This window comes from Melozone crissalis, unplaced genomic scaffold (genome assembly GCF_028551555.1).
Source record: "Melozone crissalis strain CALT ecotype California unplaced genomic scaffold, PUWL_Pcris_2 ptg000004l_1, whole genome shotgun sequence".
NCBI classification, from domain to species: Eukaryota; Metazoa; Chordata; class Aves; order Passeriformes; family Passerellidae; genus Melozone; species Melozone crissalis.
This window is the reverse complement of record NW_026535782.1, coordinates 39,075,541-39,214,783: the sequence shown is the minus strand read 5'-3', so window position 1 is coordinate 39,214,783 and position 139,243 is coordinate 39,075,541. Positions and strand designations below refer to the sequence as shown.

The window sequence follows — 139,243 nt, the reverse complement described above, 5'->3', positions numbered from 1 at the left end:
GCGCCGCGCGGGGGAGGCGGGGCCGGAGAGGAGACCCCGCCTCTTTCTGCAGTCCTCAACCAGGTCGGCTCCCGCATAATAAAGCGGCGCTGAGAGAGGCGGATAGGGCGCAGTGAGGAGTTGACTGGAGCGTGTGATCATGTCAGGCCGGGGCAAGGGCGGTAAGGGGCTCGGCAAGGGCGGCGCCAAGCGCCACCGCAAGGTGCTGCGCGACAACATCCAGGGCATCACCAAGCCGGCCATCCGCCGCCTGGCTCGGCGCGGCGGCGTCAAGCGCATCTCGGGGCTCATCTACGAGGAGACGCGCGGCGTGCTCAAGGTCTTCCTGGAGAACGTCATCCGCGACGCCGTCACCTACACGGAGCACGCCAAGAGGAAGACGGTCACGGCCATGGACGTAGTCTACGCCCTCAAGCGCCAGGGTCGCACCCTCTATGGCTTCGGTGGTTAAACTTAATTTGGATCTAACTCACACTGTTAAAACACCAAAGGCTCTTTTAAGAGCCACACACGAATTTCACAAATAGAGCTTGTAATTACTTAAACTAGTAATGCAGAGAGTAAGAGTTCTGCAGAATTGTTTAATATTTGTAGCCTATACTGTTTGTTCTTGGGTATCATAGTACATAAGCTACATCGGTATTTGCAATCACAGCTCTTATAATGAATGTGTGGTGGCTCTTAAAAGAGCCGTTTGGTTAATAATTTATATCCTTTTACTTGGAGCTGGTGTACTTGGTGACGGCCTTGGTGCCCTCGGACACGGCGTGCTTGGCCAGCTCGCCGGGCAGCAGCAGGCGCACGGCCGTCTGGATCTCCCGCGAGGTGATGGTGGAGCGCTTGTTGTAGTGCGCCAGGCGCGAGGCCTCGCCCGCGATGCGCTCGAAGATGTCGTTGACGAAAGAGTTCATGATGCTCATGGCCTTGGACGAGATGCCCGTGTCGGGGTGCACCTGCTTCAGCACCTTGTACACGTAGATGGAGTAGCTCTCTTTCCTTGCCCTCTTGCGCTTCTTGTCGCCCTTTTTCTGCGTCTTAGTGACCGCCTTCTTGGAGCCCTTCTTCGGTGCTGGAGCAGATTTCGCCGGTTCAGGCATCCTTTATGTTTTCTGTCAGGATCTCCCCCGTAGCACAACAGCATCGAAAATGGCGCCTACCCCCCTTATTTATAACGGCGTTATGCAAATTAGAGGATCGTAATTGCTCCATTCCTATTGGAGCAGAAAGTACCAACGTAACGCCAGGCACTTCCGTCCTGTAACGGCCCGAGCTCAGGCGCTGCAATTACACAATCCTGCCGCAGTTAGGGTCCGGGGTCTAAAAACAGAAAGCAGCGCGTGATGCAAACTGCACTGGGTGGGCATTCACTAGCGTATTCACCACCAATGACTTTAGCCCCATGAGAACTTCTAAATTCTTACCTTTTACAGGTAAGAACCCTTTTAATAACCTTATTAACACAGATATAAGATCAGTAATCACAAGCTCTTATGGTGAAATTGTGTGTGGCTCTGAAAAGAGCCTTTGGTATTTAAGACACGGTAAGTTAGAACTACGTTTTTTAAGTTTAACCGCCGAAGCCGTAGAGAGTGCGACCCTGGCGCTTGAGGGCGTAGACTACGTCCATGGCCGTGACAGTCTTCCTCTTGGCGTGCTCCGTGTAGGTGACAGCATCGCGGATGACGTTCTCCAGGAAGACCTTGAGCACGCCGCGCGTCTCCTCGTAGATGAGCCCCGAGATGCGCTTGACGCCGCCGCGCCGAGCCAGGCGGCGGATGGCCGGCTTGGTGATGCCCTGGATGTTGTCGCGCAGCACCTTACGGTGGCGCTTGGCGCCGCCCTTGCCGAGCCCCTTGCCACCCTTACCCCGGCCAGACATGGTCACTCAATCAGAAGCACGAAAGCAGTGAACGAAGGCAAACCCCCGCGTGGCCTATATGGGCGGCGGTCCGACCTGTTTGAGGACTGCGCTGGGCCGGGCCGGGGCGGGCTCTCTGTGCGCGCCCCTCCCCCCGCGGGCCGGGCCTTTGCCGCGCTCCCGGCTCGGGCCCGGCCCCGCCCCCGGAGCCCGAACCCGGCGGGGCCCGGAGCGGATCCGGCCGGGCTCTCCCCGTGCGCGCCGCGCTCCGCCCGCCTGCCCGGCCCCGCCCGAGGGCTCTCGGTGCCCGCACGGAGCGGGGCCCCGCCGGCCGCGGGGCTGCGGCACAGCCCGGCCAAGGGCGGCGGAGCCGCGTCCCGCCCGCGCTGCGCCGCCGCCCGCGAGCTGTGCCCGACAAAGGGCCCGGCCCGGCAGGGGACAAAGTGGTCCCGCTTCTGCGGTAAATGAACCCTTTTCTGCCGAGAGCTCAGAAACGGGAGTAATGTGCTACGCATGTGTTTGCTTGTTTTATTCCCTGTCAGGGCAACCCTTTAAATTTCCACCGTGGTGGAATTAATTTTTTGTGTCCCACGTCCTAGACTTAATGATCACATAGCTTTGGTTTTTTTGTGGGTCTGATGTGTTGATGAAGGAGCTGATTTATGCCTCTTGCTGCTATACCTATGAAAAAACCTATACCACACTTCATGTGCTTTTAAAAAGTGGCATGTGGTGGTGATTTTCATGGTCTCACTCTTTACTGAAGCTATTGAACTATTCCTTTCTCTGTTTTTTTTTCTTCATTCAACATTACTTTTTGAACACAAACCAATATTATTTCCTTACTGCAGTCCTACAGCTGCATTCATTTTGATGAGTTCCATCATCTTAGTTATCTTTAGTAGTTTTAAGTGTTCATATATTTGGGTGCTCCTTTTTTTTTTTTTTTGGAAAATGCATAGTTTGCTTCCTTCCCCTCTTTGCTCTTCTGCTTTCTTTTTTTCATCTTGGTCTTTTTTAGTACACTTAAATTTTGCTGTTGAAATGACACATATATTTAACGTTTCTCCAGGGAGTTACAGGGTCTTCAGATGATAACAACACTCAACAATTTACAAAACTAGAATAGAAACCTTGCAGCTACAGGCGACAAAGTATGGAGCAAATCATACAATTATGCCTAAAATTTCAGTCTCAACAACTGAAAGATCTACAATAGCTGCCCACAGCCTTGCAACCCTGCTTCTCAAATGTGATTCTAAGGTTCATCATGCACTTTAAAATTTTCCCAAATAATCCCAACCACAAGACAGATGTGTCTCATCATCAGTAAATTTGCAATTTTCCTTATTGCTATGTGCTGTCTCCTCTTGATGGCCAAGTTGTTCTTTACCTTTTCCTGGGACTTCTTGGTTCCTTTCTCTGTGTTCCCCATAAGAAATTAAACCACATTAAAATAAAGTTATTTTCAGAAATTAATCTAAATCTCCAGCAAAGATCCCTGTTGTGGATGAGAGGCAGCAGGGCTGTGGAGAGAGGGCAGGTATTAAAGCAGAGCAGCGAGATAACCAAGGTAGAATTGAGCTGCTCTTTTCAACACTGCTTTGCCTCCACAGTTTAGGAGATATGAACAGCAGAAGCACTTTCAAGCAAGCCTTTCTCACTGGGAAGGAAAAATATCCCACTCTTTCTTTGTCTGCTTCCCTTCAGACTCCACTACTTTGCAAACAGACCGGAGGTCTTTGTGGATCTGTGCCTCTGCTCAGCACAGTAAAAAGGAAAAGAGAGCAGAAGCAAGACCAGCTTGCTAAGATCTCTTTTTTCCCTTGTCAAGATAGGTGGCATGAGCCTACACAAGAAACCTTTCTCCTCTGATACCAGGTAAGTCCATTCTTTGAACAGTCCTTAAAGTTTCCAAAAGGAAATAAAATCATATTTTCCTCTTGCGCAATGAATTCATATTAACAAGAAAACAGCTTGATTTTCTGGTTTGTGATAATTTCCAACTGCAGAATAAAATCCATATCTAATTTTTAGGGTTATCATGGTTTTGGCTTAAACACATACTTCCAATACTTATTCCATCTGAGAAGAAATCCAATCATTTAATGTTACAAAGTAAATCACAGCTTCCATCTCATTTAAATTCATGAAAAAGAAACCACACTCTATGGGCCAAAAGGATTAGTTCTAAACACGATTGGCATTGCTTGTATTCCAGACTCCATATCTTTCCTGGTCGCATCGTTTTCCCTTTTACATTTATCTCGTGGCTGTTACAAATACAGACTGTTCTATGAAGATATGCTCCTTCTTGTAGAAAAAAAAAAAAAAAAAAAAAAAAAGAAAAAAAGGAAGAAAAAAAAACAGTAGCAGAACCCCTCTCAATTGGTTTGTTTCTGGGTTTGCTTTTTTCTTTCCTCAGAAATGCCCTTAAGGAGGTTTTGCTGCTCCGAACCCGCCGGGTGCTGGGGGGGGACCCCGGCCCGGGGAGAGGCCGCGCCGCAGCGGAGCTTCGGCACCAGGGCTGGGATTGAGACAGGTTATTCTGATTGGCTGATAGTATTCGAATCAGCGACCAATCCTAGCGTGGTCTTTAAAAAGGACCAATAGCAGAGCACCTCGGTCTGCGAATGACGTCTCTACGGCAGTTGTCCAATGGAAGTGCTTCTTTCTGATACCAGCAATTTGCATAAGGGCTCTATAAATACGGCAGTAATCGCATTAACCGGCACTCCGCTGTGACCGCGCAGTCAGGGAGAGCAGCCATGCCCGAGCCGGCCAAGTCCGCCCCCGCGCCCAAGAAGGGCTCCAAGAAGGCGGTGACCAAGACGCAGAAGAAGGGCGACAAGAAGCGCAAGAAGAGCCGCAAGGAGAGCTACTCCATCTACGTGTACAAGGTGCTGAAGCAGGTGCACCCCGACACGGGCATCTCGTCCAAGGCCATGGGCATCATGAACTCCTTCGTCAACGACATCTTCGAGCGCATCGCGGGCGAGGCCTCGCGCCTGGCGCACTACAACAAGCGCTCCACCATCACCTCGCGGGAGATCCAGACGGCCGTGCGCCTGCTGCTGCCCGGCGAGCTGGCCAAGCACGCCGTGTCCGAGGGCACCAAGGCCGTCACCAAGTACACCAGCTCCAAGTAGGGCGTCTCCGATCGTCAATTTTAACCCAAAGGCTCTTTTAAGAGCCACCAATTTTTTCTATAAAAGAGCTGAATCAGTGCTTTTAGTGGGGAGGTATGTAAATAGCTGAACATTTGCACGTTAATTTTTTAGATTACTTTGTGCTCTAGCAAGTTTAAATGTACTTACTAATATTTTCAGAAAGTTTATCTGTTTATGCGCGGTATATCAACTTGCTTACAACCTCTAATCCGGTTGCTTCTCAAAAGGGACTAAAAAGCAGCAACAACTTGTCCAATTCCAAGTCCCGTGGGGAAGGTGAAATTGGTTAAATTTTCTACGGTTAAATGCCTTTTACGCAAAACACGTAGCCCACACTTTAAATGCACTAAAGCAGTAAAATAAAAGGTTTTTTCTGTCTTGGCGGCTTAATTTACAGGCGGTCTGTACACTACTAGGATTAGATTTTTTGAACGGCGGCGTTTCGGGCTTAAAACACCCATGGTCCCAGAGTCACGCAGGAGATAACTGCCGAGAAAAGGGCTCTCAGTGATTTACTGTAGGATTTAAAGGGAGCCGGGGAGAACCGGAGCGTGGGGCGCAGCCCTTCCTGCCCCGCCGCGCCGCTGCGGCACCGGAGCCCCGCTGCAGCTGCCGCCGGACGGGGCCGCGGCACGGCCCGCACGTTCCCGTCCGTGCTGCGTCCCTCTGCCCGCCTCACCCAGCCCCCCCAGCTCGGAGGGAGGGAGGGAGCGAGGGAAAGAAGGAGGGAGGGAGGGAGCGAGGGAAAGAAGGAGGGAGGGCGATGCGTGGCTCCGCGCGTCACCGTCCGGCCGGGCTGGGGCCGCGGGGGGGTCGGGCCCCGGAGGGCGGAGCGGCGGGAAGGCGGCGCGGGCCCAATCGCGGCCCAGGGCGGCACTTTCAAACGGCCCCGGGCACCGGAGCAAAGGGCGCTCGCCGCTCCACCGACACCGCCTCCCTCCGCTCCGGGCGGCGCCGGTCAATGGGCAGGGGCGGGGCGGGCACGGCTGGTATCGCAGCGCTCCCAAACGCACCAAGGGACACGCTGCCTTTTAAAGGGAGCCACAATCTCCCACGCAGGCGCTGCAGAGCGCACTCGTACCCAAAATCTGAACTTTATTAAAGCCCTGTAAACTCCCACCGAAATCTGTGAGTGATTTGGGGCTGATGGTGTAGGACCATAGTGTTTCAGCTCTTTTTGAGAGTAAGTGGGTGGCTCTTAAAAGAGCCTTTGGGTTTATTTAGATGAGTAGACTCAATTTCTCTCAGGCACCTTACTTCTTTTTGGGCGCCGCCTTCTTCGCCTTGGCCGCTTTGGGTTTGGCTGCCTTGGGCTTGGCCGCTTTGGGCTTCACGGCCTTTGCCTTGGCCGGGCTCTTGGCCGCCTTTTTGGGGCGCCCGGCCTTGGCGGCTTTCTTGGGGCTCTTGGCCGCTTTCTTGGCCGCTGCGGCCGCCGGCTTCTTGGCCTTCTTGGGGCTCTTCTTCACCGCCGCCGCTTTCTTGGGCTTCTTGGCGGCACTGGCGGGCTTCTTGGCCGCCGGCTTCTTGGGCTTGGCTGCGGGCTTCTTCTTGGTCGCCTTTTCTTTTGTCTCCCCCGGCTTCTTATTCAGCTTGAAGGAGCCGGAGGCGCCGGTGCCCTTGGTCTGCACCAGGGTGCCCTTGCTGACGAGGCTCTTGAGCCCCAGCTTGATGCGGCTGTTGTTCTTCTCCACATCGTAGCCGCCGGCGGCCAGCGCCTTCTTGAGCGCGGCGAGCGAGAGCCCCTTGCGCTCCTTGGAGGCGGACACGGCCTTGGTGATCAGCTCGGTGACGCTGGGCCCCGCGGGCTTGCGGGCCTTGGAGCCGCTCGCCGCCTTCTTCGGCTTCTTGGCGGCGGCCTTGGCGGCGGGCGCGGAGACGGCGGGAGCGGCGACGGGCGCGGTCTCGGACATGGTGCCGGCCGGGTCCGGAGCCGGGCAGAGCACTGGGCCTGCAGCGAGTCGGCGGCCTGGCTTTTATAGAGCGAGGCGCGCGCTGATTGGTGCGCTGCAGGGCCCGCCCCGGCCGCCGGCTGGAAGGTGCCTTCGCCCCGCTCGGTTTGTGTTTCTTAGGAGCCCAAAAGGGCCCTTTTTAGCGGAAATTCCGCCACCGACCCCCCCACGGTTCGCGGCGGCGTGGAGAAGAAAGACTCTTGCTCCCCTCGGCCGAGTTTCCTTTCGAAGAGGCAACGGGTGAGCTAAAAAAGAGGCGATAAACACCGAGTCCTGGACCTGAACAGACCTCGGGAGACAGAAACTTTTGTTTTTCCTTCTAAATAAAATCCGCGATGTGGGGAACCAGATTTCCAAAGTAATGAATTAATGTTCTTTAAAGGGTCTTCTCTTAATCTGAACTGAAAAGGAGGGATTTAGATCGATATTTTAGTCGCAATTTGATTTCAAAGAGGAGTAAGTAACACAGGCTCATCCTGAGCACTGAATATGGATTAGAAATTAGCTCCTTTGTCCAAAACCATTTACCTCTTTCAAAATAATGAAGAGAAATTAAATTGGTGCGTTCTGCAGCAAGGCAAGGAGCGGGTTAAAGTCCCGTGAAGGGCTTTTTGTCCCACCGAAGGAGGCGACTTTTTACAGCACTGCAGTTTGTGCTGTGTTGCTCAGTGCACACAATGCAGACATGGTTCCCTCGTCCTCTGCCACAGAAATACTCACTTTCTCAATAAATTAGGTGACATAAAAACTTAACACGGCCAATTTTTGTTAATAATAATAACCAGTGGCCTCTCATTTCATAGTATGTCAGTGTTTTTATTTTGATACAGCTGGATTGGCAAAAATCTGAGTCATCATTGTTAAGGAGACACTGCTGCTGCTGATTTTCCCATTACTCGAACAAATTAAAACTTGCTCGAGTGATCAGTCAGGATTCCTCTTTCACAGCAATTTCCTAAATATTCCATTTTCTTACTGTCCAGTGATTGCTCCCTACACTGGAATTGATACTAAAAACGGCGTGTCTTGATGGATCTGCCGCACTGGAACAGCTGGCTGCTAAGCAAGAGGGGGGACACTCTTCAGAAGCTCTTTTCCAAGACCAAGCTTCAATTAAAAATAAATGCACTTTGTTTTTCAGAGTACCAAGCATAAAAAGAAGTATTCTCTGACATGTTTATTACTGCCTATAACCCATTGTTTTGACAAAGGCCTGTAACCTCCTTTCCCTCTCTTGATATTGTAACTGTTGGTGATACTAAAATTCTGGACAATGTTATGCTTAATGTAATTTATGTTTTCAAATGGATAATTATAAAATATGTTTTTTGACCAATAATAGCAGATTTTCTGTTTATATTTCAGCATATTTATGGTTTATAATTAGCACTATGTAGAAGATGGAATCAAAACTGGCAACAGTCCCTTTCACCTCAGATTGCCTGGGTGTTGGGAAGAACAATTATTCTCAAACTCCTTCAGATTTGAGGCAGAAAATGGGCTCAGCAGCTTAGATTTTTAACGAGAAATAAGGATTAGTAACTCAGAATGCCTTTTAATACAAAACAACAACAAAACCAAACCACCAAAAAAAAACCCAAACGAAGACGAGAAACTTCCTATGTTATCTTAAAGTATAAAAGTTGTTCAGAGGGGACAGGGCTGTTTTTAAATACATCAGTGAATTACCCGAACTTCACAGAAGGTCGAGCTGAAAAAGGAGAGGCGTGATGGGGGTGGGGGTTCTTTCCTACAATCTTAGCAAACTTTCATCAGCATGAAGTGATTTATTACTACCCAGTAGATTTTTCAAAGTTTTGATCATAATTTAAGAGCTAAGATGCAAAGTATTTAGAGCAGCTTGGTTTTGGATTTTTTTCCAAGAGCTAAGACTAAAAGGATTTGGGGTGTTTTAGGGGGATTGTTCGTTTCAGTTACATTTTAGGCTTTCTGAGAAAGGGGAGGGGGAAGGGAGGTGTTTAGTTTGTTTTATTGCTAGGATGTACAGCTCCTTTTATGAGGAAGTGGGTGGCTCTGAAAAGAGCCTTTGGGTTACTTTTGAGGTTGGGAGCGCTCCTCGGAATTTTTTCACTTGCTTTTCGCCTTGTGGCTGTCGGTCTTCTTGGGCAGCAGCACGGCCTGGATGTTGGGCAGCACGCCGCCCTGCGCGATCGTCACCTTGCCCAGCAGCTTGTTGAGCTCCTCGTCGTTGCGGATGGCGAGCTGCAGGTGGCGGGGGATGATGCGCGTCTTCTTGTTGTCGCGGGCCGCGTTGCCCGCCAGCTCCAGGATCTCGGCCGTCAGGTACTCCAGCACGGCCGCCAGGTACACCGGCGCGCCCGCGCCCACGCGCTCCGCGTAGTTGCCCTTGCGCAGCAGCCGGTGCACGCGGCCCACGGGGAACTGCAGCCCGGCCCGCGACGAGCGCGACTTGGCCTTGGCTCGCGCCTTGCCGCCCTGCTTCCCGCGACCCGACATGGCTCCCACTCCCGCCGCTCCGACACCGCCGCACGAACCGACTGACGCGGTCACGTGCCTCCGCGCCCCGTGCGCGGCCGCTTTTATAGGTTCTGTGCGCGCCCCGCCGGCTCGCTGATTGGCTGCGGCGCGCTCCGGCTCGTTCCGACCAATGGCGCCGCGGATCCAAATTCGACCAATGGGAGCCGCCGGCGGCCGCACCCGCGGAGCCGCCCCCGCAGCCGGCCCCGGCCCCGCTCCGAGAGCGAGGGCAGCGCCGGGGAAACGGCTCCGCCCGGCCGGCCCGGGAGAGCGCAGGGGCACAGCCCGGCCGGCCCGGGAGAACACGGGACCACAGCCCGGGCGGCCCGGGAGAGCGCAGGGGCACAGCCCGGCCGGCCCGGGAGAACACGGGACCACAGCCCGGCCGGCCCGGGAGAGCGCAGGGGCACAGCCCGGCCGGCTCGGGAGAACACGGGAGCACAGCAGCCTTCTCCGGAACTAGGAAAACCCCGCTCAATGCTATGGCTGTCGGTTCAGAAATAATCCTGTATTTTAAACCTGCAGGGCTACTTTAAAAATGTGTTATTGTTATGATAAAAGAGAAGCTTTACTTTCAGTAGGAGCGTTTACACCCCAGCACTACTGATATGTGTAGTGCTGTATATATAATGTACATGATACATGACGTTTCTCTGATTCTAGAGACAAATTACTTCAGTACTGCTGCAATCACTCACATTGGTGTTTTCAAACTGAATTATCTGACTTCAAGCTGAATTTTCTCAACTTTGGTAAACATAACTGATGTCGTCAGCTAACTTCCACAACAGAAGTTGCTTAATATACAAAGAATTTCGTGTTTCAAGGATTGTGTAGTTATGTCACACAATATGCATTAGGTGGGTGGGCTCATGTAAATTTTTGATTGTGTCCAGAATTTGTGAAATTTGTGAAAACAGATTCAAAGTTTTCAAGTGTAAGTTTGGTTAGCTAATAACTTTGTCTTAAAGCAGATTTAACCTCAAAACACAGTGCATTCAGCTAAGCCTGAAACGTAGAGCCAACTAAACATATTGTCTGAGGTATCTGCTAGTCTGCTATCCTAATATTAGCCACAACTAAAATTATTTCAATCTTTTAACATTAAAATTGTTTACTAATTTTTACTAAGGTAGCCTGTCCATGATGCACCCAGCAGTTATCTGAGGCTTGATATGAAGCAAACCTCCCAATCAGAGTAAATAAAATAAATTGTTTTGTAATTATTAGTAGTATATCAGGATTTAAGTTTTTACTACCTACCAATAAAGATTTTATAAGAGTATCATCTCCATATCCAGGGATATGTGTATTAAAAGGGATGTTTAGGAACATAAGAACATAGCAGAAGCTTAGTGGGAAAAAGTAAGTATGTTATTTATAATGTGATTATTACTTTTCTGAGGTTCTGAATGCCTCTATCATCTTTCAAGGTGAGCTAAGAACCCTCCTCCCTCCCTCTCCACCTGCCTGCTAGTTTCTCACAAATAACAAGGAAAGTGGTATTTTGATACACTGAACATTTATTGTCTTTCACAAGACAAAATGAAGTCTCCCCAGCCAACAAAATCCCATCAAGATGACCATAAAGGGGATAGGATGCAAAACTCCAGTGTACAGTATACGCAACAAATTACCTCCCTGACTACCCTGGAAGAAAGATGATTGATCAACCTCACTGCAACTAAAAACATGATTATAAAATATTTACAGAAAAAAAAAAAAAAAACAACAGTACAGAAAATAAAAACTGGACAACCATTTGTGTATGAAACGCTGCTAACGCTTTTCTGGCTCGTTAAAAACCTGTTCCACTACCCTCACCAGAGCACTCAGGGTGTGTAAGGATTTTGGGGATTTTGGCAGGGAATAGTCACCCCCGTCCCCAGAGCATCCAAAGGAAGGGGGAGGACTTGAGGGGAGCAGCATCGCCTCCTTTACTGCAATCTCCTTTGCCCAGGTGGACGCGGTGGCTCTGAAAGGAGGTGCCCAGGCACACCTCAGCTGCAGCGGTCTCTGCTCACAGCACACTGGCAAGTTAACCTGTGGGTAGGGAACTATTTCCAGTCACGCCCTTTCGTTGCTTGCAGGAGGACTTTCCCTTCTTCTCCCTCCACAGCGTTCAGAGAGGGGCAGGAAAGCTGACCAGGACTACGACAGGTCACAGGAGACCTTCCATTTCTTTCATGAAGGCTTCATACACATCATCCTTTGTCTGTACAGAGATAGGGGCAGACGCGCCAGCCTTAGGGGCAGCTTTGGTTAAGGGCAGGGCAGGCTCATCCTCCTGCTTCCTCTGGGAAGCGGCGGCAGCGCCTTTGTTCTCGCGGCGCACGCGCAGCGCGGTGGGCACGAAGCGCGTGATCTCCGCCTTGGGGTTGGTGATCTGCGGCTTGGCGCTGATGGTGGCCGTGGCCTTCTTCTCGATGGTGGCCGCGCTGGTGTCGTCCGCCTTGGGCCGCTGGATCAGGCTGGGCGGGGCGCTCAGCACCCCAGGGTTCGGAATGGGAGCTGGTGGGAACAGCCCGGGTGGGGCAGGGCCTAAGGGAGGCACCAGGGGCGGCCGTAACATGCCTGGGCGAGGAGGAGGGATACCTGGAAGAAGAAAGCGAGAGCTGTCTCCATATCTGAAAATTTCAAAATATTGGAGGAAAAAAGTGCACAGGCTCAGAATGCCAAGAACAAAAAGCAAAACGAAGCAACCCCCAACAAGATGCAGCAGCACTGGTTTTAAAAAAAAAAAAAAGGTTTTCAAATCTGCACTAAATGCTGGGTTGAAAATGCTTCTCTTCAGGCTCTGAAAGCCACAGGAGCTTTTTATCATTCCCTTTTAAATTTAATTTTTAAATTTAAAAACTGATTTTTTTTAATCACTCCCTTTTAAATTTAAAGTTATAATCTGAGAATAAAATTTCTTGACAATCCATCCAACTGGAATTTCAGAGTCATCAGAAGTGTCTGACCCAGGCACAAAAAATAAATATTCAGATCCCCAAATCATTTAGTGGAGCGCCATTACAGCACCCAGATGCTCTTCAGAAAGAGTCCAGCAGAGTAAAAATCTAAACTCTGAAATTCCCTTTTTTTTTCAGGGCAGATTTTTTGCTACCAAACTATGCACAGCACTTCCTTGTTATTGCACAGAACAATGTAATGGCACAATGCAGCCACAGCCAGGAACAAAGGCAAACTGGCAGCCAATTATGCCTCAGTGGCTGGATCACCACAGCCAAGACCGCGAAAAGAAAGCAAGAAGGGACCTGGCGCTGAGACACACAGAACCCCTTACCTGGGGGGGCAGGAGGGGGCAGACGAGGAGGAGGACCACGTGGAGGAGGACCCGGGGGCAGGCCTGGTGGGGGGCCTGGGGGAGGACCAGGCGGTCGCCCCGGGGGAGGACCAGGTGGCAGCAGCCGAGGCAAAGGCCCACGCAACCCTGGTAACCCCGGAGGCCTCAGGAACGGAGGAGCTCCTGAAAGCGTTCATGTAACAAACAAGAAATTTAATTCACAGTTAGAAACATGTCTCAGCAACTTTCTCATCAGCTAAGGATAAAGGTCTTCGACATACCAATGAAAGCTGTATTACCTAGCTGCCAGATTAAATAGAATTTGTAAAAATCTCAAGCAGAGGCAGCAGTTACACAGTTAAAGCATCTTTATGAAGGTAAAGTGTATAATGGAAAAAGGGTTCCTCCCTATATAATTAAGTTGTAACTGGTAACAGCTTCTGAGCTGAGTTTGTTAGAATTTAAATAGCTATAAACCTTTTTCTATGGCATTTGATTTTTCGACTAGGGAGCTTTTGCTTTTTTACTCCACTTCATACACTGGCTCTGCTGCTGTCTGCCAGTGTTGTCTCTAACAAACACAACCATCAGGAAGGCTACAGCTACAGGAGCCTGATGCCTCAAAAGCAAGGTACAGCAACAATGATGCAGACTGATGACAGCCAGGTCTCACTAAGTGGCTACATATACTCCACCTGCAACCCACTGTGCAGCTTCCGGAGTCCCACACTGACAGCACTGCCTGAGAGCCTGCATCCCTCAGAGCAGGGCAAACCAAGCACTCACCGGGTGGAGGGCCAGGAGGAAGGCCGGTGGGTGGGCCTGGGGGCCTCAGTGGAGGGGCTGGAGGTGGCCCCAGAGGAGGAGGCCCAGGCATGGGAGGTGCCTGTATCTGAGCTGGAGGCACAGCCTGGGCACTCTGCTGCTGCTGCTGCGCCTGGGAAGTCGCAGTGGATGACCCGGTCTCTGCAAGTGCCTCCTCACTGAGCTGTTGCTGCTGCTGTTGCTGTGAAGTCTCTTCAGACTCTGAGTCCTCTTCCTCCTCCTCCTCTTCTTCTGAATATTCTTCCACCTCTCTCCCTTCTTCTGGAATTTCCTGGCCTAGATATGGAGATGATACCCTTATAAAATCTGTCTACGCATAACATCTTTGTGAACATCAGAGAAAACTGAGTACACAGAATTAAATAAAAAGAAACAAGAGAAAGATAAACCTTACTTCAAAGCGAAGAAATCTGACCACTTTTATAGGTAAACATAAAATGAAAACAAATAAAAATAATAACAGAAAAACCATTGCTGTTCTAGAGAGAGCTCTGACAACAAGAGTTGTGTATTCCCCTGGGACCTGAAACTTGTACTACCAGCCCAAAGTTCTGCTACTTAATCTCTGCCTTAAAGGAGTTTGTGGGGAGACGAGTCAACGGGGGGTTGGGGACACAACGCCACAATAAACAAAATCCCCATGTCCAAGAAACTCCTGCACCTTTGAAAGATACTGGAGTTTCTTTTTAAAACAAAGTTTGCTTTATTGGTTAACTTATCTCAACAGAAAGGTATTTTGAGGGAGTACAAATCCTTACAGGTTGAATGCTGAGCACATACACAATGTTACCCTTTCTCTTTCAGAAAGAGATTTGTACTTCATTTGAACAACTGTTTAAAAGCTAATTGAGAAAAGGCTTAGAAGAAAAAAAAAAATAAATTGCTACTCCTCACTTCAACTCTGCTATGCAAAACACACACATTACTTGAAAATAAATTTTAAAAAAACCTACAAAACCAAAAAAACCCAAACAAACAAAAGAAAAAAAGAGCAAAAACCAAACTATAACTCAAATACCTAATGAGAGCTGATACTCTCAGCAGAGGCTACATTATGACAGTAAAATATTTAGTCTATAAAATAAAACTTGTGCAAAGTAAGCTGCCCACAGAAACCTTAGCTGAAAGCCTAAAGGCATCCCACCACATACTACATCCACCTGGCTCACCTGCCATTCGTAACATCATGGCCTGGAGCGGAGTCAGTTCTTTCATGTTCTTTTTCTTCTTTCGTGACTTGCCAGGCATGTCTGCAAACCGGACACTGTGACCTGGGGAAAGCAGGGTAAGGGTGACAGGAAGTGGGGAGAAAACAAGCAAAATCAGATGGCTATGTTGATACCTGGTATGGAAAGCCCATCAGTCTAACATAATGATGCTTCTTAGATTAGAGTTTGCACTGGTGTTTCTGACTGTTTCAAGTTTTGCTAACCAAGTATTCTCTACCAACAGGTCTCCCCCAAGCAAGTGAGCATATTTTATACTGAGGCTTAATTTTGCAATGATTCAGGTGAAAAATGGCTTGCGAGTTATAGGCTAACTCAACTTTTAAGAAAACAGGTTTATCTGAAAGTTGCTTTACTTCCAGATAGCCTCCTTCTGACCCATTTATTATTAAAAATCCTTTAGCTGGAATTTAGGTGAGTCAGAACATTGTTAGTTGACTAAATAAATTGCACACGCACCCTCAGCTCTCTCAATTAGTGTTTTTCTTTAGAAGTAACTCCCTGTCTTTCACTTCCCCTTCATACCTGATTTCTTTTCTTCACCACCTTCCCTCTCTTTGTCATTATCACGATGCAGGAAGTCCTCTCCCTCACTGTCTGCATCTGACCTATCACTGTCACTGTCATCGCTGCTCTCATCGTGCTTGTCTTGATCCATATCCTCAGGGTAACCTTCATCTTCACTGGTGCTGGACATGTCATCATCGTGGCCTCGCTGCCCTGCAGAAAGCAAAGTATTGGGAAATGCATCAACTCCAAATACAAAATATTCCTTCACACCAGTGTATGTTTGCAGTCACAACATTCCCCTTAGCAAAAGCACTGACAAACTGTCATCCCTTTACTTTTTAGCACATATTTTTAAAGGATATTTTGGAAAATCTGTAAGATTTCATATTAACCTGCTAATTCTTCACAGCAGAAAAGTGAAGGCAACTGCTACTGCAACTGATTCATCAACTTCTATTCAGCAATTGCCCAACACTGAAATATTTTGATGTCTTCTGGCATGAAATAAAGCTAATTCATCTAGTCACAAAAATTTCTAAGGATGATACAGCAACTGCATGAAAAATAGGACCTATGTTCTCCTAGCAAACGCACATCCAGAGCTCATTGTGGGTTTTGTTGTAGTTTTGGTTTGGGGGTGTTTATTTGATGGGTTTTTTTTAAATAGATGATTTCTCTGAGAGTAGGTTTTTTAATATGAACAGTGTTCCAGCACTGTTAAGGATTCATCTAAAAAAATCTAATCTGTGAAACCTAACCTAAAAAAAACGTATCTGAGACATGCAATTAAAAGTTTCAACATTTAAAAATACAGCTGGTAGCAAAATTGCAGATATTATGAATCTATCTGAATTACCCTCAGAGAGCAATCACTTAGTAAGAGTCCTTCAAATAGTGCTAACATTCATAATGCCAGAGAACATTTTGTCTGGGGCACACTGCATTCACAGCAGGACCATCCACAGCAGAACAGAGGTCAAGGAAAACTGCAGAGAGGAACAGGGAAGCCCTCACCTGCTTCAGAACTGTAAGAAATCTCCTCCTCTCGCCTTCGAGGTGCCACGTCCAAGTTGAAGCCCACCTTGCGGCCATACATCTGCAGCACCTGAGGAGGGGGCGGCCCTGGGGGAGGGCCTGGGGGCTTCCTGCCCGGAGGTAAACGCGGAACACCGAGCCCCGGGGGAGGGAGCACAGAAATGGAGCGAACCGGTGGGCTGGAAGTATGAAAGGAAATGAGAAATGTAGGAACACAATTACAGCAAGTATGCCTTCAGTAAAATTATTGAGCCTTCTCTCACCACTGCTTATGCAGACTTCTCAAAAAGAAACATGAACATTTAGAAAGTACAGATTTGACACAAGGAGTTTACGACATCATACAAAGACATGACTGAAGAAGATCAGACAAAAGCTGCTCAGAAACCAACTGAAGACAATACTGAAAAAATCAGCTGTTGAATCCTACCACAGAAGAAGAATGAAATAATCACAGAGTTGGTAAAAACAGAAGGCTATTCAGAAAGAAATAGAAAAAAATAGCACTAGAATGAAAAAAAAAAAAAAAACCAAAACAAAACCAAGCAAACTAGGAGTTTATATTAACTATCCATATACACTGAATATGGCAGCAGGACAACAGAACACACATAGGGCAATTTAAGGGGCAATTATGTTCATAACAGTAGGGCTCCAATATGAACTGATACTACTACTACTGATCTACATTCCTGAAATAAAAAAGACAAAAACTAGAAGGAATAATGTATTACTCAAATAAATTTAAACAAAAAGCTCTAATTGTGGGAAAAGATTAAGAAGAGCTCTGGTTAAAAGAAAGAACAATTCACTTGCACAGAATTCCCAATTCCTACAAGTTAATACTTCCTCTACTTCTACCCCTAGCTCCTCCCCCATAATATGAATGCTTCCTTTTTACTTCCCCCATACGTTTATTTTTCCACTAACCCATAGGCTGATGTCTTCTTGAGGATAGAAGGTGGCTGAGCCCCTGGAAGGGGAATGTCCTGTATGAGGATGTTGGAGGGAGCATGAGGCATATCTGGTAAGGGGATACTCTCCACTTCAACATGTTGAGCATTCTGAAAGGGAAGGGGGAAAATAGAAAAAGAGAATAGGTTACTTCCACAGAAGCTACTGCACAATCTCATTACTTTTTAAAGCACAGAACATATGGAACCTGCCACCACTTGTCAAATGTGCCTGTTCTTAGGGTGTGTTATCTTGCAGCAGTCCATGAAAGAAATTTGGGAAAGTGTTAACGGCAAAAGCCTTCAATGCAAACCAAAGAACTTGCAATGCACCCAAGAAAAGCTTTAGTATTTCAGTCAAAACTCAGTCAGGTTTTCACCTTCTTTTAGACCTTCAGTCTACGAAATGAAGAGACTGCAGGAGAGCATGGCTGTGCTTTTGTGTTTTTTAAGTATTCAAGTCACAGACTGCTGCATGTTCTAAAGGAGAGGAAAAAAAAGAAGTCTTACAGAATTTTGCACTTGCAAAACACTATGTTCTCCAGCATGGTAGGGAGGAATATTAGAGGAAGGTTTTTAAAGGAATGCCAAAGAATTCTCATTATTTCCAGCAAGAGATTTAGCAGAAATTCACAGAAATACCAATTGCACACTCACGAGCTCGCTCTCTCTTTAATACAGAAAACAAATGGCTGATATTGTTGATTTGCAATACAAATTTCCCTTTCCTCCTTTCATTTTGAATGAGATCAGCATGTCAGAGACAAACAGTAACCTGACAACCACCACACTGTCCTCACTGAAATGCTCTAATTTGAGGTACCATGCAAATTAATATTTCATATGGGCCACGTGATGCTGAACTCACACAAATCTCCCTTCCTCTGTGACAGTCACACCTAATGAGCAAACAGAATACACTGCCACAGTTACAAGACTGAGATACAGTAAGCGTTACCTTGACAGCATCAAAGTACTGGCTGAGCTGTGCTCTCTTCTGCTCGTACTCCACTTCCAGCTTGCGCAGCTCCTTGTAGATGTCAGGGTTCTCCTTCTCGTAGAGACGCAAGATACGCTCAAAAGTCTCACGGAGCTTTTTGCGTTTGTCCTTCAGCACTTTTTCATTAAGTTGTGGCTGCTGTACCGGGTTAAACTCTGATCCAAGACAGCAAAACAAAACGACAAAAATTTGCAAATCGCTCTACTGCACAACTGTGATGAATGGAACTATTTCAAAGCAAGTTCCAATTCCTGTTTTCAGGAAGTCTGCAGCCTTTTGACAATCCCCTCCTTGAATTCTACATTAGCAGCACGCACACACACTACTTGATTTTCTTATCAATCATCTTCTGGGAAAAATGTCCTCTTTGATGGCACCACAACATCTCAAATCATAATCAATCCCCAGATACACAATCCCCCCTTCTTACAGGAAAGGAAAAAAAAACTACTCTATTTCAGTCTCCCCCATTGGCAATCAAAACTACACTGTGCATCTCCATAAACCATGGCCTAAGTCCAGCACCTGGTACCTCTCACTCACTCACCCATCTCATCCAACTTTTCCATGTCCCGGATAATCTGCTTCGGATCTTTCATCTTCAGCACAGCTGCTCGGACCATCATCCGCTGCTTTTTGTTCTAAGATCAGAGATCAAGCAGACAGAAAAGTTTCACAGTAGAAAGACACAAAACATCTGTTACCCTGTGTCAGTATTTCCACTCTGAAGAAAAAAAAAAATCACACCTCAGAATGCCCTGAAAACATTCACCATGGCACAAATCAGCAGCAAATGTAGTGAAAACTTCTGGTAATTTTAATTCCACTATCTTGGTAATTGCAAATACTACAATCATTCCTTCACTCCAACTAAGTCACGTGCAATCAACACAACCAACTGACAAAATACATTAGACACACTAAGAAATGTGTGACTCTTGGATGCTTAGATTTTTTTATTTGGTTTGTTGCTTGCTTCTTTGCTTTGTCATTTTGGGGCTTTTTAATTTCTAAGTACTTCCAGCAACATTTCAAAAATAAATACAAGTTAAAGAATGTCTGGGGATCTTTACTCCAAACAAGACTTCTATGTTTTTTTGAACTACATGTCTGGATAGTATTCCCAAAGTCAGTGTTAGGATATCAATTAAAATATCCATAGTCTATTCATGGCCCTTTACAATCACACACACAATACACAGTATAGGAAATGCCAACTACATGCTCCCTAATTTCTTTATTTACCTTCTTTAGTTCCCTTTTCCGAGCTTCCTTCCCTACAGGGGAAAAGAAAAAGAAAGTAACAACATGAAAGACAAAATCAAATTAATGAATAACCTTTTCTTCATCAAGACTAGGGCTGTTTCTCAACAGCTCACTCATTTTACAAAGACTTACTGCTTCCCAGTGAAAGAGAAATATAGCATGAAATTGATTTCTATTTCTTGTCTTTTATACAGGAAAAAAAAAGATACTACAGTCTTCATGTCTGCAGAAGCAAGGCTTTTGCCATACAAAAAAGAACAATAGGCAACCAAAGTCATAGTGATAGGTGCAATCATGAAAAGATTGCTGCACAGAAGCTGAAACAGAGTCATCAGACAGCACACTTTAAAAATAAGTAGGCTTTGAGAATGCCTCTGAAATAAAGCATATCCACTGTGGGAGTCCGGATTTTCTTTATTCACTGAGCACTGATAGCACCTGGCATGTTACCAAAAATAGACAAAAAACAGTAAGACAACTCCCCCATCTAACCAGAGCACCTGCAAAACTTGACATGTTCCTCAGATTCCTGCCTGGGACAGATTAACTCTGTCCCAGGAAGCAGCCTGCATTTATCCAGCAGCTAAGTACAAAGGCCTTCCAACACTGATAACCAGTGGAGACCCACGAGGTAAATACTTGAGAGAAGCAGGAGCATGAAAGCAAGCAGCCTTCCCAGACAAAACTTTTCAAATAATAGAGAAATTATTATCTCCTAGAGAAATAGGAGATAATACTTTTCAAATTAGAGAAACTCAGTTCTATCCTGAGGATTCTACTCTCAGAGAAAGCTTTTTACCTGCTCCTCTAGGCACTCCCCATTCCTCCCTGCTCAGCTTTCATGGATACTCACGGGCCTGATCCGTGGGATTCATAAACTTCCCACTCTTGGTGGATGATGTAGATCTCCGCCCCATTTTGATCTTTTTTTCTTCCGCCTCAAAAAATGAAACTTAAAAAGGAGGGAGGGACCTGGAAAAGATGACATGGTATCAGGTCCTACACATTGGTAGTTTGAGGATGCTTGTTTCTCTTTTGTATATCAGCAAGTTACTCCCTCAAAGAGCCCAAACACCTTTAAGGTTTGACTATGAGTTCAGCACCTGTATCAAAACTGCCCTACTCCAACAAAGTACTACTATTTAACTAAGTACATACTTATTGCTACTTTAGTAGCTTATAATTTCAAGCTAATTGATGAGTTTGTTATTATTCACATTACAACTCAAACCAAAAAGCTTTGTGCTTACAGTACTGAGGGCTGCAGGGCAGGGAAAAACACATATTTTATTTTTCCAAGAGCGTATCGGAGTTTATCTTCTCATTCACTCTTGTAAGTGCTCTCCAGTTTTCACCTTCCTCTGTTTCAAATGTTTCCCCATAGACCTCCTCCCTTCCTCAGACTTCTAACTGCCCCTGGTATCTCTCCCCAGCCACTGTATCAGCAAGTGTAGGATCATTCTGCAAAAAATTATGTCCTGTCTTTAGATATCTCTCCAGCTTACAGATGACTACGTAAGTGTCCAAACCACAGCCAGGGATGTTTCTTCTCTCCCTTCCCCTCCAAAACTGCTTCCCTGCCAAAGCACTGGGGTGGGTTTGTTTTTTGCTTTTGCAAGACACTATCGTTTCCTTAGGTGGGAAGCTCACCAAACACAGGTAGAAGTTACATTTACACCTCTTATTTCCCAACTTTCTAATATTTAAAGGCTAAAGAGAAAGAGAACAAACTTCTGAAACCTCGACTTCACATCTTCTAAGGACCCAGACTAAAGAGTTTCAACGCAACAAGTTAACGGCTGAAGATGAAAAAAATAAATATATATAATCAAGCACTAAATTCATTATTCTTTTGGCGACAGAGGAACGGGGCAGAAAGCCCCCCCCCCCCCTCCTACTCCCGCTCGATGGCAGGAGGAAGAAAATGAGGCAGCGCGAATTGCCGCCTCCCCCTCCTCGCCTCTCCTCTCCCCGCAGCCCAGCCCCGCCGCTCTCACCCCTGGGCCGGCCGGGCCCGGCTCCGGCTCCCTCGGGCGGCCGCGGCCTCGCTCAGCCCCGCGCCCGCCGCCGCCCCGGCCCCGCCGCCATCTTGCACCGGCACCGAGTGGCGGCGCGGAGCCGCGCTCCGGAAGCAGCGGCCGCGGCTCGATGGTTCCGCCGCCGCTCGCTCCCCCTCGGAGGCCTCAACTCTATGGTTGGGGCTGGGGAGGGGCGGGAAGGCGGGGCGGGAGCGGGGACTGGCGGAGATAGAGACAGGGACAGGGATAGAGATGGCGATAGAGATAGCGATAGAGATGGCAATAGAGACCAGCACCCAGGCGGCCCAAGCGGGCTCTGGGAGCGGGTGGACACACGCGGTGCCGGAGGGATGCTCCCGTACGGCCTGCGCTGGAAACAGGGCTGCGAGCGCGGCCTCTGCTCCCTCACGCTCTCCAGGAGGATCCCCCAAAGTGCCCCCCGTGCCCTGAAACAAGGCAGAGCCGAGGGACGTGTGGGAAGCCGCTGTCCGTGTGTCCATAGGTGCAGAGCGCTGCGGGGGCACGGACTGCCCACAGCCCCAGGCCCTTCCATGGTTTGTTGCAGGCCCGCAGCGCTGCTCCCCTGCGAGCGGGGCTGGGACCCCTCTGTACGAAATCTGATGAAAATCTGGTGCCGTCGGACACCACAGAAGATACTCTGGTATTTGTCTCTTCCTACAGCCCCCGCTGTGGTGAACTGGTGAGGCTGGAGAACACCTGGTGGGAGCTGTTTTGTGCCATCGTCCGAAGCACAATTTCCAGCAAAAGTCCACAGCGTGTGAAGAACCAGGATGAAGATGCACAAAACATCAATGTGCAAACAATAAAGTATGGCTGCAGGCTTAAAGAACTAGCATGTTGGGGAGGAGATGTAGAAAGGAAATTTTTCTCTGCACAGGTGGCATCTGGGAGCAGAGGTGGTCAGATCCCTGGACAGGATTTCTAGACTCCCTGCTCCTGGTGAGCATAGTGTGCAACAAAATGTTGTTATAATTTTTCAAGTAATGGAGACTCAGTTGACTAATTTGTAAGGATCATTGCAGGATGGGTAAAGGACTATAAGCTATACATCACATTAATGCCAGCATTTACAGTATTTAGTCACAAGCTGCACAAAGTCAAAGTCAAGGAGCATCCTCAGAGCCAAGGCTTCAGGAGCTCTCAGTGCCTACAGAGTGGTCTTGCTAACCACATGCACAGCATGGTCACCCCCACCTTGTGCCTCTTTGGCATGTTCTTTTTGTATTATTGTTGTCACCAGAAAAAAATATTCAGCTGTGCAGATTTTGGTTGCAACCATACTGTTTTTCCACGTAGGTTTGGAAGCAGCTTACACTGGTTTGGGCTGATTTGCAGGGTTTTTTTAGGCTGCTCTTATTCGGAACACATATATCTCAGTTTTAATTCTTAATCGTTTGTCCAGAACAAAAGCTTGAGCAAAGGCAGAACACTCAAGAGGATGTGATGGAAAGCTGTGGCCATACACATCCCTGTCAGGTGCCATGCCACTGTAGAGGGGGATGGCTGAGTCTCTGAAGGTTAGCTGCCCCTCACAAGGCTTGGGGTCTTCTGTCCTGGCACTCCTGGGCTCAGTGGGGACAGTGGAGCTGCCTCAGCCCTGACTGCTTTCTCTCAGCTGTGTCTGCTGATTTGGAGGACAAAAGTCCTCTCACGTTTTTCACTTGGTACTTCTGTGACACTGAGAGGCAGCTTGAAGGAGTCTGGAGGGGAAATATCAACAGACTGGTTATGACATCTTTGGAGCTCCAAACATAAGACTGGCCAGAGCATTAGAGAGAGCAGGAATTAAATCTGTTTTGTGGAAGCCTGCTTTCCTTTAAGTCCACCAGGAACAAGGATATACCTAAAGGCAGTTTTATAGCTCTGTGTTCCTCATTGTGTACCTCACTTCCCCTGACATTGCTTAGCATTTGCATTCAAGAACGTGTGGGCAAATTGCTTGAAAAATACAACAGATTTGTTTTTCTTTGACTCCACTATTCTCATACAGCAGTGATTGGCAATCTCTTAAAGAGCTGTTTTTAATTCCTAGTTTAGAGTGTACATTTGCACATAGGAACAGGAGCCAGGAACTCCTGCCTCTCCAATACACAGATATTGCTGTTCTACTGACTGACAGTCTCTTGCCTCTGCAGAAGTACCTCTAAACTGAGTGCCATCTGTGTCAGGAGACAGGAGATGTTCCATCTTGGAGAAGTGATGCCTCAGGTCACCACGTTATCCACCTCAATACCTCGTGCAGGCAAGGCAGTGCTTTCTGCCGCCGCTGGAGTGCCTTTCCTGACTCACATAGCCCAGTCTGCAGCTGGTCCCAGTTTCTCAGGCCCTGGCTCCCATCTTTGCTCCTGATCCCTGGGCTTTCTCCCTGATGACTTGGCAGAGCTGCTGGGTACCAGCAGTTTCATTGCCATCTAGTGGCTTTTGTGCATAAAACAGGAGTCAGAAAATATTAGAGAGAAGAGAATAAAAACCCAACAAAACAAACAAATAACCCCCCCCCAAACCCCAGAATGGAAGGGTTGTGAATATTACCCATTTCTTTATTTCATAGGCATTCTCTACTTATTAATAAATCAAGATTGCTAATATTGAATATTAGCCAACATGCATGAATTTGGATATGATTTTAGTATGGGGGAAGTGGGTACTAAAAAAAGGAACCTATGCACAACCCTCCTAGATTGGTCTATCATGGATTTAAAAAAATTGCTTGTATAATGAAGCTTTTAATACTTATTTGTTATTTGGTTTAAGATTTGTTTTCAGATTAAAAAAAAAAACAACTCAAACAAAGCAAAGCAAGTACAGAAAAGAGAAGTCTTCCAATACGCATGTACATTTTTATTAATTCTTAAATTACCTTTTTTTCTAAGATCAAGAAAAAACAATTCACAGCAAATCACAGCAAGACACTACAAATAATTTTCTTGCTTCCAGCTTTGGTTTTAAAATCTGAAAAATAAGGACAGTTGGTAGCATATTGTGAAATGCAGAATCTGGGAACATTCTTGGCAGTCTCACATTGGTGGGATCAGGTAAAGCACTTGAAAATAACTTTAGTTTAATAGGGCTGCAATCCTGCATGCACTTGTACATGTGTATTATCCCACTCCAGTCAACAAAAGAGCAACTTTGCACAGAAATTTTTACATATGGGTTGGCAGGAGCAGAGCGTCACAAGCACAAGAGGTTATTCATGGCCAGGTACACCCAGAATGCAGCAGCTGGTTTCTCTCAGTGGTGGAGCAAGGTTGTGTCTGTTTGCATGTAGGCCCAGGCTTCTCTTACCTGCCAATCTACTGGGATTAGAGTTTATTTAAAGAAGATCTCTTGCTGGCTCCTTAGGAGGGCAGAAAATAGCAGTTAAATATGCTTCAGCTAGTTCTTGTGATTGAATTCAGTCTATCAGATTAAGCACTAAACCACAGTAAGGGTTTAGCAACCACAGATGTCTTCATAAAGCCTCCACATGCTTTGCCTTGTTGAAATTGTTTTCTCCCTTTGTGTTGTCATCTTTGATACAGAAACACACCTTCTCACCACTACCAGTCCAGCAGTCTGTATTATTGTCTCCAGCATGAATTCCAGTTCAAGGTTACCTACAGTGCTTCCCAGAAAATAAGCTTAAGGAAAGGTGCAAAGGTGCAATTTGAAACATTGCCCCCCAAATCACCTGTAAACCAGTTCTTTATTAATGTGTTTCAGTGCCAGTTTCCTGAACTGTCTCTTTTCTTGTTCTGCTGCCACAAATAAGAAAATAAAATCCATCAGTAGTTTGTTTGTCATAATGAATCAAAAAGGTTTCTGCAGGCATAAGCTGCTGCAGCTGCTGTGACAGCAGGAGAGAGAACTCCACCTTCATTTACTGAACTTGCTGTCTCACCAAAGAAGTCACCTCATGTATGGCACGCTGGTACTTTTCTGAGGCTGCTTTAAACTCAGCCAGGTGCTTCTCATAGCTCCTCACAGCTGTCAGCAGCTGGCTCCTCTCCACAGCTCCCAGGATGGCATGGAGAATCATCTCCAGGCCCAGCCCAATGATGGTGATGCTAACTCCCCCAAGAACAGAGGCCCCAATCTGCGCGAGGACACCGATGAGCTTGCTCACAGTGAGAGTTAAATGATTGGAGCCAAGAAGTTTGATAGCTACCATTGCAGCTGTTGAAGTTGCTTCTCCAAAAATTATGGAAAAAACTCTCTGGGCTATTGCAATTTTCTCCAGCTCGGGCTCTTTGATATCATATAGCTTCTGGTACAGCACTGGCTCGAGCTTGTCCTTCATGTCGCTGTCAATCTTCTGCACCTGGTGCTGAATCTCACTCATCACTTGAATTATGTTCTCACAGTTTTCCTTGACTGTACTGCTCTCTCTCATCTCAATGGGGGTAATAGTGCAGCCCAGGTGCTCATTCAGCACTCCAACCAGCTCGTTTGTTGCCTGGAAATTTGTGGACATACAGTCAAGCAATTCCTGATGCAGATGGATCAGTTCTTGCTTTCTCTTGGGATTATCTGGGTAAAGGAGGTCACTCAATGCCATTCTTCAGAAAAAGGCTACTTCAAGAGAGAAAAGACATTTCTTACTCTGATTAACACCCATAACCATAGCCCCTAAAGAGCAGTGAATTCTGTTTTGTCTCTGCCCCACTGGTTCTTTTCATACTGAGCAGGTCAAACCCCAAGGCATAGCTTGTAAATTTAGAAATCTTAATCTTGTTCTGGATCTTTGCCAAGTGATTGGAAAAGCACCTTGTAAGACATTAGTTATGCTCAGAGCAACAAAAATAGGTAACAAATATGTAATGAGCAGGTTGGAAAAATAGATGTGAGCCATTGGCAACTGAAGATTGATATTGAAACTGAACCTTGGAAACTGAAGATGGTAGAAGCTGAACTAGTTCACTAGTTCAAAAATGAAACAATCTCATCTAATCAGCAAAATTAAAGATGTGGCTTAAATATTAAAGGGTTGTTCCAGGCACTCTTTTGTATCAGCCTATTACATCCATTTAGTGGCATTCAATTTTTCAGCAACCATGATGATTGGTGGATATGGTTTGTGCCACAATAAAGGTATTTTATGCCAGTATAGCCTTATTCTTCTTACATTCAAGAGAAAATGATACTATATAAGCCTTCTGTGCTTATACTAAGAAGCTTAACCTCTGAATTCATAATGAATAGTAAAATTGTCTATAATAACCCCATCCTAACCTATATCACCTTACATATATCTCTCACTGTATTTCTTTCCCTGATATTTATTTATTCATAAACTGCTTGCCAACACAGAGTCCAAAGAGACTGAGTTAACAGTGATCATAGAGTAATTCCTCATCACTAAGATTCTGTAATCAACACTGTCGCTTCCTTTAACCTTTCACCAGCTGCAAAGTGAAAATGCTTTAACATTATTTCATCTTAAATGCAAACATCTTTGCTACAGGGGAAAACTATGAATGAGTAGGATGACTCATTTCTTTGTTGGTACTTTTCATGGTCTCAGCCCTCTTATTGCAAATCTGGGCCACTTTTGTGCAGTGCTTTGCATTTTTCTAAGATGTTTCTCTTCTTGTTGTTAGTGCCTACATATCACAGTTAGAGCTACAAATAGTTATGTGTAGGGGACTACGCAGATTTTTCATCTTGAAAAGATACCTTTGTGCCATTTTGGTCCTTTGTAGTTCTTGCACTATCTGTTAGCTGCAAATCATCTGACACTGACCCAGCTGTATTTTACTAAACACACCCTCCCCCACAAGGTCACTGTGGAAAACCAGAATGAATTCCACAATCCCCTGCCAACTTTTAATCTCAGTGTTGAAACACAAGCCAGTCTGAGAAGAGGTTTTCTCCCCCAATATTTTGCACAGTACTGTATATTTCTTTCAGCCACTTACCTTGAATCTCTGCCAAGAGAATAAACTGCTTAAAACATCTTCTTATACAAGCTGTAGGGAGCCAAATACATTTACAGTAAAGGTTTGGGATTTTCTGGAAACATAAAGCCGTGATAATGCAGGCTATGATTTCATATCAATCCTGCCTCAGGGATGTTGCTGTCTTGCTTTCTGACTCAATGTGATACTAAAACCTTTCCACTCCAGTGCTGTTTTGTTGTAAGGTCATTTGTTTTCCCTTATTGGTAGAAACTGAGAAGACAAATTGTTTTAGAAGGAATAACACTCAAACAGACATTTTACATACTAGACAGCTGTGGAGAAGACTTTTAGAATCTGTTCATTACATATGATTATTTCAGCTTCTTACAGCTGCTCTAGATTTTCTATCTCCTAATGTTAAAATTACTTCTTACTCTTCACATTAGCACTTTCATTAGCTTTTATATTTTCCTTTTAGAATTAGGCAGGCCACATAAATTTCTATATTTCTATTTCTCCAGTGACTTCTCTGTGGAGATTTACCACAGAAACTTTTCTAATTAAACATTTACACTGCCTACCTGATTTGGTCTGAATGCTCCTGTTGAAATGTGTATGGGAGAGTAACTTCAGCCTCTTTCCCCTCTGCTCGCCTGGTGTTTTCCAGCAGCATGTGATGAGTTAGGGATCCAGAGGCTGGGCTTCAGCTGCATCCTGTGCCTGCCTGTCATTAATTCTATTGTGTGATGTTTACCCAGATTCATCTCATTTTCTTCCTCCTCTGCCCTTCCCTCCAATTTTAAGAGAATTCAGTTTACTTGATGCTAGTTCCCAATCACTACATCCTCCAAAACCTTCTGTTCCTGGAGGGAATGGGTACAGCACAAATCCCTCCTGCTGCCTGCAGAGGTGCCATCACAGGCAGCTACAGCCATGGCTGAAAGGGGATGCTGCTACTTGCTGTCCTCAGAACATAAAAGGTGTAGGACAGCACTTCTAATTCAAATAGATACAAGATTATGTTTTTTGCTGGCTTCTATTGTTTGTATATATAAACATTCATGCTTGCACCTATGCCTTGAAATAAAGAATTTTTGCAATGACTGCTTTTGTACACCTACAAATTACAGAAGAAAAATTGAATGGTCCCACATAAACTGAAAAATAGACACCACAGAGAGTGGAAATAGGCTTTGTCTGTTCCAGTAAGACAAGCTTGTACATATGCCTTCAACCAAGCTAGACATCTTTCATGCTCTTGTCCTTAGAAAGGTGGACCTGCAGCCCACAAGGGTCTCACTAGGAACACTGCTTCCACTCTAGAGGATGGCTGAGTTCTCAGATGAAAACATAAGATGAAGCACAAAATGTGCACTTTGCAATCGCTAACGTGTTTTCATCTGAAAGCTGAGCTGCTGTTTTCAACTCTAATGAACACAGCCAGAGTGCCAAACTCTCTTGTTGTCAGACCTGTGGGCATGAGAACATAAGCTGCAAGAGAACACTAAATGATTTAACTGCTATAGTTCTGGAAATGTCAATTACTTGTGACTGCTGAGTATTTTCCACTGAGGATGCCATGTAGTCCTGAAATACTTCGTGCAGTATTGAAGTGAATTGAATTGATCAGGCTGGCAGCTGCCTGTGGGTCACATTCTGGAAACTGATTTCAGGTCTTCTGTGTTTGCAGAGGATACAAATTCTTTTCTTTTAGAGCCCTCATCGTTTGGAACAAGACAGAAAATAATTTGAGCAATATGAAGACAGTTTTGTTCCTGCTTTACTCTGGATCTTTTGGGAGGATTAATAGCTATTATTGCAGGCCTATTAAGTTGGAGGAAAATACTTGATCTGGGGTGTCAGTCATCCTTTCTTGCTGCAATTTGCCAGGTCTCTGATGCCATGAGAGTAGAAGTGTTGTGGAAGCCCAGACTCAGCTCTGAACAGCAGTGAAGGCTAAAATCAGTTTTGCCATTTCATGCAATTTCAGACCCCTTTTGCCATGGGAAAGAAATAGAGGAAAAGGCAGATGGTTGAACTGAGTTCAGAAACTAAGGTTTTGAAAATATACAGTGGGACAGGAAGTTGCAATTGCTTGAACACTGCTGACTACACATCTAACCGCAGCAATAGCTGATGAAATGTCTGCTGCAACCAGCTCAGCTTGACAGGGCTCTGGCACAAGCAAAGGCAACATCAGGAGCAGTCTCTGAGCTGCACACTATCCCAGGACTGTATCTCTGGTTGGCCTTGGGAGAACTCAGAGGTGCAAGCAGAAGGACATAACTTTCTTAGCAGTCAAAATGGTATCATGATGGGCACCCAAGCAAGGAGAATGTTTTATGCTTCCACCTACCAAGGGATGCTTGCACCATCTAGTCAGTGTATTATCTGACTAATATAAGTCACTTTTAAGGGAACTGTAACATGACAAAACATGGCATTACTCAGTCTTCAATTGCTTTGTCCCTTGAACATAGATGTCATGAGTTTGACTTTGCTGTGTCTATTCCCCCCACCCAAAAATGACTGTTCAGTTCTGTGTAGACCCACCAGTATTTGCAAACTGAAGCATTATAGTTCTGGGGATGATGCAAAGTAGTTATTTTCTAGGACTTGCACAAATTTACCAAAAACCAATTAATTTACAGCACTTCCCTTACTTTGAAGAATGCAGGTCAAAGTCATACTTCCTGCAGCCATCAGGGAAACAATACTTGCTGTTGTTTACACCATATTTTCCTGGCTGCTTGGTAAGGTCCCAGCAAAGGCTGTCAAGAACTTTTTCTATGTTTTCTTCCAACTAATGTCTTGGGGAAGAATGGGTCAGCTGAGCTAGCAGTTTGGAAAATTGATTTCAGAAATGTCACAATCGAGCAAAAAATATATCCACCTTTATTCCTCTCTAATTGCCCTGTAATAACACCTTCTGGATTTCCTCTGTTTGCTTTTGAGAGTCAGACATCATTCCAGAAATGTTTGTTCATCTTTTTTTTAAGAGTGGCAAAGAAAGGCTGTTCAGGGTCTGCCGGAATCGGCACAACTTAATGCACTTCTCTGTCTCTTCAGCCAAACCAATAATCCAACTCCTCAATGCACATCTTGGCACCACCTTTCCCTGCTCCCAAAGGAGATGTGCACAGCTGCCCAGTTATCCACTTAAATTTACTGCCATGGTGCCTTCCACATCCCACAGACTGACTCTTCTCACTAAAAATAAAGCTATTAAGAGATCTGTAAGGAGTCCAAAGTCCCTGTGTGTCTTTCCTGAATGCCTCAGGACAAAGCTGTCTTCAGTGAAGGTTATCCCTGATCTAATCTTCAGAAAGGCCATAGATAACCTTCCTCCTACCTGAATGGTACAGGGAATGTCTGTTTGGATGAACCAGGCTGAATGTTGCAGTCTCAGCTGCAGAGTTGCAGCTGAAAGCAGAGGGAAGATTGAACCTTCTGTAGCAGCAGGAACTCCAGAAGCTTCTTGCCTACTATTCAAGGGCACATATCTGGATGCAGCCAGAGAATCAGAGACTGTGGGCCAAGCACAGGGAAACTCCAAGCACACTTGGGAGAATGGCAGCGGTGAGTGCAGTATAACCACTGTTCTTGCTTCTTGAAGCTGAAAGAAAATAAAGAGAGCAGTCACTCAGACCTCTATTCACTGCCTAAAGCTTTTTGGTTTTGCCAACACAACCTCTGCCCACAAAGACCTTTTTCTCAACTTTATCTATTATTTTGGCTTTGGAGGCACAAACCCTCCTTCCTAAATGATAGTTTTGAGCTCAAAGATCGCATTGACACTCTGCTGAACAAAGAGACAAAAGCAAGAGTCCTGGACTGGTAGTAGACTCACAGAAAGGCAGGGATGTGAAATAGGCCCCATGAGGTATTCCAGCATAGAGCTCTCTCTATAACCAGGAAACTCAGTGTGTTCTTTGTCAAAGGATACGTTTTCTCCCTTCTAGGAGAGAGGTCACTGCTAAAATGACAGTAGCTTTGTTTACACTTCTCTCAGCTTGCCAGAGATAAGTGTGGAAGTGTTAGCTTGCCGCAGTTGTAGTGGACCAAAGCCTAGAATAGTCCTGAAACGTTAAGTGTAGCAGCATTGCAAGACACCAGCATAGATTACTTGGTTCAAGCAAATCTCACCCACTCTTGCAATAACAATGCTGGGGACCCAAAGCCATGAGTCCTACAACATCCTTGAAGTGACACTTGGGATAAATGGGGGCTGCAATGACACTTGGGATAAATGGAGGCTGCAAAGAGCCTTGAGACCTGCTGTTGATTCATCTTTAGTGAGCTGTGGGGCTGTCACAGGTTTCACAGCAAACTGAAACAGGGTAAAATCTGGTTCTTGTGGATCTCATAGGCAAACACCTGTAGCAAGTGAGCTACAGGTTTGGCCTTGAGTGTGGCCCCATGTGGGTGCAGCTGGTGAGGGCTGCCTGGGGCAGTGGAGAGCAGCCTGTCCTGTGCCCCCTTGCATGGGAGCCTGTGTACAATACCTTCCACCAGCTGGCACTGGTACTTGCTGTAGTTCCCTACAGAATGCAGATGCAGTCGGTTACCCTGCTGGGTTTGAAGGAAGCTTTTGACAAGAAATATCTCATAAGGGGGAATGAGGACTTCTTTCTCAGATGTGTGGTAAGAAAAGCCTTGCATAGCTGCTCCCAGGCAAGTGGTCACTGTGAACAAGGTTTCATTCCCAAACTTCTGAGCTTCACTCCTGAGCTGGGAGGTAGAAGTGAAACGGCCAAATCGCACCCTGCTGCCTTCCTTGGCCTCGATATATAAATCCTTTACACCCCTGTGCACCTGGTAGCACTTATGTTTCCCCATGCTGCTCTGCCATTCCTTCAATATCTGGATAGCAGTTGTTAGGTAGAAGTGAAAGTATTTAAAGCTGAAGTTGTGTCTGTAGTGCTCTGGAGAGATTCCTGCTGTGGATGTGGCCCAGTTCAGCTGGGAGTGCAGGGAGGAGTTCATGGAGTAAGCCATGAGGGCTGTGGCATGGCTGTCACGCATTTCCCTCAGCAGACCTACAGGGCTCTTCAGCAAAGCCTCCTGAGCCTTCTTCCAGAGACGCAGGTAGTCCTTGTTAGCAGCTATTTCCTTTTGGAAATAGTCCCCTTGCTCCAGTTCTTCCATCATCTCCTCCCTGCACCCCAGATACTGGTCGTCAAAGGATTGCAGAGCCATATCCATCGGGATGGGGGACACAGCCTGCAACACAAAAGCAAATGAAGATAAGCATCAGAAGTGACAATTTCTTGTTTATCTTTGTGGATGCAAGCCAAGTTTTTCTCTACCCTTTCCTTGCCTCTTTGTCATTATTGGCAGAGCAAGCAAGGCAGGTAACAAATCTTTAGCAAAACCCTCCTGAGCAACCTCAGGTTGTTGTCTATACCCCACCACAGGTCAGGATGACAGAGTTCTTATTTGATATGGATGTGCTACGTTAGAATCTCCCAGGAGCATTGTCAATATAGACAGGCTGGAAAAGGAGAGGAAAGATTCCATGAGATATATTCACAAACGCTCTATGAAATCATCTGGCTGCAAACAAGAGGAAAATTCCAACCAAGTAACTAAAACAACTTAAGACAGGTAAGAAATGGAACAGAGGAACTGAAGGCAGAAAAGTTTGAACCCAAAACTCCTTAAAGAATACATTTCAAATGGAAAAAAAATATTTCTGTGGTATAAGCAATTTCATTATTTCAAATAAAGAGCAATATTTACCTCTTTTACCAATATTTGTGAGACGATCAGCAACAGGAGGCTGCCTAGTGTCACCAGCTTCCCAGAGTCCACCCAAGACACTGTAAAGAACATTATTTTTTAAGGAAAGGTAATTTGCACCTATTTCTTTCTGTTTTTCTTTGAACTGGAAAATTCTGCAGTTTGTAATTTTCACTCAGTTTTTCGTGGCTGTTCTTCAACCAGAGATCATTTGCCAAATTCTCACCGCAATTCAGAAGTCATTAATCAATCCAAGCAGACAGTTTACTGGCAGAAATGTGCCCAAAATCCATAAGGAAGTGTCTGGTTGCACCAACTTCAGCTGGCATGAGTGTCCATCACCTTGACAGTTCTTTTGATTCCAAGGTATTTGGTGTTGTTCTTGCAAAAAGGAAGAAAACCATGGCTCGGAGAAGTCTAAGGCACTCCTCCTGAGGAGTGGTGTGTCAGGGTGACTGCTCCCTGGTTAAGAGTTTAAAAGCCCTTTTAAAGAAGTTGACTCTGATAAAGCCAACACAGAAGTGCAAGGTAGGTTGGGATCCCATCTGGAAGCAGTGATAACCTAACTCTCCTCCTCCTTATCACCCCCTACTTTCTACTCCTGTGCTGCCAATCCTCCTCCTACAGCACTGCAGAGTGGCGCTTTGCTGGACTGTTTGCACGGGCACAGCCAAAATGAGTGTGTAAAAGCAGATCCTGTGCTGAGACAAACCTTTCTCTAGCAGCTTCTTTCTGGACACCCTTCCAAATACTGGCAGTGAGTTATTCACCCACAGAGCCCCATGGCCTCTGATAACTCTTCTGTATGGAAAAAAGGCCAAGAACTGTCAAGGCTTTGGTCCTGACTACAGAAAAGTGAAGCCCATTTTTCATGGCCTGATAATGATAGTTTGGGTGAAGGGGGCACCTCCAGACATAGAGTGATTCCGTGAGATGAGGGAGGTTTGTGAAGCTGCTTGGAGTCAGTGGACAGAGCATCTACAAAATATTGCTGAGATAGGGTGGGGGGCAACATAAAGGTCTCATACTGGGCTCCTTTCAAAGCAGTTGCTGCAGGTGACATGAGATGATGCCATGAAGTGATGGATGCAGACTACCTACTTCTCCATCCTGGAATGTCTCTGTTATCTTGGGCTGTATTTCACAAAGTGGTTGTTTGACTGCTAAAAGTGAGTTCACAGGAGGGCTCACGAATTTTTTCAAAGGCAACTCCACCTCTGTTTGTGTAGAGATAAAACAGAGCTAAACTGGGCCAGGCTCCTTTGGGAGCTTGGCAGTCATGATAAACACCCCCACTAAAATGTCAGTTCAGCTGCATATAATCCACTTGTAAATTATGTCCCTGGTTTTCCCCTCTGACCTGTAAGTGAATGTTCCGTATGAAGGGAATCAGGAGGACAGGAATTTCTATTTCCAAACGCAAGTTATCATTAACGACAACAAATACATAGGCCGAAAGATGGCAGCAGAGGATTTGTGGCGGCGCTTAGCGCTGTATTGACCAAGCGACAATCGAATTCCTCCATTTCAGCAGTAAATTTGTAACGTGATCTGAGTGCTCAGATCCCCAAAGGTCATAATGACTTCAGCCCATGAAGAGATCTGATGACACAGAGCAGATGACATAATGGAGGCCTCCGGGTGTAACTCTTTTTGCCTGAAAAAAATATTTACTGAAAGGGAGAGAAAGAATATAAAACTAACAGAAAGATGCAAATAGAGACAGGAAACTTTTTGTGCTAACAAAAGCATACAACAACCAAAATACCCCTATTCTATTAGTACACTGGATATTAGGATTCCGCTAATCTCTCTGGTATTTTTCCAAGCAAAAATTTCACTATTTTCAATTAAGCATTCTGTTAATTTTTACTAGATGGCATTCAGAGGAGGATTTTACTGTGAGCAGTGAAGCCCCATTAGTTTATGTCAATAGAGGAACCAGTCACAGGTATTGGACCAAGACATGCAGAGAAGACATTTATTGTCTTCTCTTTGGCCAAAATCAGTGTCAGCAGTGCAAGCCACAGCAGCTTGCCAAGCAAGGCTCACACTGGCAGCCTCCTCTGTGGACTTCTCCTGTGTCCTTACTGCAGCACAAGGCTTTTCTGGCCCTCCTCTCCCTCAGTGTCACAGAGTCCTGAACCAATGACCTAAATTTCAGTGTCATCGTTTCTAATTCACTCTGGGGCATGCATGGGAGGGGAGAAGGAAGCCTCATGCTCTGGGTTCCTGCTCCTCAGGCTTCACAAAAGCAGGCCGTGTCTTCCAGGCATCTCTTTTACCTCAGGTAAAGGTTGTACAGAGGAACAGAAAGAAGCAGCAGACCAGCCTGCTTTACATAGCAGTATTTATTGCAGTGAGCAGCTGAGGATGGTTGCACCAGCTCACATGTAACCAGAGATTTGACTCTGCCAGTTTCCTGAGCATCCGCAGTCCCTGTCCTTGGAGGTGTGATCCGCTGTCCACCCCTCAGGGAAGGAAAGCTGACAGAGTAAATAAGGAAGGTTATGCAGAAAGCTGCTAAGGTATAATATTAATGCCAGAGGACAGAATGAAGTAGTGCAGAGGGAAGACAATATGTGGATAAAAACACATGTACTTTTTATATATATATATATATATATATATATAGCCACCAATTGTCTTGAATAAACAAAACACTGCCCCAATTTCAATTCATCCTTGAACAAATTTTCTTTTTTTTAAATTTCGTAATGTTTAGAGCATTCTTTTCTTTTTTTTTCCTTTTCTTTTTTTTTTTTTTTTTTTTTTTTTAGCTGTCTAGGTACTTCAAGCATAAATGCAAAAGCAACAGAGGAGAAGAGGGTTTGTTTGTTGTTTTTTTCTTTTGTTCTGCTGGGTACTTTTAGTTTCACTAGGAGCTGGTTGGGGAAAAAAGAAACAAAATCAAAACCAAAAAACCAGAAAAACCAAGAGAATTCAGTCTTTTTTTATAGTCATGAAAAGCAGTACATAAATGCTGGGATCATCTAAAAGGACTCCTTAAACACACCTTTTGAGATTTATTTATTGTTGCTATACAGCAAATTTTATGACAGAGTAATCAGTTGAGTGTACCAGAAGCTGATTGCTATCTATGCAAGAGTGTTTGCACACTTCTCTCTTTACAAATGATCCTACTGTGATGCATATTTAATGTGATTATACTACACGAAAATACTGAACTTTCCCACTAATTGGAACAGGAGTCAGGTGTTCTTCCTTCTTCACAGCGAGCATCCCAGGATCAGATCCATCACATTTACACACACTGTGACATTCTTCTTCCATAATCCTCCTGTATTTTGCAGAAGAGGATAAGAGATCTAGTGATGATTCTAAGGCATGCAGTGGTTTTCTTGAAATTAATCCCTATTTTCCAAATATTGTGTGCTGGTGATTCAGGTAGAAGGAAATAAGACAGGGTCTTCTGGTGAAGCTCAAAATACGATAAAAGTTGTTTGAAGAGAGACTTTATTGGTGAAAGGAAGAAAGTTAATGGAAGCTCAACAAGTGGGATAATCCCAGCCTTGGCGTTCCAGCTGGTTGGGATACAGCAGAAGAAGATGCCAGTGCAGATGCTTTCCTTCCCTCCTTCCCAAGCACAGCTTCTTTCTCCTGTGGGGTTTGGAGTGTTCCAAGCAAAGGAGCAGAGACCTTCCCACGGTCAGTACCTGCCAAAGAAGCGGTTGTAGGCCAGGGCAAACCCCACTTGGTCAGAGAGATAGTCACAGGGGGGGTAGTTCTCACAGCGCTCGTGCATCTGCTCCATCGGGCTTTTGTAGTACTCCAGGTACCTGCAGGAGACACAGACAGCGCTCTGCAGGTTCAGCCCAGGCACTGGGCGCTGCTCATAGCCCTGACACTGACAGGAAAGAAGTGATCCTCTGGGGCAATGCTCCCTGCAATCCTCCAGGGAGACCCAGCAGAGCACTGGTCATGCTGAGTTAAACATCTGCTTGCACAGGGTTAGGCTGCTTGATCAATGCTGGGAAATATGGGATTGAACCCAAATTAAATCAATTGTTCTTGAGGTTTTATCAGTGAAGGATACCACAGAAGCTGTAAGGATCTGGCTTTTTTTTTTGTCTTCAATTTCATTCCCCAGCTACGCAGGAATTTTTTTCCTTTGTTATTTATTTAATTATATATTTATTTTATTATTTCCTGCTTACCTTTATTTTTACCCACTAGCCATTATTTTCCTTTAGCTTAAACACTTCTCTCTAACAATCCTCACTTCTGTTATAGACAGGAGCATTATCTCCATGTAGTTTTTTTCTTTTCTTTTTTGCCAGGCTAAGAAAGTCCAAATATTTTTACTGTACATCCAAAGTGTACAGTCTCAGCTGTACACTTTGGATGTCATTCTCAATTCCTCTTCTATGTTTGGTTAATCTTTCCTGAAGACTGTATACACCACCACAGAAATCCCACCAGTACCTCATGAATTTTTACTTTATTTCTGTATCGGAAAGAGTAGCTTAACAACCTCTTCCAGGAAACGTATGAAGAACTTCCTTGCATTACCTGAAATTTCTCAAATAGCTGGGATTCTCCAAATCTTTGTGCCTCCTTTTTGGCACAAGTAAATATATGTTCTGCAGCTTCAGAAAGAACAGCCAAGCTGATCGAGCCTTATTCCTGCAACAAAGCTGTTGTGGGAAAAGCTGTTCCTTTGAGGGAAACCAGAGGCAATGACCAAGGCTCTGTGATTCTCATTATCCTAAAAATTGGTTCTGATGACCCTGTAGGTTGGAGCACCTTATAATCTGTATCCTGCTGTCTCCATAGCCACCACAGTAGTGCTGTCTTTCTCCCTGGGAGGAATACTAGAGTCCAGCTATGAGCCTTCAAATGGGTTTTAATGAAAAAAGAACCATTTTTCCATTACTGAATGTCTCCTACAGACTTTCTCCTTCAATACATGAAGGTAATAATATAGATATACAACAAAATAATGCCTTATCATGCCCTATGGCCTTCCCACCCCCTCTTCAGAGCAGGTCCAGAGTCCAGCTCTCAGCCCAGCTCCTGAGCTGTTACCATTCATAAGGACTGGCTCTCTTCTTCCTCTTCACAAAGGCATTGGCAACTTCTTTTTTAATCTTGATGCCTGCCAAGAGAGAGCACAGCAGGTTAGAGATGCAGCACTGAAACACGGACCAGTCTGTGGAACTGATCCTCACTCGGGGTCACCAAAGGTTGAATTCACAGGCAACTCCAGCATGGGAAGAGACAAGAATCTTGACTCCATGTTTCAGAAGGCTGATTTATTATTTTATTATATACATTATGTTAAAAGAAAATTATATAATAAAACTGCACTAAAGAATAGAAGAAAGTATTTAATCAGAAGGCTAGCAAGGAAAAAGAATGGAAAAGAATGACAATAAAATTTTGTGACTGACCAGAGAGTCCAAGACAGCTGGACCATGATTGGCCATTAATTAAAAACAATCACATGAGACCAATCAAAGATGCACCTGTTGCATTCCACAGCAGCAGATAATCATTGTTTACATTTAATTTCTGAGGCCTCTCAGCTTCTCAGGAGAAAAATCCTACTAAAAGGAATTTTCATAAAATATGTCCGTGACATCAGTCCAACCTCTGAAAAGCAGAATCTACTTTCTTCACAAGCAAATGACTGCCACAAACCATCCTAGTGGTCCATTCATCTCTCCCCATCCCACTGTCCACTCAAAGCTCCCTCCTCACTGCAGCCTTCACATCTCCATGAAGCAAGGGCTTTTTCTGTCATAAACTCCACTTCCTTATCACACAGCATAGTCTGAGTCTGCAGAAAATGTGCAGAAAGCATAAAATATGAATAAGAACAAAATTAGGAGAATGGCACCCTCTCTCCCTGGCCTAGTTAATTTTAGAGTCCTGGCTTTCTTTCTGTGTCTGGACTCTGACTGAGAATGATGTGGGATACCAACCAGAAGACCTTAAAGCACCTCCAATGAGTCATGAGCAACAGGCAGCACACAGAAATACCAGTGCTCACATGTACAGAGCTCTGTGAAAGGTGAAGAATATAAAATAGTGACAGTAAACATCACCCAGTGAGAAATTCACCCAAGATGTGCAAAGATTCCAGCATTCAGAACCTGGAGAACATAAGAGATGTTTCAGCCATGAGAGCATTTGCCCCTGCTCTCCACTAACACGTTATGTCTGCAGATTTCTTCTTTGCCGCCTTGATTTGTCATTGTGCCAACACCATGGTGCTGTGAAGGACCCCACAAACACCAGGCACAGCCACTTTCCAGCCCCAGCCAGGGCTCAGCACAGCCCAGGCTCACTCCATGGGATGGCCCCACAACAGCAGAGGTGGGCACAGGTGCTGGCACAAGAGCAACACAGGCAGCAGCACACCAATACACATTTCAGCGTGGAAACTGCCAAATTGTTGCTGTCTCTGGGGGAAAAAAGATTCTCAGATCTCTGCCTGTGGGGAGATGGTGGGGTTTGTCCCTTCCCTCATCATCATGGAGTGTTTGGCTGTGTTTCTCTTTGGAGGTGAGAGGTACCCCATTTCAAGCAAACTGAGCTTTAGTCTGGATCAAAATACTGACTACACAGAAACTGACAGTTAATGAATTGTCAGAAAATATCACCTTTCCCTGAATAGTCTTTACATCTTTTTTTTCTCTTTCCCAATCTGTGTTTGTATTGGCTCACTGGAAAAATACCAGCTTTCATGCTTCTCAGCAGCAATGTTATCCTTTAAAGTGTGAGAAAGGAGAGACATGAGAGAACAAAAAGGATTTTCCATACAGATTTCTGCCAGGATCAGCTTGCTGCAGAAGCTGTAAACAACCCAAGGTGTGCAAATCCCAGCATCCCAGGTGACCTGACAGGAGGGACTCAGGAGCAGCCAAGGAAGCCCCCCTCTTTCAGGGTTTCCTTGTTGCAGGGTTTGGCAGGGATGTCACAACCCATTGATGTGGGCAGCCTCTGCTCTCAGAGCAGCTTGGGGATGAGCAGACACTCTGGGCAGGTCTCTGAGGGCAGGTCAGAGCAGGGAGGCTCTGCCAACTGCCTGCACACGGTGAGCAGTGCTGGCCTTGCTGCTGCAGGGACACTGGCTGCCTCCTGTCACCTGCTCACACGGGAGGGGCTCTGTTTGCTGCACATGCTCCTGCCCCTCAGGGACTGCAGAGCTAGGGAGTGAAAAGGGAAGACTTAGAGAGGGACTCAGCATGGTTCTTGTTCAGCCCTTGAACCTGTCAAAGGGGAGAAAGAAGGCAAGATGCAGGAGAATGAAGCTGAGCATCAGGCAGAATGATATACTTACTGTCAGCACTGAGAGATCCTGAGGGTTCTTTGGGATCTGGAAGACAGACAGACAGACAGACAGACAGACAGAAAGGAGTCTGCTTGTGAGTCCTTCTATGCTTGTGAGTCATCCTCCTCTGTAACTGAATCCCACCACTGACTGATCCTGTTCCCTCCACTTACATAGAAGCTCTGTTTCTCCCAAAATGGTTTTATTAACACCCATCATTTAGAAAGAGACTAAATGATAAACCAGTTGAAATCTTAAACATATTAAAAATGTTCAAATTCCCTGCTGCAATTCAATATGCAGTGGATGTGGGGGTGAGTGGGTGTTGACCAGTGGAAGAAGATGCCCAGCAAAAGATGGGGGTCTCTGTTGCCAAGCCCTCTGTCACCCGTGCCTCTCCAGCAGAGACCTGAGGCTGTGCAATGACTGGTGGTGATCTCCTCCCCCCAGAGCTCTGTGCCTCTCCCTGGCTGGAGGGAGGCTGACAGCAAGCTGCAGGGCTCAGCAGCTCTGAGAGCCTTCCTGGGAAGATGTCCCCTTACCTTCCTCACAACAGCAGAGTGTTGCCAGGGCCAGAGTCAGGATCAGCAGTGCCAGCAGACTCCTCATGTCTTCTTTGGCTGTGCTAGTCTCCCTAACCTCAGAGCTTTCCTGGAGGTTATTGAAGTTCTCCGGGGCTTGCTTTCGGGCAGGAGTTTATATCCTGTGATTTCTTGGAGAGATCAGGGGTCTGGCTTGTGTTCCCGTGTGTGTGCTCCAAAACAAAGCCCGTCCTTTGGGCTGGGAGACACCGGGTCCTGGCAGTCATTTTGGCATCCATCTCATGGCTCGGGGCATTTCCAGAAGATTTTATCTGAGGTTTTGAATGGGGCTGTTGAAGAAAAACAACTGGATTTTAAAAAATCATTTTTCTTACAAACTTGAAAGTCATTCTGTCATGCTGGAAAGCCAGGGGAGAGACCAGCTGACACTGAAGTAGAGCAATTCTTTTCACGTGATGGGGCTCTCTCGTGTGGAGTTTCTCAAATGAGACTGAACACAATGGTGATCTTTTCTTCCACCCTACCTTGACTCATTACCTTGAGGGTAAAGAAACCTGTAAATCCGTTTGCATTGAGTAAACACTGTAGTTTTTCAGACAGTTTCACAATTACACCAAATAACTTTGTAGAAATGAGATTTTTATGCTTTTAGGAACTTCAGAACTTAGTTTGAGGGAAGACCTTTCTATTTTTCTCCTGGAAATCTTCATAATTTAGAAGCCTTATCTTGGCTTCTCTTGGCTAAAAATCAAATAGACATTTAAACTCCAAAGTTGTTTTATTCTTCAGGACCTGATTGCTAAAGTTACTTGGTACAACAAGAGCCTTGCATGGGCTATGTGTCAATAACCCCACACTCCCCAAACTCACCACCAAAGTTACCAAAGCCACATCCCACAAACAGCATGGGAACCACAGAATCACAGAATATGCTGGGTTGGAAGGGACTCACAAGGATCATCAACTCCAGCTCCTGGCCTTACAGGATACCCAAGACTCACACCCTGTGCCTGAGGGCATTGTTCAAACTCTTCTTGAGCTCTGTCAGGCTGGTGATGTGACCACTTCCCTGGAGAGCCTGTTCCACAGCCCAAACACCCTCTGGGTGAAAAACCTTTTCTTGATATCCAAACTAAACCTCCCCTGACACAGTTCCAGCTGTTCCCTTGGGTTCTATCACTGATCACCAGAGAGCGATCAGGGCTCCTTAGGAGGATGTTGAACACTGCAATGAGGTCTCCTCCTGCCTGAACAGATCAGGTGACCAAGTTTGGGTAGTTTTGTGGTTTTTTTTAATCAAGTGTTCTCATTCTTTCTGGTAGCAGAGATATAATCTTCCTCCACTTCATATCTAGTTCTCTTCAGATCCTTGTGCAGGGCTACAGAAGTAAAGTTGAGGAGGCTCCAAGGAAAATCAGAGCCATTAGGGATTTTTCCAATTCTTAGAAACACTGTCTTTTAGCTTAGGGAATTTTCAGGATTAAAATAAACCCTAACTTTTGTCCCTGTTAACTTTTCTACAGTCAGGAAAGCTGAATATATATACTAATGACGTCCAGAAAAAGGTCTTGTATATATATTATTCCAGCAAAAGAGCAACAGTTAAAAAGTAAATAAACATCTAAAAATAATAGGTATTCTAGGAAAGTTATGCTTCCAGATGAATACTTGAAATAATATAAATATATAAATGGACAATTCTAGTAATCCAAACAGCTTTATTTATCCTCCCATCTTTTCCCAAGCTTTCTAACCAGCAGGTAGTCTCTTAAACCTGTTTGGTTGTTGCCTATGCTAATGAAATCCCATAGAAATCTCTAGTGTTATTCATTATTTATACTGGTTAACTGGGGATTGGAATCACTGGATATTTCTGGACACAGACCCAGGCAGCACTAGACCTTGTCCCTTCTGTTGTGGCGGTGTCACTGCAGTGTCAAGTGAAACCCAGACACTGCAGACTTGTTGACTTTAGCATATGTGATTTTGCTCTCATTAGTGATGACAAGATTCACCTACTTGAGCACATAGAGAGCAAGTATGTGTGAATATACCTAATCTGCACAGGTTTGGTTTTTTTCCTTACAATTATTTCTCTCTCACTTTTTCCTCCGGACAAAACTTTAGCAACTGTCAGGGTGGAGTTTCCTATCAGAAGTGTTTTCAATAAATAAATCACATTCAGTTTCAAAGCTGGCAAACCTTGAAGCATATTTTGGAAGGAGATGCATGTTTCTAATGAGCCAGGTAGATTTGGCTCCAGACTTAATTTCACAGATTAGTCAACATTGGGATACTTTATACATCACAGACTTTGCATGCCATGGATCTTTCCAGCTTCTATAATTTGCAGGTGCCTGTGTAAGCCTGGAGATGTGAGTGCTGAAACCATCTGTGTTGAGCTGAGATGGAAGTTATGCCTCCCACACAAATCTCACCAAGGCGTGTCCCAGCTGCTGTGGTTGCTGTCAAGCCCAGAGCAGCACAGAATTCTTGGACATGCCAGCACTGGTGCCTTTTGGCCTGGGGACAGGCCCTGGTGAGCAGAATGCAGCCATACTCACTCCTCAGAGGTGCAGGAGGGCTCAGCAACTTGTGCACAGGGTCGAGCCACATCCTGGTTTCAAACTATTTGTGAACAGTCAAATGAAATGGTTCTATGTGAACAAAGTTGGTTCTGACCCCAAACACTGGATTTTTTTCTTTTTATTTACCACCAGGAGCCCCTCTCCAGCTTTGATTTCTGCAGCTTTCAAGTGCTACCAGAGTAGTTTCAAGTGGAAGGGTTTTGAAAGGGGATTGCAGAAGGAAATACAAGTTAAGTCTGGACAACACACTCCTTTCTGAAGGAGCACCTAATATCAGGACCTGATGGTAGCTGGATAAACAAGAGGCAATTTACAGGCTTTTTCTGTCACCAACTCTCACTCTGACTTCGCTTTAAGATTAAATAGGTGCCCTCTGGATTTTGTTTCCCCAACTGAGGAAAGATTTGATTTTCAAAAAGTGCATTCACATTCTGAACACCCCCCTGTTTTTAGACTAAGACTGGGAGCTGAAACTGTCCAGTGACCTCTGAAAGAAGCTACTTGTAGAACCTGGAACAAGAACATTATAAGGTCTTCCAAAGCCACATGCTTGCCAGGTAATGACATTTTTCCCCATAATCTGCTACAGAATGTATGATACACAAATCCAGTTCCTTCATGGAAAATTGCATACCCCCCTTCCAAAACACTGTGACTCATGAGAAGATAGTATCAAACCAGCAGTTTATTTTGTAGTAAACACCCACATCCTGAACTCTCTGTGATCTCTGCTACATCAGCTCAGCGCTAATTAACACAGTCTTGGAATCCATGGCTACATGAGAGAGAAGCAGCAGGCAGGATAACATACAGGGATACAAGCAACTGAGTATGTTTCAGAGCCATTGCAATTTTGGGGAGGATACCCTGGACTCCAGGCCCCAGGGTGGGGACAGGCCATCCTTTACTTGGTCCTCCTCCTGCCCCCAAAGTAGTGCTTGTAGGCGGCGGGGTAGCCGTGGCGGTAGGCGTACATCTCGCACGGGTAGTAGTCCTCGCAGAGCTCCCTCTGGTGCTCGTAGTGTGCCTTACTGCGCTCCCTCATCCTGGAAAGGCAGGAGAGAAGAGGGGTAAGTGCTGCCATCTTAAATATCTCTCTGCAGCCCTTTCCTGTCCTGAAACTCGCCACCTGGATTAAGGATCTGTCACTGACACATTTTATGAAAAATCCTTTCGTTAGAATCTTTTCTCTTGAGAAGCTGAGAGGCCTCAAAAATGAAATGTAAACAATAATTATCTGCTGCTGTGGAATGCAACAGGTGCATCTTTGATTGGTCTCATGTGGTTGTTTCTAATTAATGGCCAATCACAGTCCAGCTGGCTCGGACTCTCTGGTCATCACAAGATTTTATCATTCCATTTCTTTTCTATTCCTTGCTAGCCTTCTGATTAAATCCTTTCTTTTAGTATAGTTTTAATATAATATATATCACAAAATAATAAATCAGCCTTCTGAAACATGGAGTCAAGATTCTCATCTCTTCCCTCGTCCTGGGACCCCTGTGAACACCACCACAACTGGTGACCCCGAGTGATGAAAAATTCCACAAGGATCCACCATCAGAGTCTGTCATCCAGCTACAGAGCTCTTAGCACACCAGCTTCTGTGTTTACTACACCCAGGGACTATAGCAGGAATGTTTTGCCTCCTCAGGCCACCTTTTATTTAGGGGCTAAGTGAGGTGGTAGGAAGAGGGGAATGGCTCCTGCCTCAAACTGAGGAAGGGTCCTCCCTTTGCAGCCTTCCTCAGCCTGATCTCTTCAGCTCTTCTGCTCTTTTCCAAACATATACATAGAAAAAAGACCTGAAATATTCTGCAAAGGGATCAACTGGTACTGAGGAGAAGGTTTGCCTTATGCCTTGCTAAGAGATTATTTCTGTGCTTCAATCTTTATTTTCACAAGCCTTGAATAAGGCATGAAATTAGTTATGCCTGTATTTTATAAATGAGGCAAGGAGGCCCTCAGATAGCCCTTTGATTTAGAAAAGGTCATGTAAGTTCAGCATGAGAGCTGAGGACTAAAAAAAGATCTCAAACTGAGCTTTCTTTTGGACCATCCCACATTCATTCTCTCTCCTTCTGTTGGTGCTTCCTTCAGAAAAATTAATCATGTGACATGTCTCCAAATCAAAGGACCTGCTCTGTGTTATCTGAATTCTTACTTTTCTTGGGCTTGGGGACTGAAATGGTACCTCACATTAGAAGAGAGACTGAGGCTTCTCACCAGTCATCATGGCTGCCACCCCTGCTAACAGCCTGTCTTGGCTAGGAGGAATGTCTCCCCCCTCCCAAGCTCAGCCTCCTGAGGCCATGACATACCTCTCCTGAGTGATGCCTCTGAGCCTGGTGTCGGACTGTATGAAGTCACTGGCCCTTCTCCTGTTGAGGAAGGGATCTGAAAAAGCAAGGGGTTATTCAGACTGGCACTTTGTCAATGCCAGAGTTCAACAAAAGCTGGCTTCCTCCTTTAGAACAGCTTCCTTGTCTGCCCTCCTGTGTACAGTTAAATCCAGGACTTTTTAATATTCCCTCCTGTCCCCTGGCTGGTTCATGTACAGGCTCTGTCAGTGGGCAGTGCAGCCTGTACAGAAGTACCCATGCTGCTTTTATTCAGACTACCCAGAGGAATGTTACTGTGATTTTGCTGCTACAGCCCCTCTGATTGAGTGGAGTTGGCCCAGAAGAGGTAGGCACCAAGCTACACAGACCACGAGACACCCGAGCACTCTCAGAAGAACCACAAGAACTGTGAAACTGTGCACAGGAGGGGCCTGAGTAAATCTCTCTGCCTCCAAGGTTAGACAGTCATTGAGAAGTTTGTGTGGCAGTTTTGGATTGGGGGGCCTGAAAGTTCCTTCTGACATTTTTGAGAAACATCACAGTCCTGTTGCAGAGTTCAGGAGCCTGTGGATGTCACGTGTCTTTCTGTTGCTAACTGTCTGCTTTGTGAAGTCCTTCTTCCAGATGTCCTAATTTCTTTTTAGTTTTGATTCATCTGTTCTCTAACCTCTCCAGGATATTGCTTGTTCCAAAGTGAGACGCTTCACCCTTTTCATGCTTTTCCTGTGACACTCTCTTTCTCTCTTCCAGCCAAAGGATCCCTTCTATTCACACACCCTGCCTGCTTCCAACGTGCTTAGAGTAAGGCTCTCCTTGTACTTGGGGGAGAATAAATTCTGTATGTGGCTTCTAGAGTGGCTCTTTCCATGCTCATCCCAGAGCTTTTTGAGCAATGCCCTTTTTTAGAGTCAGTTAACCTGGTTTTGGTACATGTAACAGAGACCTGAGCTCTGTTCTTAAATTTTTTTCCAATTCTCGTTATATTCTATGCAAAATAGGAGTATGATCTTGTGCCAAAACATGTGAAGTCTTCTTTGAACTCTCTCCCCTTTCATTCTGAAACTCCATCACTCAGTAAATTCAGTTTCCCTGGGCTCAGTTGTTCTACCTATTTTATCCCTAGTAGGAGTACAAGTAAATTATCTTGGGACATGTCTGTAGCACTCTTCAAATTCAATAAAATAGTAAAGCAGTCTCTTACTGAGATATTCATGGGACTCCATGCTCTCATGGGACTCTGTGGAAAGAAAGAATGAAACGTGTTATGACACTGTATTGATGGGATTCAGTATTTCATACACCACAGGTCAATGGAACACACACAGAAATCAGAGAAGCCAGGCTTTAAGGCACGTGTCTAAAAGGAAGAGAAGGGGATGAGTGGTGTGACCTAGAATTTATATGAAGGATTTAAAGCACTCAGGAGTTTATTACAGAGCTACCTGGTGATTTAGTCAGTGCTTCCAGACTCACACTTGGTCATCCAGCCTGATTGTCCAGCATAGTTCCTCACCTTCTGCTCCTGACACTACAGTGATAGGATACCTATTTGCCTTCAAAGCTTGCATGTGTTCTTAGAGGATGGATTAGCACAGTGAAATGCACTTGATTCTTGCATGAAGCAGCATCTTAACTCCACCAATATGGAACTGTGTGCCTCACCAGGAAAAGGGGATGATATTACCAAAGGAAAAAGGAAAATCTTCCAATTAGCAAGGAATAATTAAGAATTAGCAGTCTTATCATAGTTCAGACAACAAAGGAACAAAAAGAGGAGCAGTCTGTGAGGTGAGCTGGAGCAGAGAGGAAGGGATCAAAGCATCCTGGACTGTGAATTCCAGAGGCTGGAGGTAACAGCTCTGGATCAGAGCTAGGAGGATCTGACACAAGGGCAGGAAGGCAGGCAAGGGATCGAGTTAAGGGCAAAGAAGGCACAAAGTTAAATAACAAACATCTGAACAGACTCATAACTGTCTGCAGGTTGGGAGTTTTCATTCTACCCAGTAATGAAGGTCACCTACCATAGGAAGTGGCAGCCAGCACCAGGACAGCCAGGAGTGCAAGGACGACGAGAGCGCGCATTGTGCCAGGGCAGGGACCAACTTCTCACTCTGTCCTTCTCACTGGGCTCTGCTCTCTCCTCACTGAGGGTAGCTGGAGATCCTGGGCTGACTGCAAAATTAGCAGTGGAATGTTTATTATGAAAACAGAGCTAGGAGGGAGCCTGTGAAAGAGCCTGGGCAAGGTGACAGCTAGCTGGTACACACTCTTCTTGGAACTGCTACAAAACATCCTCTATTACTGGATTAGGTTTTGGGAAGGAAGGAGCATGCCCCCTTCCCCTCATAGCTCAGGGCTGGGGGACATGATCCAGAGGGAAACATGTCACTAGCACTCTACAGTCAGAAAAGCTGGCCTAGGCAAGTGGAAGGAATTTCACAGGCTGCCAGGGCCCCAAAGGCAGAGGTGTGTGTTGATCCCAAATATAAATGTTTGTTTTTCTGGTTTTTCCTCTGATCTGCTCTCTTTGCCCTCACCATATTCTGTCTGGATACAACCAGCCCAAGTCTTCTGTCAGCTTTGCCAATGGAGACATGGAGCGTAAGGTTTCAAACATTCCTGTCCCACTCAGTCCCCCTCTCTCCAGGCACCCTCTGCTGCAATGTCAGCCTGCCAGCTATCACAGGAGGAATACAACCTGCTGCCCCTTTTCATCTCCTACTTTATTGCTTCAGGAGTGACAGAAAGAATCCCTCTGCTGGTGTTATCATGATTTTTGCATTGAGATGACAGCAGCACCCAGAACTCTGTCTTTGAAGGCTCTCACTGTGGGGCTGACCCCAGACTCCTCTTGCAGCCCAAAGGACAACATCTTGGAGGAGTTAGAGGCAAACATTTCCCTCTCTGGTCTAGCACTAGCAGTCCTTGCCTCATGGGCACTGGAGTCACAAGCCAACATAAGGCTTTTCATCTGGGATGAATCTTCAAGGCCAGCAGTCTCAGGGAGAATTACCTTGCCTTTAACACCTAGAAGAGTTTGACTGGATCCGATAACATGGGCAGCAGAGATGGACAAAACATGGGGTGTTCCACTCTCCAGCTCTTGGAACAGCAGAAAGCAGTGAAAGAGAAAAGGAGTTACAGAGATGGCTGGGTGAGAGGGAAGGAATTTGCTGGAGGCAAGGTAGGGAGGGGGGTGGGCACCACTGCCTGCCAGCCCTCCCAGTGGCAGTGATGGGGCTGGGACCCCACACACTGCCTGGGGATGAACCTAAGCCACAGGAACCATTCTTATGTCTCATCCAAGCTGTGACTACTGCCTGTTTTGTCTTTGTGTATATGCAGCTATCATGATTTCTCACTGACAGGATGCAAAGTGAAGGCACTCTGGCTGCAGACCATTTTCCCCAAACCACTGTGCTGTTGTCCCTGCTGTCACCTTCAGAGGCCAATCTGTGAAGCCACACTGAAAGTAACACAGCCAAGAACTACAGGGGCATCTAGCCAGAGCCTAACACTTAATCAGTGAGGAGTGAAATTCATTGGAAAAAGATTCCTCTGGGCTTTGCAATTTACTCTTTCAATGTCAGACTCATGACCCTTACCTGAAGCCTCCTGTCTTAGGAAGAAAAACTGACCAGGGAATTCAACTTCAGCCCAAAGAGAAAGAATTGCTCTTTATCCATGTTATCCCACCCCATGTGGAGAGCGGCTTAGTCCATCAAGGCCACTCCATACACATCCACTTCTTGCCTGTTTAGAGTTTAGCCTGAAATGAAGAGGAAAACTTGGGAAAAAGCCATAATTTTGCTATAGACACAAGGTGAAACACAAACTGAGACTTTGCTGCTGCCACTCTGTGCCCTGCCACTCCAGTCTCTTTAAGGAAATTCTCTGCTCTGGGATCCTTTTCATTTCTTAGAACTTAGAAGCTTTGGACTTATTGTTGAATGTGAATTTTATAGGTTTCCCAAACGTCTTGTACAGTAGCTGCTAATAAAGAAAAACATGAGGGAGAGGCTGGAGGACAGACTCCAGTGGGAAAGCAGTGGGTCACAGAGAGGAAGATGCTGGGTGTACTTTGGAAAGAAAGTGAAGCTGCCCAGTGAGAAATTCCAACACGCTTTCAAGCCAAACCCTCTTTATTTGCCTTCACTCAGGGCAGAGCTTTCTGCTCCCTAGGAGACTCTGCTCCCATTTCAGAGGACTCTGATCCCAGAATGCCTGGAGCATACCCTGCCATCAACCACAGGAAAACAGCCACAAACACCACTTTAACCCCAATGTTTCATTTGCTACCACAGAAGCAATACATTTTTCAAGGGATGAATGAGCATGCCAGCTACACAGCCCTATTCCAATAAATCTCCTTCGGGGAATTCTTCCTCTTGCAAAAATACTTCTTTCTGCTCCCCCTGCACTCCATGCTTTCCCAGCACACATCTCCCCTACTCAGCAGCAGTGGGCTGCCCGGGGGTAACATACCATGCAGCACAGTGAGCCCAATCCCTCTGCTTTCTTTCAGCATCCACTGGTTAGAAATACAGAAAGGAGCTAAGACAAATCTGCACATGCCAGGGAAATCTCTGTAGACTCACAAATAAAGGAGGGCTCAGAAAAGCAGCCCTGATGTGCCTGCTGCTGGAGTGGAAAATCACAACACCACACATGCTGTAGCAATCACTCCTGACACTTTACAGCGGTGAAGCACCAGCCAGGCAATGATAATAAGCAGCTGTCCAGGAAAAGCAAGGCAGTCCCTGAATACTCACTAAGCTGTTGCTTCCCTGCCAGTCTGCAGCTCTCGTCTCAGGAGGCAGCTCTCCTGGCGCCCTGCACCCTGGACCGAAGAAGAGGGACCTTTTATTCATTAGCATCGATCAGTGACTCCTCCCCTCTCCCACGCTTGGTCCACCCCCAGGCTACCATCAGAACCACCTTCTGCCCACAGCCGGGAAGCCAGCAACATCAAAGAGCTGAGCCAGAAGGGACAGAGCCAGAGCACGCACAGCGCCTAGAGGGGACACAGCCACATCCAGGTGGCTTTTCTGTGCCTGGGAGCAGTGAGTGGACAGAGACATGAGAGCAAGCTCCAGTCTCCTTCTTTGGTGCAGGAACCCACCTGCCTTTCACCCCCTCCTTTTCTGGCTGTGCTCTATTTCAAGCTACAGTGCTAGCCAGGGCACCTGTTCTTCAGGGAACAGTAGGCCAGGAGCCTTCTCCCATCTCAGTTCATGCTGCTTTTACAACTGATCCCCCTCTTAATGGCAGGCTAATAGCAGACTGAAACTCACATGGCAAAGGTGTCAGCTCCAAAATCCCCAAAAGTGACAGAGCTACACACAAACCCAACCCACTGAGGCGCACTCTCTGCTCACATGGGGCTCACAGCAGAGCTGGGCAGCCCAGCACCTGTGAGTGCTGGACTGGGCTTTGGGCTTCTGGGCAAAAGGAGAATGATAGCACACCCATGGAGATAAAGAACCACCACTGTTTGGACAGAGAACCGTCAGCAGCTCCTGTCCAAGGGATTTATCTTTAGCTCCTGCAGTGCTCTATGAGTTTGGGGAAGGTTCAGACTTCACAGTGGAAATGAAGTACCATGTTATTTGTGTCCTTGTACAGGCAGCTGTTGGTCCTTAGAGCCTGAGGACAGCAATCTTGAACTGTCCTCAAGGCAAAGGGTGCATGATCAGGAACCACCTTTAAAAAGCAGTGCAAACAGGAGGGCATTTCTTGCCCTTGTCTACCACTCTTCAGGGTCATCTAAGTTTCAACCCTATGACATGCTGAACCCTGAAATAAATCAGGACTCAGAAGATCTGGTCACCCTCATCTGCCTAGATACTGGTAAATCATTGGTCTCAGTGCCATCTGGCAAACTCTTAGTTAAGTGGAAGAAAATGGCCATTAAAATGGCAAGATAGTAGGGAACCAGACAAATGGGGCAAAAACTTAAGCAGTGAAAAGGAGAAATTATGAGAAATTGCCAATTGAATTTCTCTTGGGACTAGATTTACATTACTTCTTTTAATAACGGGCTTTAAAAATGAATGCTTGTTGAGGAATTTTGTCAATAACACAAAGCAAGAGGGAACAGCAGTGAAAAGGAAGTCTGAGAGCTCCTACAGGATGAAAAGGATGACCTTTAAATCTTCATTAACAGGAACAGAATAATTTGCAATAGGGCAAGGGCAAGGTCTGCCATCAGGATTAGCAGCAAGAATCCTGCTGTAAATTAAAAGCTCATAAGCTAGAAATAATTGGGGATCAAAAAGAGGAACTATGAACCAACAATCATAAAGGTAAGGACACAGCATTCTGAGATGTCTACTGAGAATGTGCCAGCAGACATGGGCATCTCTTGGTGCCACTGGATAAGTTACCAAGGAGATCTCAGCAGGATTCCTCTGCATGGCCCAGGTCACCCCCTTCATGGAGTAATTCTGCTGGGAAGCTCTATAGATCAGGACTAAAATGTGATGTGCACTCACACCCAAAATGACAGACCTTTTCACCATAGCCTGTGGGAGTTGCTAAGCCTCTCCATCCCTGCATTGACCTCAAGGCTTTTCCAGCAGGACAATGGAAGAGCAGTCAGGTTTTGTTTCCAGTCCCCCCCAGGGGCTGTGTCACAGTCCACAGCTCTCATCGTTAGGAGAAGTCCCATCATCTCCACCCTTTGTCTTTAGCCATGATCCACATCAATGTCTCCCTCACTGAGTGCCCAGCTGATGCTAGGAAGGCTTCAGCAGAGTTGCTGAGCGCTCCAGTAAGGGAATAAACCCTACCAGCTCTGCAGCTGAGCAAGGTTTCCAAACCAGGTTACCCTGAGTATCCAGTAACTGGACTTACCAATCTGGGCAGTCCTTTCCAAATTTGCTTCTGTGTTTCAGGATGCAAGTTAGTCAGCCACCACATGGTCTATGGCTTACGGAGAGATTTCTCAACCTGATAAACAAGTGCTTCTTAGAACAACTAGTTCTACAGCACATGAGAAAACAAGACTTTATTTTTACTTTTCCATTTAGTCCTAAGTAATACCTAGGAACTGGTCCAAGAAGCAAGAATAATTGAGCCACTAAGTAAGTGTGTTTGACTATCCACAATATAATTAAAGTCAACAACCTCATGGAATAAATCGTGCTGAAAACTAGCATACTGACACTAAGCTTCAGAAAGGGAGATGTTTTTTGAACACAGAAGCTAGTCAAAAGACTATGAAATAAAAATAAACAGAACACATTTCAGATATTTAAAGAACTTGATATACATATCTGAATGTGTGTTAGCTCTGGCAGAAAACTCACTCAGCCACTCAAAATTAAAAACTACTTCAAATGCTAGTTAAACCTGGGGAAAAACAACATTTCAAAACTAGATTTAAAATTTTCTAAAGATTAAAAGAATGGGGGAGCACATACACAGGAAAATCTAGTTTCATATCAATCAAATATTTTTTTTCAAAATAACTGCAATGACTAATTTTCACTTCCATGATGGAATGGGGAAAAAAGAGTAATTTCATAACAAATAAGTGATGGGGGTTTTTTTCCAAAATATTTAAACACATATCTTTGACCTGTCTTGACATTTCCCCTGTGGAAAATTTTGCCCCCAGCATTACAACTTTCTGCAAAAATAAAAGTTTCCAGTGTGAAAATACATATTAGTTCTAACAATGTGGATCTAGTCTTTGGAGTGTTGCAAAAACCACTGTCTGAAACTCACAGACAGTGTCAGTCTTCTGTGGGTGGGAGGGTTCCCACACCATCTTACTGCTCTTTTCTTTCATGCTTCCTCCAACATTTTGGGCAGTTTAGAAGCTTCCCTTTCCATCTTACATAATAACTGCCAGTAACTTTCTCCTGCCCATGGATGTGGAGTACACCTGCAAGTCCAACCTGAAGGATGTCACTCTGGGCTCTGGGACAAATGATTCCTCAGTATCCCAAGGCTGAGGACCAGGACTGAAAATAAACACCATTTAAAGGCCCAGATCCTTCTTCCCTGAACAAATTCAGAGGATGAGAGGATAATTCTTCCACTTGCTCTGACTTAGAGAATTCAGGCTTGTCTCCACATTAATCATGACCATAAGGAGAGGTTTAAAGTTGGTAAGCTGTGGAGGTTGGTTGGTTGGTTGGTTGGTTGGTTTGTTGGTTGGTAAACTGGGGAGGCTTTTAGCACTGCATTATGTTAGTGATGGAAAATTAGTTTGTGGAAAATTAAATTCCATTTACTCTACTGAAATTCAGAGATTAGTGTCCAGACACAACCTCTATGCAGCTGTGATCCTCAAAGTTACTCCCTGTAATCCATCAAGCTTCAAAACAAAGCCCAGTGTCCTAGAAAAATCTCAGTCTGGCTATGAATACAGGAGCATTTGGAGTCAGGAGTACAGCCTAATGGGAGCACACTGCTCTCCAGTTCTGCTTGTTGGAAAACAGTGAGCCTGGCTCAAGCCTTCAAGTCCAAAGCTCTGCACACTCCATGGGACATCACTGAGTTACCTCAAAGACTGACTATCTCTGTTTGTCCAGGACTTGCCAGAACAGCTGTGTTTGGCTGGTAATAGGAAGTTCATGAGCAGAGAAGACTGAAATTTCACAGAAGTCAGACCAAGGTTATTCAGTTCACTGAATAAAGCAACCAAAACATTTCAGGGCTAAGAGCTAACTCTGTTGCTTCCTTTGGCTTCACCCCCACCCACCCACACATGTCCACGTTCACTGATCAGCATATTTCTCCTTCAATCCGGGAAAGGAGGAAGAGACAGGATAATATTAATATTACTTGGATGTTGAAAAAATTGGCAGAGGTTCTTGCACAGAGATTAAATAACTCATATAAGAAAATTGCATTTCTTGTACTTGAAGAATCCTATGAAAAACAGGGCAAGCAAAATGTTCAAGCTTTGTCTATATAAACAAGGCATACTTCTGGGTTGCATTTATGGGAAAAGGGAACAGAAATCTCTCTTCTTTTTCCACACCCATCCCCCTTGCTTCACCACATGAACACAAAAATGTCCTGACCTGCTTAATTCTTTGGGATCAGATGAGATTTAGCCGCCTTATTTCCTGTACAGACATGGGAAGAGATAAGAGCAGCTGTGGTTTCACTCTTCTCATCCATCTGGTAAATAAAAAAAAACCAATAATGCTTCTTCTTTTTTTTAACAACATACTTAGGATAGCATCTTAGATCCCAAATCTGCCAGCCCTTGTGAAGCCAAGATTGGATTGAAACATTTATGTTCTGTCTGTCTTGAATGCAGGAGGCCACTGAAGTATTTACAAGCATCCCTGCAGTATTATATCTGTTTCTTTGTTCTATCTCAGTTCAGTATCTAAAGGATCATAAATGTTGTCTTGAGCAACAACTTGCAAATATGCAAATAACTTTTTCTGTGGCACATCAAGCCCCTGGTCTTGGCCTCTGTTGTTAATATCAGATAGAGTACAAAGGAATGCTAGGGAGTGGAGGGAAATACACAATACACAGCTAGTTGTGAAATGCTGTTTGTGGCAAGAAGAAAGGCATTCTTATTTATTGAAGCATGAAATCTGATTACTCTTATCTTCTTGTGCATAACTACAAATTATATTAACATCACATGGTAGTCAAATCATTTGACTTGATGACCTTCCTTAATATTAATTTCAAACTGTTTATATGCTTTTTGGATACATATTTATTTTATTTGCATTAAACTTGGCACCTGGGTATTTTTATTAAGAAATGTTGTGTTCACATAAAGCAGGAAAGAATTTTAAAAGGAGAAGGAAAGATAAAAGGAATGCAGGAAACATTTGGACAATGTTCTCAGGCTCAGGGTGTGATTCCTGGGGTTTTCTGCTCAGGGCCATGAGCTGGACTCAGTGATCCTGATGGGTTCCTTCTGACTCAGTATATTCAATGATTCTGTGATAAATCAGATCTTTCAGATTAGTTTTTCCTTCTTCCTAAAATGGCACTAGACTCCAAAAACCCACCACTCTGTGAGAGGTGTCTTTGTCATTAGTGGTCCCGATTTTCTTCAAATTATAAACGAAACAATAAAATAATAGAAATGGAGAACAAAGAAGAGGTCTGGGCACAGAAGCATTGGGAAGAAAGGCATAAGAAGGGCTACAAGAGCAGCCCATACTGATGGAAGCTGGATTAGCAGATCAATAAAATCCCAGCATATTGACGCAGATCCTCTGGACATCCAGACAAGGATAAAAATAAATCACAGTTTAAAACCAGGTAAGTCCTAAAACAAGAGGCAAGGCACCTAAGAATAAAAGAAAAAAATTAGATGTCTGGAGATGATGATGCTTGGATGAAGAACAAGATTGAGCTCTAAGATACATGGATGAGGAGACAAAGGAGGATGAGCTCTAGTGATACTCAGAGGTGGGAAAGGATGGAGGCAAAATACAACAGTTACTGCCAACTCCTGCATTGATGGAAAAGATGCATCTAAAATAAACATATGGTGGCCAAACTAAGAGAAACACCAGAGACCTGACAAGAACTCCACAGCCCATGAATTAAACCTTCTATGTGATTGCAAGGAAATGAAATAGTATGAACAAATGCCTTCTGTTGCCTATGAATATGTGGTTATGAGGGTCTTGGTCTGAGTGAGTAAAATCAGAGTGGTTTGAAATAAAATAACCTTTGGTTTCTATAGTGTCTTGCATTGGCCTCTCTGACTTCAATATTGCAACAATAATCACTACAAAATGATAGATCAGAAGGCAGGATAAAGACCTCTTATGATGTCCTTAGTATGGAAAACTCTTTATCCAAACCCATCTCAAGTTGTTCTGCAGCTTTGAAAGTCATTTGCTTGGTAATAAGTTTCTTTCAGAGCTCTTTCCATTTCATCTCATGATCCTTTTAGCCAGGTACTGGGAGAAAAACCAGGATGGGTGTACAAGAAAGAGCAAGACTCCAGTGCTGCAGGCATGAGGTGACAGTTCTGGATTCAGAATTTCCCCTCATTTGCTCAGAAAAAGCTGACCAGGGTCTCTTCTGCTGAAATTGTCTGTCCCTTTTTGTCTACCTACCTGATGAAGGATGTAATTTTAAGATTCGATACAGATGTGAAAAATCACATAAAAACACACATATGACTTACAACATGTATCAGTCATAGAAATTGCATTCTACTATTTTCCACAGCAGAATCTTCCTTTAAAGACTTTAGCCAACAAAGACACTTTTGTCCTTCCTGGTCTTTAACCAATGTTTTCTTCCCCTCTGTTCCAGTAATAGAATCTGCTTACAATACTTCCTGGCATCAACTGGATTGTATTATTTGGGATTTCTTTTCACTGTCTCCCACCTACAGCCACTGGAAAATATTACTGTACATTTATCAGGAAAATACACTTCATGAGTCACATATTGGGTACACAAGCAGTTACAGCCCTGCTGGCTGGCTAAGCCCAAGATTAGTGACAATGTTGTTTGCTACCATACATTTCCATACAGCAGACATTAAATGAGAATCTCTGCTGTGCATATATTATATACCAAACATCTGTACACATCTGTAGAACACACCTCCCCCTGTGTTACTTGGCCAAGCATCTGTCTGTTGCTTCATCTCTCTGAGGCAGGTGATTGTCTTTCTTGATGGTCATTTCACTAGTGAACTGGAGGAGAAACCAACAAACCTACTGGAGGATCCAATAAATAAAATAGCAACACTACACAATAAATAAGACATACCCACTATCTCCTAAACAGACCCTTGTCTATTTTGAGACCTGAAATGAGCAGTAAGGACTGCAGTCATCACAGGTATTTCCTTAGAGATGCCCGGGGATCTCATTATGGTTAAGGTCCTGTTTGTGCCAAGTGCTGCACAAGCTGCAGGAGGGAGAGACCTGTGGCTATGTGCCTGTCCTCATCCCTCCACAGGAGCAGAGCTCTGGCAGGAGCACCTCCCTCAGCCAAGGGCCCTCTTATCACTGCCTGGCCTTCCCAAGCAGGGGGCTTGGTGGTGACAAGTGACACACAGGCATCCCAAGTTCACGCTCTTCTTCAGCCCCTGGAGCTCTTCTGCATTGTCTGATCTCTCTGGGCTCTCTGTGCTATCACTCTGACAATGATCTGTCACTGCCCCAATCCTCTATTGCAGCACTGGATTGCTAAATAGAAATCTCTGTCGTTACCTTATCTGGGAAGATCTTGAGTAAGTAGGAACATAAGAAAATAATTTATCAAACTGAGTTTGCACTTCCTGAAGGGGACACCATCAGTGAAACAGCAGCAGGAGTGCTATGAGGAGCTCTGTACTGCCGCTGAAGAGAGATCTGCAAGGCTGGCATGACAGCTGAGAGCTTGGCTTAGCTCCTTCTCTCCTGCCTGTCAGCAAGCACCTGAAATCTCAGATCAGGTTTCTGCCTCCTCCATGCAGAATTTAGCACTGAGGCACAAGGTTTACCTTAAGCTGCTCTAGAGAAAAAGATTCCTGATGTCTTTCTGCTGAAGCTTTTTCCTGCCTGTCCCTGCCTGCCTGGTGGCTTCATTCTGCCAAATGGTGTGGGCTACCTGAAAAGCTCCTGGGCCCCAGGAACATCCATTTTCCTTGCTCTTAGTGGGAGCTTTTGCTGCTTTTGTCAGTGATCTGGGGAATGGGCTCCCTGGGATTTCTCTAGGTGGGTGGTGGAGCTTGGTGAGAAGCAGAGGAGGATGGTGCTTGTCCAGAAACAGAGTCCTCTCCCACACATGTTGCCCATCTGTGACATCTCTGTCTGTCACAGAGAAATTCACAGACAGATTTAATATAACAAACATAAATAAAGCAGCGCCAAGTCTTTGGCTGATTGTCATGGCCAGAAATAGAAGCCAACTACTTCAGGAACTTTGGGTTTGCATGCTTGATGGATTCCCAGCACAAGGACAGACATTCAGATAAACCCAGCCCAAACTGAAGTAAACAATCCTGCATGAATTTTCAGGAAGGTGGCACTGAAGTGAGTCAGAGAACATCGGTACCATTGAAGGCAATGGGCAAGGAGCAGCTCCCAGGCAGCTCATCCTGGGGGACCTGAGGGTCCCAGCAAGGATGTGAGGGCATGTTATGAGTAAGACTACAGTACCCCGACATGAAAAACCTAATCATGCAGTTCTGGGACTTTCCGCTTCTGCCCAACACATGGTCTCACAAAACCAGTAGCACCATAATACCTTAGGGACCACTGCCCTACTGTCAGGTGTGTCTGATCATTTGAAAGTGGGGACAGGACAACCAGACACACAGATCACCTCATTTCCATAGGAATAGCCAAAGAAAGAATCCCACCCTGTTTGTAAAATGCTGGTAAATCAGTTTCTTGAGTTTGAAATGTTCTGGATGCAGTTATCTTTGTTGTTAGAAGAAGAAGAGTTTTATTGTCCCAAATCACAAAGCCAGACTTGCCAAGAAGGAGTGCACTGAAATACTACTCTCAGAAACCTTTGAACAGGGCCCCAGGCAAAGTGCTAATCCATTTGCTTGTGTTGCTTAAGTCTTTCTTCATCACCACTCTGACAGAGGGTGCCTGGTGGGTTCTCTCTGTTCTCCTTTGGCACAGGATATCTGTTCTTTTTTAAAGGGAGTGCCTGGGGCACAAGCGATAAGGCAGGCACTTTCCCTGGGAGCAGCAGTCTTATGCTTGAGGCAGAGCTGCCTCTAGGGCATGGGTATGCGCAAAAAGAGAAATAAAATCATACCAGGGTCAGAGGAGCTGCCGGCTCACACAGATAAAGGAGCCAGCAGGGAGAAGGAGGGTACAATGAGAGCCAGCCCTGTCCTGGAGACTGAGAGGGAACCTGTGGAGTGCCTTGTACGCTCAAGTCTCCATGCTGCCTGCAGATAGCAAGGCAGAAAGAAGAGAAAGGAGACCCTGGTTTGGGATCCTGAGAATAACCTCACCAGGGTGATTCTCAGGACACCCTGCTTCTGCCTGCTGCTCTGTGGGAGCAGTGCATCTCTCCAGAGTGGTTTGTGTCTCTGTGAGCAACCTGGTCACAGCAGAGACTCCAAAGATGTGCTGTTCCCATCCTAGAGACCTGCAAGATGGAAGCACCTGAACGCCCCATTAAGCATGGCAGTATCCAGATTCCTGGATGGCAGAACAGGTCTGTGAAAAGAAGATTGATGAACACTTAAAGACCGTTGATCATTTGATATAAGCATTACTACCTCAGTTATAGTATGAGAAACTGCCTTTCACTTTATCAATACCTTCCTTTCTGCTGCTGTCTTGACATGACTAAAATGTACCAAGCAAGGGTTCATTCACATTTTCTTCTCACCTGCCACCTGTACTTCTTGATTATGCAAATATGCCTTCTTAATATCTTTGTAATAAAATATTTTAAACACAATAATATTCAAATATTTGCTAATTATACAAAATAACATTAAAACATTGATGACACAAATATATCTTCTTAATATCTGCTTAACATAATATTTTCTCTACTGCTGGTATCTCAACAGAGCAAAAAACTTGAAAACGTTGCTACGAGATTTGGTCTGAAACCCAGGATGCCCAGGGATCCAAGAAGGCATGGCAACTGCTTGGAGAAAGCAATGCAGCCAGGAAGCCCATTCACCATCAGACCCCAAAAGAATAAAGAAGTTCATCCATGAGGAAAGGTCTCACTGGCAGGGAGTGGGGGATGGAGGGAAAACAACAATCCTGATCTGCTTGGCTTCAGCTGTGCCAAACAAGCAACAAAACAAGACAGCCTTCTACTCATGGTGAAATACTGCCATTTCAACTTGAGCAAATAGCCATTGGGAGTCACAGGGAGAGGGAAGGTGAAGGGAAAGTGTGGCCATATGGCTTACATTCAGGAGATCTGCATGCAGAAGATCTGGGCTCTGTCTCCAGCTCTGCCTACAGGCTTCATCAACAGCCTGGGGTAAGTTACTGTCTGTCTTTTCTGTTTCTCAGCCAAAGAACAGAAAAAAGTGGCCAAGGAAAATAAAGTCTTGATTGCAATGGGAAGTCATGATATATCCAGGATCAACACCCACATTGAATTCCAAGATGCCAAAGAATACTCTGAGCACAACAGATTTATGTTGAAAACATCACCTCTGTATTTTAAAATGCAATCTTTCAGGCATACAGCCCTCTCTTCTTCCTCTATCTCCCCCTCCTTTAGTGGAGAAGAAAACAGCTGAACATTTCTTCTTGAGGTGATTATTCTATTCCTTCCAGCAACTAACAGAACAAGAAAACAAGAAAACTGCAAGTTCCCATCCTGCTCTTCTGACAGCTGATTAGAATATTCAAGGACTTGACATTTGTCTGCAGTTGCTCACACAAAAAAAGGAACTAGAATTGGACTGCACCCATGCTATGTCTTCTGGCACCTGTGGAAGTAACGATGTGCTGTACTAAGCTGGACTGAGAAAGCTACAGATTGCAATGCCTCATCTACAAGGTAAAAGGCAAGAAATAATGTTGGTGATGTAGACAGACAGAACACATGGCATGGCTGGCATAGAATTACACTAATCCCTAACAAATGATGAGATGTGGGCTCTTGCCTAGGAAGAGAGGAAGGTGGAAGACACAAAGAATATCTGATACTCATAACACAGGGGTAGGGAGAAACCTGGAGTGCTCATACAGCCCATGTGCTCAGGCTGGAGACTGGATGGGGCTGGCATTTCAGCCTGGATGTGGACACCTTGTGGGGCTCTCCAGTGGCTGTTGTGACCCATGGATATCCAATGAGCCCTGGTGAGCTCAAGGGGAGGAGGACACAGCGCTGTTTGCAGTTGAGGTGCAGAGGGCAGCTCTGCATAGCTGCCATATGTGGAGGCCTGGTGCAGGCAGGGATGCAGCTATCCATGGGCCTTTCCTCTAACCCAGACAAAACTGCTGCTTTACAGATCATGCAGCTAGCCTGCCTGCCTGTATGGATTTGCAGGCACTTCAGCAGAGAAGGGAGAAATTCAAATGAGAGAACAAGTACTCTCTTATTCAATGTGCATCTTGTGGTTTTGCAGGTTTTTCCACTGAAAATATTCCTCTGAAGTTTCCTTAGTGACTAAGCCAAAATGGGTGAAAGAGGTATTTGATTCACAGCCTTAGAAAAAACACTTGTGTGTTCTTTTCTCCACCATTATCAGCTCTCTGTGTTATCCACCCAGCACCTTCCCTCACTGACCCTTACCCATTGCTGGCCACATCACTCCTTGGGCAAGTTCTCTCCTCTCAAAACAGCCTTTTGCTCTTCCTTGCCCTCCTCTTTCATGGTTCTGCAAACCACTGTCTGACCTGCGTCCTTCAGACAATATTTCCTCCTCCTGTGTCAGCTGTCCCCAGGTCTGTGCTGTCCCGTGGGCTGTCACTTGTGGTACTGAGAGGAAGCCATCCTGTGTGGAGGTGACTAAGAGTGACAAGTCCTGTGATCTGTCCACCAGCAAGAGAGAGTTTTTGTCTCTAATATTTCTGCCCAGATGTATTGGTTTAGCCTCCTTTCAGATTAACTCCCCTTGGCCCCTCAGCACAAGAGAGGCATGGAGTTCCTGCAGTGAGTCCAGCAGAGGACAACAAAGAGGTTGAAGGGACTGGAGCATCTCTCTCATGAGGAGAGGCTGAGGGAGCAGGGCCTGCTCAGGCTTGAGAAGAGATGGCTGAAAGAGAGCATCATCAGTGTTTGTAATCAGAAAGGGTTGTGTCAAGAGGATGGATTCAGACTCTTCTCAGTGGTGCCAAGCAACAGGACAAGAGGCAATGGGCAGAAACTCGTGTACAGGAAGTCTTATCTGAATATAGGAAGAACTTCTTTATGGTGTGGGTGGCTGAGCACTGGAGCAGATTGCCCAGAGAGGCTGTGGAGTCTCCCTCACTGGAGATATTCAAGAACCATCTGGACACAATCCTGTGCCATGTGCTCCGGGATGACCCTGCTAGAACAGGGAGCTTGGACCAGATGACCCCACTGTGGTCCCTGCCACCAGACCCATTCTGTGATTCTGTGAACAGAGGTGTCAGACAGCCATGCCCTTCATCTGTTTATGATAAGGAGGATAATTTTTCCTACCATATGTCATTCTAAATCATCACTGTCTCTTCCCTGTCCCAGGAACTCAGGCCCAGCTCAGTGCTGGACTTCTGTGCATGAGATGGAATCTGACTTAGGCGCCATAAATTTCTTTCTGTGATAGCTATTCTGGGAAATAGCTGAGACATTAAAAAAAAAATATTCAAAACTGACAGGATTGCTAGAAGAAAGGAAGAAGTTCAGTCCTGCCTTGCTGTGCTGGTGGTTGACCTCTCTGTGCATAAGGCACCAGGCCTGCCTGGCCTGGGAGATGTTTCTTCCCTTTGTCCTGGCTCTCAGAGGCCTCTCAGCACCTCCCAGGCACTGCCAAGAGCAGGAGCAATGCAGACAAGGCAGACTCACTTACAGTGCCTGCTCCTCTTCTTCAGGGTAGGTGCAAAGGTTGTTCAGTCCTTCTGCAGGCAGATTCTCTGCAGCTCAGCAGTCCCCCACAGCCAGAGCCATAACTCTGAGTGCAGTGGGACTGAAGTGGCAAAGCTGAGGCAGAGATTTTCATATACAAAGTCTTGGTTCAACTTGAAGCAGATGGGAGCTAGTTCATGTCTACGCAACACTTCATTGTTTAATGTCATACACAACAGTTCAGGGAATAAAATAAGAAAATGCTGGTCCCCTTGCTGAACCTCCAGGTCTCTATAACATTCTGCTTCTGGAGATGTTCAAATCCGTTCCCACCAAAGATGGATATGAAATTGCATCTTACACAACACAACCCAATTCCCTGTTCCCTGGGGTGAAGACAGCAGCTCTGACACGCCTCTGCAGCCTCACTTTCCTGTTAGACAAATGGAGCTTTCATCTAAGATATTTTGAATGTCCTTTGAGATCAGATGCTGCTGCAGAGCAGGGGTTCTCATACCACAGTATGTCTGCAGTGCTGAGGGGAAAGGGAACCCCTTCATCCTGCCCTCTGCCAATTTGCATCTAGCACTTCCTCCATTTGCAAACCAAACCAGCCTCCCCAGACAGCTCAAAACATCTGGACCACATCCATCACAAGTTCAGGTCAGAGATCACACAATGGGGCACAAGACCCAAAAATAAAGCAAACAAGAGATTGGCCCATGCACATGATTCTGCCCCTGGTTTCTGCCTCCAAAGCCCTGTTGCAGTGGCTAAGCCCACCAAAGCTGCACTGCAGAAGCCTTTGAGCACAGGGAGTAAGGCAGACCCCCTCATTCCACTGCCACCACATCTGTGCACATCTGTGTGCAGCACCCCAGGGCTGTCTGTGCTGTGTCAGTCCCGAAAAGCACTGCAAAACTGCTGGAGGAGGAGAAGGAGGAGGAGGAGGCTTTTCCTGTGCCTTTCTTGCAGCTCCCAAGTTTGTTGGTTAGATGCAGAGCCCTGGAAGGTGCAGAGGGAATTAAAGTCCCCAGTGTACATAAGCTCCTGAAAAGTTATCCCTATAATTAGCTGTGTACACAGTGAGCCCAGTCACTGGGGACACTGCTTCTACTCTCAGGCTTGTTTGCAGAACCAGAACTTCATTCATGTCCTGTTTTGTTTCCCTGCAGCACTGAGAAAGAGTCACGTCGCTGTGCCCAGTTTCTGCAGCTGGCCAAGACAGACTTCGGGTGCTCGTGCAGCAGCTCAGAGCCCCCACCCTCTGATCTGGGCCACAGACAGATGTGCATGGTGCTGGAAACACCTACAGTGCTAAGACTCCTCCCAGATGTCTCCCCAGAAGACCTTTCCCTCTCTGTCAGACTGCAGATAAAGGAATAAACCCTTCCTAGGGAGGAGCAAGCTGTTGCTGTAAAAAGGAGCACTTTTCCAACTGAGGGAAAGTGAGCAGGCTCCTGGCAGGAGATACAGCCCTGCACATTCTAGGGCTGGCATAGAACCAGGAGTTCAGACCCATCACACGTCACTGCCATGAGGATTCTGGAAGGCAGGTGTGAGTTTGCTCTGCCTGGATTCTGGGCCAGTGGGAGGTGAGCCATGTCTCATCCTCAGAGCTGAAGTGTGACAGGGTCTAGGACAGGACCCCCTGGCTACCCAGTGTTTCAGAGGGGCTGATCCCTGTGCTCACACCTTCACACAGATAACACCAAAGTGCTTCATTCACAGGTCATTCCAGCCCAGTGCTACAACCTCTGCCCATTCCCACAGCAAAAGCAGCAAGGTATTCTGACACCTTAGACCCTTCCCCTCTCTCTGGGGCACAGCCTTCAACTCTTAACATCTATACTGTACTTCTACAGTCTTCTCTCAATGCTTAAAAGCCACAAGGGGATCCAGCAGAATTCAGACATATATTTTTATATTTTATCCCTGTACACACCCTCATTCAAAAGGTCACCTGGTGCAGACAGCTCTCTTCCCTGGCCGTACAGATGGTGAGAGCATGCCTTGCTCTGATCCACAACAGCCTGTCCTGGGTAAGATTACTGACTGCAACATCTTAGGCTCATTCAGTTTTGCTGCACCATCTCAGACCTGCTTACCTAGTGCTGTTCTGGTCCCAAAACTTCAGATATCTCATGTCCTGGTGGAAATATCTATTGACAATGGGTCCATTTCCATAGGGAATGATTCTTAGCAACCAACCTGACTGGGTAGGCATTGCTTTGGTTAAACTCAGAGAAAGGAAGCTTTTTGAGTTTATCCACTCATAAAGAGAGACTTTGTCCTTAAGTGAAAGACGAGGGGAGTGGGAAAAAGCATTTGCATAAAAATTCAGGCCACTCACTTATTGCTTTATTTAGTAAAATAAATGGAAAATTTCATGTGATATCAAGCAACAAACCTCTTTGTAGTATCAGGCAAGGCTGACAGTGGATCCCAGCATGGCACCAAAACCCAAAAGAATGAGGGAAACAGATCCCTGGCAATATTAGCTTTACTTCTGATATTGTCATTTCACTGTGCCACCCTTTGCTTCAACAGTGGCACAGAAAGACATTGTAGGACAATACCAGAGGTCCTGAAGTACTGAAAAAAGAGCTCTGGAGCCAACAAATGAGAAGAGATAAGAGAGAAGAGATTCCTGGAGAGGACAGACAGTGTGTATGTACATGGAATGATGATGGGAATCCATGACTGAGTAGGCTCAGGAATTGCTGAGCTGTAGGGCAGAGTGAACTCCTCATAGACCAGAAACAGACTCTGGCTACAGTCATCCTCTTGGCTGAGAAAGAATCAGAGTTCTTCATTGGGGGGCTTCTCCTCAGATTTGTCTTCTTTCTAAAACACATCAGAGGGATGAAATCAGTTTTGACATTACTTGGTTTCTCAGCATAGGGATAACGAAAACAAAATAACTCAAATGCCTCCCTCTGCTGTCTTTGCCACTGCCCTATGTCATTTCTGTCACACAACACTAAGACTCTGTGCTACAGGAGGATGAATTTTGACAGAGAGAGAACTTATAACACTGCATGAACATGAAGATTTAATTGTGCGTCTCCCAGCAGAGACCACTGGTAGAGTCCCCTAAGGCCCAATCTGTACACTCTGTTCTGTAGTCTTCCTGGTAGATTTAATTGCTATCCATGCCACTGGTCTCTCTGACCTGCACTGATATGCTGCCATCCACCACCTCCCCTCTCAGCATCCAAATGTACCCTTTACTTTGTCTCCCTAACTGTTCCCAAAAGATAGATGCTTCACAGAGACCTTCATACAGCTGCAGAGATCAGTGAATTCTTCTTGCTGGAAGGCAGAGGTCAATAAAGAAAGAGGCTCTGCAAAGACATCCACCTCTGCTCTGCCCTAAATGTAATGTTTCTCTGACATTCAGGTGAAAATGTATATGGAAGAGAAAGTGACAGGGACGGGGAGGAGTTCAAGGAACTGAAGTAATCTTCTCCAAGAGCCTGGTAACCAACAGCATCAGGGCCCTCTTTACCTTTGTCATTCTTTGTAGGAAACGATTACAAAAGTCCTGTACACGCTCAATGGAGATGTCATCCACAGCCACCACTTCATGCTCATCATCTGGGGTGTGGAATATAGCCAGAGCTGGCAACTGGGACTTCTTCAGCTGGAAGTATGACAGTACTCGTTCATTGCTCTGCAAATTGCTGTCCAACAGGATAAAGAGGATCTGTGATGGAAATAGGAAAGAAGACGTGAGAAAAACAGAAGCTGAGATGGAGAACAGATCCGCAAACAGTGATCATAAGAAGATTAACAGTGATATTTTTATAAAGATTTTGAGAAAACCATCCATACTCTGTTAGGACAATGCTTTCCTTGGCCACTATCTAGCACCTCCATGCAGTACAATTGTCTGTATTTTATCAAGTCCAGACTTACACTACCAAACAAAATGTCTTCTTTCACCTTCTTTAAAAATATATCTACAGAATGACAGGAAGGGAGTTTTAACTTCTGTTCTCTTAATAGATAAGGAAACAAAATGTTTTTTATCTTAACGGCAAATGTCAAAGAAGCTGAATCCTTTACTTGCATGTTCTTTGGATAAGATGCTCACATGCTTGCAACAATCAGTGCAAAAAGGGGTTTTGGTGTGGGAAGAATCAAATTCAATTGCAAGAATGTGAGAATGAAGTACAGGGCATCAGGAACCTGCAGGGATAAGAACATGAGAGTCCCAAAACCAAAGGACATGTTGAAGTGAGCAGAAATGAGGATGCAAGGATTTAGGAAACAGAAGGTTTTGGCAAGACACTGATGTCCATGCAGCCCAGCTCAGTGGAGCATTCAGACCTGAGGAGAGAAGCTCAACATGAATAAACCAGAATGACAATGACCTACAGTCATTATTATAAAATTTATTTTAAAAAAATAAATATATCAGTTAAACAATTTAATCAGTGACCTGATTAAATAGAATACCTCAGCACATGAGATCCAAGTCAATGAAAAAAACACTCAGCTAATATGTGTAATTTTATCTTCTTTTTACCCTGTGCAATCTACCAGGCCTAGAATATTCAGTGTACCTATGGACAAGGCTATGGCTTCAGTTACACAAGAAAACAAGAGCTTAAAAAATAATGAAGCAATGTAATGTGAAGATTATGTGCCCAGTTCCCAGGCTGTGACTCATGTTTTTCTTTCTTTTCAATGAAGAACACTCAAGTTAGGTCCAAACTTGTTTTCTTCTCTATAAATAAACTTCATAAATACTAAATTCTTTACTTATTAAATTTTTGTTCTATAAAAAACAAATATATCTGAAAACTTTCCTAGGCAACAGCCTATTGGGAAGGAGGGATATTTAGGCTGCTGTAATATTTAACTTCAGTTTTTTAGTGAAATACAGAAACAGGTACAGCACTTTCACTGGATATGTGATATTCACCATTTGTAATTTTTCTTCCAAAAGTCAACTGTGCCCCAAGAGCAAAAAGCTGGTGAGCAGACAGGTGGTGGGGTACTTCTCCCAGAGCACTTAATTCATCTTTTTGCAGCATAAAACACCAAGCTATAAAAGGGTCACATATTTAAGGTTCACAGGTCTAGGGATATGATCTAAGAGGCTTACAGATGGAACAGCAGTAGGAAATGTTTTAGGGCTCTCTTTTCAACTAGGAAGCTGGAAACAGAGGCCAGTGTTGGAGGGAAGCACTTTCAGAGTGTCAGTACAGTAAATGGTACTGCTTTTCATGGTGCATTCAACAGCTTTTGGGTTTCTCTATCAGAAATTGACTAGACAACAATTTTTTTTTAAATCAAACGTTAAAGAATAAGTAATTAAAATTAAAAAAGTATTGTTGCATCACTTCCTATACAAAATCTCCACCACCTTTAAAACAGTTGAATAGTATTTTAAAATACTATTCAATAACATGAATATTAGTTAGTCAATATTCTTCATTTCATCAAGCTTCCAGACTTTGCTAAAACACCCAAAACTAAAAATATCTACATACTTTATCCATGAATACCAAGAATAGAGTAAGAATAAAAGAGCAAAGAGGTTGAGATTTAGAACTCTGAATGCCTTCTTCCTCACAGGAGCAAACAGAAACACACAATCTGGCCCCTCAGCTAGAGAGGCTGAGATACCATCAAGTCATTCAGAGTTATTGACTTGGATCTCTGTAACAACTCCCATTTGGCTCACAGAGCTATAGTGTGCCAAAGCACAGCAAAGCTTGCTTCTCTGCCTACATTCAAAAAATATGGGAAAGAGAGCAATTGCATCTGGCCACTGTAGCTCAGAAGAAGACCCTTTAATGCCTATGAGAATGGTGCATTCCTGGGAGGTCTGTGACTTGGGATGTGTCCTCCTTCAGGAGAAGGGCCCACCTCTGCTGGTTGTGCTCCAGGAGCCCTGCCAGGACCTGTGTGGTCTCAAGGTCACACCTGTGGGGCAGAAGGGAGGATGTGCTGGCCCAGAGGCCACTGGACTGAAGCCTGATCTCCACAGCAGCTGAAAACCAAGAAAATTTCTCAGTTGTCACATTTCCATGACAAGATGCCATCTTGTGGAACTGGAATTTTCTCATGAGGAATTTATTTTGTTCTGAGATTCCCAATCAGCTGCAATCATAAAAAATGAACACAGTAACCATGGAAAATTACATTGACCATGAGGCAGGATTCACATTGCCTGACCTCTGCCATCCAGATCCTAGTCTTGTCTCAGCCAGTCATCTACATAATTTCTACAATAAACAGTGACAGGCATTTAATTCCACCCATTTTAGAAGGGAAGGAAGCATATGCCCTTGTTTCTCTCTCAGTACTAAAAAGAGCCTAAAACATTTACTCAGATGACCCACCAAAGCCAGAATTCACCAAAACCAAATCCCACTCATAATGGCAACTCTAATGTCACTGCTAGAGATCAGTTAGTTCCATCCCAAACAGAAAGTTCCCTTTCCATTTCATACCAACCTGTACAACAGCTGGTTGGGTGTTTTAAATTCTGAGATTATTTCCATAATTTTTTTCATTTTGTAGCAATCTTCCTGCCTGTGCTCAGAGATCTGCTGCTTCAGGCACTGAAGGATATCCTGCATTAATGAGAAACCCCTTCACACAAAATATCCCCTTCACACATGATATTTTCAGTGCACTGTCACTTGCAATAAACCACCTTTCATAAATTTTCTACACTGGTGCTGTCTTGATGTCTTAACAACTTGATTCCCAGCCCAGTGCTTTTAGAACATCAAGTTGGTGGATATGGAATGATGTTATTGCCCAGGGAATTAAAGATAATTGAAAATAGCACTGCAATGATAGAAACCAATTGGCCATTGTTTAGTTTTTCCTCCAACAAAGACAAACAGAAAGGATGGTCAAGCCTTATATCCAGTGTTTGACTTTGAACTTCAGAGGGCTGAATTTCACTGTTTTGTATAAGCAAAAAGATCAAATTCTGATGTCTGAGTAATTTCTTACATCACGGTGCATCAATGCAAAACAAAAACATCAGTCATGAATTTAAAAAAAAAGACAGCTATAAAACCAACTTTACTGCAGATATCTATTAAGTGAGATAAAAAGTCTGTATTTATAGGCTTCTCTGTTTATGGCTAAAAGAGGCATCTCTAAATATTATCTCTCTCAGTTCTGGATCCATCAGTATCTGACAAGAAGAATAAAAGTTGTACAAATGACCGTCTGCAAGAGAAAGGGCATCATCTTTTCATTTCCATGGAAGAACTCCTGAAGGACAACAGGAGTTTCTTAAACTCCATTTCTAAATGGACCTACATCTAAATTAAAAGGGCGTTTACAAACATCCTTACCCAAACCATTTTGACATTGGAAACCAATTATGTCAGCTGCAAAAAAAGCTGCTTTTGTTATTCCCAAAATCACCTTGTTGATACTTCTGCAAACGCCCATGAGTTATACCAGCTGTAATTACCATGTTATACTCTGACACTGTGGAAAGAAAACTGAATATAAGTATTCTAACTTGGCACAGCAATGCAAACCCTGACATCTCCTTTCCAGTGCATTTCCTTTCCTTGCCTGGACTCTTGGCAGTACTTTCTCAAATAAGCACATATTTGATTGAACATCCAAGAAGGCTGGGGATTTATTCCCACAGCTGCAGTGCTCTGAACTCTGTTAGCTGTTATTCACCCACAATTGTTCCTGAAAAAGTGCTAGAAAACTACCATATTTCTTCTTATTGTGGTCAGCTTCTGCTGGTTTAACGTCATCTATCATTTGCATTTTTGTCTCCAACATTTTAAGGGGCTCAAGTTCCACAATAAAATCTAGAAAATTTAGGCTGCCTCCACTGTTGCTCCAGGTGCAGTTCAAACTGTTTTCAAATACAAGTCCTCACCATCCTGCCTCATGGATCCTCCAGCTGAAAATTTCAGCTGTCCCTCAGGCAGAAGTGAGAATATCGTAAACCAGAGGTGAAAGGACCATAATACAGAAACTGGCAGGTGAATCACTTCCTCATGATCCATTAAAGTTTGGACTCAATCATCTTAGAGATGTTTTCCAACCTCAGTTATTTCACAATTCCATGGTTTTTCTTCACTCTTTGGGGTGAAGAAAAACCAACCAAGTCATTCATCAGCAGCAGCAGCTCCTCTTCATCTCTCTGTCCATGCGACAAGTTTCTCTTTTCCCTCCCCCTGGTGATGGCAATGACAAGGACTGCTCTTCTATCAGCGTGCAGCAGAGATGAGTGACAGGATCAGTTCCCCTTCTCCTGCTTGAGATCCCTTTTGAGGCTCTGTTTGTGTTCTGCTCTGCCTTGTAGAAATGCTGCACACACCAAGTACCCCCAGTCTGTTCTGGCACTCTGCAGTCACTGTAGAGCAGTGCTGGATGCAGTGGAACATGCTCACAGGAGCCTGAACATCACTGCACAGCAATGATTCCTCGCTCAAACCACTGGTAGCACTGACCCCTCAGCACAAACAAACCTTTCACCACTATCCCACAGGACAGAATTATTCACTGGAAATCTTGAACAAAATTCAAGTCAAGAATCTTGCATATATTCTCAGACTGAAAGATGCTGAAAAGAAAAATCTAATCAATACTTATTCTGAAACAAACCTCAATTAACTTGGTAGTTCCAACAACACATAACTTCACAAAGGAAAATTAGCCAGCAGGGATCTTCATGGCATTGTGCAGTGGCTGCCACTGATGCCCAAACTAATCCAGGTCTTTCTATATGGCAGAGCAATGGGGACAAACCCAAGTGGGCATTTCACTCTGCTTACTCCTTTCTATCCAGACCTAAAATCCGAGCAGAGAGATCTTAGCTCTCTCTCACTCCTTTCTAGGACAGCAGTCCAAAACACAATTTACTCCTCAGAGTGCCGCTCCTTCAGGGAAAAATAACTTATTAGACTCTAGGTCACTTCATCTCTGTGTCCTCAAGTACCACAGCAATTAAGTGGAAATAATTAGTCAAATCCCCACATCTCTAATGCTTGTACTTTACTCTGGCAAACTTGTTGACTGATTCGTTTGGAAATGTGCCTGAAAAAATAAAAAAACTCAAAGATTTGGCTTGCTGAGAATTCATAAATTGTCTGAACTTCAGTAGAACATTTTATCCAATGTTTTGTGAAGTATTTCTAGGAAAATTATAGCTATTTACTCAGATCTAGGCAAGTCACATGAAAACTAGATGCAGCTGCATCAGCAAAGGATAGTGATGCTAAACATCATTGTGTTGGAAGAAATAACTGCTGGGTGGAGACCTGTATCAGACTCTGCTTCTCATGGAGAACAGTGTTAATTTTGTCACTTTAACACACATCTCACACTAAACAAATGGAATTTTACAGATAAATGAGTTTTCTTTTATAACTACATATTCATCAAAGCAAAACATTTTTGAAGAGACCTTTTGTTTTTGATATATAGTTTCTGCCTAGTCTCTTGACAATGGTTAGGAAAGACATAAAAGTTCCAAAGTAGTCCTGCCTTAAGCAAGTCTCAAGACTTTTGAGATTGCATGGATCTGAGGTGGTCCCTGAATTCAAAGGTGAGGGTATTCTTGATTTATAATCTGTTCCTTCAATACCAAAACCAGATGCATACAGATATTCTAGTTATCAGATTCCAAATCCTTCCAGCTCCACAATTCCCAGAGGAAGACCTCTTGGTGCTCTCAACTCATCCTTCCCCACTTCTCTGACATTCTGCCCCCTCTCATCTGCTGCTCTCCCTTGCCACAAATGCCTCCTGTTGCTCCCAATCCTCCTTTGCTTGCAAGTTCATTCCTCTGCTCCTTGGACACAAATTCCACTGTAATCCAGCTGCTGGCAGAGAAGCAGACATCGGATGATTTACTGTTTGGGGAGCTCTGTTCCCAGAGGGATGAGATTCAGGCAAAATTTCTCTGAAACACCTCATCTATCTCATCACCTTAGTGTGGGAAATCGAAGCAATACATTTGCAGCTCCTTTAAAACAGCCATTTCCAGAAGGGAAAGGGTTAAGAAGCACTGACATTATTTGCTCTCTGGTCACTTATATAAGCTGCCTTGGCGTCCTGCAGGCTGTAGATACAAATTCACCTCTCACATCAGTAGAGCACAACTGTTGCCAGACTGAAGAGCAGCAGCTGTGTGTCCTCTCCTGGTACAAGGGAACAAAACTGGGCTAAAAGCCACAAAGTCCCTGCTGTTTCACCAGGAGAGCAAGAGCAGGATACAGAGGGGATTTACCCCGTGAGATGGCAAACTGGCAAAAGGTGAACAGAACAAACCCATCCATTTAATTATCCAGATAATCCTCTTTTCCTGCTACTTGACCTTTGCTGTCATGATTCACAGAGGAGATTATGCCCTCCCCACTCGTGGCAGAAATCACTGGGTTTTCTCCTCCCCAACAGCCCCTGTTTCTCTTTGTTTGAACTCACCTTGCCCTTGTAGAGCTCTGCCGCTGCCTGGAACTTGCGCATTCGCTCAGGGTGCTTTGGAGACATCTTGTCCGTGATCAGAAGGAGGTTCAGGATCAGAGAGCTCTGCATCACACCTACTGCTGTCTGCCCAGCACAGAGAGAAACACAGGCAAGGAGATTGAGAACACTCAGTTGGCATTGGATGCAGTGTCAGTGGGACATGGCTCAGCTATGGCTTCTTTGCAAATCAGCATCAAAAGCAGGACAGATTTCTTTAAAGCAGGGGGGATCCAATCTGAGTTCTTTGCAGAAGCTCTTATCCCTCTGGCTTTGCTTATTTTCCAGACAAGAATCTGAAGACCACAAAGATCCATCACTAGCCTTAAGATAATGACTAGGCAAGAGGAGTAGGAGTAGGGCAGAATACAGGAAGACTAAAGATGTGAAGAACAAGGCCAGCAAACACTGAATATAAGGGTGTCCTAAATCGCTGAGGTCCAGCACTTGTCTGAAATATGAGTAAGAAAGTGGGAAGGATTTGTTGTGCCAAGGTTGGTGTTTGTCCTCATTTTCTTTCTTTGGTGTTACTCTGTATGTAGGATGGGGATGAGTTCACAGTTTCAGCAGCCTGAGGGCCTGGACACTCCTGAGTGCTGAGGGTTAAAATTGTCTCTGTGTCCCACAGTGAGAGAAGACCCTGGGCAAGGGCCAGGTGGGCACTGCACACGCCTTCTGTGAGGAGCCAGGGCTGGCACTGCCCAAGAAGCCACAGCACCATCTCCGTGAACTTGCTCACTCCTCATCTCACTTCTGTCTGCTTCCTGCCGGCCTGCAGCCTCTCCCTCAAATTAAACAGGAGTGGGGCCAGACCTGCTGCCTCCCTAGTGCCACCGAAACCACAGAGGCACAGCCTGTGCAGCTCCCGCCAGTGGCAGCACAAAGTTTCCACATGCTCCAGGAGTAACAAGGAAGGGGTCAGGGAGTGCATGCTGGCAAGTGCCGTGAATAACAGAGCATCTAGACTTTGGCAGGCTGGACTCTGCTGTTTGCTCAATATTTATCAGATATTTTGTACCCCTTCACTTTTCTGATGGCATGCAGCTGGGGTGGGGAACTGTGGAGGGGTTGCAAGCTAAGCTGGGAAGCGTTAGAGGACCTCACGGGAGAGGATGAGGCTGAAGGCAAGGATGAAGCCAGCCAGCAGCAAGCCCCTTGACAAGGCTGGGGTGAGAGCAGACAAGGAGGGAGCAGCAATTCCTCCAGCAGCTCTGCACAAAGGTGTGCTTGTCCACACAACCTTGTGTGAGAGCAATCAGCAGAGCTCATCAGCAGGGCTGCATCACATCTGACTCTCCTGAAAAACCCACGGGGTAAACATTGCCTAAAAATTCCTAAAGTATGTGGGAGAAACAGTAAGGGCCCCAGGATGGGGAGAGGAGCTCTTGGCAGCACTTGGTGTGAGCCTTGTGACCCCATTATCTGCTGACCTGCAGCATTTTTGGATGCAAACAGCCTATGCACTGGGAATAAATATTTATGAAAAACCAAGCTACCTTAGGGAAGCTGGGAGGGCTTTGGGCCAGGGACTGCAGGAGGCACTGTTAATTGCAGCACCTTGATAGAGCTCCAGACCATCTGGGAAAGAAACTGCAACAACATCTGTACTGACATCAGGGTGGAGGGGACCAGCTGAACAGCTGAGGAATTCTCAGTCAGGGAGACAGCCTGGTGCCAAACAGGACACCATGCAGTGAGAGCCCAAAGCATCAACAGAAATGCATCAAGAAAGAGAGATTGTCCCATGAATTGCAGAAGGATCTAATAGGGGCTCCAAGGCTTCAGAGGGTCTGGGAAATTACAAAGACGAGAACATCATCCCTGCTGATGTGACTTGGGTATTCTTAAAGGGCTGTTAGGCCAGTGGAGCAGGATATAGCAGTTCCCAGAAATATTTTGTGATTTCAAAATGTAATTTTCTCTTTAAGATGAAAAAACAATTTTTAAATTTTTTTTTGTCACAGAAAAAACCAAACTCCTACCATATTTCACTGGGGGAAAAATGTAAAAAATGTACATTTCAAAACAAAATACTCTCCTACTGGTGGGTTGCAACTGAACTGACTGAATGCATCGGGTTCTCTTAGATGATCCTTGAGTTTATCTTGAAAAGGTATAGCTCTGCAACAGGTTGGAGCATTCGTCTCTGATAGAAACTGAGCCTGGTCAGCGCTGTTATGGCTATCCAGGAGGCCACAAAACACCCCATCAGCAATGATGAAATCTCAGCCTTGCAGCAACTGGGGCTTCTAACACCTGCTGACTCCACAGCAATGAGACCAAGGAACCACTAAGATTTCAGAACCTAAATCCTTGGTCAACCTCTGCAGCAGGGAGGGGTGCTGGGACCCTGCCATGGCCAGTCAGATGGGTGAGCCAGTGAAGATGGCCAACATGGAAGCATTCTAAGCCTGATTTTGTGTGTGGTTTGTTTTTTTGTTGGTTTGTTGGTTTGTTTGTTTGTTTGTTTGGGTGGTGGTAGTTGTTGTTGAACTGATGAATTCTGGAGGAACGATGGAAGGGATGGGAAAGATTTTGCTTGGGAAGTTCCCAACCTGCTCTTGAATATGTACTCAAATATCTGGGCTTACACCAAGCCCTATATGCTGAGAGATGCATAAATCCTGCCTTCTGAGAGCAGGTCATTTGAGCTTCCATGTTTCTCAAGGCTTGTCAAATAGAGGGCATTCTGGCTGCAGGCATGGCACAACACTGCAAATGTCCATGGGAGGAGGCAGCACTGCCTGCAGAGTATAAGAAATGGAGTTCTCTGTCCCTCAACATCCCAAATTTACTGAAAAGCCAAAAGAAACTGTGATGAGTCCCTTCCTCTCCCACCACACTCATGCTCCAGCAAATCTGCTTCCAGTCCACATGTGGAGCAGCAGTGAAGAGCTGTGTGGCTTCCCCAGTCCCATCTACACCATCACACTATCACATCCATCTGGATATGCACACTGGGCCCAGAGGGTACCATGAGAGGAAGGCCAAGCACAGGGTGAGGGTGCAGGGAGCTGGTGTTTACCACAGGGTTGTACTCTGTCACCAGGCGGAGCTCGTTCATGCGAACGAAGCGGATCAGCTTCTTGGCGTCGACCTCTCCGCTGCTCATGTCCAGATCCCGACGGTCATTGTCCACCTGGAGTCAGGCAAAGACACCTGCAGTCACAGCTGTCCTCTCCTCCCTGCACCTCCTCCAGAGGCGCTGATTGCCCTCACTCACAGAGACACCCACCCCCGGGACACCACCATCCTCTCTCCCCCGCTGCATAATCCCACCTCTTCCCATCACCATTCTGGAGCTCTAGAACCTACAGGAACGAACCTGCACTTTGGGATAAGGCTCTCCCAGCCTTCTCCAACCTCCAAAGGACAAGCCAAACTCATGGTATAACAGAAATCTCTGAGGGCTCCAGACATCCCTACACCACCAGCTCTCGATGCGCTGGAGACAGGGAGAATTAGCTACAAACTATTCTAGGCATTGTGGAGAGAGGCCATTAAATAGTCTAGCTCCTCACATCAATACTGGCTTTATGCCCCTTTTAAACATCTTCATCTGCTCATTCTGTTTCTTCTACAAGTAATAAACATTGGCATCGCCCGGTATGGAATTCCTAGAAACATTGTGCAAGCAGGAAATCTCTCCAATAAAAAGAGGATTTTTCTTCCAGTACAGCAGGAAAGAAAAAAAAATAAAATAAAAAATATTAAACCCAGCATATTTCAGCTTTAGAGGAAAATTCATCCTGCCACACATCTCCCCACACTTCATCCCCTCAAAATGATGGGATTTTATTGAGATTTTCGTGACCTGATAAACAGAAAAAAGCAGGCAACCACTGAATGACAGCAATACACTAGGGTTTAAGGGCAGGGTTCCTGTGTAGTACCACCACAGGACGTGATGGAGCTAAGCCATGGGAGCAGTGGTCTCTGACATGAAGTAGGATCAAAGTTTGGGATTTGAAAGCCATTGATACACATGTTGAATGACGTTCTTGGGGCGAAGAAGCAGTCCACATGCACACCTCAGATTTTATTCTCTGCATGTGGACAACCTCTGAAAGTTGTTGTGTTAGTTTTTCCAGTGGTGTGCAGACATCTAAAGTAATTTTTGCTGTTCTGTGGTCATTGGCAAGGTCTTTGATACCAGTCACCCGCCCTGTCTGACAACACAAGCTGGTGATTTTCAGACAGTGTGGCCTGATTCCTCTCACAGGTTTTCCTCCTGCACAACATGAAAGGGCAGCTCTGCTCAAGTAAATAAGATCAGGACAGTGCAACACCTGGGCGGGTGAGATCAGACAGGCCTTGAGAACCAGTCTGAAGCAGCTTGGACTCTGCAGAAAGTCTTCTCTTGGCTTTCATGGGCTTCTGGAAATCTCTGACTTCCATGTGGGGAAAATAACATCTTGAATCAGCACTCAACATTTATGTTTTTAAGAAAATAAGGTTGGAAAATAGCCTGCATTTAATAGTTGAAGCTCTAGTCAAAATGTCTTCATCACTCCATATAATTAGGTGGTTAGCATCTGTTAACTATGTTCTTTTTAGGTCTATCAGGATTTCTTACTAGAATAAATCTGTTTCTTTCCCCTATTTACAAAGAAGTCTCACCAGTTGACACAGTCCCTCCTACTACTGTAATTATGGTTTAAACTTCTAAGCATTGTAAGTGTTTCATACACTGCAAAGGCAAAGAAAAAAATTAATTTATGCCTCTGATTCACTTCTATCCTGGTGACGCATCTTTGTATCCTTCAAATGAGTATTTGATTCCAAGTTCCTGTATCCGTTCTTTTAAAATTCCTTTTTATCTCTGACCTCTTACTCCTACACATTATTCATCACAGGATAAAAGAAAAAATAATATGTCTGATAATTTAAGAAAAACTGACAATCAGACAAGTGAATTGTCAACCATATTTGAACCTGACTAGTGCATTGTTTTCTTGGCTGTTTTTTTCCATATTAAAGAAGAGTTCAGTTGCAAAAACTTGGCTCCGAAAAAAGAATATTCAATATAATACAAATTCCAACAATCCAAACAATTTATTTTATCAAACTGTCTCCCAGTGCAGCCATCCTCACTATCTGCACAGTGCAAAAACAAAGGATCTTTTCAATATTTTTGGAAGAAAACCACAATGACTAAGAACCAAAATTGAAATGGGTGTTGCTGAAAATTGCAACATCTAGCAAATAAAAGGTTAAATAAAAGGATCTGCCTAACTATTGCTCACTCTTAGATCATTCTTTTCTAATTATTTGGATAATATCAGTGGTAAACATGGTGCAGGAAATGATGGGGGGGGGGGGGGGGGGGAAGAGAACAAACTGTCCAATCTTTGTACAGACTGGATCTAGAACTTGGCCAAGCTGCCATATTTAGTTTCCCCAGAACATGTGGTGTGTACCCATTTCTCCCCACCTCAAGCACTTAGAGGTCTGGTGTCACAACACTTCACTGGCTTTTAGGACATCTTGTGCTGCCTGGGGCCCCGTTCCTCTTCAGACACACCTACCTCTGCAGTTTGCCACTGCCATGCTTGTGCAAGAAGGAGCAACATGGGGAAATTGATGTAACCAGTAGAATACTTGTGGTACTTTTGCAGCAAGCACATGGCTCTTCCCAATGCCATCTCCTTAAATTTCAGCAGATATAGCTACATTGAGGCTATACTGAGCTACCTGCACTTAGAGCTGAAGTCATGAGATATGATCTAGCACAGCATCCATCCCTAAGAAACTCCAAAGCAGGACTTCTAATGCCTAAAGTGTATTTAGGAAATTAGTCTGCAAACCACAGTGTAGGGTGGCACAGCCTCTCTTAACTGCAGAGACTTAGTCTGGATGTGTTTTCTGTCTCATTGGAAAAGTTTTGTACCCTAGGAGACAGCTTTGCCTGCCTGAAATGACACTTGCCAAGTTTTAGTATCAAGCCTGCTGGGTTGATCCATCGTGACATGACTCTAGATGCTTTTCATGTGTCTCAGGACCCTTTCCAAAACCACAGAAACGCCATCCAAGTTAATGCCAAGCTCTGGGCAGGTCATGTAGAAACACAGGCATTGCTCTTTGCAGAGCTCTGGGTGCTGACCCAGAGCACCTAAACAGGAGAATCTTACCAGGTGTAATTAACTCTCCATCTCTCAGTGACAGGCACTCTGTAGTTGAAAAGCAAAAGCCTTCTTTGGGGCAAGAAGAGGGATGTACTTTGAGGTGGTACCTGACTGCCAGTGACAACCCTGTGTTTGGCTTGCCCTAAGGAGAGATGCGTTTTATGCTTTTTACTGCTGTATGCACTCGTCCAAGACCCTCTCCCACCCACACCAGCGCGCCGGGGACCCGGACCCAGACCCTTATGCTGATGATGCAGGTTTTTGCCTGGCAGCGTGTTCCGGGAGGGAGCGGCCCGCGATGCCCCCGGCCCCGCCGCGCTCCCACGCACCGTGCGGAACAGCACCACGGTGTTCTCCGCGGCGCCGTAGTGCGACAGCACGGCCGCGCTGCTGCTGAGCCCGAACGGCACCTCCGCCACCTGTCCGGCCGCACGGCGAAACTGCTCCGCTTCGGGGCTCTGCGGGTCCTGCGGGCACAGCAGCGACGGTGAGGGACCGAGACAGAACCGGCACCGGCACCGGCACCGGCCGCGGCCGCGGGCGGACCGAGCGCGACACCTGCCGGCAGCTCGGTCCCCGCGGGAGCGGCCACTGCCGCAGCCTCGTGCGGATCAGGAACCCGCCAGGATGGTGCTGAGCCCCTGGGGACTCGCCAGAACATAGCTCGTTAAAACAAAACAAAACAAAACAAAACAAAACAAAACAAAACAAAACAAACAAATATATATAAATATACATGTGCATGTATATATAAGTGTGAGTTTCCAAAATATATACATATATAAAAACATCGCCATTTTAATGCTAACCTTGATTCTAGATTAAATTTTTAGCACCTTGCCTTATCAGTATCATGGCTCCTTTTAAAAGGACATCTTAGGTACATCCTGTAAAAAGTAGCTAATTCAGGTGCATCAGAGGATAGAAATGTGCGATTTCTCAGTATTTTGAGGTCCGTTCTCTTTCTTGCGGAGAGCAGTAACTACAGCTGTCCTTTGCCTGTATTAAAGCCTTCCTTGCTGTTCCCATTCCCAACTTTTTAGTGATGTATTTTTGATACTGCTATTTATTGGATGTAAATTCTCAAGACATGGTCTCTGCTTGGAAATTGGTTTGTTTTTCTTTTTAGTTTGAACTGTCAGCTCAGCTGTTTGTGAGCCCAGAGAGAATGGAAAACAAAATTCTTTGTTCGTCCAAAGAAAAACATCTCTCATGACCTGTTTTGGAAATGCCAGTGCATCAACTGCTCTGGTGAGAACGCTAAAGCCGAGGGTGGGAATAATCTCGCTGAGTTTTGGAGCATTCCTGGGAAACCTGGGGTTTAATCAGGCTGAGCACTGCCCTTTCTCAGAGACACGCGGGGTTTCTGGAGCAGTGTGCTGTGTTTCCATCACGGCATGCTGTTCCCAGTCAGGGGCGCCGTGCTCATTATACGGGAAGCTTGCCGAGCCACATTCTGCAGCGAACTGAGAGGCTGCAGCAGAGAAGTAATTCATGGTGAGCGGAGAACACGGGCTTTATTTGGATGAATATGCTTTCAGGCCGAGAGCCAAGCCTTCATGGCACACATACGTCTTTATCTGCTGTTCAAATGCAGCCCGGCCGCGCTTCAGGCACCGAGTGCCCGACATGTGGCTGCCCCGTGCTCCTGGCACTGGGGCTGCACGGCAGCAGCTCCGTCTGCCTCTGAAGAATGCAGTCCTGCAGAGGGAGGCCACAGTGGCACAGGACAGAAGGAGCCGTGTCCCTGCTGTAGCTCAGGAGGCGGCTCTGGGCACAGCCCTGCCGCAGGCCCAGCTGCTGCCCTCGGGGAAGGAGGCCTCGCAGGCCCAGCTGCTGCCCTCGGGGAAGGAGGCCTCGGCACTTTCGGCACTTCCGTTCTGCGTGTGCGGATTGCCTGCCTGCTTTGCACTGCAGCTTTAGCGCCGCAAGAGCAACCCCCAAGGAGCTCCAATCGCCTGCAGGCACCGACGTGGAGGCGGCTGGGGCTCTGTGATCAGCGCTTACAGGGCCCTGGGGCATCAGCCTCCTGCACTCACAGCTCACGGACTTGTTGCTGCCGCGCTGCACAGGCATCACCATCGGCCCTCACTCACTCTGCGGGTATCTGGGCTGGGAGATGCCACTGCCCTGCACCAAGAGCACGATGCCCTCCCTAGACTGTCCTCCAGCCCCAGGCACAGGGCAGGAGGAGGAAGGTGCTTGCAGAAGGATTTGGTTTTGAAAGTCTGAAGCCTTCTCTGACATGAGGCAGTGTGTGGACAGCAGAAGAGCAGAACAGAGCTCAAAGGAAACCTGGAAAAAGGTGCAACTTGGGGACTTAAAAGTGATAAGGATCCTGTTAAAGAGGCCTCTGTTTTACAGTGCTGTAGCCAATAAATGCTTTCCTTTTATTTTCTGAGGAAAAATACTCATGCCATTTGGGGGGGCAAGGGACTCATAGCTGTCACTCAGCTTTGAATTCAGTGAAATTTAGATAAAAAGAGACAGAGGTCTCAAGGGTATCTACTCCTACTCTGGGGAACAAAGAAGTGAAACAGAGACCATGCCTACATCCTCCCCACGAAGAGGCTTCAGCCTGAGCCCAAACTCTCAGACCTCAGTGGGCCTGCACTATCACTTCTCCCTGAGACTTGGCTTCCTCATCCCTGTCACACAGGCAGTGCTTTCCTCTGCCTTTGCTGACTACAGCGAATAACTGACATTCCCATTCACCCCTCACCAACACTGTTTCTCTACCATGTACATTTCTTTGTTCCTTCCCCTGCAGCATTTCCCTCTCTCCTGCTCCAGGGCTCCTACAACCTCCTTCATCTTCCTCCCTTGCTCCATCTCCTTTTCCATGCACAGACCAAATTCCCTGTGCTCTCTCTGTCACCCATCACCCAATCCCTCCACATGCCTGTCAGAGCCCCAGCACTGTGGGGACTTTTTGGGACAACAGCTGCTTTGGCAGGTGTTTACACCACATCCACCCTCATGCTCTCAGCAGGGTGGGATAGAGCCCACAACTGGCAGAGGGGAGGTGCTGTGAACACACCTGGAAGAATCCAATGACTGCCACCTCTGCACCACTGATGAAGGCTTCGGCATCTGGGATGTTGTCTAACAGGATGGGTTTGTCTGTGGTGCTGGCTGTGCCTGCAGAGCAAAGGTCAGGGTTGGGCAGAGTGTACACAAGGAGCAGCTCGAAGAGGATCCCCCCAACACACACACAAGCATCCCAACCTTACAGCTCTTACACAAGCATCACAACCTTACAACCCACACACCTCTCTTGCAAGCAGAACATGTTTGTACAGCATAAGGAGGACTCCCTGAAGCAGACCCACTTTCCCCAAGGCAGGAAGAAAGCTCACTTACTGTGGGATGCAGAGTCACTCCCTGCAGCACACCCTGCTGGGGAGCACCTGGCAAGCAGGGTGACAAAGAGGCACGGGAAGATGGATGTGCCCATGGCTCCAGCTCTCCTTCTCCTCGCCATGCCACCCTGCTCAGTCCTCTCCTCAGTGAGACACGTCAGCTGCTGTGGGGACCCACAGCCTTCCTGGGGCGGTGGGAAGGGAGCAGCTGGCCCAGGGCAAAGCCTCCAGCTCCTGAGATAAGTGCCTGGCTGGAGAAAGCCCCTCCCTGCAGTGCAGGAATCACTTGGAGAGCTGCACCAACACTGCCATGGTGTGCCCTCACCACAGCACTGGCATTGGCAGCCCTGCACCTTTGTGAGCAGACACCCCAGCTGGATCAAGAACAGCCCTCTCCAGGTGCTGGATCCCAGAGGCTGATGTTCCCTTGTGCCTGGCCAGCAGGCTGGCCACGAGGACGTGAGACTCTTGCATTAGCTCCGGGGAACAGCTGCTAGGGTAAGTGCTAAACATGAGAAGGGTATGTTACAGCTCCCTGGCTCACTCAGCAGCCATCTGGGATGAGAGGTGGGGGCTGTCCACCCCTGGAGTCTACCCCCATCACAGCCAGACTTTGGCTTCAAAGAATTAATGAAATCCCTGAAGGAAACTGTTCTGAAATAATTTGCTTATAGAGTAAGGCTGCTGCTTTGAAGGAGGAGGGCTATTTCCCTGCTGAAATATGCTCTTAAGCCTTCCTATACTGCATTCTCCACACACACATCACTGAGAAACATGGTCTAGAAAAGAATGTGACACTCATGCAGAAAAGAAGAAAGAAACTGGTTTTATTCTCAGACACTGAAGTCTTGTTACGGCATCTAGCTGCATTCCCCCTGACTGGCTTTGCCTGCACAAGGATGGATTTTAACAGGGTAGGGCACCAGACACAGACCAGGAGACCATCACGGGAGGTAAGTAACCCTTTACAATGAGTCAGAGCACATGGCAAGTGTAACTCAAGAGAGGGATTTTCCAGGGACCAGTCCACCCCTGCCAGGTGACCTTGTTTCCTCGAAAAGGCACTTCCAGGACTGGAGTTGGTATGGGAGAGATGGGGACAACAGGAGGAAGTACAGGGGGAGAGGGAGGGAGGTGCTTTCCCAATTTAACCCATTATGGTCATGATGGGGTGGTGGCTGGGTTGTTCTCAGTGTATCAGAAGAAGCAGCAAAGGCCTGGAGACTGGTGCAGGAGGCAAGGGGACGGGAAGGGGGAAGGCAAACTGGGTGAACTCATTCTGTCCATTCCTTCTTGATGGACAGGTTCCACTCCCAGGTGAGATGGTCGTGCTTGTCATCATCCGTGAAGAAGGATTTGTTGTGGTAGGTGCCTCGAGCCAGCATACCCTTGGGAGCCTCCTCAACGGGCGTCAGGAACTCGTACTCCTCTGGCCGTGGCCCGTAGCTGCCAACCATGAACGTGGCTTTGTCCACTAGGAGAAAACAATCCATAGGGAATAAGCCCCTCACATGGGGAATGATGAGGGAGAGAGCAAGCCATGAGCAAAAGAGCAGAAAGGAGATGGGGGAGAAAGGAACAGCCCATGTCAGCAAAGGAGAGCAAAATCAGGGGGAAAAGTGGGTTAGTGAAGCATAAGGACAGCTGGAAGCATAACACGGATGGATGGGCAGGTGATCAGGCAACTCAGTTTGTGCACTCTCACATGCATGTACTTGTCCTGGTTTGAGAGAAATTTGGGAGAAAGCTGAACATTCTGGCTGTGAGTACACCCAGCATATGGCTCAAGATCTACCTTGATTTCCCACTACTTCTCTCTACTGGTGAGAAGACACCAGCAATGTGTGCTGAAGAGGATGCGGAAGCCTCAGAGATGGTTGCACAAAAATGCATGTGGGGGGTGTGTGTGTGCAAAATGGGGCTTTCCTCTGCCTTGTCCAAGCCCAGCAGCACTGAGGAGAACCCATGGGCAAATACAGGGACACAATGGGAAGTTTCACAGAGCAGGTCTGAATTTTACCAAAGGCTTCTGAAGAGCTTTCAGAGGGTGGGAAGCTCCACACAGGCTGAGCCACTGCACAGGGGTGGAGGGGAGGAGAAGTTCTCTGTATGGAGAGGCAACCTGTGGCAAGCACTGTCCAAGCAGAGTCTCTGTGGACCTTGCTGCTGCAGACAGGGGTGCAGCATACAGACCCCAGAGCTGGCTCACACTGAGTGTGCACAGAACAAGGAACCACTGTCCTGGGTGAAGCAGGCACTCTGCTGAGAAGTCACCTCCTGAGTGTTAGCACAGGGTGGGACTTGGGACCAATGGGGCCTCTGCCCCAGCCCAGAGCTGCAGGACACTTGCTCCAGAGGAGGGACACAGAGGCAGGAGCAGTGCTGTGCAGGGCATGCAGGGCTCTTACTCACCCTTCACCCCTGTCCGGTAGGTGTGCTGCACGTATTTCAGTCCCGACACAATGTCCCTGTTTACCTGCAGGAAGGAACCAGAAGTGTCAGGAGAGGAGTTTTGGTTCTGTACCTGATGATTTTCCCCGTCCTGAAGGACATACCCATCTTGGCTCCCGACAGAAGGGAGCCTCAGCATAGGGCACATTGAACAGGTCCCTAAACAACTTCTCCATAGGTACCTGGAGACCTTTAGCATCCTCTGTGCAGCTCCTATACTTCCCTATCCTTTGCACACCTTTGAAGCTGACTGGAGCACACCAGTAAGGTTCTCAAGACATGCTGATGAGGACAAAGAAAAGTGAAGCAAGGGGTTCCTGTTTAATAATTTTCATACTGTAAACCATCATGGGTAACTAGAGTCATCCCTTCAGCCCCAATGGGTGGGCAGCTCCCAGGTGCTCTCTAAGCTCTATGGGGAGCTGGCAAGTTTCTTCTCAAAAGACAGAGGGACAGTTTTCATAAATCTTTTCTCAAATGTCCCATGGATAGCTTGGATGTATCCAGTGCTGCTCCTCCCCTCCAGCATACACTGCCTTCCCACAGTGTACACTACTCAATCTGAAAACGAGATTGACAGATCCTTTTACATTCCAGGGTAGAATTCCCACAGTACCAGCCCTTACCAGCCATGGAACTGAGGGAGGGAATTAGAATAACCTGTCTGGCTTCAGGTGTCTCCAGTCAACAAGGCACAGATACAGATGGAAATATTTCACAGCACAAAAGAAAGCTGGAGGTGTCTCAGGGGAGAGCATTGGGGGACATTCATCTCTGAGACAACAAGCCTCAAAGAAAAAGGGAAATCTGCCCTACAGATCCCACAGTATTAACATCTTCCCTCATCTGTCTCAGGAGAATTCTATTTCTTCCCTTTTTGCCTTCTCTTCCAAGCTCAGCTTTGAAGTAAGCACTTGCAGAGATGATCAGTTCAGTGCTGGATGCCACACTGCAGCGTGGCCAAGCTCCATTTTCAGCTGTAAACAGAAGAAATGGCTGACACACTGATTGATGGGAGTGAGGGTGAAATAAGCCCATTTAGGTATATCACAACCTGAAGAATTCAGGCATCTTCAGCCAAGTGCTACAATATTACATCTTCTTGATGTGTACATGAAGCCCAGTATCACTGACTGAATCAGTACTTCATGAATAGCCATTCTCTTCCTCTTCTCTCTTCTCTTCTCTTCTCTTCTCTTCTCTTCTCTTCTCTTCTCTTCTCTTCTCTTCTCTCCTCTCCTCTCCTCTCCTCTCCTCTCCTCCGTGTTAATTTCCATTTAGTGTGGAGTAAAGATTTTCCAGTGGCTAAAAAGCAAAACCAAACCCAGCCAAAACTACCCATCTGGCTTTTCAACCACTCATTTATCAGTGTGAGCAAACAGAAACCAACTTCCTCCAAGGGGTGAGCAAGCAGAAATGATTTCCTGGAAATACCTCATCCCTTGTTGGGTAGAACAACACCTGAAGCTAGGGGAGCTTTGCAAGTGCTCAGCTTTTGGGCAGGCATTCTGTCTGGCTCTGGTTATCTGACAGACTGCCACTGACCAGCCTTAGCAACTGATAAGAAGCAACTGGAAGGAAAACAACTCACTCTGAAGTGGATCTTAACTCTGTATTCCACCCCTTCCTTTAATACGAAGGTCTCTTTCTTGAGTGCTTCGAGGTCACCTGCAAGAAGAGAATCAAGGTGTCAGCTAGAGATGTCTCAGCAAGGAGAGACCAGGCACAGGGGGAAAGATGGGCATGGGGTTGCTGCCAGAGGTAAGCATCCCTTCAAAGGATGACACCTGTAAAATGAACATGCGGACATCCTTGTGAGATTGAGTTGTGTGACCAAACACACAGAAATTCCTGGGTGCTCGTATGTATCTGTGCCCACAGAAGATAATGCCTGAGCACACACAGGTCTGAGCACATGTACACAAAGATGCTTGTGCACAGGCTTGTTGCAGAGCAGATGCAGCAGTGTGTGTATGCTCCATCCATGCCCAGCCTGGCTTGGTGAGAGCTTGGTTCCACAGCTCCAGCCCAGCTTGGAAGGCTGCCCGGGCCCCACAGGGGTTTTGGGTGGTTTTGGGTGAACAGGAAGCCTCTCTGCCTCTCCAGGCCCAGCTTCCTCTCTCTGCAGAAAAGCCCTTATAAGGCTCTCTCCCCCTGCCCCCAGGAGCCGGAACTGCAGTATTGCTCGATTCTGAAGTTTCAATACAGCCTGCTACCCAAATGCATGCACATCCCCTGTGCTCATGAAGTTTCATTGAAAGGAAGCAAGCAGAGATGGCAAGAGAAACCCAGGAGCTCCTACAGCAGTCTAGATGAAGGAAAAAACCTCAATATTTTCCTCTGTTACATCTGCTTCTTTTTTATTTATATGTGTATACCTTAAAATAAGAAACAAGGCTAAGATGACTTCAGAGCTCCTCTAAAACCCACTATGGCATCCCAAGGACAAACTCTCTTTTGACTTGGAGCATGCCAGGGCCTTTGGTTGTTCCCCTCTGTGACCAAGGGCAGAGCCTGTGCCTACCTGTAAGGTCCATGGTGATGGGTCCTGGAGCAGAGTCACAAACCAGAGTGAGTCGGGTGACCACCACATTGGGAGCTGTTGGGTCTGCAGGTAGGAAAAGTCAGGGGGAAGCTGTCAGCTTGCAAAATTAGATGCAATCAGAGGGGAATGACACTGAAGAAACAGGGATGCCTTGCCACACAGAAACTGCATTTCATGAAACACCCAGTAATGCCAGGCTTCCTTAGCACAACAGGACCACATGTCTACCCAGTCCTTCTACATGGATGCCTCTGGCCTCCATCACAATGCCTAGAAGTGGTCTTTCCACCACGGAAAATTTCCTTCTTAGGATCATTCTGAGCAACAAGACCACCTTTCAGCATAGGCTGACCCCTTCAAAACCCCCAAAAGTCCTCTGAGACCCACACACCTCCCACCGCAAGTCATTTTCTGATGCCAGCACTCCCCAGTAATCCTCCTAACTCCTACCACTCTGAGCACCTTCTGTGCTTCCTTTATGTGTAACTTTCCAGCTGCCCATCCCCAGTCCTCCAGCACAAGCAGTGCATGTCCCTGGGCAAACAGGATCCCGCTTCTCTGAAGCAACAGCACACTGCTGCAGTACATCTCCCCAGTCCCTCCCTGCCAGTGTGCCCCAGCCTACCTACTACCACAGGTCCATCTCCCAGCAGGGACTTCTTGTACTTAGCGAGGCTTTCATCATCCTTGTCCAACTCCTGCAGCTCCTGCAGCGTTTTCTGCGGAGGAGGTTTGTAGTTGAGTTTCCCATCCAGCTCATCATCATCATCCTCCACATGAGGCTCCTGCGTCTTCTCAGTCATGGTGGCTTGGTCTGGGTGACAGAGGAGGGGGCAGTCAGAGAGATTGCTGTGGATTGGGAGTATGGGGGCACTCACAGTGTGGCTCAGTGCCCTGACAGGCAGGCACCCACCCAGCGCCGAAGGCAGCGGGATTCCTACAGGCAAATGGCGACGGCGATCGGCTGCAACCCAGACACTGCTGTGCTGATATTCTGGCTCCAACACGATCCCCCCTACCCCCGCTCCTCTCCCTGCAGGCTCCACGCGCACTCGCAGACCTACACCATTATTCGCTCCCAGGGAGGAGGTGCGGGAGCCGAGGCTGAAGCCAGAGTGATTTACAGCCACTCTGCAGCACAGTTGTGGTCGGCAACCCTGCAATTACAAGCCATCGTACAGGGCTCGCACAAAGAGCCACTGCCACACGCTGGAGCTCAAAGAAACACGAATAAAGCCAAGGACAGAGGTTTCGTCCACCCTCTCATAACGGGTTAAAATCCACATTTCACAGAAAGGTCGAATATCTGACAGCCACTTTCTTAGATTAGCAAATCAGCTGAAGCTCTCAAGGAAGCGGGCAGCAAAGTCTATCTGCTGGCATTGCCTGCGCTCCCACGAACAGCTCACTCCAGGCACCCAGCAGGAGCCCTTCCCACTGAGCAGGGAGCAGGATGGGAGCCCAGAGGAGCAGGCACAGCCGTGCTGCTCCAGCGGTGCCCTCGGAGGGAGAGGCAGGAGAGCTGAGCCGCAGTCAGCAGGGCTGGTCCTGAATGGCACACGGGCAGCGAAACTGCTGGGCTGGCAGCCCAAATGGAGCCAGAGCAGGGAAATAGCAACCAAGGGGCAGAGCATGGGATGGGGGACAGGAGGCAGGCAGGAGAGGTAAGCAGTGCTGTGCCAGGTGCCCCCAGTCAGCTGCCTGCCTCCAGGAGGCAGCCATATGGTCCCAGCCACCTTCCCACTCCTGGGAGAAAGGCTGAAAAACAGAGCAGTGCCCTGGTACAGCTGTCACACATGGGCAAGCCATTCCTTGGTCTATGGCAGCAAAAGGATTTGGTCAAGCTACACAGATCATTCAGTTCACTTCCACTCGGGCTTTTTTGAGACTGTTCCTACTAAAAAGTCCCCTTTTGCTTCCTTATTTGCAATTTTCCAAACAAATCATTTGTCCTTCTCTGCAGCTGTGGCCTTTGGGAGCCCCTGCTCCCAAAAGTTAAACTAGGAGCTAATGCGATAGTTTTTTCATTTATTAAAATAGAATAGAAACATAGACAAAAAATAATTTAAAAAGGAAAAAACATCTGTTTAAGGTGAATCATCAAGTGGTGCCAGGCAACTCTGAGTAGTATGCAGACCTCTCAGAGCAATTCCAGTGAAGGGAAGAAAAACAATCAAGGAGTGGTACATTGGCACGTTGCAAAGGGGACAGAAAAGAACTGACCAGCACACAAACAAGAAGATTCAGTCAGGTATTTTAATTGGAAATGGCCATTGCAAGACGACTTTGCAATTCTGTGGTGAATGAGAAACTAGTACAGAATGGGCACATGGGAAATAAAAGGGAATCTCAACCCAAACAAACAGGGAAAAAAAAACAGGTCCCAGCAGCTGAATAACCCTGGCTCAGTTCATGCCCAGACCTAGGAGTGTGAAATACCATAGGAAAGGCCCTTGAGCTTGTCCTCACGAGAAAGGAAACCAAAAGCTCCCTCCCTAAAGCAGCAATTACACATGCCCCAGCACTCTGTGGCCCCAGCAGAGTCAACTTAGAAAGCCTCACAATCCCCTCAGTGCCATTCCACGTTCAGCATGGGAGGAGGCTGTGGTTAGCCATGACAGCCAGTGCCAAGCCTTGCCTCCCACTTGGGCTCCAGCTGCACGCCTGAGCACTGACCTGAGCTCTCCACAACACCAGGCTGCATCTGCCACCAGCACGAGCACAGAGCACAGGTGCCTGCCCGCCCCCATCCTCCCATGCCCACCTCCTGTAGTTTATCACAGGGGATGGAAAGAGGCCTCTCTGCCCTCATGCAGAGAAAAGGCAGAGTCAGGACTGCATCTGCTGGCTGCTCCTCATCGCTCAAACCTTCCCTTTGCACCACACATGCCGCAGAGACTGTCCCTGCCAGCCCCCAGGGGTGGCTCACTTGAGGGGGAATGCTTTTAGGTTATGAACCTCCCAGAAAGGTGCACAGACAATCTGCCATGCCAACAGCAAGATCCTGCAGGGAACAGGACCAGCCAGACTGTCTGGGATGAACAACCTCTGGCTCACAGGCGCCTCAGGATGGCACCGATCAGACCAAGTTCTGGCATTTTTCCCCAAGCCATGGACCTGACGCTGCCTTCCTGCCAAACTCCAAGGCAGACGGTGACCAAGAGGAAAGCTCACATCTCAGCAGCTCCTGACCCTACTTGCTGGTGCCCTCTGCAAGCTGAGACACATTCCTGAGCTCAGGCGCCAGAGTCACCATGTTGCTGTGGGGGTTCCTGAGTTTCTGTGCCACTGCCCAGGCTAATACGGAGCCCCCATTCAGACCAAGAGCCTCACTAAATTGAGAAAATTAACCCTACACTGTTATATGCAAGGAGAAATCTATGTGCTTGGTGTCTTGCCCTGCCACATTTTTCTTGCCTTTCTGCAGCTCCAGCCCACGGTCCTGCGTCACCTGCACCCCTGAGGCCGGGCAGCACCCGTGAAACAGCAGGGAGGGGGCAAGGGCAGGGCTAGGGGTCCCTGGTAGCGAGAGATGGCTGCAGGAGGCAAAGACGGAATCATTCCTTGGCGAGAGGTGCGAGAGTCCCGCAGCTGGGCTCTGCCAGTGCCGCGGACAGACAGCTGCCCTCGCACCTGCAGCAGGAGGGGCAGTCACAAGGCGGAGGGTGGGCACCTGCTCGGCCCCCGTGCCTCCACGGGGCACAAAAAGGGCTGTCAGAGGGACAGCATTTCACTTGCCCTCCGTCTGCTCATCACTTCTCCAAACCACCCCCTGGCCGAGGGCTAATCTCCAGGAAGCGGGTTTAGCAGGGAGGAAGTAATTTTCCGCGATGGGGGAGAAGCGCACCGGACTCAGCAGCGCCCCCAGCCCCGGCCTCCCCATCCCAAGCCCCGGGGTACAGAGGGGAGCCCATTGCCCGGGGAGCGCCGGGCACAACCCGGGACCGCGGGGCCCTTCCCTTCCTTGCCCGGCCCCATGGCAGCGCGGAGCCCGGCTTCCCGCTCGGGTCGGGTCGGGCAGGGCTCTGCCGCCGCCCCGGGCAGGAGCGGGCACCGGCGCCAGCCCCGGAGCGGGGGCGCGGAGCAGCGCGGGGAGCGAGCCGGGGCCGCGCCGTCCGTGCCCCTGCCCCCGCCCGCCCCTCGCACTCACCGGCGGAGCGGCGCCTGCGGCCGGGGTCCTCCTCTGCTGTCAGCGCTCAGCCCCGAGCTCTGGCAGTTGGAGCAGGAAGGAAGTTGGTGAAGAGAGGAAAAAAAAAAAAATAACACTCAGACGCAGCGAAAAAAAAACAAAACCAAAAACACCCAAGAGCGGCGGCAGCAGCAGCCCACCCGCAGCAGAGGAAGCCCTGGCGGCCCCGCATGCTGCGGCGCTCCGCCGCCTGCCCCGCTTTGTCTGCGCCCGCTCCTTTTGCGCAGAGGTGCGCAGGGCTTTGTCTGCGGAGCGGAGCCCGGCCGGGGACGCGGGAGTGCTCGCCGTGCGCCGCTTCGGGCTGCTGTGCCCGGGAGCGAGGGGGGTGAGGGCTTTGTTTTCCTCCCCAGGCTTTTATTTTATTTTCCTGCTGTAATTATGGTCGGTTTCAAAAAGTGGCGCTGATTTATACCGATTAAAATATGCGGAGAATCGGGTTGTGTATTCCTGCGTACGTGGGAAGATAAGCAGTGTTGGAAATGGAGGTTCTTATGAACCTCATTTTTCCTGCTACCTGCTGCATTTAATCAGCTTATTGTTCCCAACTCCCAGCCCTTCTCACAGAAGCAGTTTCCAAGATCAGCTACCTTAGGAAGAAAAAGCTCTCATTTCCCAGGGTTGCTTAAATGATCGGAAAGATTTTACACCCCTTACTTTGTGAAATATCAGCAGATTTCCTCTTTCTTTGCCCCTCATGGAGTGCCCACTTAGTTCATCAGTCACATAAATCCCTCATGTACATAGTCCTTAGTGCACCACAAATTAGATCATTGGTTTGCAAACAACAAAACTGGGCCTGCAATGACTGATACACTGCTCTTGATGCATTTACAGCAGCAAAATAAGCAAAGCATATCTATTGCCAATGGGCTTAAATTCACTGCCCCAGATCCACATATCCATTAAAAGTGTTTATTGTACACAAATTTTTAAAGGTTGCAAACAACTGAGGGAAAGGGATCTTCTTCAGGGATTAACAGATCGCAGAACAGGGGGGATTGATTTTTCCAGCCAGATATTTCTTTCATTTAGGTTATGGGCAGCACAATGATCCTTGCCTCATGAATTTCAAGGCAAAAACAGAGCATATATCTGTCTGACAATGGATTCCCATTTATCAGGGGCTATAACCTCAGAAACATTTCAAGCTTCCATTAATTAGTTTCACCATCAAGAAAAATTATTTTATTCTCTGCCATTCCTTTTCACTGCTGCACTAACCCTTCCCTTGGGCCAACACAAGGGACCTGACTTGAATGCAGTAGTTAGATGAGTTCAAATGGTACCAGGGAAAAAACATGTAAGCAAATGTGTGAGATGTAAGCAAATGTGTGAGTATACATTGGTGAGTTTTCAACCCAGATAGGTTTCCCCACACTTGTTTATAATGGACAAATGGGACTAAGCCTTTATGCCAGTACCAGTGGCTGAGTGGGATGGGGATGAGGATGAGGAAAGAGCAGAGCAAATTCTTTCAACTACAGTGCCACTTTATGGCAGCTCATATTGTTCATGTAAGCAGTCCTGGCCTGGCAAAGCTGTGAAGAGTTGGATGTGTTTACTGTGGAAAGATTTGAGGAAGCCCCTGTGTCTTGTACAACAGTTTCTCATCTTGGTTTCTTTGCTAAGTCTCTGATTTCAGTTTAGAAACTGAACACAGTTTAGCTGGGAGGAGGTGTGAGTTGAGGTTCCTGTTCACTCATGGCTTGGTTTGAAACTCCCTTGGTTTTAGCCACTGTGTACAGTGCAACTGTAAGTAGTGTTATTGCAATCATTCTTGCTGAAGAACAGTTGAGATTAGCTTGGTCTCTTTTGTGGGCTTCTTTTTAGTTAAACACTAGAGTGCACGTGCCTTTGTGTAGCTATTTACACACTATTTCTAAACACATGTGAGCATAAATTAGGATCAGTTCATCCACAAATATGCATAAAGGTATAGGGATGTGTAGCTGTGTGCCACCATATGTATGTGCACTCAACCTACATGGCTTCATCTGCCTAGCATGCAGGGGAAACAGATTTTACTCCTAAATTAGAAATTAGTCAGCATGTAATCATGGGGACATCATGTAATTGCTCTGTGCCTCCTCTTCCTGCTCACAAGCAGTGTGAGAAGGAGCTGTAGGCATTGGAATCACACCATGCCAAGCAGATGGGAACCTAGAAGCCGGGCATGATCCTTTGGGTCAGCATATCCAGCATCCTGCTGGGGAACCACGTCACTGCTCTGCTGGAAGGAAGGAAAGGTTTGAACCACAATGGAGCAGGACATCACTGACAGCAAATCTCTGCCACTGAGTATTTCATCTGTGACAAACTGATGCCAGGCCATGAAGATCATCTCTTGGCAGACATTGCCCAACCCCAGCCAGTTCTTTTGTCTGTGACAGAAGGAGGCAGGGACAACTCCTAAAGTGTACCTGCTTTATTGCAAAAAACATGGTAAAATTTCAAATGTGTTCTTAGCTGGAAAATAATATTTTTTTACTTAAAATATTATGATTAGGTCTTATTTAGTTTTACCCCATTGATAACAGCTGATTGTACAATTAATACACCACAATAATACGTGTGATCAACCTCTAGTGTCTAAGTTTATTTCAAAATGTTTATGCAAAATTTTAAATGCATATCCTTCAATTACACAGCCTGTACTCCCAACAGTCATATATGTCTGTAGCACCCTATTGGAAACAATAAACCTTGACTTTTTTAAAAACAGTAAGATTTTAAAAAATCAGGCATTTTTTTCCTGTTTGAATTTGGATTGCTGCCATTAGGTATCCAGTATTTCTAGATTTGAACTTTTTGCAGTGATGGTGCATTGCAGCTTTGTGCTGCTTAATGTCATCTCCATCTTCTGTGGAACAGGTTGCTCACTGCATTTGAGGAACAGAGCTACTTTATGACCTTTAGAAGTGACTAATCCAGTAAAATTTTACCTGTTAGAATCTCTTATTTTCACCTGCTTGTAATTTCAAAAACTGTCTAATTTGGAGTTGAAATTTACCAGGCTGGAAGCTCTGAGGGGAAAAATAAAAATACATTTCAGTCCAGGTAGGGAATCCATGTTTGAAATTTTAAGTCTCAACAGAGTAATACCTTTAATGCTGCTCTTGTAAAACGATTTGTTTTGGAGCTACTAATTTGTATTTTCACTGAACTCAGTACACAGTTACTAACTATGATTTCTGTCTAGTGAATAATATTGCTGAATGCTGTCACTGTCATGAGTTTTGCCTCCTCCTCAAGCTTTTTACAGTCCCAGGAAGGGTACAGGTGACATGCTGGGAAGACGACCTCACAGTTCAGCAAGTTCACATCAGCAGGTGCAGCAAGGTGAGTGTCAGTTCTGGCCGTGGGTGCCCCCTAGATGGTGTCCCCAGATGGTGTCCCCAGATGGTGTCCCTCTCTGCAGGCAGAGATCCCTTCCCTGCAGGGATGGAGGAGGTAATCTGCTCCTGAGGCAGTCACGAGGGGATGGGAACGGGCAAGGTGACAGGTCCAGGAGCTCAGACAGGAGCTTTCCCTGCCTTGTGGGGAGCATTCACTGCACAACGAAGTGCCACCCAACTCTGGTAATCCCAGCACTGCCTTTTCTGACTCTCAGTTAAGTGGGATAAACAGGGTGATACAGCCAATGAAGCATGAATTCATCTCTGAGTAAAACACAGGCACAAGGTGCCCCTGGACCGGCTTTAGAAGTCAGCATTGAAGTCAGCATTTAGAAGTCAGCATTGTAAGGTTGATCCTGGTGTGCCTAGGAGAGGTGGTGCCTAATTTCTTCTTCCCTGGTGCTACTCACCCCTTCTAAAGTGCTGCAAAGGAGTGTGCAGCCCTTGGGGTGGGAAGGCAAGGAAGGGATGGAGGCTAGATAAAATGTCAGGCAGGGGAGCCAGCATGGAGGGCAAGGAGAGAGAAGGCATTTTGGGGTGTCAACACAAAGCCCCTGGTAAGGGTATAACTCGGTTTTCCAGCCCCAAGTCCCATGAGAATCCTTTCAAACCACCTAGCCACTGGACTTGAGGGCTCTCAGCTGGATGAAGAGCTGACCCCTGAAGACATGAGTGTGTGTTCCACCTCTTCAGCTCCTCTAGCAGCGATTTCTTTGAAAGATGGAGAGATTGGAGATTTAATACTTGTCTAAGCAGCTTTCAGGCTTGTTAAAGTGCTAATCCCATAACCCCTGTCACAAGCCTGAAGGTGTGCAAAGACTTCACATGTCACTTCACAATCCCCTGAGGAAGCAAGGGAAACAGGAAGACAGAGGAAGGAAAAGGATTTTGTGGGGGATGAGAGAGTAGGGGCAAAACTGAGCCGGTTTCCTTCAGAGTCTAGCCTGAGGAAGGCTGAGGATGGACAGAGCAGCTCAGTGAGGACAGAGAGGGAGAGCTAAATTGGTGGGAGGTGTGAGTGACAGCACAGGGGTTGGTGAAGGGAAGATGGTCCCTGTCACCCGGGGAGCCGGTGTGTCTTCTCTGCATCCCCTGCTCTCCAGAGCCTGACATGCAGGAAAGCAGCTTTTGCTCTCCATCCCTCACTTGGTGCCGTGGCAGAAGTCAGTGTTCTGCAGGTGAAGGTGTCCTAGAGAAGTCACCCACCAGAGCTGGATTTAAAAGGGTACTGGATTATTTTAGGGCCTCTCAGAAAACAGGTGGTTATGTAAGGTCAAATCTCAGCAAGTGTAATCAAATCTCAGTTCTAAGCTGATCACCAAGCAGGGTGTTAGGAGTTATTTATTCAAGCATTCCTCCCTGTGTTGTGACTTTCTTCTGAAACAGCCAGAGCTGAAGCTGGGACTAAATTAGGAGAGCTGTGGCATCCTTTCCTCCTCTGCTGACCTTGGGAAATCTCCCTTGCCAGCTGCGCCCTGACGTTCCTGTGCTAAACAGTACTCTCAACAAGGAACTTGATTGCATGCCAGAATTTATGGCTTCTAGTCAGGTTGTGTCCAGCCTCTGGCTAGCTCTTATGTGCCTTATATACCCTGTAGCTCAGGGCATGCTGCTTGCAGCTATATAGCATCTCTCAAAGCCACGAGACAATAATTACCAGCCTCTCTGTGGCAATGTTTTTCCTTTATTGCACTTGTGCTGTTCGTATATTATTGCTCTCACAGCTCTGCCTCCATAAACCCCCACAGTGTTATTATGGTGGATTCTCGTGCAAGAACTGCTGTGAGAATTGCTGTTCCTCCCACTCCTTCTTTTTCTTTTATATTGCAGGCTTCAGTGTATAAAGGAGAAAAACAAATGTGGTGTTCAACAGAAGAGCCAGTGGCTATTGAAATTCTCAGTAAATATTATCCAGTTTTGTATATTCACAGAAGATTAACAAGCAATGAATGTGCAACATTTGTACACGATGAACGTTCTCCTCCCAGATCCAACAAAAATAGACCCAGAAATAATCCATAGGAGTTTTAAGTGGGTCTTGATGGAAATTGTACCAAGGGAAAGCATGGCAAGAAATCATCCTACTGGTCACTTTCACTGTCATCATCTGCAGCATCAGAGAGAGCCCTCAGAGGAGGTTGTTCCTATGGGACCCCATCATTGCCCTTCACAGCTGGCCAGTGGGGGAAATTTCCCCTTTTTCTCTCCCTTCTTTTTCTTTATTTTCTTTTTCTTTCTAGAAATAACTTTCAGCATTCCAAGACATGAAGTACACCATCAGCTGCCAGTGTCCCACAAATAAATCTTCATGGATACAAAACTGTCAGAACATCCTTTGTGCAACATGTGCATGCCCCACGTGCAATGATGACTACTAAACAACTCACTTCTTCTATGCTGTGTTTATGATGCTTGACTGGGCCAGAAAGCAAACTGTAACTCCAGGTCCTTGGCACAGAAATATCCTTAGCAGCCTCCCAATAAGAAGCTTCAAAGCAATTTGTAGGTGTGTGCCTCCAGTGGGAAACAAGAGTGTAGAGGATCTAAATTTAAAAAAAAAGGCTGGAATCTGACAGTGAAAGGCCATCAAAAACAAAACCAAATGAACAAACAAACAAACATTACAACATTAAGCTCTGCAGTTGTGCAAGATCCTGAGGGGAAAACAGAAGGCTTTGTATTAGCAGCACACCTAAGCAATAAAAGGAGAAAATATTTTTTTTAATTTATTCAGATTTTGATCCCCTGGCTTTTTCTCTTCCACGGTTACATCCACCAGGGATCTGCTATCACATGGCAGCTACAGCATTTAGCATCCATGTGTCTGGGAGGTGAGCAGCACCCCAAGAGACAAGATAATGGAGCAGAAGAGCTGCCTCCTCTGCCCATTAGTCAAATGTTCCCAAGGAGAGTGTGAGATGCTCCCCAGAAGCAATCATTTCTTTCTGAAAGCCTCAACTGCTACATGAAGAAAATCATAATAATGGTGGCAAAGGGCTGAACTGAATGAGATTGCACAGCAGTGCTTTTATGTGGAGGAGGAGGAAGGAAGAATGCCTCTTGCGTGGTGTGAAAGCCATGGGAAGATATGTGCCCCCTTAAGAAGAAGAAAGAAACATTTTAACAAAATGTTTAGGAAAAGCCTTCCTTTATTGGGCTGCTAGTTTCCAAGGAGAAAGAATCAATCATTCAAAAAGAAGAAGAAAAAAAAAAAAGATGAGAAAAAGAGCTGTCAAGAAAGGAGACATCTGGAGCTGACTTGTGTACAGTTTCTGCTTCTTAGCCCTGTGACACTGAATCATTTGCTACACTGTTTTAAACTGAACAAAGCTCTGGAGCAATCTGATTTTCTGATTTCTATTTAAATAAAAACACACTTTTTTTAACAAGGCAGTATTACTTCTCTGTTTAGTTCAATGAGTGATTTTAGAGAGTGCTAGTGTACCATTTAATCACTGTTCACAGGTACATGGCATGTAATTCACACAGAAGGAATCAATTATGAGAAAAGAAAAATCTGAATAAGGGTCTTGAGACAATCCTATGGAAACTCTGTGATTTTTTTAAGGGCAATCACAAACTGTGATATATAGCAGTCACATAGATAACCACATTCACTACCTGGGCTTGATAAAAAGGGGAAAAATGCGAAGTTTTTGTTCAATATATTAATGTTGAGCTTGTAGATGTCATTCAGGAGAAAAATAATCTTATAAATGAAAAAAGCAGATATTTTAATTGTGGGTAGAGTGAAAATAAGAAAGAAAGGATGCTTTATAAAACAATCTAACAAAGCCATTCCTATTCTGTCATTACCAACAGCCTGGATGCAGACATTAAGCAAAGTGAGTGCACAGAAAGGATGCTCACTAATGATATTGCTTTCTCTTGGGACAGCTTTGCAATGAGCATGGGGATGCTCTTAGACAATGAATCACAAAGCAGTTAGAAACACTGAGCTTTTTGTGCTGCATGGCCAAGAGCATCAGTGTCCCCAGCAGATGCCTGCATGGCTGAGTCTTACCTGCAGGTCCATGAACTTTCTCTCCACCATCTCTTCCATATTTACAAATAAGAATGATAAAAATGTAGTTCTGTCTCCTGAGATCTGATGGTAAAAAGGGCTATCAAAAAAAAAAAAAAAAAAAAAAAAGAGAGAGAGGGGTGGGGGGGGTTCCTTTTGGTTTTCCTTTTATTTATGCCAATCAAGGAAAAGTTTCTGTAAGTTACTAAAATCATGCTAACAGCAGTCTTGTGAGTGTGAGATGCTAAGACTTGGCTATCTGTTCCAAGAAAGGCCAGACTCACTGCTGAGAAGAAAATATAACTCTGGTAACTAATGAGGTGTAGGACAGACTACATGGCTTTATATCATCTGCTATAAAAAGCCCCAGAATCTCCTAAAGCATTTGTGCCTGGAAGCCTGGGGCCTGTAATGATGTTCTAACATGTGCAAGTAGAACATCCTTGACCAAATAAGAAAAGCAGGGACTTCATTTTTCCTGCAGAAGCTTTTGCAATGGCCATTTGGCTTGAGGACTTAGTTATGTCCCCAATACTCAGTTTATAGCACAAACAGGGCCATTGCTGATGGTTCAGAAAAACCTTATCACCTGATTTATATTTGCTCAAAGGACCCTTTTCTACAGGTTGGTCGTGGAAATCTCCCTCTCCAGCCCTGGCAGTGGAAAAACAGATCTCAGCCTCTTTGCTCTCTGCCCTATTGCCAGGGAAGCCTCCAGAGTATGAGTGGGAGTATCAAGATCAGGCTCTTCTGCAAGCTGAGCTCAGGGACACTGAACATAGCTTTTGTATCCAGCAGCAGGCACAGATTCCCAAAGTCAGCACACCCTGTTTATTGCAGGCTGTTATGGATCTTTCATCCCAACACCAAAATAACTGTGCGAGATTTCCCGAAGGAAAAATGATAAAATTCTCCATGAGCATGCCTTCTCTGCATTTTTAATGCACTGATTTGCATGCAGTCAAACAACCAAATATCTGTGCAGGGAAAGCCCAGTCCCCTGTATCTGTGCCTCTTTTCTACACTAGCACAAATGACATGAGGCGTAGGAACATGGTCAGCACTGCAGGGGGAGGATTCCAGCCTCTGAGTCCTCATTTGCAGGCTTCTCACCAAAACACTGTTGACATGACAACCTCACTGATCTTCTGTGAGACCAACAGACAGTGCCATTCTAAATCCATGTCTGACCATGGTTCCCTCACCTGGGATCCAGAGGCCCTTGGTAGGCTGCCTGTCTTCAGGAGGGAAACCAACATTTTACTGCCTGCCTAATTCTCTGCTCACTTCCACTTAGGTATATCTTTGTGGCAAGTGATAAATCTCTATCAATAATGCACAAAGTCTCCCAAGTATATGGCACAAGCTTGTAGAGATACATTTCAAAAGTTCTTGTGGCGCACACCGACCGCAGCCCTTATCAGCTGCGTCCCTGAGTCTGTGCCTCAGCTGGGATTTCCTCCCACAGTCCCATGAGCCCAGTCAGCCTCTGGAAAAATCACTGTCTTGTAAACTTGTGTTTTCTTTGTCGTTCAAGTGAGCTGCTATTTCTGGCATAACTGCTGTTTCCATGGCTACACCAGCTCATAAATAGGGTCAGAAACCTTGGGGATGTTTTTTAACTGATTCCTTGGAACAGAATATAATCTGGCTGGAGGTGATGAAGCTCCTGAGTTTTCCTTTGAGGCCACGAGGACTGCACTCCTGCTACCACCTAGACACCATGGTTTCTGGTGCACTCTGCTCTGGATCCAATGGCAGCTGCTGTGGCCAGAAAAGTTGGCACTGGCCTTCCTGGGGAAGAAAGGCCTGGGCAGGGAGGGACAGGGATTGGGCTCTCAGTCCCTGGGCAGGACTTGTCACCCATCTGGGGCAGCAGCCAGGCACAAACAGAAGCAGATGCCTCTTGCTCTGAAGGGAAGCTGTGCACCCACAACTCTGCAAAGTAAATGCCACCCACTTTGTGAGGGGAAGGGAGAGAGAGTATGGATGGAGAGAGAGCACTGATAATCCTGGGAGATAAGAAAGAACATGAGAAGTGGGGCTCTTTAGGGAGTTGCTGTCATGTTTTGTCAGTGGTAAAAAAATTATCTTCATGTGACACCATGGAATATTTTTTTCCCACAGTCCACTTTTTGTTAAAGGGAAACAAGACAGATTTCATTGGGAAAACAGGAAAACCAAGGGAGTATTTCGAAAACAAACAGCCTGAACATATGTAAATTTTGAAGCCTCAGGAAAGAGCACTAGAGGGATGTACAGCTGATTTCCCCAGCAACTTTACCTACACAGAAGAAGGCAGAAGGGGAGGGGGAGCCCCTGGAAACCTGTCTGTAGCAGATGGAGGCATGGGAATGAGCAGCAGGGATGGGAGGGAGTCTGCTGCCAGCAGGCTGCACCTCTTTATATCCACACAAGCAGGTCCCTGCCCACAGTAATCACTTCTGCTGTCAGAAGAGGATGAGTGCAATCAATCTCCAACATTTGTATACAAGCTCTAGTCATCACAGGGAAAGAGAGGATGCCAACAAGATGCTGCCCCCGTTCTCTTTCCTGTGCCCACAAATTACTGCACAAGCCTCTGAAAGCTGTGTGATTGTCTCAAATGTGTGGGAACGTGTGTTTGCTCCTTCTCTGCTAGATTGAAAGCCTCTCAGCTGCAGCTAGGATTTACTTCCCAGCTTCTCAGTGCCCACTCAAGGGCTAGGACCTCATTGATTTGTTTTAATGTAAGCTAAGAGTCTCACTGAAGGATTTATCTTGTCTAACTTGAGCATCTGAAGGGGCAGAGGCCCCAGCTATGGGACTCCTGCTCAGCACCAGTGCAGTGCTGGACTGGTGTTCCCTGCCAGGGCCTGTCACATCAGTGAGAGACTGTCCCTTCTTGGCCACACACAGTCACACCCCTGGCTGGCTTGGCTGCTCCAAAATCCCCTCTTCCAGCCTCACTCAAACACAAATCCCATCCATCATAAACAACCCCACACTTTGGTTTCCTTCTGCCCTTGTGTTGCTCTGGTTCTCCTGATGCTGCTCCATTTACTGGGATTATTTTCAGTCCTGCCAGGCCTGATCTTGTGCAGTGAGGAGGGTGCTCAACAAAGGTAAGTGTGAGGTGCTTCACCAGGCCCAAGAGCCCCTGAGGGTTGTTAGCCTTGTGGTTAACAGGTTACAGGCCATGGCTGAGGCACTGCTGCAGCTGAGGATGATCTCCCAGCACCTTTTTGCAGGACACTGGACCTTCTCTTTTCACCCTGAGACTCCACCAACTCTTTCCCCATACCTGACACTGACATTCCAGGCAGTTACAGGCTATTAGAACACATGGGAGATACCAAGGGCTGGGTATAAAACAGAGTGCATTGCCACACATGGAGTTTTGGTGGGGTGGAGAATGGCCTGAGCTCTGCCTCTGAGGGCCCCTCCCAGTGACAATGGTGCTGGTACCCAGATAAGACCTGGCTGTTCCCTCAGGCCAACACCTTGGGCCTCAGGAGTGACTGGTTGGCCACCCATGTGAAACACAAAGGTTCCCATTCTGCCCCTGCCTTCCCATCTGCTTCCCTTGAGCCCTGCAGCACCTCAGCAGCATTCCCTAGGACTCCTTGAGCGGACTCAGTCCTGCTAGCACTGGGCGAGCTGTGTGCATAGCTCTGTAAGGTGTGTCTTCACCCCTGCAGCACCTCTGAGAGGTTCACTGGAAACCCCTCGAGGCATTCACCAGCACAGGAGAGGGATAGGAAATCCTCCCTTCCCTGGCACATGCAGACACGTGTGTTTCCAAGAAGCAGCACCCCTCAAAGACCAGGTTATTTCTTTATTTCTCTTTGCTTCTCCAGAGATGTCCCCCAGAAGCTCCAGAGAAGCCACCACCTTCTTGCAGGAAGGGGCACATCACTCCTCAGGAGTGTGCTGAGGCTATGCTGCTCCTCCAGACCTTGCTGGAGCTGTGCCTGCCCAGCCCTGGTCCCACAGTGCTCCCCCCTTCCAGCCCTGGTGTGCAGACACCGCCCACGAGGGATGGCCTGATGTCACCTGGTGGCAGGGTATATCTGGAGGACAAGGGACACCTCGAGACTCTTCCTGCCCAGGCTGGAGGACGGGAGTTGAATGATTTGCAAGAGGAGCCCTTGGCACTGTGAGTGTTCCCTGGGAGCTCGAGGCAATAGCAAGGGGGGCAGGGGGATGGAAAAGGAACTGGCTGAAAAACCCAGGGGAGAGAAAAGTCCAGATAAAACTCCATGGGGGAAAAATTTGGATGTTGGTGCTTGGAGAGTGTGAACAGATCGAGTAGCTGGGAGAGGGAATTGTGATTCTGGCGTGGTTGCTTTGTTTCCTCTATCATTAGGGCAGGTGCTGCTGCAGGGTTTTGTCTCAAATCTGGCTGTACAAGCAGGGGCTGCTCAGTTCCTCATACTGAGGAACCCCTGCGCTGGACACCCCTGGGCTGGGTCTCCCTGGAACCCCCCTGGTTTGTGTCCTCAGCTGGCTGAGCCTGCTGAGAGCAGCACTGGGGGGCTGCCAGGGAGCAGATGGGACAGGCAGCTGGTGTTCCCTGCCCCAGTGCCCAGCCACACCTGCAGGGCACTGCAATGAGGAGCTCATAACATGGTGCTGTACCTCTGCTCTCACTGAATCCCTTCTCTCAACTGGGATAGTCTTTCCAGTGATCCCCACTTGGGAATATAGCTCTACTGGAAATGAGTTTCTGTCTCTTAGAGTGCACCCTCTGTCACCTGTTCTTGGTCTTAAAATTGCTGCCAGAATGAAGGATTTGAAATCCTGTGTAAGACACAGGAGCAGAAAGGGCTGAACCTGCGTGGACTTCTTCCCATCACTATGATCAGCCACCTCAAGCAATTGAGGCTGGAGCTGTGAGACTCCTCAAAGGCCCTGGATTTGATACTCCCTGACAAAAGCCTGAAAGGATGATGCAGGTGGCTCTCCTGAGGCCAAGATCTGAGCATGCAAGAAACCCATAAAGAGAATGTGAGCACAAGGATGTTTCCCTCTGGTTCCTCTCTACTCACAGAAGAGTGTCTGCATGGAGGGCCATGGCTCATGGAGGTTCTGTGTCTGACACCCTGAGGCAGTGTAAGACAAGTGCGCATGGAAGAATCTGTATTTTTGAAAGCTTTGGACAGGGGAAGATAAGTTCCTACACCAGAACGGTCTGAAAAGAGAAAAGAAGATCAAGTGATGAATCTACATTATCTGCCAGAGACATTTTCCACAGGGAGTCAGAGATTAAGGATGGAGCAGATTAAAGAGTCAGCATTCGTCAGTAGTATTCAAGCCCCTTTGAATTTAAATAAAACTAAAAGAAGGATGATTAACCTGGCCAACAACCCCGAGGTGGGATTTCTGACGCAACTGAGATAAGCCCATTAATGTGTATCAGGTATAATTAGCATTCAGATGCAAGCAAAGCTCTTACCTAGAGGATTAAGCCCTCGACTGAGCAGAAATGCTGTCAGGGGCAATTAGGTGACACCTCGTCAGAGGAGGGAGCAGAGGAAGTGCATGGCAGAGGATCTTATGCCTCGACAGTCTTTGCACCCACAGCCATCAGCTCTTGCCCAGGAGCTGTGTGCTGCTGCTGGCAGGAGCAAGGGAGCTCTGGCAGACCAGGAAACACTGGGAGAAGGCAGCAGAGCACTTGCAGAGAGCTAGAGGAGACTCAGAACCTTTGTCAAAGCCACCTGTTTGATCTGGTACCAAGGACTATCCAAGTAACCAGGTATGGTAAGACAAAAGGCTGTGAAATTCCCATGGGAAGAAGCTGCCATTGGCATTTCTATCACGTCTGTAATCCTGGGGTGCTTGTCTGGCTGTGTGTGGGGGCAGTTTTTTCCCAAGGTGTGGGAACTGGGGCAGTTTCCATGCTCTGGGGCAGGGCCCACTCCAGCATGAATGGAGTATTCTTTGACTGTAATGGTCGCAAGCAAGCCCCGCCAGCTCCATGGTGGGAAGGCACCTTGATTTCAATGGCAAGAGGAAAGATGTTATGTGGCATTAAGGTTGCTTTCCATCCTCTGTCATTTTGTAGTGATGCATGGAGAGAATTAGAAGTAAAGGGAGATTAGTAAGGAAGAAGTTAGAATTGTCCCTAATGTTAGAAATGTCCCTGGCTAAAGGTTTCATTGAGTGCTCTTTACTGAATTCATGCAGGTGAGAGTGGATGACGTGTGATTTGGGCAGATCCTTTTTCCTACCAAATCCTGGGTTATTGAATATCTGGTAAATGGATACAACTACTTCAGACTGAGGCAAAAAGAAACTTCAAGGGCCAAGTCTTCCCATTAGCTATTCCTCTGTTGAGTGAAGTTGGGGACAAAATGTGGACTCAAGGATTAAAGAGGTTTTCACCCTCAAAGGCATATTTGTGATTAAGGTAACATGCCAGTGCACAGCAGAGGTTATTGAAGCAGGGCAGGAATTCAGCAGGAGATGGAGCACAAATACATCTTTCAAGTTTTGGATGTCAGTCCTAAGGGATGGAAATCTGTTAGCTGGTTTGTTTTTTCTGTTGTACTTTTGGGAGTAGCCCTTGAGGAGGGTGCCACGTAACATGGTGCTTAAAAGTGGATGCATGTCTCTCTTAGTTCAGGAGTGGGGTCTAGCACTGAGACAGAGACCTGCTGGTAAGAATTGCATCTGAGAAAGAGACATAGTAATAGACTTTGGCACATTAGCAGACATGCTATGGAACAGCTTTCTGATGCAAAACATTTTGTTGTAAGGCAGTATCATCTGAATTCCTCCCATCCTGAGTAACAGAGAGGGACAAAATTATGTCTTTCGTTTGGAGGCAAAATGCCTTCATCTCTCAGTTTAACCCTAAAAATCTGTGAGTCAAAAGATTTCATCTCTCCTGCCAGCAGTGCAGTCCAGGTCATACCTATAACTGCACTTCCATTCTCATTCTGTTAAAGAAGAAGGTGACAGTGTTTGCCTGTCCTGCCACCATGCTGTGAGGAAAAAGAAAAAGCTGTAAATACTGGGCAACTGTTCAGGCACTGCAGAGAAGGCAGCCAAATAAGTAACTTCCAGGGTTTGAGCTGGTCCTTGTGTTTGTGGGCACAGAGTGTGCTTAGGAAGCGTTGTGTTACACGCGGGGGAATAGCATCTGTGCATTCTGCAGCTTCAGACACAACCATCTGCTGCTCCATTTGGGGCTGCTGGAACCTGTCCAGTCTCCTGCTTGGGATATTACAGCTGAGACAGAAGCCTGACCACAAGCGACAGAAGAACTAGCCTGCCTCTAGGTGCCATCATTTGGAGCCATCCTACTGCCACCACAGATGGAAAGATGCTCTGGATGAAGTATTTCCAGAATGTCACAGATACAGAAATATGGCTCTTCACCTTACATGGATGTGGAAGTGACACAGGAGGATTGCTCAGATGATCTTTCTCCTTGTATATAAGGATTTGCTTTCCAATGCTCTGGCTATTTCAGGATAAAGGAATGAACTGTCTTTAGAATAAGGAAAGAAATCTTTGATGACATTTATAGTTCTGAGATTAGAAGTCCAGAGTGCCACGGCAGGTGATGTTGGGGATTAAGCCAGAGTACTATGGTGACCTAATGAGATTAGTCTTTAGAACCAAATCCTGAAGTTAATTCCATCAGCGATTACATCACCTGGAGATAGGAGATATATAACAGTCATGGGGAAAACGTGACTTCAAGGAAGAAAGAAAGAAGTTACATTTATTTTTATCCATAATTGCACTTGTTCAGACCATTATATTACTAATGGCATACTAATTAGCACAAAATTTGATGAAGGGCTGGTTGCTTCCCTTTGGGCACTGGTGAGAGTTATAGCTGTCCTCTCTGGGAAGGGAGCAAAAGGCTCAGAGTGCAGCAGTTCTGCTGTCTAAGACAGGAGACATGTCTCCCAAACAGAAATTGCTCCTTGATAACTATTTATCCTCTGTGGAGTTTGGGTCATGTACAGTGTGGTGAAGTGGGGTCAGCACATGTAATATAATGCTCAAAAAATACCAAAGTGGGCATATCCTGGGCAAAGTTACAGGCTTTATTCCTCTAAATCCTGAGAAATTTGTGAAATAAACTTCTGCCTAAAAGGTAGTCTCCAGTGTGATGCCTTAGCCTTCTGCATAATCTTGCAACAATCTTGTGCTATTTCCCGTGAGTTTGGTATTGACAAATGTTGGGCCCTAATTGCAGCTCCCCGCAGACAAAGGATCCTTCCAGCCCAGTGTCCCACATCCATCAGTGTTCCAAAGGTAATGCTTAGGCACAAGTATGAGAACAGGTGAAGAATGTCATGGTGATTCCCAAGGACAGGATATTTCTCTAAGCCATACATGAGTCTTCATGGCTCCTGTAGTAGTCATGTCCTGAAGCAGTAAGCAAAAACCTCAGCAATACTATTCCAAAGCTAGCTATTAAAAAACTCCAGCATTGGCATTAAACTTCCAGTTTTACCTAAATTATGGGGCAAGCTTCTGCAGCAACTTGTCTCCAAGACTGCAACTGTGTTTGAGGCAAGAGGAGGTGTTAGTCTCCATGGCTCTGCAAGACATTGCACCACAGGGTAAATGTCTTTTTGGCCTTAGCTCAAGTGCTCTTTGTTTGGCATCTTAATTCCAGCATGCCAGATGAAAGGCAGCGCTACCCTGCCTAATTTGTACTCATTACAATCTTTCTTTATCTTTAATACCATTATCTTTAATCCTGTCACAATTATATTTTCCATACTTCTGTCATCTGACTACTGATACCTAGAAGAGATAAGCAGAGCGTTGTGCCAGTCCTTGCTGTTATCTTGCAGACAGAGGGATCTGAGAGAGGCCCGTGCCAGCTGCCCACAGCCCAGCGATGAGCGAGACCCCGGCCGCCAACCTCAACACGGGCGATGCTCCCACCGGCCCCACCACACCGCGCAAGGGGCCCCCCAAGTTCAAGCAGAGGCAGACAAGGCAGTTCAAGAGCAAGCCCCCCAAAAAAGGAGTAAGAGGGTAAGGGAATTGTGGAGAGAAAAGAAACCATGCTAGTTGAGTCGCTCCCCACTGCTACATTGTGCTTCTGTGCATCGTCCCTTGGGCAAGGAGATGGCTTCCCCTGCGCCCTCGGCTCTCCAGCCTGGAGCTGCTTCTCTTCTGCTCCTCTTCTGTTCCTCTTCTGCTCCCTACCCACAATTCTTATTCCTTGGCTGGGGGCTTAGGGCATCTCCCTTTTCCCTGCTGCTGCCCCAAACTCACTCCTTACCTGCTCTTTTCTCTCCTAGGTTTGGAGATGACATCCCAGGCATGGAGGGGCTGGGCACAGGTAAGCTCTGCAGGATGTTGTCGTGCCCTGCTTTAACACTAGCGTAGACAAACTTGATCATGGGAGAGGATTCTGGGGTGCCTCTCTTTCCCTGCCTGTCTGCAGCTCTCAGGGTCACCATTGAAGACTAGGTCTGCCTGCCCAAGCTGCCACATTCATGCTTATACACTATGTGAAGAAAAGACTATTTATGTATGTTTCAGCTTCAGACTACCTACACTGGGCTGCAGAAGTGCTTGTTTGTTTTCTGCTAATACCCCGGCTAAGAATTTCAGCAGCATGAGATTCTCAAATAAATGCTAAATGCTAAGCTATTAATACCAAAAAATCACAGAAACTGAATCCCAGATGGTCAAGTGTTTGTGTTGTCATCAGAATCCTAATTTTAAGAATTTTATGTACCCATCTGGGATTGAGAAGCATGCATTGGATGAGCTGTAGCCAGTCAGAAGTTTGAAGTTTTGATGAAGAGAGAGTTATAGATCCTGAATATTGTAGGCCAAATTATTCAGCATCTGATCTAAAACTGCACATGTCTTCAAGGAGATCACAGTTTGGCTACAGGTAATTTATAAGAACAGGAGAAACCACATAACTGGAATTAACTTTTACACCAGTTTACCTAGTCACTGAAGAGACTAGGAACTGCTGGCTTGCTTTTGCTCACAGAGAGAAAGTACACTGATTTGGTTTGGTCTGACAGGTAGTACCAGATTGGAAATGCTCATCTGCCCATTTAACCTTCAAAGGGAATCTCATTTTTGTTAATGTTTCCTGAGCAAATCAGCCTTTCCATTAATAAAAAAATAAATCCAAGGAGCGCATTGGGCTACAGGAACACATTTGTCATTTTCCCTCTTTTGCAGATATCACCGTGATTTGCCCATGGGAAGCTTTCAGCCATCTGGAACTGCACGAGCTGGCCCAGTTCGGGATCATCTAAGGTGTCAGCATCTCTGCTGGTGTCACCTGGTGACTCCACAGATCCCAGCATGGTCTTTACCACCTTTGACACTTACTTTTGGCCCTTGCATCCGCTTGCTTATGGGCAGGGTGGTTTTGTAAGAGCTAGTTATGAGAAACTTAACTTTGCAGGTTAATTTGGCAAAGTTATTTGGGACCCTGAGCAGACCTCATGTTCCATGTGATGAAACTACTGAAAAATGTCTTAATGTCTCCCTGCACCATATTCTTTCTTCTCTCACTGTCATAGGTCTTCAATGTTTATGGCGATATGGGGAGGCTGTATCTGAACTTTTTTCCTGATTAGCTGAGATATTGTGTGCATGTATGTCCAGACATAATTAAATCAGCCTGTTCTGTTTTCTTCCTTCCCTCCCTTTCTTCAGCTTTCTATATAGAATTTCCATGGGTAGGTCCCCGTGTTATTTGGGCCACCAATTATTTGCTCAGAGTACATCTGTAGAGAGCAGCATTAGAGTCACACCAGTCCAGACATTAGGCTGTTTTCCATAGGAGATCCTTCCCCAGCGGCTTCCATAAGGAACGTGCTGCTAAGATTTACCTCATCAGCAAATGGGGAAAAGGGCTTGCAAATGCTGTCTCTGCTGTGCTGCCCACAGGCTATGAACCATGAGAGTCTGGCTGTTCTCATAATGTTAAATGAAAATGTGTGCATCTGAGATCAATAGCTAAGTGAATTAATCCTATTATTCATTCCTTTGTGGCTGCTCTTCCAAAGAAGCAGCCCTCCAAATGATGCTGCATTTCCTCTCCTTTGATGGGAAGCCCTGTGTGACACCTGTCCCCATGCCAATACATATTTACATGAGACATTTGCTCCCCAGGACATGCTTGCTGCTTATTAAGACAGAGAATCCTTATGATCTGTCACCAGGCTGCGCCAGCAGTCCTGCCACATGCAGCAGAAAATGATATTGCAGTAATTGCTCTCTCTTCCCTGTATTTAGCATAGGACAAGTCTCCCTTCACCCTGCCCCTCGTAAGTAGGAAGGCTTTTCTTTCTTCACTCCCTGGCAATTTCAGGCTCTGGAGCTTGTTTGGACAAGCAGGCAAGCGGTGTCCTCAGAGAGAAGTAAGAGCAGAGCAGGCGGAGAGGCAGGGGAAGGGCAGGATGTGTACATTCGGGCAAGCACAGAGAAATCCACTTAACCCCATCGATCTGTGTCTGCTGCTCTCTGGCAGTGAGTGCTGCCGAGTGGTGAGGCACCCACAGCCACTCAAACGTTCAGGGAAGGCACCGAGATCCCCGGGCATTAGGGAAGGGCTTTTGGCTTGTTTGCAGGCAAGGAGCAAGTTTGTGGTAGCTACATAGTATTCATAAGAGGAGGTGGAATTTTTAGTCATTGCTTTTAGCTTAAGAAGCCTCATTGCATAAGAACTGCCTTCCCCTATCTTATCTTTCCTAGGCTGAACATGTTCATGGGAGCAAGGAGTGATTGTGGGGAGGAGAGCAGATCCTGTCTAAACGATTGATCCCCACGCAAAAAGCATTGCTATAAATCCATGGCTGTGCCATAGATATCTGCTACTGTTATTCCAGAAATAAAAGCTCGCAGTTTTCAGTTAAAATATAGCTGGGGCACCAAAGCTAAAGGGAATGAATTCCTGTTGGCAGACCAGAGTACAGCCTTTATTATCCAGCCCTGCTGCCATTAAACGCAGCAGCGAGCGTGGAGCGTTCAGAGCCGCAGCAGCATCGCAGCGCAGAGCCCTGTACCACTTAGCTAATTGCAGCCGCAGCTATTTCCTTGGCCAGAGGCACTCTGTCCTTTCCACCTGCTTCCAGCTTCTCCTGCCTTTCTCACCTTTTAATGCTTTTCTTCTTTCCCTAAGTGTGCTTTATATAAATGACCTTTTATTTAGCTTTTACTATAGGGAACTGATTTCTTTTTTTTCAAGCTCCTGTACTAGCTCTCTCCTTCTGCATTTAAATGTGAATGCTTGTATGGCAATACTCTCATGCTCTCCCTCCCATTAGGCCATCCTGTTACATATGATCCTTTTTCCACCTTCTCAGTCTGTCCTCTTCTCTCTGGGAAAAGACCCATTAGATCCAGTTTTAAATCTTTCAAGCTGGCTGCCTCTATTTTAGTTGAGTTTTCCCCCTTTTAAACTCGACAAAAACAAGAGAAGGAAATTCTAATTCATCATTTTGCTCCCTTTTCATCCCAGACCTTGGGAAAACAGTCCACAGACAGTGAGATACCTTGTCAGAAAAAACTGGGGTAAAAGCAAAATTCTCCTTAGTCCAGGGATTGAGGTTTTAGCAAATCAGGTCCTGGTGTAGTTCCCCACCTGATTGCCACAGCCCCAGTTCCCATCAGAGAACTTCCCCATTCTCCTTCCCAGAGGAGTCCAGCAGGAATGCACACACAACCCAGTTCTCATACCTAGCTGATGAGCTGTATCAGAAGACGGGTGTTTTGAGCCAACACAGTTTGTTAGTTATTTTAAAAATAATTTCTATTCATTAATAGGAATCACATTCATTCCTTTACTTGTAAGGAATTTTGAGGTTTAGAAGAAGAGTCTTAAAACACACTCATGGCTGCTTTTTCTGAGGTTCTGAGTTTTTTCTAATGAGCCATAATTCCTGAAACTTCCATTTTTCAGTGAGAGATGGCTATGGTGCAAGAAAGCAAATGTGTTAAAGCAGCTTGTGGAAGGACTTCACTCTATATGCATTGTAATACATTATTCTCTGTTATTTTACTATAAAAACATGTCAAAAGGAATAAAAATTAATAAAAAATGTTTTAAAAATCTTAAGAATGTAGTCTGACTTGCTTACAAAATATAGCCAGGGAAAGGCAGATGACAGCTTTTCTTTCTGAAATCCTTTCCTTTCCTGGGGAAAGCCCTGAAAGTCACTTATCATGTCTCATTAGAGAAAAACAGCTATTTATCTCCAAACAATAGGCAATAAAGACTGACTGTGATATCATCTGAGAAGCAGTTTTTTCCTGAGTGATGACTGGTATATTCTCCCAAAAGTGTTGCACATGGTTTCCTTCAGGCTGAAATCTTTTGGCCAGCTACATCTTCTAGGACTCAGTGCCAATGAATGTCAGCATGTTTTCTACCCTATAGCAAAGAATTGCTGAGATGTGAATGCTACTTAGTTCCTTCTCAGTGCCATGGCTGCCAGACAGAGCTGCAAACACTCATCCCCTCTTGCTTCTTTCTGTTGCTGGACTTTCTAGGTGTCCATAGGGGCTTCAAGTTGGTCAAGTGCAACTGCCTTCTTGTGTTATGCTGTCAAATCTCAGCCTTGGAAGTGTTTTCTTTCATGCCATCTTTGGAGTTTTTTCCTTGCAACTCGTTACTGGGTGTCCAATTGAAGGTCTTTTGTCTTTTGAATGTTCTCTGTCCTGTGAGATACAAATATGAGTTGTGCAGAACTCCCTTTGTGAGAGCTTTTTACAAAACCCTTCCCAACCACATTTTGAAAGCCAGAAAAACATCTTCTCATGTATTTATGTCTACTTAATGCCATAACCAAATTGTGAGTCCCATCCTCACTGACCCCAGTTTCTGACTAGTGAAAAAGTTAATTAAACCCATATCTCTGCAAGAAAAGAAGAATGAACGTTAGGGAAAGTGAGAAGCACTTGTCTTGCTTCCCTTTCCCCTCGTCACACCCCCTCCTTCCAGTCTAAATCACCTCAGGAATCTCAGTTTAAAATAAAAAAAAAAAAAAAAAAAAAAAAAAAAAAAAAAAAAAACCGCCCCCCCCACAAACCCTCAGAGTAAGTTGGATACTTCAGGAGACCTGAAGAGCACTAGTGCAAAATTACCATCCTCCAGCAGTTTTCAAATCAGCATCTCACTCAGTATCAAGCCACTGTCACATTTTCCTATGGTATTGATCAATAAGGTGTAGGCTAAAAAATGTACCCTGGTAATATCAGTCTGTGTTTTGTGGGGGACTTTTCTATTTCATAAATGGGATTTTGAGAGTTAGTTAGGTAAATTAAGAGTACCCAACATCCATTCTTCACTCCACTCTTCAATACTTGATTTTTCAGAGTACTTAACATTTTATCTTGAAGTTTAAAATGCAGCTGTCATTAGTTGTGGTTGCTGCTGTAAGTACTCATTAGTGAGTCTTATTTTCTCTGAGTCAGATCTCACTCAGACAGTAAGATCCAGGGCCTCAGCTTGGAGATCTGAGGAACAAGAAGTCTATGTTTGAGAGCATTTATGTAATGCTCCATAGCGTGGGCAGGTTATCCCAGCCAGCAGTCTGTTTCAGCATCACCACACCACTGTGATGCAAATCTAGACAGATTTGAAAACAAAACAAAAAAAAAAAGACAGAACATAAGATTATGCAATTAAAATAAAAGATCGTATCACATGCTTATAAATGTGCTCTGCTCTGGAATTTCCTCATACCAGACTGCTTAACTTTGAGGCCTTATTCCCAATCCCCATAGGGCTGCCAGGGCTGTTGGAGCTGGGATCAGCTCAGTACCCTAATGTTAGGCACCTGCACCTCCAAAGTTTGTCCTGACAGCCCAAGGCAGGGAGCATTTATGGCTCTGAGCCTTTTCCACACCAACTGTGACCCACCTGGAGGGAGTGGGGTGGCTGAAGCCTCTGTGCAGGGGGGAAATAACGATTGGATTGAATTCTGTCACTTTCAACTTACCTTTAGCATGTGCTCTGACATTTTATGTTGTTCCTCTTCTTGAAGTTTAGCATAACTATGGTGAGAATTTTTGTGTTGCTGCTCCTGCTGGGTGAAAAGAATACCTTCTCTATCAAAGCCTTCAGGAATTTTCAAACACATTCTTGCCTCTGGCGTTTTTCTGAGGGCCTCTCACATTCCTGAGGCTGTAAATGAAGTGGCTGAGCATAGCAATCAGCAGCACATCCTCCACAAACAACAGGCTGCCCAGATGTCAGAGCAGACCAGGGATGTGACAGAAATAGATGAACTACACTACCCTGTGAAGGGTAGGACTTTAGACAGGGGGACAGTGGGAATGAAGAATGCTTTTGGTACCCTGAGACCTTGGTCAGGAGAGTGGTCAGCACAGGAAAAGTCCACAGGAAGGAAGGAAGGATACCTTCAAAAACATGGAGAACACAGATAAGGACTGTGGTGAAGCCCCAGAAAGCTGCTTTGCCCTCGCTCTGTGCCACACAGGGAGGGTGTAGCAGCTGGCCAAGGAGCACTTGCAGGAGTTCTGAGCCTGTTATAATGCTGAAGAAGAGCATCCACACAAGACAAAAATAATTTATAAAGCACTGAGCAAGCTGAACTCAGTCCCTTACAAGAGACCTTGCTCTCTCTGGGAGGCTGTGCCTGCACAACCACCCAGGAAGGAAGAGAGCTTGGAGAAGAAGACACCAAAGTGTGGGAGCTCCAGACTACCACCACAGTGACCCTGTGATCATGGGTGACAGAGTAGGGGAGCAGGAGTAACATCAGTGGAAAATCTTTGTCTTGTGCTATTAGGAGAACTTGATAAACCTGTGTTTTACTTCCCCTCACCTCTGGACAGGACACCAAAAGGAGCAACAGATAGAAATGCTAGGATCATTAAAACCCCCACCCACCACTGAGGGCTGCTGGAACACATCTCTTGGAAGCATGACCTAGGCAGGTTTGCAGGGACTGGAAGCATGACCTAGGCAGGTTTACAGGGACTGGAAGCATGACCTAGGCAGGTTTACAGGGGCTGTAGAGGGGCACACAGGCTATAGGCAGATGGAAGGCAAGGCCAATTCCTCAGCCCTACAGAGGTTTCTGCCCCACCAGTGACCTATTGCTTGATCAAAACACCACATTGGTTTCTCTAGGCACAGGGAGAAGGCAAATGCATTTGCTCATCTCACAAGAGCTATCTGGATTCAAGCCAGCTCAAATCTGTATCACGCAGACAGCTGCTGGCATGGGCATAGCAATCTTGCATCTGTCTGCACCAGGGAACTGGCTGCAGGTCTGACAGTAAGGGAAGCAAAATAACAGAAGGACAACCATGTGGAAAACAATAAGTTGTATTAGATCTGGCTTTAGCAACTGCAGTTTTACCAGCAATGTTCCCTGGGACCAGGGTCTTTCCATGCTAGGCACTTTGTAAGTACACTACTGTGAACTAGTGAATTAGTTATAACCCTGGTCTCCAAGCAAGGGCATTACTCCAGCCTGAGGATGCTGAACTTCACTAATAAGGGGGCACTGCAAAGATGCAGCTCAGGCAGTCTTGAAAATGTCAGTTCCTAGCCAGGTCACCTACAGACAGCTGGGATGAGGAACACACCGATGGAGGCACTGGGGAAAATCCTTTCAAACACAAATCTGAAGCTAGATGATCTGGTAAGCACCAGTCTCAGACAAGAGCAGAGAGAAAGCAAGTCAACAATTACATTGGAATGAAATATGGTCAGCAAAGGAGGCAATTTTGAACTAAAGCTGCCTGTACAGAAAGAGTACCACAAGAAGCTATATTGTGATAAATCTGAGAGGATCTTAACACCATTGCATCCCCATCCACAAAGCTCCATTCAGTTCCAGGATTTTGAGGGCAAAAGCTGATAAACTGTTCTGTATTTTGAACTTATGTAGAAGGGGGATGAAGAGTAAACAAAAATGAAGAAAGGAGGAGTTAGGATTCCACAGGAATCAGGGAAATTGCTCCAGCATGCACAGCCCCCTGAAAGAGTCAGGTGGAATTATGATTCCCACCTGGAGGTAGCTGTGGGGCATAGATAACAAAAGAGGATAAATATTAGCAAGGATGAAACAAGGAAGAACTGTCTGAAAATAACATCAAATTATTAACTAGCTGTTATCAAGAAATCCTGACAAATACCTTCCTTGGGAAAACATGGTCCCCATGGGAACTGGAAAGGCTCTGATAGTCAGTACATGTGTGACTGTGTTGTAGAAAGCACCCAAGAATCCCCTGCAGAGAACATCTGGTACAGAACAGGCGTAGTTCCTGCAGGAGTCACACCAGGCCAGCTCCACTGCTGCTGTCTCTCAAGCTGTACTCTAGTGATGTATAGAAAGTTTGCTTTTCATATGAAACTCTTGCTCAGCCGTTACAATATCAAAGCTACATACATAGGAAGCTCTGTTTAGCAGCCATCTGTGAGCTTCTGATAGCAAGACAAAGTGAGATGCTGGGTTCTCAGCTGCTGAAAAATAAATATGAAAAAACCAGCAAAAATCTCAAGCTCAAAACAGAGAACATGGAAGCACACAAGACATTTTCATTTCATTCTTCAGTGAGAACTACTTCTTTTGGAAAATACAGTAAGATTTTTGTTCCATATCCTACCATCAGTGCCAGGTTTCTCACTTTGGAAGGCATAACATGCACTGCATTGTGTGTGATGCTATGATATGCAATATATTTTTCTTTGCTTCAGTCTAGAACCATTTCCCTGAAATGTGGAATAAAGCTTTGAAGCTTTATCCCAGCCATGTAAACTTTTTGCATTCATTCATAGTAATGCCTAATCCCATTTTAATCTTAATAAGCTCTTTAGTGCAATAATATCCTATGGCATTAAGGCATACAGCTTAATTCCTTGAATTAAAGCCAGGATTCTCTTTGGAGTTTTTGCACTGACTTCCATAAGCTTAGGATCAGGTCAACCTCCAAAAAATCCTCCAACCTGCTGCAAACCTGTGAACTGTCTGATTGAAAAGACTTTATGATTTTATATTCTCTTACAGCAGCTTTTGTATGTGTATAAAATTTGCACTCATAAGAATTCCAGAACTTCCAGCAGCATTTAACCAGAATAATTAGCTGCCCTAATGACAAGATGCTGTTGATAAACTCTTCAGGAAGAAATATTTCCTTACCCTCATGTCCCAGCCCAGGGCTGATACAGTGATAGAACATGAGGAGCTTGGAGCCTTTGGGTGCCTACATTCAGAAGAACATTATTTCTTGATCACTCTAAATGAACTGGATTCCCAAGTTCCTTCAGACAAAAATGATAGAGACAAATTTAATATTAACTAAATTGCAAACAGGAGGAAGTTGTTTGTTGCTAGTTTTAATTATTTAGTTACAGAGGAAATTTTAAATCACATCTTTCAAAGGTCTGAGAAAAATCATACTGTGGGAGCCACCTGGAATTTCTCTCTGAACCTCAAATAAATGTCCCAAGTATTCCCAATAGTACAAATCCTCTGGCTTGCTTTCAAACTGTAATTGTGGCTGGGAGCTACATAACAGTGCAAAATCCATTCTCTGCCCTTCCCATGTCTTCACTTTGACTTTACTTAAAAATCTGTATCATAGGCACTTCAGTCCCTTGAGCTTTGTGACAAGGCACTGAATGTACACAGAGAGGATAAATGAGTCCAAAGCTTGGACACAAATCCAAGTCAAGGGGGTTGCTGCTCACTGACTGGGTTAGAGAAGGTGACCTCTTTGGCTGCTCCAATTGTCCAATAACATACAGTTCACACTGGCTTGGGCTTGCACATATCTCTGCAAGCAGCAAGCTCAGAGCACAAGAGCAACTCATTGCTGCAGCTCAGCTGCTGAACAGTACTCAGTAACAAAAGCAGTTTTATTATTTTTCATCAAAGGTCCTTAAACCCTCTTTAGTTTACTAAAGAGATGGTCAAAAGGCCATTTGGTCAGACCCAGAATTGTCTTCATGGGAACTGTTTCTGATAGGAGATGAGTATTTCTTATATGCAGCAGAAAAGTAAAATCATATCTGGTGGCTGGTTTGGCAATTTCAGATAAGAACCCCATTGCTAATTTCTCACAGAGGCAATAATGAAACTCAGAAACAATTTTCCACATGATCTGTGCCCTGTAGATCTTCAAACCAAGAGTGTGTGACAGGAAGGGAGATAGATATGCTGAGGGTAACATCTGTGGCCCAAGCATTTTAGAGCTCTTGTGCAGAACCACTGGAGAAGCTTTCAAGTCAGAACTGTCCAGGGTGTCACTAGGATGATGCCAGCTGTGTTTGACAGGCTAATACCCATGCTTACCCACTGATGCACAGGTGGGATTCCATGAGCAAGAACTGGGTTTGAATGCAATAACCTGTATTGGAAGAACAGAGATTGGCATGTATGTTAAACCAATGCCACTGAGCCTGACACAGGCACTGCAAATTTTCTAGTCTATTGATATAGAACAGGCAAAATAGGTCTTCATTGCTGCATGCTGTGTGTCTGATTTAAATAAGAAATGTGCAGAAAAGCACAAGAATCAAAAGTCTCCACCAAATCAGAAAAAAGGTCCTTCAGACCCAGTACTTTGTCTCCAGCTGTAGCAAAGGACAAGATACAAATTACATATATCACAGGATGTCACTAACATATCTGATAGCTTCCAGTGATTTGCACTCAAGGACATCCTGAGCCAAAGATGATGTCTTTGTGTACAATAGCACTTGGTAAATTTTTCCTTCATGATGCAGTAGAGACACTTTCTGAGCCTATAGACACTTTTACTATCTATGGTACCTTTAGTTAAGGAGTTCACACAATAAACCCTCACACCTAAAAAAAAAGAAATTAATAGATCTGTGGCCTTTTTCTCTCAGAATGCATAAAAACCCCCAACTTGTTTTACTTGATGCTATCTGCAAGTTTCCTCAGTGCTTCCCCTGGAAGAGACAAGAGTACTATATTGACAAAAGTAACCTATTCCTATTAATTTTGGTACTCGCAGGAAGAGGATGTTGTGGTGATTCATTTTTTGGCCAGTGGTAGTCAACTGCAATTGCTGGGTTCCAATTAGAATATTGTTACTTGAAAACTATTAAAACTCCATCTTATTTCTTACCTAGAGAGGTTAGGACACCACCTGTATTTAAATACGGGGGGAGGATGTTTTTTCTTTTAAGTCAGTGTTACTTAGGAGCAGCATTTAAAGAATTCAGATAGGACATGGTGAAGATAAGTAGAAGCTATTGGAAGTTGGTTAAGTAAATTTCCTGTTGGGCAGATAAAATAATCTTTACAATTACTGTGTTCTAGCAGTAGTTTCAAGATTAAAAAAATACACTTCACAGCTATTCTCTACACACAGGATCAGAGCAACAGCTGCTGAAAATCGATCTTATTTCCATAAGTCACCATGCATTTACTGCAGCTGGTCACAACACTGGCTTTCTGGGTCCTTGGTAGAAGCTCATGTGATCTTGTGTGCACTGTTTCAAGGAACTGTGTTTTCTTCCAGCAAGTGGTCTCTTTCCACATTTTAGTTTTGAGGCATCACCACTCCAAGTGTCAACCTCCTGCTTCTCCAGAGTGATGGCAGCTGATCCCAGCAGTAAAACCATCCAGGCTAATTGAAGCAATGGGGATGAGGCCTTTACTGTGGAAAGAGACATAAAGCTCTTAGCCTTCATTAAATAATTGGCAAGAAAGAACATTTTAGAGAAGATGAGGTAGCTGTTGGTTTAACATTTTAGCCATCTATGGCAAACCAGAGAAGACTGCCTCATGCTCACTAATACCTTAACTGAGCATATTGCATCTTTTGGGTTACTCAAAGCAAAGCAAAGGTGGGGAATTATTGCCTCAGGAAAGCTGGCAGGACACACCTAGGGCAGAAACTGGGTGATCAACCCAGCAGGTAGGGTCCACACTTGATATAGCAGAAGCACAGGGAGTACTGCAGATTCCCAAGGGATTCAAAACAGAGAGATGCTACTAACATATTAATAGTAAATAATGTTTCCTTAACAAGAGGATATCCAGGACACCCCTGTTGCCTCAGAGCAAAGTCCAGCTGCAGAAGCAAGGCCATGTTTTGGATTTGCAGTCAGTAGCAGCCTGCACAGACTGTGGCAGGAGCTCCTGTTCCAGTGCTAGGTGTGGGAGGGAGCACCCTCCCCAATCCTCCAGCCCATGCCCTGTACTCAGCTGCCTCCTTTCAGCTCCCTTTGGAGCATGGTGGCAGTGGCTGCCAAACATGTCCTGCTCTGGTGGGGCTGCCAGTGTGCTTGTACAGGCTCTGCCTGCTGCTCCTCCAGGGGTTCCTGTGCCTGCCTTCCCCTCTGCACAGTGCTGGGCACTCAGCTCCTGGCCATGCCAGACTTCAGGAGATGCCAGCACAGACTGTCCTTATTGAGGATGCAGCCTTGTATGGTCAGTAATGTCTGTGGTGTATTGGAGCTATAAATACAGAAAATAAGGGTGACTTTGGTATGTTTTCCCACTTAAATTTTTGTTGGACTTTTTAGAGCCAGAAATATCAGAAAGCTCCTTTAATGACAGTGGCATCCTTTAAGAGTCTCTGCAAAAACTGAGCCCTAAAACCTCTGCCTTACTAGCTCAAGCTTCACAGGCCTTGAAGCAAAATCATTCTGAGTGAGGCTGTGCCAAACGAAGACCCTTCTGAAACACACAGAAGTTCCCCATCCATAGAAACATTTACAAGCTTTTCCAAAGCTGGTGGAGGAGGAATCTTAGGATGAGCATAAGGATTCCAGCTGCCTCCCACAGCCACCCTGTCATGCAGGAGGGGAACAGTCCCATAGTACCTGGGGCCAGGAGCAGCACAGAGGGGTCCAGGATGCCCATCCTCAATGGTGTCTTTGTGTCTCAGGATAAATTCTCCCCACATTGAAGTATTTCCTAGAGTAGAAAAATCAATGGCAAGCCCCTCCCCAGCTGGTGGGATGGGCTTGCTTGGAAAAATGCAGTGTTATAACATGGGTTTCATCTTTTGGCAGCTGTGGCATAAATAACTTTCTCTTACTGGAAGCAAAGACAATGGTTGGGTTTTTTTAAAATATTTTGTACCTTTAACACTATCAAGTATTATTTGAGTTCTCCACAGCTGCAGAAGAAAACAGCTGCTGGGTCCTGGTTTTGACCAGAAAAAGTCATAGTCGTGACATTGAATTATACAAGCACAGAGATCCAAATGGCTTGTTTTTATTTATTTTGTTTTCTGAAATCTATAAAAATAAACATCTTCAAGACTATGGAACTTTGCCAAAAGTTAAAAATATAACTGAAGAAGAAAGTAACAGCCACACACTGTTCCTAACCCAAATTTAACATTAAAAACCCCAACCTAGCCACAGCAGAGGAATTCTAACCAGCCTTTTCTACTCCACAAACTCACTTACCTCTCACCTCATAAAGAAAATTTTTGAATGCAAAAAGAAATTAAGAACATCATTCATTATCATACTCTAAATGTTGCTTAGCCCTTTTGTTGTCTATCAGGTTCTTTTTGCCATACATACTCCCTAAAAACCACACCTTCAGTCTCAACCTATTAAAGCATTTGTGAGGCATCACCCTGATTTTTCTGCTGAAGAGCAGGCTGTGTCCCAGGAATCTGCAAGGCACATGCAAAGAGAATTATTAAATTATTTTCATTCTGTGGTCTACAGTCTGCAGGGACTTCATGAACTATTTCTGAAGAATCCAGGACAAACAATCAAAGCAAGCAAGATGCTTGTCACTATGCTTTGATTTCATGGTCAGTCCATTAGAAAAAATATTTTTCAATGTTTAGGGAAAAGATAGAGGAAATCATCCAAGCCTGGAGGCAGTCTACAAAAGTCTAAGAAGAGCAGGAGCTTGTTTCATACATACTAGTTTCTGGATTGTAAGTGTTTCAACTAGCTGAAATGTGAAGCTATGGTAATTTTTTTATAGCTTCTCAGCAGCATTTTGCAGTCCATGCAGAATTCTTGCTGCTGCACCAATTTTCTCAGCAGCATCCATGCCAGATAGCTTAAAGCTAGTGCAGTGGTTTCATTACCTTTTCAGTGCTACTTTATTTGAGCTGTTGTCATTTCAGTGAGCCAGGAGGCTTTGCTCTTATCTTAAAAGTAGGAACATTATTGAATTTTTTGGTGTTTTTGCATTATAGATCTACTATGCTGATTTACACAGCCAGCCCCAGATCTTCTTGACTTATTAAGCATCACCAGATCTACTCCATATTTTCCTAATCTGGGTACAGCTCTCTTGCAAGAGAGAGACTAAAATAAGCTCAGCTGTGTTAGTCTTTGTCATGTTGTCTGTTATATCATAGCTCTGTGTGGTGCAGAGCCTGCTGCAAAGGTTGCAGAGTTACTGCCCAGAGAACAGTTCTGCCTTGGGAAGCAGCCTGACACCTCAGCCCAGCAGCCTGCTCATGCTCAGCTGATTCTCCTGCAGGGAAATGGATCACCAGTGGAACTGCTGCGCTGCTCTCTGGGTTCAGGCTGCTGTCTCAGCACAGCACTGCTCTGACTGGAGCCAGCCCAGCACCTCTGAGCTGTGAAATGCAGACAGGACCCCCGTGTGCCAGCCCCAAAATCACTGAAGGCACGGGGAGTATTTCACACAGACCACATCAGCTCTAGACAGCATGTTTCCACAAAGAAGTAAATGAGAAAATGACAAAACATCTTCCATCTCTTGTGCTGTGGGAATGTTAATCCAAGTTCATGGTGTTTAACACAAGTAGGACAGCTGGTCTCCAAATGCTTCTGCTATTGATGCAGTGCCACAGGATCAGAGCTGCCATCAGTGGGCACATACTGACTGTCTGCTCACCTTCCCTTTTGTGAAACAAAACTTTCACACCCTAAAGCATCTTCCCCATCAGCTTTCTCACTTCCCCCTCATTCCTGTGCCATTCTAGAAAGCTGGCCACTGTTCCTCCCAGCACTGGTGTCATATTGCTGCTCACCATCAGCCTGCATTCTACAATTTTGGGGTGTAATCTCTGAGCTAAAGAGGACTTCTGGCTGCCCTGTAATTTATTGAGGTCTTTCTAAGACACAAGCCTGGTTATCCCAGGGCATCCTGGATGGCTGAGTGTTAAATCAGAGGCAGTCTTTACTGCAAGTCACACACTCAGACTCTGTACCAACACTGAAATTCATCAGCCCTGCTGCCCCTGGTCTGCCACCAGCCCTAATCCCCCCTGATGGCTCTGGGCACCAGGACAGCACTGGGAACAGCAGCAGGGATTGGCCAAAGGGGAGGACAGGGCAGGGAGGGAAGGTGTGGCAGAGGGAGAAAGGGAGAGAAACTGATATCTGGAGCTCATGTTCTGCCCTAGATGTGGCCAGCTCTGTGGACGTGGCTATGACAGATTCACAGAACAGGAAAAATTGAGAGGACTCGCTTTGCTGGGTGGGGAGGACAGCCCCTGGAGCCCCCAGCCCTCTGATGGGGATTGGGTTGAGCCCCCTCCACACACCATGTTCCCATGCTTGCTTACACAGGCAGCATGGCGCAGGTACCCAGGGATGGTTTCACCTCTCCGGGCTTTAGGTGTCTATAGCAGGACTGCCAAAGGAGATCAAGGCAATAAAACTGCTGGAGCTGAAGGATGGATTCATCTAACCAAGCACAGCACCTGCTTCAGCATGGCATGAGCTCTGCTCCAGCCTCAGCTACAGGATTAACTCTTCACAAGCAAGGGAAAGCCCCAAGGTGCCAAGCTCAGGCAGGGACATTGCATTTGGTTAGAGGTCAGTGCCATGCTCAGAATCCAAAAATGAAGTAGACTAGAATGCAGTGAGGACCAATCCTGGCAAGACAATGGCAGCGATAGTCACGCCAACACATAGCTGAGGAATGTGGATAAAAATAAAACCTGTGGGAACAAAACAAATTCTGAAAGCACTACAATAACCTTTGGTTAAATAGCGAAGTATTTACTGGCATTCCCATAACATCCAAAACCCTTAGCGGCGTTCTAAGCTTTGCTGTGCTAAGTGCTGCTCAACCATATAATTAAAAGACCCTTCTGACCTCTTGAGATCACGTGCAGGAGCAGGAAGATCCATGTGTGGTCATCACCCATTTGCTGTGACTCTTTTTTTCCCCAACCATTTCCAAAAGTTTCTCAGCATTGCCCATTTCTCTCAAGGGATTGTGATGGAACACAGTAACTTGATTTGGGCAAGAACTTGAGTTAAAACAGCATTGCCTCAGAGAAAGGGATATAATGTTGCTTGCAAACTTTCTGACATTGCAAGGCCAGGTTTGTACCATGATATTTCAGATTTCCTCTTAGGTGATCTCAGGTTGTTTCCACAGGTCTCAAGAACTTCAGCCAAGACTTTAAAACAGATGGAAGTTACAAAGAAAAATATTCTGATTATTCCCCAAGTATGTGAAGAAACTTCTCTTTATATACAAGAACCAGAACATTTGGAGGAAAATAGCAAAGAAGCATATTTACAGACCTCCTTGATATCTCAGTAAACACAGGAAGGAATTTAAACATTACTAGAGGCTCAAAGCAACTTGTTAGAGAAAACAGAAAAATATTTTACACATTTTTTACTTTTTCTGTGTACCAGGCTTGAGTTCAGGTGTGTGTCAAGTACCCAGCTCCATGGATCTTCAAGAACTCTTATGTCCAGTCTTTGAAATAAAGTATTTTAAAACATTTTTAATCCACATAGAAGACTTGGAATACACATGGGTTTCTTTGCAGTTGCAAATGAAATCATCAAAGAAAGCTCAGGAGGCTTAATAAGATGGAACTGGGGAAAAAAAAAACAAACCAACAAAAAAAAAACCCCAACAAAAAAAAAAAAAAAAAAAAACCAACAACAAATAAAAGTACCCTAAGCATGGACACAAGAATCAGTGTTGGCTGCTGGGGATGTGTGATGCTGTGAGACGACCTGAGAGAGCAAAATGTCTGTAAAAAACAGAAAAGAACAAAGCAGAAATAACTGGATTTAAAGGAGCTTGCTTGACTTGGAGCTTCTCAAATACCTGTAGAAATTCATAAAGATTTACCAAATCCCTTAAGTGAGCCAGTTGTGTAAGTATCCAGGGAGTACATTATTTTTATTTAGCCAGAAGTATCTAGAATTTATAAGAATAAGAATGGTTATAAGAATATATATATTCTTAAAACCATTTGCTTTCTGTAAAATGGAGGATGCACCTTTGAGAATTGTGCAATCAAAGGAAAGCGTGGAAATTAAGTCAGAAATAGAAAAATGTGTCAACAGTTGCATCAGAGAGAAACAAACTAAACTGTTACTTTCAGTACAGCATTTTCTCCCTTTGTGAGCTGTATTATAGCCAAAAGAAAGCAGCAAAGCAGAGAATCAGGTCAATTTGAGACGTGATTTATTTTGAACCTTCTCTGTAGCACGTTTAACACAACCACATTTCACTGTGCTGCTAAGAATAGTCCTGTGGAGACTGGGAGAAATCTAAAGCATGTGTGCATGTTTGCACTGGGTTAAGGCACCTCAGGCAAACCAAGTCTTCATTTTTGGGACATGAGGTGACATTTAGACTCCTCCTTTGCCTCCAGGGACAGAGTCTTACTGAGTAATGAGTAGGTATTTAAATTATTAGCACTGAGGAGAAAACTTACACGAAACTTGGACTTCATGGAGGAAAAGGCTGCTCAGAGTGTTGGTTACAGCTCTCAGGAAGCAAATAGTCATGAAAGTTGGTTCAATACAAACACTGATACCGTTTTGCTGGCTTTGAAGTATTTAAAGTGCATGCTGGAAGGTGTTTGAGCATCACATCTGAGCACCATGCCTAAATGAAACTGCAGCTAATTGCAGCACAATTAGCATTTGTACAGAGAAATGAACAAGAAGAGCAGGGCTGGTCTTCACTGCAGAGTCAAATTAACTTTGCAATGTTGTAAATTGAATGTTGCCTTTGTATTAAGTCCTGCTGACACACAATAACCTCACTCAAGCATGCTGCAGAACAGATACAAGATAGATAAGTGCTGCCAGCCTTCACACACCTTCCCATAAATTCTGTGCATCAAAACAAGGATGAAATTGTGCTAGAATTCACAGAGAAGTGGTTTACAGAAAAATCTGTATCTTTTCTGGTAATTGCAACCCAGACCAAAATGATCCCCACAGTTCTCTGCCTCAGCAGTCTGTTAGAAGCTCCTCTTTCTCTTTTATCTTACAGCAGAAGCAGCAGAAATCAAACTTTCTCTTTTTTTCCCCCAAACCCATGTGTGTGCACATGAGTAGGGGTTTGCACACTGCCAGATCACTCTGCAGCACAAGTTTAATCTGATCACATGTGGGCATATGACTGCACTGCTGTCAAACCAGACAGGGCACATGATGGAGCTTCCACTGTCCTTTTCTGCTAACATGAGGTTTATGTCAGCGGGGGAGGGTGGATGACCCCTGATCTCTCACCAGGCCCAGCAGGATGAGTTTAACCCCTTGTGCTCCTCTGAAGGGATCCAGCAGGGCAGAAGGGGGGTGTGGCAGGCCAGCACCCTGCAGCTGGGGCTGTGCCAGCCTGGGTGCCATGAGCACAGCCCAGAAAGGAGGGCTGACCCAGCCAGCCAAGCCTCCCAGCAGGACACAATCCCAATGCCAGCTTGCACTGGCAGATTTAAAATGGATTTGCACTTGGCATCCTGGCTTGAGCCATGGCACAGCAGCCTGTGGTGCTGCTCTTCATTGTTTACCTCACACGACATCACCTCAGAGTGAAATAATTCAGAAAAATAGTTCTAAAATAGCTATGCTCGCACACTGCCCATGTTCCACTGTATGGTACAAGGCTCACAGCGTGCATTTGCCTCCCTGGATCAAGAAGAGAAGCTGAGATCCCTCTCCTGGCCTTTTCTGACAGACTGCTACCATCTCGTGGCCATTCTTGTTTCTCTCTGTTGGCAACAGCACCCGACCTCTTTAAAAGCCCTTATTATTTTCCTCTGCCCTCTTAGCTGTTCCACTAGAAATAAACAATTCTTTGGGTAAGAAGTAGCAAACCCAAAGCACTTTAGATGGTCTGGGACACTGTCGAAAGAATAAGATTAAAGAAAAACGTGTCCAAAACATTTTTCATAAAGTTTACACAAGAATCTGAAAATAGCACCTATCACTTCATTATGCAAAAGTAAATAAAATTATTTTAAGGAATATATATATATATGTATATATGTATATATGTATATATATATAAATTTTATATATGCGTATATATTTATATAGAATATATCTATTATATATACTATATTTATCTATATATATATATAAAACACAGATCCTTTAAAAAATAAATAATTTGTGAAGAACATTTCTTCAATATCAAGCAAAGCTTTAGTGCACCCATCCTGAATTCCTGTCATCCTTGATTCAATCAAAAACAAATTAAGACTTAGAGAGAAAAACAGTTCGCAATGTAAAGCTTCAAAAAAACATTTTAAATCAAGCTGCTACCAACACAAGCATTTTTTTCCCAAGAAAGAATACAAAAATTCTCACCAGAGGTACACAAATTTCCTGGGGACCCCAGACTAACGTTTAAGCTATGAAGTCCCCCTGTCAGCAGCAAACTTTAGAGCTCATGGAAGGGATATTGCTGCCCAGTGGACAAGACAGATTTCTGACATGGTTTTCATCGGCAGTTCTTCCACTCCAAACTCTGAGCAGTCACTCCTGCCTCCTACCCCTGCCCTCTCTGCCTCTCCTGTTCACCTCTCTAAGCAAAGGGTGGACTCTTAGCAAAACACTGCACCTTGCACATGATTCTGATTGAGATGATATTTTTTTTAGTATCATCATGATAGAAATAAAATTGGATAATTGAAATACGAGCATATAACTGAGTTTATTTGGGTTATGATTAGATTACAGAAATTATTGTTTATACAAGGGTAGTAAATCTGATCATTCCACTGGCATTTTGGGAGAAGAAAAAAGCAATTCTGGAAATCCCACCTGCTTGCCCCTCAGGACCATCTTCCCTACAGAGACAGAAACTCATCCATTGCTTTCCAGCACTGAAGGTGCAGAGTCTGACTCTAAAGGGGGTTGTGTAACCCCATGTGAGTGTGACTGTGACAGGGAGGAAGAAACTCTCCTGGGTGTGTGAAGCAGCGCTGGTCAGCCCTTCATGTCGTGTACAAACTGATACACCCATAACAAGTATAACTCCTGATACAGAGGCCGTGGCATTTGCCTTGTGGCAGCAAACAGCAGAACTCCCATGGGTGTTTAGAGTTTGTACATGACACTGGAGAATGTTTGTGGAGCTCTGTTTTTCTGCTACACCCATGATCAAGAGCACACAGTAACATGCTGAGCACTCCAAGAAGAAGGTTTGAATTCTCCCTCTTCTGCTCAGTAAAGAACACATCACCCACAGCCCCTTCTGGGGCCATGTGTCCCCGTTGTGACTTGCTTTGGGCGAGGCCCAGGGGGCTGGACAGCCATGCCTTCCTGCAATTCAGAGAAATCCTGGGGATGTATATTCACACAAAACCTACTTGGACTCCTGTGTCAGCCAAGGAACTACCACTGGTGCCTCTAGAACCAGTGGAGGAAAAGCAGGTCTTCCATGGAGCAAACCCAAGCAGATCCAAAATTCAGTGCTCCGAACTGTTCCTTGTGAGTGCACACCTTCATGGACAACAGAGGAAGCTGGAGGAGTCCAGCCAGTTTGCTTAGGTGGCTGTGACCTCCAACACCACAGTTATCCCTGGTCTCCTGTGCAAATTGACCTTTCTGTTGGGCCTTCATCACATAACCCAGCAGACCTTGCTGCTCATGCCTCCTCAGACAGCTGAGAACACCCTGCCTCAGTTATAGGGGCAGGAGATTACAGACACTGGGTCTGATTCTTCTGCAGGCCACAAAACAAACCAAAATAGGCAGTTCTTCTCTGGAAATAAACAAAATCAAACCAGCCTGCTATGGACTTTCAATTTTATTTTAGTATTTAAATTTAATAGGTTTAGTACGAAGACTCCCCCCTAGCTAATTTGTGACAGAAGATAGTCAGCACTGTTCTTACATATTAAGACTCTTTCAATTATTCCCCTGCATTTTCCCTGTGAAACCACAGGTTGGAAGAAAATGCAAGGGAAAATATATCTTCAAATTACTGTGAAGGTCTAAACAAAATTGGAAATTGATCTACTCACACTTAATGGTTCTTGACCTAGGTGAGTATTTATCTCAGTCTCACCTAGCAGCTCACCCTTAACCACCAGTTTATGAGCCAGACCTCCCTTAGAGTTAGGTATCCACTACAGGTTAAAAATGGGTTCATCAGTTTTGTGTTTAATTCCTTTACTTCTCATATATGATGTCATCTACACTTGAAACCTGATCCTTCAGACGAAAAAATTTAGTTTATTATGGGGTTTTGTTGTGAAGAGAATTAAATCTAGAAACCAGACCAAAGCAATCAGAATTTTTTTCTAGTAAAAAATTAGTACTGCTGGTGCTGTATCTGATTCAGGCCCAAAGCAAATACAAAGACACATGAAACCAAACTTCTGTCTTTTAGCCTGATATAAGGAGATAGTAGGAAGGATAGGAAATGGTTTGAAAGGGGATCCTTTAATATCTGTGATCCTGTGACAAGTAATTATCTCTGAGCAGTGTTGCAGTCAGTGCACAGTACCAGCAGTCCCAACCATCCAATAAATACATTTTTTCAAAGCCTTTTCTCTGCCTGTCATGTTTTCATTTGAGTGGCCTTTCGCAACTTCGAAGAATTCCTTGCTGGCAAGCAAGTAACCCCTCACCAGCTTCAGATGTCTCCTTGTTACCCCTAAAATGCAGTTTGTCCAGATGTAGGCCTGCATTTCTGCACAGAACTCCTCCTTGTTACTGTCTGTATAAGCCTGTGTTTGCACCACACAAAGGCAAACAAAATAAAACAAATCAGCCATACATGTCAATTAGAGAAATTGCTGTCACAGCTAAATTGAGTGAAACAAAGCTGCAGGCAGATAAAGTTCAGACTTTAGTCCTGAGGTCTTACACTTTCAGTACAAATCTCATGCCCAGTTATTAGCAATGTCAGCACTGTATTTCAGGGCTACAGGATTAAATGCGAATGTCAGCTAATGACTGATTTTATGCAGGCTGTACAGAAGTCCTAGTGCAGGCCTATTTTGAGTTAGTGAAGACTAAGGCAGTTTGTGTGCCTTATTTATACAACAAATTGCAATTCAGAAATAATAAAATAAAAATTGGAAATGCATAGAGGTGGGACTGAGACATCTATGACCTTATTCTGCCTCCTTTTTCAGAGTGGATACTCACCACCCCTGAATCATTGTACACTACAACAGGTTTGGACACAATGCTGCCATAGCAAACTCCTGACAAAGGAGGTTTCATCTAGAAGTGATTTATTTAGGAGAAGATGTGAACAGCCTAAGAAACCTTGCTGTCAGAGGTAGGCAGATGAAGCCCTTGCTTTGATCTCCTTTACAAATAGAATTCAAAACCTGATGAATCAATGTGATTTTCCATGTAATTTTAAAGCACTTGGGAATAAATTATTTTGTTATGGATGGGGAAGCAAACTAGTCCCAGTTACACACCTGCCTCATCTTCTTTAAGTTCTGCTTGTCCTGTTACTTATCCCAGAAGTCCAGCTTGGCTCAATCCATTGTTCTCAGTGAAAAACAATATTAACCAGCTTAAAATGAGTTTGTTGAGAAAATATGAGCAAAGAAAGATAAGAGCCAAAAGAGAAAGTGAAAAATATGAGATCTGTGTAACTGCAACATCAACACTGAAGTCTGTGTTGGAAGGATATTTTGTTTTTGCCAAAATTTATAAACAAAACCTGGTCAGATTGGATCAGTTCTTGAATACAGACTTCTCTGTCTGGCAAGGATTCATTGGACAGAGTTGAAGGGATTAGTTGCCTTATTCCACTGTCATTGGTTGAATATCAGATTTATTTATTATTTCCTGTGTTGATCCAGTTGCCTTGGATGAACTTGGAACTTCTGGCAGTTGTTGATTGTGGTCCTGGGATACTTTTACATGGATAAGAAAGGATTATAATAGGTTTGCAATCCTAGGATATCTAGTTGTGGCCACAAAATGTTCAGAAGCTCAAAACTGAAAGGGATTTGGAACCTTTTTTGAGGCAAATAGAGTTAGTAAAGGCTTGTAATACACAGAAAAGCACTGGTACTGTTTGAGATTAGTTCATTTAGAAATTAGCTGCTTCTGCAGGATGGGCATATTACCTGTCATGAGTAAGTTGCTACACTTGGTGCCCAGGAGAACTGGTAAGGGCTGTGTAGGAAGGAACCTCTGTCCTTTGCAACTGGACATGCAAATTTACTGCAAGGGGTAAGATGTGGAGGAACACTCTGAACCTCAGCTCCCTGCCTTTCTGCAAACATAGACAGGGATTTCTCTTACAGTCTTTTAATTGCTGTTCTTTAAAAATGCAGCTTTCCATGAATTTATTACTGACTTGAACTTCGTGCACAGGCAACTGGAAGTGAATCTTATTTCAGCCTGTACAGCTCTCCAGAAATGTGGGTGTTGTGGTGTTGTGATTCTCAGCCTTCATTAACAAAACTTTCCAGCCGAGGGGAAGAAAGCTGCTGCCTTGGAGTGTGGCCAGTTGTCCCTCCTGTTCCTGAGGAATGACCTGCAGGCAGTTAAAAGAATTTAGTAATTCCTGGGACAGCAAACATCAAGCTGCAGTAGAACATGGGTGCTTGCTTGGCACTGAATGTGTTCTCTAGGTGATGATCACACACACAAACTCAACAAATTCCTTAAGCACCTCCTTTTAAAGCATAGTGTGGAGAATGTTCTAAGAAACTCTAGTTATTACTAAGAGTTTTAATCAAGACACCAGTTGCATTACTGCCATGCTTGGTGAGATTAGGGATCTTCTCCCAGTTGTTGCTTAGACTTTGATTTAAAGCACTGTGAATCAGATTTGCACCTGGTTCACTGCAGGGTGCTTCTTCATGGCCTTGCACATTGTTTGGCACTACCTCATGCCACAGTGCTAGCCAGCATCCCACTGTTTGTCTGCTCTCTGCCTACTAATTCTGTGTTTGAGTACTGCTGACCCCACACCAACCTCCACACAAGCACACACACAGTGGTGCTGCTTTCAAGCAAGCAATGTGCAGGCAGAGATGCTTCAGAGCTTCGCTGCTGACAGCTTTAGCAAGGAAACAGCCTGTACAAACATGGCTTGTGGCCACTGCTGCGCTCAGAAACCAGCACTAAGGAACAGCACAAGAAATGGCTGGTAAGGACTGGAAATAAATCAAGTATTGCAAAAACAGTGCAGGGCAAGACAGACATTACTATTTCTCCCTCACTTGGATGTTCCAGTTGCCCTTCCAAGACACCTGCTACTTTGCCCACTATTATCCTTACACCTCCAACAACCTGCAGGAGCACCTGGTGGCCATCTCTGAAGGCCCAGTGGTGTCTAAGTTCTGCAAGGTTCACATCTTATGCTGCTCACTGTGAAACACAGTGTATGTTTTAACTATCACCACCACTACCCCCTCCAAAAGTGGCAAGGGCACTGAGCAGAAGGCTGCAATAGTGACTGACAGTGAGGGTGCATCCAGGAGGAACTAAGAATTCCTGGATAGCAAAGGGCTTTATGGATTTCATTCTTGGTGACTCAAGCAAAGTTCAACTCCTGCAGGATAATTTTGTCTTGAAAGCACCACCTATATTTAATCCAGGTGGTTTGATTGTGGGAAATCACCTCTGCATTTTAACAGGCCAGGAGCTGTACTTCAAATACAGATCTATTGTGAAGAAATGTTTCCCTTCCATCTGCTATAACTAAAGCATGGTCAAAATGCAATCTTATTTTCTTTCCCTTTAGAATACCCTACTCTCTTTTCTACTGTATCTTTGTCAGTTTGATGTCTCTGTGTCCCTTATTGTTTTGGTATTGTTTACATATTTGCACAGCACCCAAGCCTTTCTGATTGCTTCTTTTAGATAAAGTTTCTTTTCAGAATGAGTTATTTTTATTCCAATATTGTGCAGGTTTTCTTTTAATATATTATCTCATTTCTGGTAATATCTTCAGAGTAAAAGAGTAGAAAAGAACAATGTCTTGTTCTTCAAGACATTTTCAGTATATTTCTCCCCATGTCCTCTGCAAAAATTTACTTATCCAATTCTTTATTTCTTTCATTTTCTTCTTTTCTGGCATACAGCCACTTTTGAGAATGAAGTTAGGTTTAGAATAGATCCCAGATGTCCTTTTGATAGCAAAGATTGCCAAGTTTGCTGTATGTTTTGCTACAAATGGCTTTGATTTCTTGTGCAGACTTCTACTCACAAAGGCATTGATGGATATAAAATTAAACCTTCTGGTATTAAACTAAACCCTAAACCAGTAAACTAAATCTTCCCAGGTTAACTTGTATAACAAACTAACACAAAAAGGACTCTTGTGCAGAAAGCCAGCATCAGAATTAGTACATTTAATGTTTTTCACCTTGTCACAACCTGTATTAAATAATGTTTGTGCTCTTTCAAATGAATACTTTGGCCTGTAGATCCCTAACTTACAGGAGACTGATGCTTCAGGCTGCAGACAAAACACTCCTTTCCATATGAAAGACTTGGAGTCCAAAGGAGAGTATTTCCACAATGTATTCTTGGACTACTGTGTAAATAACAAGCAAGTAAAGGAAGTTTTCCCTACACCCTTTCTTCTCCTGCCTCATTAGTCCAGCTGTAAAAAACATAATAGGCTGTACGTTTATAGCAATAATAAATTTGATAATGGCTTTCTCTAAGCAATAAACTAAATCTGTGGTATTTCTCACTATTATCTATGCCTGAAAGAACATGAGAAGGCACTAAAACAGCAAGGGTAAATTCCAAGGTCCTGAATTTTGATGTGTTAAACTGGAATTCCAGGTAACTTAGAACTATTCAGATATGCCACAATTTATTATATCTTCTCTGTATCTCATAAAGAATGCCAGAGTAAATGTTAGAAGTGTTACTAAACTAGACTTTCAAGAGTCACACTATTCAATTTAACACTTTTTAAAAGATTGCACATAAACATTATAGTCAAACCTTAAGAAGAAGCAAAGCACTGTATCTATGCCAGGTGGCCTTTCTGAGGAGAAAAAAAACTGTGGTGATGCAGAGCTTGGCCTATTGCATCATTCAAATCCATACACTGCTTTTTCTGCAGCCTGACATTTTGCAGACAATCTAGGCACAGTGAAAGGTGCATTATTTGGTCTGTGTAAACCCTATTTCATTAACCATGGAAGACACAATTCTGATTGCTTTTAGCCAAAGTGGTGAAGTTCAGGGTAGCTGACAGCAGAGCAAGGACCTGTATGGTGACCAAACAATACACCTATTAAACATGATCAGCTCCTCTGGAGCTGGGATTGAAGGTACTTGAGACAATAGTTCGTGTTCAGACTTAGGTGTTTATTGTTTCTTATTAGGGTTACAGCCTCATAGCTGTGAGTTCTGCAGTCTTTCATTAGTAAGGTACAGAATGATTAACCATCTCTTGTTATAAGGTCTTTTAAGGTTAAACTATCCAATTAAGAAATGATACCTAGATTATTTTCCTTTTTAACTCAATAACTAATCCTTTGAAGCCTGCAATGTGGACTTTTCTGTTTAGTTACAAAATATCACCTAAACTTATGAAGAAGGAAGGAGAAAGTAAAGAAGAACAACCTGTTTCTGCCTTAAAACTTTCATTTTGTTTCATATTTATTACTATATTTTAAAACTTTAAACTCTAAGTTTTCTATTCTGGGATATTACACACTTCTAGCTAACTACACACATGCAGTTCTAGTGTTATCAATCAATTTTGGAAGCCTTCTCCACAGCTTCAGGTTAAATGTAGTGTTCTCTTGTGGGTCTGTGCCTTTCAGCACAGAAAGTTTAAAATCTAGGGTTCCAACACTCCTTCTGTGTAGACTGTGAGATCAGAGGTGCAGGTGATTTCAGAGAGGTGAGCATTGTGTGTTATGAAGAGCTGTGGCCCTAACATGGTCATTTATTAGGGAATAAAACCTTTGTACACTTCTCTTTTGGGAAACATTAATAGGTTGGATCTATATCATCGAATTTAAGATGTCCATAGTATAGAAATCAAGATCTGAGCTATACAACTGGTGCTGAAACACAAAGAAATAAAAAGACGTGCATAAACTTAGATTAAATATTAGGAAAAAAATCTTCCCTACAAGGGTGAAGACTCACCAGAACAGGTTGGCCAGAGAAGCTGTTGGTGCTTTATGCCTGGAAGTGCTCAAGGTAGGTTGGGTAGGACTTGGAGCAACCTGGTCTAGTGGAAGGTGTCCCTGCCCATGGCAGGGGATTAGGAACTAAGTGATCTTTAAGGTCTCTCCCAACCAGACCACTCTGTGATTCTGTGTCGGTTCTGTGATCTTGATGCATCGTCAGAGAGCAAGTCAGACGAGCAGCGCAGACCAGAAGTATTCATTTTCCCTGTAGCTTAACCCTGATCATCCAGGAGGCAGTTTTTGTCCCAAGGAAGGTGGCTGTCACCTCTCAGCTTCTGCAGCACTGCTGAGCAAGCAGTCCCAGGGTCAGGATGGGGAGGGCACAGGCATTAAGCACAAGGAGTATCATGTTTTGTACTTTGGTGTCACGTGTACTTTGCAACACCCAGCTCAGAGGGCTCAGGAGCTGTGTCCTCCTCTCACACACGCAGAAGAGCCATCTCAGAGTCACTAAGGGCCCATTGCCTACATCTGAGCTCATAGACAAATGTGGCCTCAGATTTAAAGAGTGATTTCACAGGAGGACAAGTGTGACAGTGCTCACAGGGGTCTTAGGATGAGGGAAGAGACATAGATCTGACTCTATGTTACAGAAGGCTTGATTTATTATTTTATTATATATATTACATTAAAACTATACTAAAAAGAATAGAAGAAAAAGTTCTCATCAGAAGGCTAGGCTAAGAATAGAAAATAATGAATCAACAATGGTCTGTGGCTCAGACAGAGAGAGAGAGCCAGCTCTGCCATGATTGGCCATTAATTCCAAACATCCACAAGACCAATCACAGATCCACCTGTTGCATTCCACAGCAGCAGATAACCATTGCTTACATTTTGTTTCTGGGGCCTCTCAGCTTCTCAGAAGGGAAAAATCCTAAAGAAGGATTTTTAATGAAAAATGTCTGCGACAGACAAGGAGACATTTTATTTTTCTGTAACCTATATTTGCTTGTTTTGCTGAGATAAAAAGGGTTGAAGCATGTTTTTCTCCTTGTTTACTTGGTGTTTGTTTATTTCATGCTTGTGATTAACATACTATTACTCAAGAGGTTTCCCACAGACATGCAAGGCAAACTCCTGTGAGTAAACGACTTTTAGAAAGCTTGGGGATGAAATTTAGCCAACAATAATAGTTCCTGTAAATTGTTGCTTCCTGTTGTGACATAAGTACTGTAAATAAACAACAGAAAAAAGGAAAACTTAGCAGAGGAGGAGATGTTCAGGACTGAACCCCACTTTGGCCACCTAAGAGCCTGAGGCTATGTAAGGCTATGCTTGCTAAGACCTATAAACAGCAGTATACATTGCAAAACTATTTGTCATGCCAAGCTTCACTAGGTCCTGCTCTGTCATTTTGGTGCTAAAATGCAAGCAAAGACATATTTCATGCAGTGAAATTGTATGCATTGCATTCATACATCTTTCATGCAATGAATAAAGTTCTTTTGCTGGATGTGTACCAGAAGCAAAACATGTCAAGGTGACGCTGTTACTATGTAAAGCAAGTAACAACAGTTTATCAAATCGATCATGATCCCTTCAAGAAACAACTTTCCTTCTTCTCATGATTATGTATGTGCATTTCCCCATGTGGATCTACTTCAGTGACTAAGTTTATTAGATCAAAAGACTTAACAAAATTTCTGTTGTTGATCTTGATGAAAGTCGTTAAAGGCATTTGAAAAAAGGTGAATAGCAAGGAATATCACAGCTGCAGTTGAATTTTTGACAGAAATTCATGCTGGAGCTGTACGTAGCCCTCAACAACACTTTGCTGATGTTCAGCCTAGAAAAATGTATGGCCTCAAGATGTAAAATAGGAGCACTGTTATTGTTGCCTAGAGAAAGCAAACTGTTATTTGGAAAGAAGTCACATTGATATTTCAATGGGTGATATTCTTTTTATGTACATGCACTTTATAATGCTGACTGCTTTGTTAATGGTCTCATTGGTTCAAGAGGTAGACCAGCATTTCTTGACTTTTGGCATTTTATGACAATAATTTTTTTCAGAAGCCCAAGCATATGAAAAACAGAGCAGTGGCAATTAATACTACTGAGAAAGCATAGCTGTCCAGTTCCCAGACTAAAAATAAACAAGCCATATTGAGTGGGAAGTGAGCTCCTTGGTCAATATGATATGTTTGTGTCCAGGTTCATAAATATTTTCTGAAAAGAACGGCATAAAGGACTCAGCCTTGAGCAGCTTTCTTACATGTACTCCTTCTGGCATTGTGATTATCATGTTTATTTACAATTATTGGTTTGGGTTGTTGGGGCTTTTTTAATTTATAACTCTAATATTCCCCTATGAATCAAAATGTTCACCAAGACACCATAAAGAAAACACCCTAAAACATCAGGAAAACATTTTCACAGCATGGCTAAGAGCAGAAGTCATAAAGGCAAAAATACCCGTATTTTTCATCCCAGGAGCAACATGCTGTGGCTGTTTGGGGCTTTTTTTCTGACCAGAGACAGATATATAAAAAATTATTTTAATTAGTGTAACTTTACACAAACAAAAATTTTTGTCACCCAAAGAAAAATACCAGCCTTTACATGGTAACTTTCTCCCATTAGTTACTGAACTCTTACCAAGATTCCCCTGTCCCAGCCTGGTGTACACTCCCTGAACAGCCCCTAAAGTGGCTGACTGATAGATACTACCTCTTTGTCACCCAATCTTTTGGAACTTGTTAGTCATAATTATTCATTCCTATTTCTATTCTTTTTTCAGAAACTCAAGGCACTACTCTGTTTCACAAACTCAAGGCACTGATACTCAACCTAAGATATTTCAAGTACCTGAGCCAGTGAAAGAAAGTAAACATTACAAGTTTGTTTAATTCTTTAAATACCAATAAGCCTTTTTTTTTTCTATAACCTCAAACCTCAGTAAAGGGTATGTTCCACAAAGAGAAGTACAGAGTTCTTTGGCTGGATTTCCTTCAATCTCAGCAT

At 45.3% G+C, this 139,243-nt stretch overlaps 14 protein-coding genes across 15 annotated transcripts; 3 read left to right on the top strand and 11 right to left on the bottom strand.

The window, feature by feature from the left end:
• Nucleotides 1-139: 139 nt before the first annotated feature.
• Nucleotides 140-451, top strand: LOC128938999 (histone H4). The gene has a single exon (XM_054279704.1). The coding sequence runs from the start codon at nt 140-142 to the stop codon at nt 449-451; it is 312 nt and encodes a 103-aa protein (XP_054135679.1).
• Nucleotides 452-716: 265 nt separating this feature from the next.
• On the bottom strand, nt 717-1,097 carry LOC128933801 (histone H2B 7). Its single transcript, XM_054270905.1, has one exon. It carries the CDS (start codon nt 1,095-1,097, stop codon nt 717-719), a length of 381 nt encoding a protein of 126 aa, XP_054126880.1.
• Nucleotides 1,098-1,567: 470 nt separating this feature from the next.
• Nucleotides 1,568-1,879, bottom strand: LOC128937199 (histone H4). Its single transcript, XM_054276603.1, has one exon. It carries the CDS (start codon nt 1,877-1,879, stop codon nt 1,568-1,570), a length of 312 nt encoding a protein of 103 aa, XP_054132578.1.
• A 2,731-nt stretch (nt 1,880-4,610) lies between these two features.
• LOC128936085 (histone H2B 1/2/3/4/6) lies at nt 4,611-5,094 on the top strand. The gene has a single exon (XM_054274787.1). It carries the CDS (start codon nt 4,627-4,629, stop codon nt 5,005-5,007), a length of 381 nt encoding a protein of 126 aa, XP_054130762.1. The 5' UTR covers nt 4,611-4,626; the 3' UTR covers nt 5,008-5,094.
• Nucleotides 5,095-6,248: 1,154 nt separating this feature from the next.
• Nucleotides 6,249-6,938, bottom strand: LOC128937799 (histone H1). Its single transcript, XM_054277598.1, has one exon. It carries the CDS (start codon nt 6,936-6,938, stop codon nt 6,282-6,284), a length of 657 nt encoding a protein of 218 aa, XP_054133573.1. The 3' UTR covers nt 6,249-6,281.
• A 2,112-nt stretch (nt 6,939-9,050) lies between these two features.
• Nucleotides 9,051-9,455, bottom strand: LOC128934907 (histone H2A). The gene has a single exon (XM_054272839.1). The coding sequence runs from the start codon at nt 9,453-9,455 to the stop codon at nt 9,066-9,068; it is 390 nt and encodes a 129-aa protein (XP_054128814.1). The 3' UTR covers nt 9,051-9,065.
• Nucleotides 9,456-11,379: 1,924 nt separating this feature from the next.
• On the bottom strand, nt 11,380-21,647 carry WBP11 (WW domain binding protein 11). The gene is made up of 12 exons (XM_054273780.1): nt 21,578-21,647; nt 20,434-20,552; nt 19,560-19,591; nt 18,862-18,955; nt 18,273-18,469; nt 17,292-17,425; nt 16,341-16,540; nt 15,342-15,536; nt 14,760-14,861; nt 13,552-13,866; nt 12,766-12,948; nt 11,380-12,071 (listed from the first exon to the last, which is right to left on the bottom strand). The coding sequence occupies exons 2-12, from the start codon at nt 20,495-20,497 to the stop codon at nt 11,638-11,640; spliced, it is 1,950 nt and encodes a 649-aa protein (XP_054129755.1). The 5' UTR covers nt 20,498-20,552; nt 21,578-21,647; the 3' UTR covers nt 11,380-11,637.
• Nucleotides 21,648-25,481: 3,834 nt separating this feature from the next.
• SMCO3 (single-pass membrane protein with coiled-coil domains 3) lies at nt 25,482-26,159 on the bottom strand. The gene has a single exon (XM_054280593.1). It carries the CDS (start codon nt 26,157-26,159, stop codon nt 25,482-25,484), a length of 678 nt encoding a protein of 225 aa, XP_054136568.1.
• Nucleotides 26,160-31,022: 4,863 nt separating this feature from the next.
• On the bottom strand, nt 31,023-33,336 carry ART4 (ADP-ribosyltransferase 4 (inactive) (Dombrock blood group)). The gene is made up of 3 exons (XM_054279470.1): nt 33,244-33,336; nt 32,007-32,724; nt 31,023-31,117 (listed from the first exon to the last, which is right to left on the bottom strand). The coding sequence occupies exons 1-3, from the start codon at nt 33,334-33,336 to the stop codon at nt 31,023-31,025; spliced, it is 906 nt and encodes a 301-aa protein (XP_054135445.1).
• Nucleotides 33,337-36,913: 3,577 nt separating this feature from the next.
• LOC128939416 (osteocalcin-like) lies at nt 36,914-41,152 on the bottom strand. Its single transcript, XM_054280363.1, has 4 exons — nt 41,086-41,152; nt 40,553-40,588; nt 38,293-38,362; nt 36,914-37,043 (listed from the first exon to the last, which is right to left on the bottom strand). Exons 1-4 carry the CDS (start codon nt 41,150-41,152, stop codon nt 36,914-36,916), a joined length of 303 nt encoding a protein of 100 aa, XP_054136338.1.
• Nucleotides 41,153-44,356: 3,204 nt separating this feature from the next.
• MGP (matrix Gla protein) lies at nt 44,357-50,843 on the bottom strand. Its single transcript, XM_054278398.1, has 5 exons — nt 50,788-50,843; nt 48,037-48,187; nt 47,217-47,252; nt 45,995-46,070; nt 44,357-44,719 (listed from the first exon to the last, which is right to left on the bottom strand). Exons 2-5 carry the CDS (start codon nt 48,095-48,097, stop codon nt 44,578-44,580), a joined length of 315 nt encoding a protein of 104 aa, XP_054134373.1. The 5' UTR covers nt 48,098-48,187; nt 50,788-50,843; the 3' UTR covers nt 44,357-44,577.
• Nucleotides 50,844-65,775: 14,932 nt separating this feature from the next.
• ERP27 (endoplasmic reticulum protein 27) lies at nt 65,776-83,521 on the bottom strand. Its single transcript, XM_054278508.1, has 7 exons — nt 83,401-83,521; nt 83,078-83,178; nt 80,367-80,504; nt 76,938-77,051; nt 73,874-73,999; nt 66,948-67,145; nt 65,776-66,283 (listed from the first exon to the last, which is right to left on the bottom strand). The coding sequence occupies exons 1-7, from the start codon at nt 83,519-83,521 to the stop codon at nt 66,239-66,241; spliced, it is 843 nt and encodes a 280-aa protein (XP_054134483.1). The 3' UTR covers nt 65,776-66,238.
• Nucleotides 83,522-84,209: 688 nt separating this feature from the next.
• ARHGDIB (Rho GDP dissociation inhibitor beta) lies at nt 84,210-129,043 on the bottom strand. 2 transcript variants are annotated; one of them, XM_054272668.1, is made up of 6 exons: nt 128,954-129,043; nt 89,021-89,209; nt 88,375-88,458; nt 87,442-87,518; nt 85,812-85,875; nt 84,210-84,873 (listed from the first exon to the last, which is right to left on the bottom strand). In XM_054272668.1, exons 1-6 carry the CDS (start codon nt 128,964-128,966, stop codon nt 84,674-84,676), a joined length of 627 nt encoding a protein of 208 aa, XP_054128643.1. In that variant the 5' UTR covers nt 128,967-129,043; the 3' UTR covers nt 84,210-84,673. The 2 variants fall into 2 exon arrangements, with proteins under 2 accessions (XP_054128643.1, XP_054128653.1); XM_054272678.1 differs by lacking the exon at nt 128,954-129,043 and adding an exon at nt 92,546-92,666.
• Nucleotides 107,872-110,258, top strand: PDE6H (phosphodiesterase 6H). Its single transcript, XM_054272691.1, has 3 exons — nt 107,872-108,997; nt 109,267-109,307; nt 110,174-110,258. The coding sequence occupies exons 1-3, from the start codon at nt 108,858-108,860 to the stop codon at nt 110,248-110,250; spliced, it is 258 nt and encodes an 85-aa protein (XP_054128666.1). The 5' UTR covers nt 107,872-108,857; the 3' UTR covers nt 110,251-110,258.
• Nucleotides 129,044-139,243: the final 10,200 nt, after the last annotated feature.

Bases quoted from the DNA above. Each gene is read 5' to 3' on its own strand.
- LOC128938999 (XM_054279704.1), top strand. From the start codon at position 140: ATGTCAGGCCGGGGCAAGGGCGGTAAGGGGCTCGGCAAGGGCGGCGCC.
- LOC128933801 (XM_054270905.1), bottom strand. From the start codon at position 1,097: ATGCCTGAACCGGCGAAATCTGCTCCAGCACCGAAGAAGGGCTCCAAG.
- LOC128937199 (XM_054276603.1), bottom strand. From the start codon at position 1,879: ATGTCTGGCCGGGGTAAGGGTGGCAAGGGGCTCGGCAAGGGCGGCGCC.
- LOC128936085 (XM_054274787.1), top strand. From the start codon at position 4,627: ATGCCCGAGCCGGCCAAGTCCGCCCCCGCGCCCAAGAAGGGCTCCAAG.
- LOC128937799 (XM_054277598.1), bottom strand. From the start codon at position 6,938: ATGTCCGAGACCGCGCCCGTCGCCGCTCCCGCCGTCTCCGCGCCCGCC.
- LOC128934907 (XM_054272839.1), bottom strand. From the start codon at position 9,455: ATGTCGGGTCGCGGGAAGCAGGGCGGCAAGGCGCGAGCCAAGGCCAAG.
- WBP11 (XM_054273780.1), bottom strand. From the start codon at position 20,497: ATGGGGCGGAGATCTACATCATCCACCAAGAGTGGGAAGTTTATGAAT. The intron at 18,956-19,559 runs GTAAATAAAGAA...CTCTGATCTTAG, and splicing joins GGAAAAGGGAACTAAAGAAG to AACAAAAAGCAGCGGATGAT. The intron at 12,072-12,765 runs GTAAGGGGTTCT...TTCTTCTTCCAG, and splicing joins GCCCCCTCCTGCCCCCCCAG to GTATCCCTCCTCCTCGCCCA.
- SMCO3 (XM_054280593.1), bottom strand. From the start codon at position 26,159: ATGGCATTGAGTGACCTCCTTTACCCAGATAATCCCAAGAGAAAGCAA.
- ART4 (XM_054279470.1), bottom strand. From the start codon at position 33,336: ATGTTCTTTACAGTGTCTTGGGTGGACTCTGGGAAGCTGGTGACACTA. The intron at 32,725-33,243 runs GTAAATATTGCT...TTTGTGTTGCAG, and splicing joins CACAAATATTGGTAAAAGAG to GCTGTGTCCCCCATCCCGAT. The intron at 31,118-32,006 runs GTATTGTACACA...ATTTTCTTTCAG, and splicing joins CCAGTGCCAGCTGGTGGAAG to CTTCAAGAAGCAAGAACAGT.
- LOC128939416 (XM_054280363.1), bottom strand. From the start codon at position 41,152: ATGAGGAGTCTGCTGGCACTGCTGATCCTGACTCTGGCCCTGGCAACA. The intron at 40,589-41,085 runs GTAAGGGGACAT...TCTGTCTTCCAG, and splicing joins ACTCTGCTGTTGTGAGGAAG to ATCCCAAAGAACCCTCAGGA. The intron at 38,363-40,552 runs GTAAGTATATCA...CTCTCTTGGCAG, and splicing joins AGGATCTCTCAGTGCTGACA to GCATCAAGATTAAAAAAGAA.
- MGP (XM_054278398.1), bottom strand. From the start codon at position 48,097: ATGCGCGCTCTCGTCGTCCTTGCACTCCTGGCTGTCCTGGTGCTGGCT. The intron at 47,253-48,036 runs GTAGGTGACCTT...TTCTTTCCACAG, and splicing joins GCTGGCTGCCACTTCCTATG to AGTCCCATGAGAGCATGGAG. The intron at 46,071-47,216 runs GTAAGAGACTGC...TTGCTTTTTCAG, and splicing joins GGAGTCCCATGAATATCTCA to ATCCCTTCCTCAACAGGAGA.
- ERP27 (XM_054278508.1), bottom strand. From the start codon at position 83,521: ATGGCGAGGAGAAGGAGAGCTGGAGCCATGGGCACATCCATCTTCCCG. The intron at 74,000-76,937 runs GTAAACACCAGC...TGTGCTGGGCAG, and splicing joins TGACAGAGTACAACCCTGTG to ACAGCAGTAGGTGTGATGCA. The intron at 67,146-73,873 runs GTGAGTTCAAAC...TTTCCATCACAG, and splicing joins CAGAGCTCTACAAGGGCAAG to ATCCTCTTTATCCTGTTGGA.
- PDE6H (XM_054272691.1), top strand. From the start codon at position 108,858: ATGAGCGAGACCCCGGCCGCCAACCTCAACACGGGCGATGCTCCCACC. The intron at 108,998-109,266 runs GTAAGGGAATTG...TTTCTCTCCTAG, and splicing joins CCCAAAAAAGGAGTAAGAGG to GTTTGGAGATGACATCCCAG. The intron at 109,308-110,173 runs GTAAGCTCTGCA...CCTCTTTTGCAG, and splicing joins CATGGAGGGGCTGGGCACAG to ATATCACCGTGATTTGCCCA.
- ARHGDIB (XM_054272668.1), bottom strand. The intron at 88,459-89,020 runs GTAGGCTGGGGC...TCCTACCTGCAG, and splicing joins AGATGGACCTGTGGTAGTAG to ACCCAACAGCTCCCAATGTG. The intron at 85,876-87,441 runs GTGAGTTGTTTT...TCCTTCCTGCAG, and splicing joins GAGTTAAGATCCACTTCAGA to GTAAACAGGGACATTGTGTC.